Source organism: Procambarus clarkii, chromosome 41 (assembly GCF_040958095.1).
Source record: "Procambarus clarkii isolate CNS0578487 chromosome 41, FALCON_Pclarkii_2.0, whole genome shotgun sequence".
In the NCBI taxonomy this organism is placed as follows: Eukaryota; Metazoa; Arthropoda; class Malacostraca; order Decapoda; family Cambaridae; genus Procambarus; species Procambarus clarkii.
In genome coordinates this window covers 11,332,925-11,467,925 of record NC_091190.1, presented here as the reverse complement: position 1 = coordinate 11,467,925, position 135,001 = coordinate 11,332,925, and the positions used below count along the sequence as shown (strand labels likewise).

At 47.1% G+C, this 135,001-nt stretch overlaps 1 protein-coding gene across 2 annotated transcripts; it reads left to right on the top strand.

Annotated features, from left to right (window-relative positions):
* The first annotated feature begins 17,415 nt into the window (after positions 1–17,415).
* LOC123753078 (origin recognition complex subunit 3-like) lies at positions 17,416–116,783 on the top strand. 2 transcript variants are annotated; one of them, XM_069339336.1, is made up of 10 exons: positions 17,416–17,559; positions 32,729–32,888; positions 36,053–36,166; positions 46,965–47,162; positions 47,585–47,701; positions 50,244–50,382; positions 77,483–77,595; positions 98,113–98,349; positions 112,178–112,365; positions 116,431–116,783. In XM_069339336.1, exons 1-10 carry the CDS (start codon positions 17,498–17,500, stop codon positions 116,456–116,458), a joined length of 1,356 nt encoding a protein of 451 aa, XP_069195437.1. In that variant the 5' UTR covers positions 17,416–17,497; the 3' UTR covers positions 116,459–116,783. The 2 variants fall into 2 exon arrangements, with proteins under 2 accessions (XP_069195437.1, XP_069195438.1); XM_069339337.1 differs by lacking the exon at positions 32,729–32,888 and having other exon boundaries at positions 17,470–17,559.
* The last annotated feature ends 18,218 nt before the right edge of the window (positions 116,784–135,001 follow it).

Below are 135,001 nucleotides of genomic sequence, written 5' to 3'. Positions count from 1 at the left end.
CGGCCGGGGATGGTGGGGTCTGTCTCTCCGTCGGGCTCACAGCACGTTTCGGGAGTTTGTGGCTGTCTGGTTTGAGCTTTGGGAGTTCGTGGCTGTCTGGTTTGCGCTTCGGAGGGTTCGGGTCACTCGGTCCTCTACCATTCAGCTCCATTCAGACTGTTCTCTGACGGTTCTTTGCCGGAACCACAGGGTTTCTCTTAGGTGTTTGACCTTTGGGGTTGGTCCCTTTGAGTGGCTCGTTTGCTGTATTCTCGGGGTTTGGCTAACCGTGAGGTTCATGTCCGGGGTGTGTCCTACGTCCTAGCGGACAGCCTGTCTCGGTTCATTCCTCTGTTCGCAGATTGGCCAGTCGTCGCCGACTCGTTTCGTTGGCTCTGCTGGACGTATGGACTCCTGGCCATGGACGTCTTCGAGTCGGCGTCGTCTAGGCGTCGCCCATTCTATGTTGCGTCCTTACCCACCTGCGAGGCGTTTACGGTGTTTGCTTTCGGCAGGACTGGTCGAGGTGGGGGTACCTGTTCCTCTGCTCCCGGTCCAGCTGTTGCTTCGGGTTCTGGCTCGGTTGGAGCCCATTTCCAAGAGAGTAGTCCTCATGGTCCCTTGGTGGCCGGGCCAGCTTTATTTTCAGACGCTGCTTGATAGGTGTCTGAACCCGGGGCGTTTTCCCACGGCTCCGCCTCTTTCAGCAGGTCAGACCGGTTCTGTACGTGACTAGTTCGGCCTTCTCCTCGGCTCTTCGCGTCTGGTATTTTGACACGGGTATCAACATCTCTGTGGTGATCAGGTGGCTTTGTTGATGGTGTCCCTCCTGCGAGCTTCGTCTCGGCGACAGTATGATATTCCTGGTGTTTCTATGCACCTTTTTCTTGCTCTTCGTAGGTTGTCTTCTCTTTCGCATCGGGTTGTCTTGTCCTTTCTTGAGTTTTCAGGACTTCAGTTATTTGATGTTTTTTATTGTCGCCTCGTTTTGTGCGGCGCTGGCGGAGCCACTCCGGCTTGCGTTCGGGGTGGATGTCACATCTGCCCCGTTCTGTACGCTTTCTCGTGTTTTGTTTCACCTCCGGCCTGCTCATGTGTCGCCTGAGCTGTCCTGGTCCTTGATCAGGGACCGTGATCAGGCTCTTATCTTCTCCTCAATTTGTGGTAGCCCCTTCGGTTCAGGTTTCTGCTCTTTGGTACTGGTGGTAGGTTTGTACATTTGCAGCCTTTCTCTGTCCTTCTGGCGACGGTCGAGACGGTTGCTTTCCAGAGGGGTCCTTGGGTTATTGATGCTTGATTGGTTCGGCCGGGGGTACGTCCTGTGTTGTCCTGTTGCGCTTTTTTGCCGTTACCTGCGTACCGTGTCTGGGATGCGCTTTAGGTTGATCCAGTTCCCCTCGTTCCCTGTTTCATAGCTCGGGTCTTCCATGTCGTCCGCAGAGTTTTTAAGTCTTCCAGTCTGCGGTCTAGCCTTGCACCCGTGCTGTTCGGACGTTTGCAGCTTTCGCTACATTGTTGGTGACGTCTAGGGCTCATTTCGGGCGCAAGGATTTGAGGGTCACATCCCAGCAAACACAGAACGTTTGTGGACGTTTTTAAATGGTCCCACAAAGGTAATACTGTAACTTTTGACATAAATACGTATATCTGACGTTCTTAAAACCAAAGGTTATAACTAAAAACATATATTCGTGAGACACAATTTTTTAAGATTTATGTAAAAATTTAAAAATAATAGTAAATGCTATGGAATTATAATGTTTTCATACTTTATATTTAAGAATAAATAATTTTCAGTCAACATTTAGTTTTTTTTGTTTACTTTCTGTAAAGCTATCCAATTTACGTTCTTATAACATAAATATAACATTTATATGACGTCAGTATAACGTTATTTACACGACATCATTACGTTATTATGATGTTATATTAACGTATAATTCCTGTGTGAAAACCAGAATATATATTGAACTTTATGTTTTAAACCTTGTAAAGTTATCATAAAACTTGGAATAAGACGGTAAGCATGCTTTACTTATGAAAATATACAAACAAATCAACAAAAACATTTTAACATAAAAACATGAACAACATGAATAAAAACATGAATGAATTTGTAAAGAATTTTTTAATTTGAGTTAAACTAAATACAAACTTAATATATTTTTGCTAACGCAAAAATATATTCCCGAGGTATTGTAATTGCAAATAAATATTTAATACAATTATTTGTATCATTTTTTTATTTTAGATTTCCGTATTGCTTGATAATATATAATAGCGTTTAGATAATGCTAGCGCTGGACATTCTTTAGGCTCGTTGCATGTTGTGGTAGTCGCCGCCATTTTAAAACCGTGTCGAGAGGGACTGCTGCTGGCTTATCCACAAAATCCTGCTGCACCTTCAATAGTTAAGGTAACTGTTTTCTTTTATTTGCTCTTAGACATGTGTAGTATATATATAAGCTTGTGGTGGTAGGCTGGATGGTGTGTTGATGGCCCTGGCTGGAGGTGTGTTGATGGTGGTGTTGTGTTGATGGCCCTGGCTAGAGGTGTGTTGATGGTGGTGTTGAGTTGATGGCCCTGGAGGCGTGTTGGTGGCCCTGGAGGTGTGTTGATGGCCCTGGAGACGTGTTGGTGGCCCTGGAGGTGTGTTGGTGGCCCTGGAGGTGTGTTGGTGGCCCTGGAGGCGTGTTGGTGGCCCTGGAGGTGTGTTGATGGCCCTGGAGACGTGTTGGTGGCCCTGGAGGTGTGTTGGTGGCCCTGGAGGTGTGTTGGTGGCCCTGGAGGTGTGTTGGTGGCCCTGGAGGTGTGTTGATGGCCCTGGAGACGTGTTGGTGGCCCTGGAGGTGTGTTGGTGGCCCTGGAGGTGTGTTGGTGGCCCTGGAGGCGTGTTGGTGGCCCTGGAGGTGTGTTGATGGCCCTGGAGACGTGTTGGTGGCCCTGGAGGTGTGTTGGTGGCCCTGGAGGTGTGTTGGTGGCCCTGGAGGTGTGTTGGTGGCCCTGGCTGGAGGTGTGTTGATGGTGGTGTTGTGTTGATGGCCCTGGAGGCGTGTTGATGGCCCTGGAGGTGTGTTGGTGGCCCTGGAGGTGTGTTGGTGGCCCTGGAGGTGTGTTGATGGCCCTGGAGGTGTGTTGATGGCCCTGGAGGTGTGTTGGTGGCCCTGGAGGTGTGTTGATGGCCCTGGAGACGTGTTGGTGGCCCTGGAGGTGTGTTGGTGGCCCTGGCTGGAGGTGTGTTGATGGTGGTGTTGTGTTGATGGCCCTGGAGGTGTGTTGGTGGCCCTGGAGGTGTGTTGGTGGCCCTGGCTGGAGGTGTGTTGATGGTGGTGTTGTGTTGATGGCCCTGGAGGTGTGTTGGTGGCCCTGGAGGTGTGTTGGTGGCCCTGGAGGTGTGTTGGTGGCCCTGGAGGTGTGTTGGTGGCCCTGGAGGTGTGTTGGTGGCCCTGGCTGGAGGTGTGTTGATGGTGGTGTTGTGTTGATGGCCCTGGAGGCGTGTTGATGGCCCTGGAGGTGTGTTGGTGGCCCTGGAGGTGTGTTGGTGGCCCTGGAGGTGTGTTGGTGGCCCTGGCTGGAGGTGTGTTGATGGTGGTGTTGTGTTGATGGCCCTGGAGGCGTGTTGATGGCCCTGGAGGTGTGTTGATGGCCCTGGAGGTGGTGTGTTGGTGGCCCTGGAGGTGTGTTGGTGGCCCTGGAGGTGTGTTGATGGCCCTGGAGACGTGTTGGTGGCCCCGGAGGTGTGTTGGTGGCCCTGGAGGTGTGTTGGTGGCCCTGGAGGTGTGTTGGTGGCCCTGGAGGTGTGTTGGTGGCCCTGGCTGGAGGTGTGTTGATGGTGGTGTTGTGTTGATGGCCCTGGAGGCGTGTTGATGGCCCTGGAGGTGTGTTGGTGGCCCTGGAGGTGTGTTGGTGGCCCTGGAGGTGTGTTGGTGGCCCTGGAGGTGTGTTGGTGGCCCTGGCTGGAGGTGTGTTGGTGGCCCTGGCTGGAGGTGTGTTGATGGTGGTGTTGTGTTGATGGCCCTGGAGGCGTGTTGATGGCCCTGGAGGTGTGTTGGTGGCCCTGGAGGTGTGTTGGTGGCCCTGGAGGTGTGTTGGTGGCCCTGGAGGTGTGTTGGTGGCCCTGGCTGGAGGTGTGTTGATGGTGGTGTTGTGTTGATGGCCCTGGAGGCGTGTTGATGGCCCTGGAGGTGTGTTGGTGGCCCTGGAGGTGTGTTGGTGGCCCTGGAGGTGTGTTGATGGCCCTGGAGGTGTGTTGGTGGCCCTGGAGGTGTGTTGATGGCCCTGGAGGTGTGTTGGTGGCCCTGGAGGTGTGTTGATGGCCCTGGAGACGTGTTGGTGGCCCTGGCTGGAGGTGTGTTGATGGTGGTGTTGTGTTGATGGCCCTGGAGGCGTGTTGATGGCCCTGGAGGTGTGTTGGTGGCCCTGGAGGTGTGTTGGTGGCCCTGGAGGTGTGTTGGTGGCCCTGGCTGGAGGTGTGTTGATGGTGGTGTTGTGTTGATGGCCCTGGAGGCGTGTTGATGGCCCTGGAGGTGTGTTGGTGGCCCTGGAGGTGTGTTGGTGGCCCTGGAGGTGTGTTGGTGGCCCTGGCTGGAGGTGTGTTGATGGTGGTGTTGTGTTGATGGCCCTGGAGGCGTGTTGATGGCCCTGGAGGTGTGTTGGTGGCCCTAGCTGGAGGTGTGTTGATGGCCCTATATATATATATATATATATATATATATATATATATATATATATATATATATATATATATATATATATATATATAATATTCTTTGATCCCAATATTTGAGAAATTGTTCTCCAAGTTTGTTTAATGTTGCTCTTTATTTGAGTAAATTTATCTTCGTAGTATTTAGTTTTGGCTCGTCTAATTATCTTAGATAGCAATAATGAGTAATTCTTTGAGAGTTCTTTGGAGACATTTCCTAACCTATACTTCTTCTCAAGGTCGTGTTTTTTGTTAATGGATTTCAGTATTCCCTTTGTAAGCCAAGGATTGTTAAGCCTTTTGCTTGTGACTTGTTTTGTAAGCCTAGGACAGTGGGTGTTATAAAGGCTAAGAGTTGTTTGTAGAAAAGATTGCACTGCTAGGTTGATGTCCCCTATGTTACCTAACTCGGACTCCCAGTTGACATTATCAGCAGCAGTTATAAAATTGTTTATAGCAGTTTCATTGTGCAGCCTAAAGCTTAATTCCCTTGTTTCTAGAGGTGGTTTGCTAATGTTAGTTAAGAGAAATGTGGGGTAGTGGTCTGTAGTGCTATCGGTGATTATACCTGAAGTAAGCGGAGAGGTTATGTTGGTCCAGATGTGATCTAGAGTCGTGGCAGTGCTATCAGTGATTCTAGTAGGTCTAGTGATTAAGGGTATGAGGAAGCAGGAATTCATACAGTTGAGGAAGCTAACAGCAGTAGGGTGTTCTGGCTCGCAGAGGTCAATATTAAAGTCCCCTGCGATAATTAGGTGGTTTTTGTTCAGTCTGTTATCAAGTATTAGATTTCTAAGGTTTGAGTTGAATACAGACACATCAGTGTTGGGAATTCTATAGACTGCACCCACAGACAGGACAGACTCGGCACCCTTGACTCTGAAGCTGGCGAAGATATACTCCCCATAGCAGTCTCTAGTTCTAATTTCTTTTAAGCATGTTAGTTCTTGGTGGTAGTAAAGAGCAGTGCCACCACCTCTCTGAAGTTGACGACAGTTGTGAATTGCTGAGTAGTTAGGCATGTTAAAGAGTTGAGTAGTATCCTCTTTCAACCATGTTTCAGTAAGTATAATAAAAGAGAATTTGTTGCTAATAGTTTCAATCAAGGCACTAACATCATCGAAGTGTTTACCTAGGGATCTAACGTTCAAATTGATTACAGAGATATTGTGATTATGAGTTAATACATTGTTTACATCATGTGCTGAAAAATATCTGCAATTTAGATCATTAAAGTGATTATTGTCATAGATAGTGGATAAGAGGTTAAGTTCTGGGTCTATACTTGACTGCATAAAAAAAGCTGATTGTAGAATCAGAAATAAGTAGAAATGAGCTATAAAATAGGGAAAAATATATACACAATACTGTACAAAACAAACACAAAAGGGGCTTACAGGGGTACAATGGAGTAAGGGAGTATGGCTAGGCTAGGCAACCTAGGCAATTAATGAGATTAAAGAAAAAACATGTAAACATGGACTATACAAAACACAAGATATAGAAATACAAAACAAAAAATATAAGCAAGACTAAGCAATACAAAAAAAAACAAATTGAGCAAAAATGAAAAAAAATGAAAAAATGAGGTAGATTGCTTACGAGTACTCTCAGGTACACTGTAAGTAACAATTTGCAATTTGAGATGCAGGCAAAGCCAGGGGTACAATGGAGTAAGGGAGCATGGCGAGGCTAGGCAACCTAGGTAATAAATGAAATCAAAGAAAAGTTGAATAATAAACATAGGCAAATTTAAGCTAATGATTAATAACTATAGATAGTTCAGTAATGACTGTATAATTAAAAAGACCTGAAGAACTACTTAATAACTCAATTAAATAATTTCGGTAAATGACTAGGTAAGAGTAAGTTAAAAATTAAGTCAGAAAATGAACCAAGGAGACTTAGGATACCTAGCCCCACTAGTTGACAGGGGGTTAATTAAGTTAATTCATTGGGAGTGATAAGGTGAGACAAACCACATTGGGAGAGGAAAGTGTTGAGGTTTTCTTCTCTAGTAATAGTAAACATTTTGCCCTCTGCGGTTTTTCTCACCTTTATCAGACCATCTCTAACGAAGCACTGATGAATAGCATCTGGGTTTTGTTGACGGATTTGACGCAGGCGGTAGAGGATTTGCTGTCTGTTCCTAGTCAAGCACTCGTTGATGTATAATCCCTTTTTTTTTGTTCTGTCACCTCTTCTTATTCTGTGTGTATGTGTCTGTCTGTCTCTGTATGTCTCTCTATCTTTCTTTTCTTTCTTTTTCTTTATTTATTTCTTTCTTTTCTTTTTTCTTCTCTTCTCATGTTGGCCCTCCTCTCTCTCATGATAACCCCCCCCCCCTCTCTGATGTTGGCTCACCCTCTTTCTGATGTTGGGTAGTTTAAATGTGATGTAGACATATAGTATAACTTATAATATTAGTATGCAGTAGTAAAAGCTCATGAAATTTGTTGATTATACAGTACAGTAGTTAGATTTTAATAGCTAAATCTTGCAATCTTAAAGACAATGAGCTGGTCACGCCAAGTACTTCAGTCGTTAGGACTCCAAGGTCAAGGAATTTATTCGACCCAAAGTCACCAGACAAGAACGATGGGAGTTTGAAAGAAATGATGCAGAATATGAGTAAGTTTTGAAAGTTTAATTAATTTATTATGTAGCCTATAACCTATATGTACCCTATGGGTGATAGGCATAAGTTTCATGTTCAAGTAGACTGCAAACTGAGCAGGTTAGATTGCTGAATTTGCTTCCAATTATATAAGCAGTTTCATAATTACTAAGAAATTATCCCATTATCTATCACATCAGTCATAGCCTACTTTTTGGGTGCTTTCTCAGTGTCAGTTATTTTAAAATATACTTTATAATGCTTTTATTTTAAATGTACATTCAAGATATGTAATATAATAGCATGTACACTTTCTATATACTGTATAAATTTCCAGGTAACATGTTGCAGGCCATATACACTGAAGTGAATGAACTGAAAAGTGATGTGAATGAACTGAAAAGTGATGTGAAGATATTGAAAGCAACTTTGACTACAAAAGAAACAGACAAGATCATAGAAGATCTAATACCAAATCCTATTGCTGCAGAAGGTGATCTTAATGTTCTCAATAGGAAGTTAGCGGAATCGAGTTTCAGAACAAAATTTGTAAGTGGTATTTTAACAGTAATGTTTCCTTTAATTTTTCATCTTAAATATTACAGATATTTGCTAATTTTCTAATTAAAATTTTTTGATAGTTCATGCAGAAAAGATAAAATTGCTAAATAATAAGAATAATGATATAATCTTGTTTATATAGGATAGGATAAAATATAACACTTATGTATTTGTAAATTATGTAATATTAACACAGAGTCTTTCACACTCTCCTGAGTGCTTTCTCAAGGTCTTGAGTGTATGGTTAGGATGAGGCTTACATTTCAACGACTATATTTCTCTTGCTAATTTTGTTAGTCGTTGAGATGTATCTCTTCATAACACACACACTTATCTGCTTGATGGGGGTCTGGGAGTTCTTCTACTCCCCAAGCCCGGCCCGAGGCTAGGCTTGACTTGAGAACTTTGGTCTAGTGCTTGGTGATTGTGGGGATTATCATAGAGGATTACATGCTGTTATGGAAATAGTCAACTAGAGGGTTATTTTGTAGACCCAGGTCAATATTGAAATCACCTCCTAGAATGATGTGATTTTTGTTGAGATGTTATTTATGATAAGATGCCTTATCATAAGTTATGATATATATATATATATATATATATATATATATATATATATATATATATATATATATATATATATATATATATATATATATATAATATATATATATATATATATATATATATATATATATATATATATATATATATATATATATATATATATTGTTTCATTGAATATGACCGCATATTCTGTATTTATTATTTTCTGGTTTAGGGCTTCTATCCCTCTAACTATTTTCTTAGCATCAGGGCTTAATTGAAATAGGAGTTCTCCAAAACTCATTTTCGTACTTTTAAGGTGAAGAAAAGAAGTGATTTACTATAGTATTACACTTATTTATATAATTTGCACGACGTTTCGAACCTCCATGGTTCATTCTCAAGTGAACAGATCTTACAATACTAGTTGATTTTATACCCGCACTGGGTCAGGTGATAATACAATGAAGGTGAAAACATGGGGGGATACATAAGGGATAAATGTGAGGTGAAACATAGAGGCTGCAGAAGGCTTATTGGCCCATACGAGGCATCTCCTATCTAAACAAAGATTAATCCAGTGTAATTGGCATGTTATGTTGGACATTGTCTTCTGTGTTGGCATCGATATGTTCTTGTCTTGTCCTTACTCTCATGGTAGGTAGAGTAAATAGTTCCGTGATTTGGGTGTTTATGGTAGGTCGCTCTATTCTTATGTGAATTGCCTCAAGAATTTGTAATCTTCTTGCATCTTGGGTTTTGTCTATTATGCAAGTATTCTTGTTCAACATTTCTCTTGTTAGAAACATTTCTCTTGTTTTCTCTTGTTGTTCTCTCTAAGAGAACTAACTCTAAGAGAACTCTCTAAGAGTATTGTAAGATCTGTTCACTTGAGAATGAACCATGGAGGTTCGAAACGTCATGCAAATTATATAAATAAGTGTAATACACTCTATAGTAAATCACTTCTTTTCTTCACCTTAAAAGTACGAAAATGAGTTTTGGAGAACTCCTATTTCAATTAAGCCCTGATGCTAAGAAAATAGTTAGAGGGATAGAAGCCCTAACCCAGAAAATAATAAATACAGAATATGCGGTCATATTCAATGAAACATGTTTGAAAGAAAACCTGCTGCCAGTATACACCAATATATATATATATATATATATATATATATATATATATATATATATATATATATATATATATATATATATATATATATATATTAGTATATTTTGGTAGCAGTCTTTCCTGTAGACATATATTATTAAATATGACCGAAAAAACCTCTGAAGAGACAACTAACACAACACCTATACCCCCTATTAGACTATTTTACAGGAACTTCTTTTCCACAGCTCATAAAACGGAGGAAAGGGTCCTGAAAGATATTGTTAATAGAAACGTTATCCCTACAGACAAAAATCAGAGGATACAACTGACGATTTACTATAAAACCAGAAAAACGGCCAGCCTACTCATGAGAAACTCTCCAGACACAAAACAGAACGCTTTAAAAGAGACTAATGTCGTCTATGCCTTCAAATGCCCACTTGGGGACTGTAAGCTCCAAAAAACCCAGTATATAGGCAAGACAACAACATCTCTTTCTAGGCGTTTAACGATGCATAAGCAACAGGGCTCCATTAAGGAACATATAATCTCTTCCCATAACCAAACCATCGCCAGAGAAATCCTAGTAAACAACACAGAAATCATCGATAGATACAGCGATAGCAGGCGGCTTGACGTTTGCGAGGCACTACACATCAAGAAGTCAACACCAGCAATCAACAGCCAATTATTGCACAACTATATTCTACCCACCTCAAGACTCCGCTCCAATATAGAAGCATCAAGAAATATGGACCAATAGGCTTTCTACAAACACTTCTATTCAATACCCATTGTTTCTGTTCTGTCTTGTGTTGATACTTTTAATACCCTATTAATATCCCCTCCTGTTCTGTCTTGTGTTAATGCCACATCACCCTTCCCACCTCACTCAAATGTAGATATAAAATCAGAGATACGTTCTAATCAGTTGTGTATTTGTGAAGTCTTTGAAAATGTAATAAGTTTTACGAAACGCGCCCGTGTCGCGTCAGACTAGAAATAAAAATGAATTTTGGAGAAGTGATTTTTGATTTACCTCCAACAGTGAAGCGTAATGTACGAAAGATTGAGAAAATTCGTGTTAGAATTATTAATCTTACTTTTTCGGTCATATTTAATAATATATATACATATACATATATATATATATATATATATATATATATATATATATATATATATATATATATATATATATATATATATATATGTATATGTATACATACACATACATACACATACATACATACATACACACATACATACATACATACATACATATATCAAAATTACTAGTGTACTACATTTTTGTTGTTGCTTTTAGGTGTTGCTTTTAACCAGTGTACGTGGGTCTGATTGTGCAACTACGGTTCGAAGAATGATGAAGAAGATAGGAACAAACGGCCTTTGGTCATTATACAGCCTAAAAGGACAAAAGAAGAAATTAGCATTTCTAGAAAAACAAGAACTATATAATGTTATTTTAAGTAAGTAACAAAAAAATTAAATAATTTTTTTTTATTTAAAATTCACTAAAAAATTAAAATTTTAAGTTCAAATTAAGTGTACATTAAGTATAAATGATTATATTTCTATCACTTGCTCTTAAGATTGTTTCATTTAATAGAGGTTGGTCATAATTGTTCTCTGCTGCTAGTACTGTAGAACTGACTGACTTAGCTATGGGAAAATGTAAACTTAATTGGTTTATCCTTTACAGTATTTTGCAGTTTATTTCATGATCCTGTGGTTAATACTTGCATAAATAGTAGATTACAAAATGCATTTTTATATCATTAGTATTAAATAATAATAATAATGTAAATAATTGACTTTTAAACAACGTACAATTCATTGGTCGGTGAGATTATATTAGTAATATTTTTTCATTCTTGCAAAGCCTCAATAAAGCCGTTAACATGTTAATATAAACTTGATCACCTTCCACTTTTTTTCTCATGTGCTACCTACATGTACGAAACCTTATTCCTAAATGCATATCTTGTTCTGAAACTTGTCTTTTATATGTTGTGTATCACCATCTCTGGAGAGTTTTATCTGATGTGTAAATTACTTTTAATTTTACAGAATATTATTGTTATACAGAATTTTACTTGTTTTAGTTTTAAGTAACAATAACTGCTTGTAACGTCAGGCTGATCTCACTCAGCATGACATGAATCACAGGCTGCTTGATCACGAAATCTATTGTGTTCACATATTGCTTATATAGATTTTTACTTTTATATTCTATTATAGATATGGTCTATATATTTCGAGCTATTACATATATTTTGTTGTATTACTCAATCTTAAATAAATATAATATTTTAATTCTCTTTTTGTACCCTATTTATTTGTAATTTACACGTACATATATAGGATGTCCATTTCTTTCTCAGATATGTCTTCTTTCTTTCTCTCCCTTTCTATTTCAGATATAATTTAAAAAATTATTATACCCTGATTTACCCTAAATGTTTTAATGTAGGTAATTAAAAGATTATAAAAAGGTTTTTTTAAATGTTATTTATTTACGTTCTAAGGTCGTATAAAAAAATTCTCAAAAAACATTTTTAAAACGTAATTATAAACGTGCTGAAAACAATGAAATGTCGTTTTTAGAACGTTTTAAAAACGTGAAAATGTTTGCTGGGATAGGTTCTTGGCCGCTCGTTCTGTATGCGCGTGTCTACTCCTGTTCGTTCTTGTTGCCTTGGGTTGCAGGTTGCAGCCTGTTGTCTCGGCTTCGCGTTGCGGAGTTTGTGGCGGCCGCCTCCTGGGTCAGCCCTTTCTTTTCCTTCTCTTTGGGTATGAAGCTCCAGGGAGCCGTAGGGGCTCCCCACAGAAAACCAGCGTTGAATGTAATGAAACGCCATTTTCTGGGTAAGCCCCGGAGGTTCCCTGGCAACCCTCCCTCCCACTGGTTGGCATTTTTTTCGAGTTGGTTGAAGCTTAGCTTCCGAACTGATGCTAGGCAATGGCGCGGTGAGGTCCGGGGCTCCCCCCTCCCCCTCTGGGGACGGAGAGGGTTGTGCGGACGATCGGCGCGGCAGTAAAGTGTGATGTTTGCTTGTTTCCTTGGGATTGTAGGGAGTTTCTACCTCTCTGTTCGGTTTTTTGTTTTAGTTTTTCACCATGTGGGGTTTGTTTTGTTATGCCTACCTTTCTGGGTGCCTAACCCCGGTCGATGGCAGTTAAGGAAAACCCCAACCACAAAGGGGTTTTCCAGGGCCATTGTTCCCTGAAACCTCTCTGAAGGGGCCAGGTTCTGGCGCTGGTCCCTGGTAGGTCTGAACTCCTTAGCTAATGTCCCGATCTAATATAACATACATTAGCCCGATTAGCTCCAGGGAGCCTCCGGGGCTCACCCAGAAAATGGTGTTTCATTACATTCAACACTGGTTTTATTCCTTTTATATTCCCTGCAGCTACACAAATAACTGTCATCAGGGTATATTTAAACAGTTTTCTCTTTTTTTTGCTTTTTCATTGATTTAATAACATAATGAATCTTTTACCACTAATTTCAGGATTTACAAAGCAGTATTCATGCCAAAGTATTTGAAGACTTGGTGAAATTTGTTAGAAATTCTGGCGAGGAGAGTTGCACCATAAATGCTTCAACTAGAGGTGGTAAATCAGTGGAAGGCCAGAGAGATATACCTACAGCATGCTTAGTAACGGGTGTAAACATGCCAGACCACGATGCAGTGTTTAGCAGTTTAGTTGGCCTTCTGGTTGAAGGGGTTACACCACACATTGCACAGCTTCGAAGTAGAGAATGCACCACTCTTAGGTGAGGATGGTCCATTTCTGTTCGTGTAGGTCTTTCAGTTTGTGAGACACTAAAAGAGTAATTAAGTTATGAGTTGTTATAAATCGCTATCGCTTAAGCTTAATTTATTTTACTCTGGAAAGTGAAGACATGTTTTGGCTATTACAGAGGTGCCATTCATAAGATGATCACACAGCTGATGGGTCAGAATGACTTGGTAGATCTTGATTTTGAAGATGAAATGATGAAAGTACCATCCATTAAGAGGACTCAGGTTAATATGGCTGTATTAACTTCATGGTATCAGGTAAGATAATAGTTATTACTACTCATCTTGTTAAGTAATTTTCTTTTTGTACAATTCCCAATATTCGTATATACTGTATTGGGCATCTTCGTAGTTTTTTTTAGAATAAAATGTATATTATTTCTTTGAGAGCGCCTTTGTGGCTCTCTAATGCTATAGTCACTGAGATAGCGAACGTCCCCTACACAGTTACTTCAGTCTTAGGAGTTCTGTTGGCCTACCAGGAACCCAGAGCCCGAACCTATCGGGCTCCGCCCCATGGGTATTATGGTTGGTTCCCAGGGTTGGAGGGAGCCTGAGGAGGGGCCATGGGTACCCTTCTACCCTTCCATTATAACATCAAGCAGTGATGACTTCTCTGGGGAACACTCTCTGGCACGTTTTTTCTGCATACCACTAGGACCTGCTTGTGGCTCACTGCTTGTTTTTCTCACTAAAAACCTGTCTAGTGACACTTGTTTTTCCCTACTTTGTAACACTTGTCTGAAGTGAGACATCACATTGTCATTAAAAAGGTTAACACAACGGCCTACTACAGCTTGCTCTGGGTGAATTAATAACTTTTCAACATTCTCAAGTGTTTGTGCTCTTTGTTTCATGATTGTTGATATGCCTTTTGCCACTTTAGCATTCATAATGTCCTTTTTCTTAGCAATTACAGTGCATATCGTTGACATAGATTTATTGTACTTCCTAGCTAGTTCAACAACCCATGTACCATTTAAGGGTTTACGAATGGTCTCTCTTGTTTTTCCTCTATGGTCATTCGCACATGTGTTTTCTTGGCTTGAACCTTACCACAGGCTTTCTTGGGACCCATGGCAAGATATATAATAATAACTTTTATGTTTAAATACCCCAAAATCCGAAAAGCTTTGAAATTCTTTTTGAATAATTCAGGCGCAATTGTCACTAGGCGGGAGGCACTGGTAAACTGAGGTGCGGTCACCATGCCACCACGCGGTGGCACGGTGTGGTGCGCGATTGGTTAAGGTGGGGCTTTCTATACTTCTTTCTCCCGGTCCAGCTCTTGCTCCGAGTCCTGGCAAAATTGGAATCTAACAGGGGAATGGATTTCTGGCTTCTTGGTGACCAGCTCAGCCTTGTTTTCAGGCACTGCTTGTTCGGTGTCCAAACCCGGCTGTTTACCTGAGGCTCTGCCTTTTTTAGAGGGCTCCTGTGGAGTACCTTGTTGATTCTGCCTTCTCCAGTCTTCATGTTTGGAGTGTGTGATACATGTTTATCGCCATTTTTATGGTTACCTTACCTTGAGGTGCTTCTGGGGCTTAGCGTCCCCGCGGCCTGGTCGTCGACCAGGCCTCCTGGTTGCTGGACTGATCAACCAGGCTGTTGGACGCGGCTGATCGCAGCCTGATGTATGAGTCACAGCCTGGTTGATCAGGTATCTTTTGGAGGTGCTTATCCAGTTCTCTCTTGAACACTGTGAGGGGTTTGCCAGTTATGCCCCTTATGTGTAGCGGAAGTGTGTTTAACAGTCTCGGGCCTCTGATGTTGATAAAGTTCTCTCTCAGAGTACCTGTTGCACCTCTTTTTTTCAACGGGGATATCCTGCACATCCTGCCACGTCTTCTGGTCTCATGTGATGTTATTTCTGTGTGCAGGTTTGGGACCAGCCCCTCTAATATTTTCCACGTGTAAATTATTATGTATCTCTCCCGCCTGCGCTCAAGGGAGTACAGATTTAGGCTCTTTAGTCGGTCCCAATAGTTTAGATGTTTTACTGAGTGGATTCTAGCAGTAAAGGATCTCTGCACGCTCTCCAGGTCAGCAATTTCTCCAGCTTTGAAAGGGGCTGGAGAAATAGTACTCCACTCTATATACTGTGCAGCAGTACTCCACTCTAGAGAGCACAAGCATTTTGAAAAGTATCATCATCAGTATAGCATCTCTAGTGTGAAAAGTTCTTGTTATCCAACATGGTGTGGTGGATAGTGGTGATCAGGTGGCTGGTTTGTTGGTGCCCACCTTCGGTCTTCCTCTTGGCGACAGTATGAAGTCTCCTTGTGTTCTTTTCTCCATTTCCTCTCCCTTTGTCGTTCCTCTTCAATGTTTGTTTCAGTTGTTCTGTTTTCCTTTCTTGTTTTTTCTTGATTGGCATCTTACGTTGAATATTCTCGCCTCGTATCGTGCACTGGTGGCAGAGCCGCTTCAGCTTGCGGGATTGAGACTTCATTACTTTCAACGCTGTGTTTTGGTCATCAAAATGCTAAAGTGTTTAAGTACACTTAAATGATCACCATCAAGTCAGCTGAGTGGTGATTGATATTGTAAAATGTATAAGAGAAAAATAAAGCAATATTTTAGGTTGAAAACTGTTACACAGATGGAATGGGTAAGGTTGTTCATAGTGAACTTGTAGCAGAGTGGATAGTGTGTAATTGAGATGTGTTAGATCATCAGACTTTGACATTTCCCAAAATTATGGATTCAGTTTTGAGAACACATCATGGAAAATATGAGGAAGAGGTTCAGAATTCACTGGGGAAAGCATCTGTGGAAGCAGGGATAGCTCGTAATAGTCAGTTTGCTTTATTTTCTTTTTAAGAAAGTATCAGACAGCTAGTCTTCTGTTACCCCCAATCCCCTCTCCCAGCCCCTTTTTATTTATTGTTGATATTAGGGGCCAGAAATATAGCTTTGTGTCGAGTCAAATGGATAGTAACTAACCTTACACTCTTTTGTCTATTACATCTTCTGCTCCCAAATTTGCTTATGTTTATTGAACTTGTCTGTTGCTTCGATATTGTTTTTTCAGAAGCCAATAATTATTGTCAGGTAGGTCTATGTAAAACAGTCAGACTTCTTTTTTATTATATTAGTTGTAGTCTACATATATTTTATTTTACTTTTATTTATTTGATTTACTGTACTGTGTTTATTGGAGTGCATTCTTTCCATCAATATAATCTTCCAGTCATACAAGGGGTGGGGGGAGGGGTTGTGTTCCAAGAACCACAGAAATATCCGCAGACAACCCGTTCTCGCAAATTCGTAAAGTCAATATTGACTTATTAACTACGTGCATAGGTGATATACTAAACATAATACTAAACATAACCTATACCTATTATAGGTTAGGTAATAATTGTAATTACGAAGCAATAAGATGCTTATCTTAAGATACTAACAAGGTTAGGTAAGGTCGGTGTTTTCTATGAATCTTTTTAAGGGTATCTATTATGTTAAGTATGTCACCTATGCACATATTTAATAAGTCAATATTGACTTATTAAATTTGCGAGAACGGGTTGCCGCAGAAGAGGGCTGTTGGTCCCAAGCATTTTAGATAAAAGTGATGCCACTGTTTAACAATAGAACCATAGTATTTGAAGAGCAATTAGATTAATATGCATTTCGGTACACTTAAAAATTAGGACACTTATTTAATAGCTTCTTACTTTACAACAATTTCCAGGAGCTTACAAGTACAGCATTGCAAGATGATCTTCCTTCTAAGTTAAGAGGATCCCCACAAAAAGTAGCAGGATATACTTGCAAGGATGTAACGTCATGCAAAGCTATGGAATCCCCACGCAAGTCTATGGCATCGCCACGCAAGTCTATGGCATCGCCACGCAAGACTATGGCATCGCCATGCAAGTCTATGGCATCGCCACGCAAGACTATGGCATCGCCACACAAGGCTATGGCATCCCCACGCAAGATAATGGTATCCCCAAACAAGGCTATCGCATCGCCTCGCAAGACCGTGGCAGTTCCATGCAAAATTATGGAATCTACTTGCAGAACTATGGAATCTCCGTCTAAACCTAAGAAATCTCCTGCAAAGAAGATGAAATTAAGCAATGAACCGCCTCCGCCAAAGAGAGGCCTTCGTCCACCTCTTGTAGTTATTTTAGAGGATGTGGAAAGTTTTCCTGCAAATATTCTTCCTGCAAATAGATGACCTCATCCTTATCTGTAGGTATGTATACTGTATGTCAGTAAGTATTGACTGCATGAGAGACCTTTCCTGAGCTTTCAGATTTGTAACCCTCCCTAAAGTAAGGTCCTGTGTCCTTTAACAGGAGTCTGCTACAGTCAGGCAGGATAAGATATTGACACTGATGCCACAGGAAAGTTTATAAATGGTCTCATCAAGGTTATTATAGCTTGTAGGGAGTTATGGGATAATACTCATTCCAGTCCAGAATGACTGACAGAGGTCACTTCATAAAAAACTTGAGGCCCTTGGGAACTTTAACTTAGTATTATTGGTGCTCTTGCTGGTTACCAGCTGGTCAGCCTGGCACCATACCCTGAGCACCATGAGGCCCCACCACCATAATCACCTTTGGCTGCCCTGATGTAAGTCATCTCACTCACTTTCTAACTGTTGTCCCTTTTGCAGTTGGCAGGCCAGGACTGGGTTTTCAGTCAAGTTTCACATTTTTTCGGATGTCAGGGGACACCGCACCCGAGTGCCGGGGGGAAACTGCACCCGAGTGTCGGGGGGAAACCACACCCGAGTGTTGGGGAAACTGCACCCGAGTGTTGGGGAAACCACACCCGAGTGTCGGGAAAACCCGCACCCAAGTGTCAGAGGAAACAGCACCCGAGGGCTGGGAAAAAACCGTGCCCTAGTGTCGGGAAAACTGTACCAGAGTATCAGGAATTTTAGTGCGCACCAAACACTGCAATTTTGTAGTCAAGATGTCCATGGTATTGTATGTATAGTGCCCATTCTGCTGTTATTTTATAGAACAGTGTTTCCTCTTCTGATATCAACCTATTTAGTGCTTCAGGTCTGTGCCACAACCCCAGACCTTCCTCTATTTTGATAGTGGGGGTGGGGGCCGGTCTTGATCCTGGTTGGGTATTTTATTGCAGTGTCTTGAGGGTGTGTTCTAGGTTCTGGAGTGAGTATTATGTTTTCCACAGTTAGATACCCCGGATGTCCATGTGAGGTTCCCAGTTCCTCTTCATGATGCATTTCTGGCCTCCTGTTGGGGATTCCTCCAGATGTTTTTACCTTGATTCCCTAGCTGGGTACTCCAGTTGAGTCCTCCCGGAGGTCTTTCTAGGCTACTCAGGTGTGTTTCCTGTTTTTTCAGGTTTCTAGTCTGGACCTCTGGGGGATGGGTGCCTGGTTGTCGGGTGTACCCTTGGTGCCTATTTGAATTTAACATTTTCCCTTGTGTGTGTTTCTTGACTTTACCCATGGGTAATACTTTACTTTGGCTTTTCTAATGAGTGCTATGTCCTGCAGCAGTTCTCTGATTATCTTGAGCAAGAATTTTGTCATTATCAGGAGGGAAATTTTCCATTCTGAGTGGCTCCTTGATTACTTCCATTCCCACCCTGTTGGTCTCGGATTTCCAAAGCATTCTTCGGTGTCTCGAGATTTATGTGAAGACGCACTGGCTCTCAAACCTAGTAGTGGTGACTTTACTGCCAGCAGGTGGCAGTCGGGTAACAGCTACTTTTCTCATTAGTTAGCAGATCTATAAATGGTATTCTTATGTATCCAGTTATTATTGGGTGATGACTGTTTGGAGGTGCCATTAAGCTATTGAAGCTTAATGGCAACATCAGTATTCAAACAGACACAAAATGCAAATTATCATGATGATAACATCAGTTCTGTAGACAATTTTCATGTGATGAGCGTATTACCTTATTAGACCGCGCAATACATACATATATGATTTGACAAAAAATAATTTAACATAAGTTTTTAAAACTTGCACAAACACTTTCCAATTTTTTTTGCATAATCAAATAGGCAAATGTTCCAACTTTGTCTAAATGATCACAGCATAACTTGAAAAACAAGAGAATCAAAATTAATTTTAAAATTGAATATTGGAAACTTCAGATTTTCAATTCAGAATAAAAAATATGAACTATCACCAATTGTTCATTTAATGTTATTATTATCTCAAAATAGCATATGATCTTCATTTTCATCAAATTAGAATATAGTTTTTCAGTATACAGTAGTTTACTGTAAAAAAAATCGTCAATAGGGCATTTGAAATATGCGGCACATTTTGACCAAAAAACCAGCGTGAATGCAATGAAACGTCATTTTCTGGCCGAGTCCCGGAGGCTCCCCGAAGCTTACTAGGCTGATTTGCTAATGTCAGACTTTGGCATAAGTCATGTGTATGGAGTTCTTATGGGCCTACCGAGGACCACGAGCCAGAACCTGGCCCCCTCTAGAGAGACAATGGGAGCAATGGCCTATAGAAACCCCCCGTGTAATTGGAAGCATTCTATGTCTGCCATCGACCGGGTTAGGCACCCAGAAAGGTAGGTGTCCCAAAACAAACTCCTATTCTGGTGAAAATTGCAACCAAAAGCCGAATGTGTGGATAGAACTCCCCAAACAAAAACGAGCAAACTAGTACGACGTCATTCGTCATCGCGTAGCTGTCTGCGCAGCCCCCCTCCCCGAGAGGGGGAAGGGGGAGCCCCAGACCTACCGCGCCGGCGATCCACACCCCAGGTCTGAGGCTGGATGTCAAAAACAAGCGAGAAACCGCCGACCGGAGGGAGGGAGGGATGCCGGGGAGCCTCTGGGACTCGGCCAGAAAATGCCGTTTCATTACATTCAACGCTGGTTTTCTGGGGGGAGTCCCTACGGCTCCCCAGAGCTAACTACCCACAGAGGAAAGAATAGGGACTTACCCGGGAGGCGGTTGCTGCTCACTCCTCAACCCGAAGTCGAGACAACTGGCTGCATCCGCCGACCCAAAGCGACACAGGCCCGACCAGGCCCAGGAACGTTTACAAGGTAACGAGCAGCCAGGACCCTGTTCGACCGCCAAAATCCCTGTGCCCAAATGTCAGCCCAGGACATATTGCCAAAGGCGGTGGCAAGAGCCGCAAACTTGCGGACATCATGGGCACAGGGATAGACCGCAGACTGGCTAGCCTTAATAACCCTGCAGACGACCTGGGAGACCTGCACCCTCGAACAGGGAAGAAGGGAAACTGGATCAACCCAAAGCGCATCCACGGACACAGAAGCTGTGGCGCGCAAATAACGGTGGAGAGCCGCAACCGGACACAGAACATGATGCACCTGCGGCCGTACCAACCAAGCATCCACAACCCAAGGGCCCCTCCTGAACGCAGCAGTCTCATTCTTCACCAGAAAAGAAGGAGAAGGCTGCAGACTTACAAAACGATCACCCCGACCGAAGGAGCAGAAACCTCTGTGCCGGAGGAGAGCATGAAGCTCACCCACCCAACCCCCAGAGGCCAATGCCAATAGGAAAAGAGCCTTCGAAAAACAATCCGGAACTGAGGGGGCCACAACAAAACGAGAAGAAGAAAGAAAAGAGAGCATCCTGTCCAAAGACCAGGACGGCTCAGGCGGCGCATGAGCAGGCCAGAGGTGAATCAACGCCCGAGACAGCTTGCGAAATGGCACAGATGTGACATCAATACCGAAAGCAAGCTGAAGCGGCTCCGCCAGCGGCGCCCGATATGTGGCGACAGCGTTATGCATAAAAAGACGGTCCTGGAACAACCAAGAGAGAAAGGACAACACCACCTAACAGAAAGGGAAGTACAACATCGAAGACGTAAGAAGAACCGGAAGGACCGCCAGGTAACTTCATACTGCCGCCGAGACAAAGCCCGCAGGTGGGACACTAATAAGGAAGCCACCTGATCACCATAGAGATGATGATAAACTTGAGTAAAAAATACCATAAGTGAAGACTCGAGGAGAAGATCGAACCAGCCACATGAAGTATCGGGCCAATCTGTTGGAAGAGGCGGAGCCGTAGAAAAACCTCCGGATCTGGACACCGAGCAAGCAGCGCCTGAAACCACGGCTGGGCCGGCCACCAAGGGGCCAAGAGGACAACTCTCCCCTGGTAAGTCTCTGAGAGTCAGGACCTGGAGCAACAGCTGAACCGGGAGAAAGAGGTACAGGAACCCCCACCTCGACCAGTCCTGCTGAAAGGCGTCGACCCCGACGGCCTCGAAGTCGGGAAAGGGCGCCACATACAGGGGAAGGCACCGCGACCACGCCGACGCGAAGAGGTCCACCTCGGGGCGGCCGAACGTCTGGCAAAGCCAACGGAAAGAGTCGGCATCGACCATCCATTCCGTGGAGAGGGGAACGAAACGAGACAGGCCGTCGGCCAAGACGTTGGACACATCCCGCAAGTGAATTGCCAGGAGAGCCAAACCCCGAGAACTCAGCAGACGAGTCACCCGAAGCGACCACCTCCAAAGAGCCAAGGACCACATCGAAACCCCCCCCTCCCGGTTCAGACAATGAACCACCGGGAAGCAGTCCAAATGGAGCTGGATCGCCGACCCTCGGGCAACTCGAATCCTCCAAAGAGCAAACCACACCGCCGCGAACTCCTGCACAGTGCTGTGGGCCCGATGGAAGAACGGACCCCACCGACCCTGGCCGGCACAGTGAGCACTGGTCACAAAGCCCCAGCCGAGAGACGATGTGTCCGTGAACACATAGAGCGAGGGCTCGGGTAGGCGCCATGGCACTGAACCCCGAAAAACCCGAAGAGGAAGCCGGTGACGCAGCAACCGACGCAAAGCCCCCAGGGTCCGAACCCAGCGATCGCGAGAGAGGCGGAAGGGACGTCCCTGAAGGAACCAGAACAGCCGACGAAGCCAAACCTGACCCAGTGGGTAGACCAGCATCGTGAAGTTCAGGCTCCCGCACAGACCCTCGAGCCCCCCCAGAAACAGGCACAAGCGGGACCACAGCTGTAGAAGAGACTCCGGAGGAAGAGACAAGGAAGCGGTCCAAGAGTCCCACACAAGGCCCAGCCAGGTCCGAACCTGGGAGGGAACCAGATGGGACTTCCTCCAGTTCACCAAGAACCCGAACCCGGCGAGCTGAGAAAGAACCAGATCCCTGACTAGCAGACAAGCGGATTGGCTGGGAGCCCAAACCAGGTAGGTATTATAGTGTTTGTTGGTGTCGTTTTCGTCGTTGATCCTTCTCTACAGACAACCCAACCCACAACTCGGTAGAGTGCTTATACCTCACTAAGAGATCACACTAGGCGCTTCTGGCTCTTGGAGAGGGGCTCAACGTCACACGTTTAGGGGATGCGGCTCCAACACTTAGCCTCGTTGTCATGTGCACACACCCACTCGAGCCGCTGTGACTCCCCACTCTCTCCTTAGGTGATATGATCTCCTCAATCACCTTTTGACTTATTAGTATTACCTTCTACCCTGTCCACAGCAGTGGTACTTGGTTCTTTCTCTCTCTCTCTCTCTCTCTCTCTCTCTCTTCTTCTGTACTATATCATGGGAAGCCTCACTAGGACAAGGGCAAACACCAGCAAATTGGAATACATTTACCGGACAAGGCACATACACAATACATACACACATATAATAACAATGAATCCTATACTCTATACTATTACAATCAGGTTGCACTCCAACACCATCAGAACTCTATCATTAGCTTATCAAGTGGTATCCTATCTCCTGGTTCACCACCTGATACTATCAACCTCCTCAAGTAGATCAAGTCTACATACACTGTTGTACTATCAACAAGAGAAATATATATGTATCTATAAACGTGTACAAGGAAAATCAGCATGTGAATGCAATAACATATATCAGTATAAATGTTCCTTGATACACAACAATGATCAATCGATCACTCTATCAGTCCTAGAACACATACATCTGTAGGTAATCCAGCCTACGACTGTAACTCTAAACTTCAGTATAAAACACTCCTTGACATAAGAATGCAAACAATCACTCACCTCTCACTGCGTCTTGCACACTAATGACAACCAAACACTATCAACTCCCTACAAGTAATCCACCAGAACTTCCCTTCCACCTCTGGAAGTTCACTACCCTGATATCTTTAGGTTCTTCCGGGCTTCACTACCAGGATCCTCTGCAGCTCCTCCAGGCTGCTATCATGCAGTTTCCTTGAGCAACTGCGGTGCTTCACCCTTCTGCTAGGGTCCTCCACAGCTCTCTTGGCTGCTACACCATGAAGTTTCCTCGAGCAACTATGGTGCTTCACCACCTCTACAGAAGCACGTTACACTCCTCTTCACTGCTTCTCCTCACAGCTCGAGGTCCTCGCCTCCACTACCTTGGAGTCTCATCAACTACTTCATCTGTGCTGGCTTCGAAGTTCTCAGCAACTTCTTCCCCAAAGACAAACCTGCAACCCATCGACACTCCAATAAAAATGTTTCCCCTTTAACACATAAACAAAAATAATCACACAATATGTTTGCCTTAAACCTCTATCTGTCCTCTACGTACTGTAAGAGTGGACTCCCCCGTTGGGCGGTTCCATGCTTCACCTTGCCCGGTGGGCCTCCTCACTAAGGGAGGGTCCTCCGCCGTCAGGAGCCGGGCTCCCTCAGTTGCCTGCCAGCGCTCAGAGGAGACGGATGTCGCTCCGTGTTCCTCCCTCTTCACTCTCTTATTTCAGGCCTTCTGCCTTATTAAAACATGTCTAACTTATAAATAAACATTGCTACTGTCGCTGGGCACACGACCAACTACAAGCAATCACTATGAACTGGCGTATATCGTGCTTACCACAGATTATCTGGTCGAGGGCGCTCCTCCCTCTGACGAAGCCTGGTCAGGGCGATTCCACAGCCCACGAAAATGTCTCTGGGCGGCTTAATACTCTCCTCGTCGACCAGGACTTGAGACCACAACGTTCCCAGCTCGATTCTACAGCTGGCACGTCTACACACTTTTCTTCTCTTGGAGATATATCACTAGGGATTCCTTTCTGACGGGAGCTCAAACGGAGCGCGGCTTTCCCCCTGCGATGTCTGGCCTCAAGTGAGGTCAAAGCCCTCCAGAAGCGATACTCACGCCTCCAGCAAAATGTCCACATCTCCTAGCCAGTCATTTATCTGTTTTCTTCTTCACTGCCCATAATCTTAAATTGTTCATCATATCCAACCAGCTATTTTGCATCTGTGTTATCGCCTCTATATATCCTAGACCATCTGGTTAGGTCAGGCTTGCTGAATAACTCTCAAGGGGGAGACTCGTTTCTCCTGCAGGCTGAGATCATAACATAGGGCAACACCCGAACACCTAACAGACGCAGACGGGTCACCACGACCCGTGTGAGGCGTGTGAAAATGCGAGGTGCCAGGTTCAAGCCGAACAGAAGACAACGAAAGTGGTAAGCACGAAGCCCCCACAACAAAACCAAGCCAGTCCCTGAACCCCGGATAAATCGGGACGTGCCAATAAGCATCCTGGAGGTCCAGGGACACCATCCAAGCACCTGGCTCCAACAGGAGTCGAACCTGGGACAGAGTGGTCATCCGAAAGGAGGAGCAATGAACCCAGGGGTTCAGACGGGACAAGTCCAGAATGAACCACAGGTCCGCGCAGTCCCATTACGGGACTGGAAACAGACGGGAAACCCATCTGAGGGATGTCGTCGTTTCGACCATGCCCAAGCGAACCCACTCCAAGATGACCTGACAGAGCGCAGGAGAAGAAGCCTGCCCTGCCAGCCCCAAACACCCCGCAGGGGGAGGGGCCACCCAATGCCACCGGAGGCAGTGCGAAACGACCCGTAACGCCAACAAATCGTGGGACCAGGTGTGAGCGAACAGCGCAAGCCTCCCCCCCATCGCCCCGTCAATGGGGTGAACCGCGAAAGGGCTGGCGCCCCTTACGAGACCCAGAACCTCGCACAGAGCGAACACCAAGCCAACCAGACGACAGCAGGTCCAAAGGAGGTGCCGAACCCGAACCTGACACCATTGGCCTACCACGACAAGAGCAACCCCGAGCCTTGGCATGACCCTTCTGGGAAGGCCCACCACGGGACCCCGGAGAACCAGCAAGTTCGACATCAGACGGCAAGAAGTTGAAGCAGCCTTAATAAACTACGCAACGGCTGAAGTCTCAAACAAGAGGGGGCAAAAATGGGACGAATGCCTAAGAGCCAAGGCCCAAGCAGATTCCACAGAGGAGGCAAGTGCCGCCTGCCGACACGCGAGCCGAGAGGCATAAAACAGAGCCACCACATCCCGAAAGATCGGCACGAAAAGCTTCAGCATGGCAGCCGACGAGTGAGCTGCCGAGGCCATGGCGCCAAGCCCCAGAACAGCCCCAAGCGCCCCCAAATCCTCCGTGAGCCAGTCAGAAGACAGCTCCAGAAAGGAAAAAAAGCACAAGGCCACAACTAAAAGGCCCGAGAGCGCAAAGTCCTCCACCACCTGCGCTGCCGAAAGGAGGGGAACCTGTACATGAAGCTGAACGACACCAACATCCCGGGGAAGGGCAGGAGCAAACAAGTACTCATTGAGGTGCTCAAGGTCGCCCCCCAGAAAAACCTGAAGCACCATCGAAGCCTCCCGCCACTCAAGTGTGCGGGAACGGCAGAAGGAGTGCTAATCCTCCGAGGCAAAGACAGGACAGTCCGCCAGCCAGGACGACTCCGGAACCTCGTAACGGAGCCAGAAAGGGAATGAAGTCCCAAACCTGAAAGTCGAGGGATCCATTGCCAAGGCATATTCCGGGTTACGCAAGAGGTTTGCCGCAATAGCCGCCCGCACAGCAGCAGGTTGGATGCGATAAGCCGAAAACCTCCGGAAAGACGGATCCGAAGCCCCTGGGGAACACGGAACCGAACCAGGGGAGGGGCAGACACCAAATCCAACTCGTATGCAGAGGGGGGGGGGGAGGAAAGAAAACCCCACTCCTTGCAACAGTAAGCCCCGCTCAGAGGGTACAAAAACCCAGGCGAGGTCCAGCGGGGCCCAAGGCCGCCAAGTCAGCCCCTCCCCAGCCCCAGGGTCCTCTCCAACAGGACCCGGGGCCGAGTCCTCCCCCCAAGCACCAACCCCACTAGACAAGGCCGGCACAGCCGTAGAAGCCGGATAGAATGAGGCCCACTGGTCAGACCCAGAGGCTTCGGCCGGGGGAGGAGACTCGAATGCCTCCGTCGCCACACTGGAAGGGGCATCCCCCGAGGCTGCCCGAGTCTCAAGACCAACTAACCCCTGCCCCGACTCTGAAACCCTCAGACGTTTTGGGGCTGGAAGCAGGGGACGGCGACTAGAACGCACAACAGGAGGTGCGGACTGAACCAGGGTTGAAGCGACCCCCACCCCCAAGTCCGGGTCCCTATAAGCAAAACGGGGCAGCCGCGGGGCATCCTGGTGAACAACTAACCTAGCGAGTTGCAACAACCGAAACCTAGAATGCAACGCCTGTGCAGCCTGTACCCCGAAGATCATCATCCATAAACTGGGTAAATTGAGTCACCAGCAAACAACAGTACTCACAGAAATTTTGTGTACTTTTTGTACTTTTGAAAGAAATTTTGAAAAAGGGATTGCAGACAAATGTAAAACAGAACCAGGTCTATTTTATAAATTCATAAACAACAAATTGCAGGTAAAGGATAATATTCAGAGGTTGAAAATGGGAAACAGATTCACGGAAGATGAAAAGGAAATGTGTGAAACACTAAACGAAAAGTTCCAAAGTGTGTTTGTACAAAATGAAATCTTTAGGGAACCAGATACAATAAGAATTCCAGAGAACAACATAGAGCACAGAGGTGACTAGAGACGAAGTGGAAAAAATGCTCAAGGAGCTCGGTAAGAACAAAGCAGCTGGCCCAGATGGCGTTTCACCATGGGTTCTGAGAGAATGTGCATCTGAGCTCAGCATTCCACTTCACCTGATCTTTCAGGCATCTCTGTGTACAGGAATCGTAGCAGACGTGTGGAAACAGGCTAACATAGTTCCAATCTACAAAAGTGGCAGCAGGGAAGACCCCCTCAATTATAGTCCTGTATCATTGACAAGTGTAATAGTGAAAGTATTGGAAAAACTAATCAAAACTAAATGGGTAGAACACCTAGAGAGAAATGATATAATATCAGACAGACAGTATGGTTTTCGATCTGTAAGATCCTGTGTATCGAATTTACTCAGTTTCTATGATCGAGCCACAGAGATATTACAGGAAAGAGATGGTTGGGTTGACTGCATCTATCTGGACCTAAAAAAGGCTTTCGACAGAGTTCCACATAAGAGGTTGTTCTGGAAACTGGAAAATATTGGAGGGGTGACAGGTAAGCTTCTATCATGGATGAAAAATTTTCTGACTGATAGAAAAATGAGGGCAGTAATCAGAGGCAATGTATCGGACTGGAGAAATATCACAAGTGGAGTACCACAGGTTTCAGTTCTTGCACCAGTGATGTTTATTGTCTACATAAATGATCTACCAGTTGGTATACAGAATTATATGAACATGTTTGCTGATGATGCTAAGATAATAGGAAGGATAAGAAATTTAGATGATTGTCATGCCCTTCAAGAAGACCTGGACAAAATAAGTAGATAGAGCAGCACTTGGCAAATGGAATTTAATGTTAATAAATGTCATGTTATGGAATGTGGAATAGGAGAACATAGACCCCACGCTACCTATATATTATGTGAGAAATCTTTAAAGAATTCTGATAAAGAAAGAGATCTAGGGGTGGTTCTAGATAGAAAACTATCACTTGAGGACCACATAAAGAATATTGTGCAAGGAGCCTATGCTATGCTTTCTAACTTCAGAATTGCATTTAAATACATGGATGGTGATATACTAAAGAAATTGTTCATGACTTTTGTTAGGCCAAAGCTAGAATATGCAGCTGTTGTGTGGTGCCCATATCTTAAGAAGCACATCAACAAACTGGAAAAGGTGCAAAGACATGCTACTAAGTGGCTCCCAGAACTGAAGGGTAAGAGCTACGAGGAGAGGTTAGAAGCATTAAACATGCCAAAACTAGAAGACAGAAGAAAAACAGGTGATATGATCACTACATACAAAATAGTAACAGGAATTGATAAAATCGACAGGGAAGATTTCCTGAGACCTGGCACTTCAAGAACAAGAGGTCATAGATTTAAACTAGCTAAACACAGATGCCAAAGAAATATAAGAAAATTCACCTTCGCAAATAGAGTGGTAGACGGTTGGAACAAGTTAAGTGAGAAGGTGGTGGAGGCCAAGCCCGTCAGTAGTTTCAAAGCGTTATATGACAAAGAGTGCTGGGAAGACGGGACACCACGAGCGTAGCTCTCATCCTGTAACTACACTTAGGTAATTACACTTGGGTAATTACAGGACTCAGGGTCGAAAGTGTCACCGACCCAACAGGCTGCATGACGGAGGCAAAAACAGTGAGGTTCGCCCTGAGACAAGGGGACCGAACAACCCTCAAACTCGCACGAAGCGAGGGGGGGAAGACCCCGGGGCCATATTCATCAGACACATGCGTCCCCTAGGGGATTCCCAGGGTCCTGAGCGTTTACTTGAAGAGGACTTGCGCTCAGGTAAACCCAGGCAGGGTATTGTTAACCGGCGCCCAAAACTACCAAACAAACTGTCTAAAGCTGAACCCCATGGACGTGTACAATCACGGGGACCAAGCAGGGGGCACCACCAAGTATCAGGGTGAGGCCAAACACCAGTGGTAATTAGGGCAGAACCCCCCACCAAGGCAAAAACAAAAAGAATAACAAAACTCCGCAAGAGGACAACATACCCCAAGGAACAGAGCCGGCTGCTGTGATAGGTAACAACTAGCTGCACAGCACCCTGCGCCCCTACCAGTGTGAAAACTGCCTCTTACCCTAAGGTAAACTAGGGGAGACAAAACTCCTAAGTACCTAAAGAGCGGCCGAGAAACTGAGCAGTAAAACAGACACACAGAGGCAGACCCCGAGGAATTTGTGGAGGGTAACCCCAAGCTCCTAGGGCAGTACTTACAAGGCACCTAGGGAAGGGAACCCTAGGCGCATGCAGCCCGAGTACTGAGGAATAACTCCTGGCTCTTGCACCCCTGGAGAACAGCAGCCACACACAAGGTACAGCGCCGCATAAAGACCGGAGCCAGAGCACACAACCGAGCCGATAGCTTCAGCCTCAAGAACTGAGGTGTGGATTGCCGGCGCGGTAGGTCTGAGGCTCCCCATTCTCCCTCCCAGGGAGGGGGGGGGGGGGCTGCGCAGACAGCGGCGCGACGACGAATGACGTCATACTACTTTGCTTGTTTTTGTTTGGGGAGTTCTATCCACTCGTTCGGCTTTTGGTTGCAATTTTCACCAGAATAGGGGTTTGTTTTGGGACGCCTACCTTTCTGGGTGCCTAACCCGGTCGATGGCAGACATAGAATGCTTCCAATTACATGGGGGGTTTCTATAGGCCATTGCTCCCCTTGCCTCTCTAGAGGGGGCCAGGTTCTGGCTCGTGGTCCCCGGTAGGCCCATAAGAACTCCATACACATGACTGATGCCAAAGTCTGACATTAGCATATCAGCCTAGTAAGCTCCGGGGAGCCGTAGGGGCTCCCCACAGAAAAAAATTATAACTCCAAATGTATAAAATTTTTGAAAAATCCATTCTGATGGGATTGTAGAACAGACAGTTGAGCACACAGTGTTAAAATAGTGAGAATCAGTTAATAACTGGAATTTTAGAAGCCACTCAAAGTTGAAACTCTAGTTTCAGAGATAATTGAAGTTGAAGTTATCAACAATGAATAAAGGTAGTTTTAATTCGTTAATTTAATTGTATGTTTTAATAAACATTGTTTGGCTTTCATACTGGAATATGTGAAAGTTGTAGGTCATTATGTGTTGAAATGAAGTCAAGAAAAAATAACCCCCAAAAACACAATATATAGGGATAATTATAATAATTATAATGAGTTAGGGGATATATTTAGGATATACTTTATATAAGTGAAAGAATCCTAATCTGGTCCCTAATCATCAAAACAACCTAAACCTAAAGAGACAAAGAAAATAGAGTTTGAAATCAGAGAAAAAATCAGCCAAAAAATTAAAAGTCCCAAGTTTTGTAAGTTGTGACTGATTTATTTGTGGATCAATTTCATTCTATCTTCACATAGTTATGAAGTCATAAGCATTCTTCAGGATGTAAAGGTTACAACAATATCAGATAATAAATATAGGAGAAAAAAAAACAACTAGAAATCTTAAAAAAATAATTCCCCTAAAAAAATATTTTTGGGACATTGATGAACGTAACATATATTAACATTGGCCAATGTGTTTATATGATATATAAGAAAATAGAGCATATTAACTTAGTTATTGATTATTATCTGTGTTATTATGTATTACTCAGCAAAGCTATAAAGGCACCAGCTGCATACCCACTTTGTGGACACTTCTTACTACTGTTGTTCTTCATTGAGCGTCGGACAGGTGCTTGCATCTCTTTATTACTGCATAATCCTTCAGTTCCAGCTATTAGCAGCTCTTCTCCTTATCAATAAAACTTTCTTATTTTTCAAAAATTTGTCTAAAATCAATTTCTGAAAATATTTTGATGAAAGTTTCACGACACTGAAGCCAATAAGTTGGAGATTTGTTAAAAATTTGTAAGTTATTTTTACATAATTTGAATATTTTTCGCTATTATGCCCCCATATTTGCTGAAATATGTGCGGTCTAAGAGGTTAAGGGTTAAAATAAGATATTTTCATAATGGCATCTACAGAGGACCACTTGCTTTGTAAATCACTTGGGGACGAGACCCGTCGGTTACCATGTAAGTTCGTAAACGAGAAATATAAGAACAAAAATAAGTGAGAAATGTAGGGAACAAATCAGGAGGAAAAAATTGACAGGTTCATAGCATAGATGGGACAATATTTTGTTTGTACTCACCAATAAAAGAAGTTGTGATCTACTTGTTATGTTGATGATCAATGATGATGAAGCGTAATTATTTACATGGAAGAGGTGGTGGTGGATGTTGATGGTGTTGGGTTGACTGAAGTGGAGAATAATAGTGATAAAGTAACCTCAGATGTTGATGCATTTGGGTCAACATGTGATGAGTCAGGTGCCAGTGAGGCAATGCCAGTTTTCTTGGAAATCTTTGCAAAAGATTCTTTAATTGACATTTGTTTCATTCTCTTTGATCTTGTTTTAAAAAACTTCATATACAAATTGTACTGGTCTTTCAGTCACAAGTCAAAGTCATTTACATTATCTTATGTTTTTCGTTTCATTATGCTCGTCTTATGTTGTTTTTCAACATATGGTAATGTTGCTCGTCTCATTACATTTTTCGTTTCGTTTCTCATGTTGTGTTGCACGTATCATTATGTCTCTAGTTATTTTATGTTGATGGTCTCATTGATGAAACTCATTATGTCTCTCATGGTGTTATGTTGCTCGTTTACTTATATTTGTCGTGGGGGTTATGTTGCTCATCAGTCAGGCATTCACAGTCATAAGTCATAACTGGTCCAAGGCTGTTAGGCAAACACAGTTGTGGTAGCAACCAGTTACAGTTTGTAAACAACATGAGTCTGATGTTTACAGAGCACCAACATTATGTACTCTCACAATTCCAGTGTACATTCTTGTATAAAAGTAAGTCTGTGCAATCAGTCAGTCAGTCAATCAGAGCAGTCAGTCAGTCAGTCAGGGCAGTCTGTCTCCAAGGCCACCATCTGGTAGGAAGGTAGCCGAGAATTTGAACCGTGTTATTACCCATCTTCATGCGCCTGGAGGGGTGGGGGATATTTCTGGGATGGTCCGGTGTGAGGATGGGGAGGGGTGTAGGATGTAGCGGAGATGGGGGAAGCTGAGAGGATGTGGCATGATCACAGCCAGTCTGTGACAGTCCACCTGTCTGCCCGCCTGCCCGAGCACACCCAAGCTTGCCTACCTGCCCAAACCCACCCAAGCCCGCCTACCTACCCGAACCCACCCAGGCCCACCTAAAAAGGCCGCCTACCCACCAGAACCCACCCAAGCCCGTCTACCCGCTCAAGCCCACCCAAGCCCACCCAAGCCCACCTACCCACCTACTAGAGTGGTGGCCCCTGACATGTACAGTGGGCAAACTAGGCTATCTTCCGCCCACTAACCCACCACCCCGGGCAGGTGTGAGGCCTGGTGGACTGCTTCCTCAATTCCCGAACTTAGTTCGGGCAGCGTGAAACCCCAACCCCGATCATGAAACTGGAACTTTCGGATAACTTAAGTTTGCAAACCAAGTGGTCCTCTGTATTTCTGAATGTTTTAAAGGTTATTAATAATTAATATTACCCATTTTCTGTGTGTTTCAGTGGACATCGGTGTAGTTTACCCATTGTGTTTGTGTTCGGTGTGTCAACAACTCCTGCTGCTGTTCATCGCAGTTTATCACAAGATGCCTCTGCTTGTGTTGCTATGGAAACTTTTCAAGCTCAACCCTCCACTCATTATCTTAATTATGTCATTGAAAAGGTTGGTTTGTAACAAAAATTATTACACTGTTCTGGTATGCTGGATATGAGGTTATCTCGAGATGATTTCGGGGCTTAGCGTCCCCGCGGCCTTTTCCTCGACCAGGCCTCCTTTTGGTTACACATCCCGCAAGTAGCAGCCAGTACCAGCTATCTTACTCCTAGGTACCTGTTTACTGCTAGGTGAACAGATGCATCAGGGTGAAAGAATCTGCCCATTTGTTTCTGCCTCCACCGGGGGATCAATCCTGGAACCTTAGGACTATGAATCCTGAGCGTTGTCCACTCAGCCGTCAGGCTCCCCCCAAGCAAGAGAGTTTACACTGTGGTTAAATAAAGGTGAAACAGTGCAAAATAAAAATATTTCTGGAGTGGCTCCCTCAGTTGCTCTTCTGAGCCTAATACTGATACACTGTGTACAGTCTGGTATGATAGGTTCCTATAATGACATGTTGTTCACTGGGGACAGGGCCTTTTCTAGCCCATCTGGTTCCCTCCAAGGGGGTCACTCACTCTTCGCTGAGGTGAACCATTCTGCTAATAAGGAAGAGAAGTGCAAGAACACTAGTTTTCTCAGTGTAATGTGTGGCAAGAAGCAAATCACCAAATGGAAACACTTAATTGCCTCCCTCCACCACTAACATTTGCCAACACGACCAACATTGGTGCTGGTGAAGCAGAATCTTCACTTCAATTTCTAGGGCGTATTTAGAAAGTTTTGATTCTGATTGATTCTGGACGTTAATTCCAAATTAAGTGTCCACCCTTCTCTTGAAAGCATGTCCATGCACAGACTACCCATACTTTAGATGTTTTATATGTGTCTACTTACTCAAGTACTCATCTAGTTGTGCTTGTGGGGGGTTGAGCTTCATTTCTTTGGTTCCGCCTTTCAACTGTGTATGGAGTCTGCCTCCACCACATCACTGCCTAATGCATTCCATCTGTTAGCTACCCTGACACTGAAATTTTTTTTCTAATGTCTCTGTGGCTCATTTGGGAACTCGGTTTCCACCTATGTCCCCTTGTTCATGTTCCACTCATACTAAATAATTTGTTTTTGTCCACCCACCCACCCTGTCAATTCTTTTGAAAATTTTGTAGGTTGTGATCATATCTCCCCCTAGCTCTTTTGTCGTTCAGGAACATGAGGTTTAGTTTGTCGCTTTGGGTCAGCGGTTGCAGCCAGTTGTCTCGACTTTGCGTTGAGGAGCAAAGATCGACCACCTCTCGGGTAAATCCCTCTTGTTTTGTCTTTGGGTAAGTAGCTCTGGGGAGCCGAAGGGGCTTTCCCCAGAAAATCAACGTTGAATGTAATGAAACGCCGGTTTCTGGGTGAGATTGGGAGGCTCCCCAGCATCCCTCCCTCCCTCCGGTGGTGTTTTATTTGCGGTTTTTGACATCCAGCCTCAGAACTGCAGGGTGGATAGCCAGTGTGGGGGGTCTGTGACGTGGTGACATCATGCTTGTTTGCTCGTTTTCATTTGGGGAATTCTGTCCACTAGTTCAGCTTTCAGTAGCAATATTTTAACCAGACTTGGGAGTTTGTTTTGTGGTGCTTACCTTCCTGGGTGCCTGACCCGGTCGATGGCAGACATAGAATGCTTCCAACCACATGGGGGGTTTCTATAGACCATACCTCCTTGTGCTTCTCTGAGGGGGGGGGGGCCGAGATTCTGGCTCGTGGTCCCCGGTAGGCCTAAAACTCCATGCTCATTGATTGATACCAGGGTCTAGTACATTCATATCAGCCCGGTTAGCTCCGGGGAGCCTCCAAGTGTCACCCAGAAACTGGCGTTTCATTACATTCAACGCTGGTTTTCTGGGAAAAGCCCTTCGGCTTTCCCCCCAAGTTGTCGCCCCTTCGGCTTTCCCCCCCCCCCCCCTTAGTTGTCGCCCCTAATTGGACACTAATCTGGTTCTGGTTTGAAAACCTGCATCCTTATGTAAAGTTCTTAACACATTTTTATTTTCATACTTCAAGAGTGTTCCTCTCAATCCTACACATTATATTATAGCAAGTATATTATGTAAGTAATATACTTTTCCATATTCTCATTAACTTATGTGCAGATATGGGTCTGTAATTATATGAAACATATCTCTTAAGTTATCACATTCCTAGAAGTCCTCCACTAATTACAGTTCCCAACCTGCTAGATGATGGTCAGGTAAAGTGGAGGCTTGTGATATAAGCTTCGAGAGCACATCAGTCAGTCAGTCTTAACTCTAAGATGTGAGATACCACACACCTTCAACATTCACCAACAACAATGTAACACGACGTGTCCAGTTCCTACCCTCACAAAACACTTCAGCCTCGATACAGAGCAGACAGCCAGACTCCGGCCACATCGAACTACCACACTCTCGGCCCGCACCCGAGCTCTTCGCCTCCGCTTGTATTCAGAGCGCCGTTCTCTACACACACATCCCGCATCCCAACCCTCCACCCCCGGCCTCACTCAGCTCTCTGCCCTGCTCCAGACTTTGTCTCATCTACTACAACACTTCACTACACAGCCAACAAACTGATGGCTGTAACCAAGACTATATCAAACACTAAACTCTGTGTGTCTAATCAATCAAATATGTACACATAAACAAACATTACAATATGTTTAGCATTCTCCAGGGAACTAGCTCCAGGAAGCCATCAGGATGTCACTAGAAAGATGCATTTCATCATGCTCAACACTAAATTTGTCTTCCAAATATGGAATGATTACCCCATTTGTTTATGCATGCTGTCACTATAAATATGAATCATTGTGTATCCTCCCCCTCCCCTCCAAAACAACCTAGCATTGAATGTAAGGAAATGCCAGTATCTGAGTGAGTCCCGGATGCTCCCTGAAGTCATCGTACACTGTTCAGTGCCATACTACTTAGTACCACCAGTTGTGGATGGCTCACATATGGCTGCCCATCATTCTTATGGTCCCCCATAGGCAAATAGAGTTCTGCAAGTGATGGCACTAAGTAGTATGGCACTGATCAGTGTGTGATGGCTTCAGGGAGTCGACAGGGCTTCTCACAGAAAATAAACATTGATCCCTCAAGATGTAGATAATTTGAAAGCTTATTTGAGGTGCTTCATATTGCATGCCTAATTATTTGATTAAATTGAAATTTAACTGAAAATTTACTTACTATTTCTTTCAGGTTTTGATGTCAGAAAAAGTGCCATTCCATGTTGGAGGAAGACCTTTTAAACTACTCCTAGATATTTTCCTCTACAATGACCTCTCTGTTAAAAATTTCATTAAAGGGCTTAAAGTAAGTTCTTCATAGTATTCTATATTTCTATATTTCTTAGTAGTTTCCTGCTGTAACAATTTGAAAGCAACCAACGCTTGGGATCACACAAGAATCTGGCGCACTCAGAGGGGAGCCTGGGGGATCAGGGATTACTATAGAACCAAGTAACAGACCACCAAAAAAAATAAGGTTTAATATAATGAAATGCCTTTGTCTGGTGGCTCCCTGAAGCTATCTTACTGAAAATGCACCTATCCTACTTGGTCCCATCAGTTGCGGGAGTTGTGTTTGGCCTACTGAGGACCAGAGCGAGAACCTGGCCCCCTCAAAGAGGGGCAAGGAGCAAGTGACATTTTGTCACCCCACTGGGAAAGCATCCAGAAAGTCAGTAAAGCATTATGGATAACTGCAAGGTTCACAGAAAGAAAATTCAAAGGAGAAAAACAACTCTGAACAATTCAAAACCATGATCAAAACATTCTAAACTAGCTCAGAATTGTTAGTGTCGATTACCACTACAGAGGTAACCTCCTCGGTAACCTCAGAGGTTGCCGAGGAGTTTAACTTATACATAGAAGAGGGATATGAAAAAAGTCCCTCAGCCACCAAAGTCGAAGAGTAAGGTCGAAAGGAACTCAAGGAATTTTATTGAGCTAACCCCCCCCCCTCTCTCTCCCAAATCCTAGGTGGATTCCATGAAGGCCCTGGGGCAGAACAGTAGTCTTTGCCTAGTGCTTGAGATAGATATGTATCCTCCCAAGGAGCAAGAACAGAGTAGGGAAGTGGTTGGGAAAACTGAATTCCTGAAGGGACGAGGCTGCTTATCTGCCTCTGCTCTGGAAAAGGAAGGGACCATCCCCAGAAAAGGCCGTGCTACACCCCGAGCTAAACCCTGCTCCAAATCCAAAACCCTCAGATGATTCAGAGTGGTAATTGGGGAGGGATGGAGGTGGGGGGGGGGGAAGAAGAACAGAAGTATGACAAACCACTCCCACAGGAAGGAAGAGGAAGTGTGGACAAAACCAAGGTGGAAGTCACCAACATCTCCAATTACAGGTTCCTAAACAGTACTGTACTAGCCAACTCCAGGGCATCTCATCAAGCATGCCATGAACCATGAATGCTGAACATGGGGAAACCTATCCCACAAAATGGTGTAGCTACCTGATAAGCCTCTACTTCAGAAGATAAAATAGAGACTCTTTGGGGGCACAAACAGCACAGAACTTGGGATCGTAGGTGTCACTGACCCAACAGTCAGCATAGTGGAGGCAGAAAGAATGATCATTGCAATGTAGCAAAGTCAGTGAACACACCTCAAACTCACAAGTAGTGAGAGTGGTCTTGATGGGCAGATCCATAATGAGGAAGCACGGCCAAAACTCGCAGGGAAATTACTAGGGGTCTGAAAGCAATAAGCCAAACAGGACACGCAGACACTGAGGATGGTCACTGGGAGAACAGTCAGAATGCAGCGACAAAAACTAGGCTGGGCAGAGTGGCTGTGACATGCTGTATCAACAAGTGTGTGAACCCCAAAATAAATGTCCCAACCTTGGATCTAAACAGGAGTTAAAAACTTTTGAACTACCCGAGGTAAGACCTCTACCTTGGTGGCTTGGCCTCTAAAGGGCTATCTTGAGGTAACCTTGAGATGATTTCTGGGCTTAGCATCCTTGTGGCCCGGTCCTCGAACAGGCCTTCTTTTTGTTACATACCCCCAGGAAGCAGCCCGTAGCAGCTGTCTAACTCCCAGGTACCTATTTACTGCTAGGTGAACAGGTGCATCAGGATGAAAAAACTCTGCCCATTTGTTTCAGCCTCCACCGGGGATCGAACCCGGAACCTCAGAACTACAAATCCCGAGCGCTGTCCACTCAGCTCTCAGGCCCTACCCTAGGAGCCCCCTACTTAGGGGTATCTCCAACACTCCAGGAAAGTAATTCTGTCAGTGGAGGGGCAATGATAACGAGCACTTAGTGGGTGACGGTTGGAACAAGCTAAGTAAGAAGTGGGGGTGGAGGCCAAAAATGTCAGTAGTTTCAAAGCATTTAATGAGAAAGAGTGCTGGGAAGATGGGACACCACGAGCATAGCACTCATCCTGTAACTACACTTAGGTAATTACTTAGGAAAGTAGACCCTGAGTCCCATGCAGCTCAGAGCACAAAATGAACAAAGTCCACACAACAGGCCGGTTAAAAAATATGCCGTGAAACAAATAAAAAAATTCAAACAATAGAGAAACAAATGGTCCTCGCAGGACGAAGTTCAAGGATGGCCGGGAGTTAGAAGCACAGGGACCTGTCACTTCTGATGAAGACCCAGAAACACTACACCTGGTGTGTATAACACTTAGTCGGTGACAGTTGACATGGAAGGGTTTATGGAGGGAATACTGGGGCTCCAGGGCACCTGGGGGAGGGGTTATTGATAGTGATAGATTCAAACTACAATAGTTTCAAATATTTTGACAATATTGAATTGTTTGGGGAGTGGTTTGGCAGTTTCGAGGTTTCCTTTTTTTGTGATTTTTGTTGTTGCCTGTAATGTTTCACAGACCTTCTGGAGGCTTTTTCCGGTGCGGAGTGGCAGAATGTCACTCAATCTCTGCACCTCTATCAGGGGGGGGGGGGAGGTGCCAGGTTCTAGCTGTGGTCCCCCAGTAGGCCAAACAGTACTTCTGCAACTGATGTGATGTAGTAGCTAAGAACAATCTTAGTGGGATACTTTAGGGAGAGACTGTGGCCTCCCGCAGAAAGCCTATATGCTCCAAAACAAGCAGCTGCTTATAAAGATTGGTTATCCCGACGAAAATAAGGCAGACAATCGTTACCATGGCAAATCACAGCCTAGATACACCCACCCACATGGAACAGCCTGCTGATGAGGAGTGCAAATTTCTATCAGTTTTCCAGTGTATCTGTGCATATATCTTGCTGATAGAGCTACCTCAACTGATGCTCCAGCAGAGAATGACAGTGTATCTGTGCATATATCATGCTGATAGAGCTACCTCAACTGATGCTCCAGCAGAGAATGAGCTTAAGTAGCTTTAGCGACTGCATGTCCTGGGTGACCTCCTTTTTCCTTCACTGTGTGGCTGTAAGGTTAGGGTTAGTACTGTATCACCAAGATGCCTATCTGCTGATCTGAGAGTCAGGCAACCAATTACTTTCTCAAGATCTAAAGATCTTTTCTTGGTGGATGGGCATACCTTTGTCTGTCTTTAGATCTGAAACCTTCATTCAGTAACATACAAGTTATCTAGTTGTCCGCCTGGTTGTGCTTCCTGGGGTTGAGCTTGGCTCTTTTGTCCTGCCTCTTCCCTGTCGGTTCCCTGACATCTACTGGGCTCTGACATGTCTGCACTTACAGCTGTGTGTGGGGTCAGCCTACACCACTTCCCTTCCTCGTGCATTCCATTTGTTTACTACTCTGCCACTGGAATGTTTTTCCTTGCGTTTCCTTGGCTCCTTTGGGCGCTCCTTCCACCTGTGTTGCATGGTGCCTGTGCGCTTGTGTTCATTAATCTGTCTTCGTTGCTTGTACCTCTCGGTTCGGGTATTAGTCTGGTGGCGAACCTTTGCACCCTCTTCAGTTTGGTTTGTTGAGACAGGGCCTGCGACTCTGTGTTGTTGGCATGACTTGTTGGGACACGGTCTGCAGCTCTGTGGGTTGGTCGTTTGCCCTTTCGTTCCCGATTTGTTGGATGCCTTCTTCGTTCCTCATCTTCCTGCTTCGCTCTTGTCCCTGGCCACAGGAGCTGTTTTACTGCTTCTTCAATTTTTTCCTTCTCCTTGGCCACTTGTGCATAGGTGAGTTGCATATCTTCCTTGCACTGTTCTATTCCCTGTGTAACTTCCTCCATCTGTGCTGACAAAAGCTGTTTCTCCTGTTGAATATCCTTATCTAACCTATTGTAGTCATTTATGTTTAAATTTAATTTAACTTCTTCCATAGCTATTTTTAAGAGTTAATTTTCTTCCATGGCTTTGCAATTTATTTCCAATTGATTCTTATCCTTGCACAAGTCTTTCACTAAACCCTCAAGACACACAACTTTGCTATTTAAATGGTCATTACTTTCTTTCAATTTACTAATTATTTCTACATGAGAGATCACTATAGTATCTAATTTTACCAACTTGTTGTATAGACTGGTTATATCAATTCTTTCTTCATTGAATCCAGCAAAATCAAGATCTGTTTTGTATTTCCTCTTGCCGGCGGCCATCTTGAATGTTCTTCCCTGCACTGTAAACACTAGGGCAACTTTTTCTCATCCAATTTTTCACTTCCCTTGGCACATTTCTGTTATCTCACCTATTTTTCAAAAGCACTATACCCTTATGTTCTCTGGGACACCACTCACTATCATCATCCTGTACTACAATCCTTAGGATTGTTGAAATATGCTGGAGCTCCTCTTGTCTGCCTCTTGGGAAAGAACTTGGGATAAGACTGGTGTGGATCTCCCAGGTCGTCTGCCGTGTTATTGAGGCTAGCCAGCCAGCCAGCATTCTATCCCCGTGCCCATGACGTTCGTGGATTCGCTGCTCTTGCTGCCGTCTTGGCGGCATGTCCTGGGTGACATTCGGGCACGGGGCTTTTGGCGGTCGTACAGGGGCCTGGCTGCTCGATATCTTGTGGTCGTTCCCGTGCCCATTCGGGCCTGTGTCGTCTTGGGTTAGCAGTTGCAGCCAGTTGTCTCGACTTCGAGTTGGGGAGTGTGCGGCGACCGCCTCCCAGGTACGTCCCTCTTCTTTTCTCTGTGGGTAGTTAGCTCCAGGGGGCTGAAGGGGCTCCCTCCGGAAAACCAGCGTTGAATGTAATGAAACGCCATTTTCTGGGTGAGACCCGGAGGCTCCCCAGCATCCCTCCCTCCCTCCGGTCGGAAGTTTTTCGCATTTTTTGACATCCAGCCTCAGAACTGAGGGTGGATAGCCGGCGTGAGAGGTCTGGGGCTGCCCCTTCCCCCTCCCGGGGAGGGAGAAGCTGCGCAGACAGTGGCGCTGCGATGTGTGACGTCATGATCATTTGCTTGTTTCTTTTAGGGGAATTCTATCCACTTCTTCGGCTTGTGATAGCAATTTTCACCAGAATAGGGGTTTGTTTTGGGGTGCTTACCTTTCTGGGTGCCTGATCCGGTCAATGGCAGACATAGAGTGCTTCCAACCACACGGGGGTTTCTATAGGCCATTGCTCCCCTTGCCTCTCTGAGGGGGCCAGGTTCTGCTCGTGATCCCCGGTAGGCCTAAGAACTCCATGCACATGACTGATGCCAAAGTCTAACATTAGGATTTCAGCCTGGGATAGCTCCGGGGAGCCGACAGGGCTCCCCCCAGAAAATCATTTTTGCGAATCCATCTGAGAGTTGATCTTATTTGAGAGGAAATATTCATATTTTAAAGATAGTTTTTTGGCCGACACTCTCCTAATCGATGGGAACTGCGACCTTTTGAAGATCAATGTTAATTTTATCTAGATATTGTAATAAAAGAAGTTTATTACAGTATTTGTTACCGTATGACAGTTTTCTATTTCATCACGAAGACAAAAATATTAGCTACACTTTGGCATAAATATAACTGAAGCAAAGCAAAGATATGTGCATTTTTATAGTTGATGTCTAGCTCAGGGAGTGTGAAGCCCTGCACACAGCCAATCAATTGTGTACTTAATTTGCATATATGCTAATTAACCTTAAAGGTCTGTCAGAAGAAAGACGCATGTAGACTTTAATGTGATTACATTTCAACATATACTGAATTAGCTCTCTAGTCTAGACTATATGGAAAGGACAAACGGGGGGTCCGGGTGGGCCTGTCATACGGATCAAAGGACATTTCACCGGTAAAGTCCAAAAGTGAACGTTTCCAAAAGTGTTTATACCACAACCAACATAATTTGAATTTCCACACATTATTATTAGTGTTTGGGGCTGGGTGGATGGTTAGCTGCCTGACTGGTAGGTGGGCAGGCACGCAGGTAGGTGGGCAGGCACACAGGTAGGTGGGCAGGCACACAGGTAGGTGGGCAGGTTCACGTGGGTGGGTGGCCAGGCAGACTGGATGAGTTGATGGCAGGCAGATGGGCTTGGTAGTTGGCAGATGAGTGGGTAGGCAGTTGGGTGGGTGTGTGGGCAGGCAGGCCAACAGGCGGCCGAAAAACCGAACGGTAGAACGGACCAGCAGAGGCAGGTCCCGAGGAGCCTGTGGAAGGTGGCCCCAAGTCCCAAGGGCATTACTTACAGGGCACCTAGGGAAGGCAGCCCTAGGCGCATTCAGCCCGAGTACTGAAGATAATTCCTGGCTCTCAGACCCACAGAAAACAAACACCACACGCAAAGCACAGTGCTGTAGCGACACTGGAGCCAGAGCACACGACCATCGCCTATAGCATCAGCCTCAAGAACTGGGGTGTGGGTAGCCAGCGTGAAGGGTCTGGGGATCCCCCTTCTCCCTCCCAGGGAGGGGGGAGCTGCGCAGACAGCGGCACGGCGACGTGTGACGTCACACTAGTTTACTCGTTTTCTGTTGGGGAGTTCTGTCCACTAGTTCAGCTTTTGGAAGAAATTTTAGCCAGAATAGGAGTTTGTTTTGGGGCGCTTACCTTTCTGGGTGCCTGTTCCAGTCGATGGCAGACATAGAGTGCTTCCAACCACACGGGGGTTTCTATAGGCCATTGCTTCCCTTGCCTCTGAGGGGGCCAGGTTCTGGCTCGTGGTCCCCGGTAGGCCCTAGAACTCCATACACATGACTGATGCCAAAGTCTGACATTAGCATATCAGCCTGGTAGTTTGTTTTATTGAGCCCCTACGGGAAGCCGTAGGGGCTGCCCCAGAAAATGGTGTTTCATTACATTCAATGTTGTTGTTTTTTCATTTGTCTTATAGCAAAAGGTTCATTCGGTGTTCGGCAGGTAGGCTGCTCCATGTTTCTTAAAAAAAAAAAAAAAAAAAGTTGAAACAAATTGCAAAATGAACAAATGCCATAAAGGTTCGTTCAGTGTTTGTTGGGTACACTGCTCCATTATGACAATCTTTCTTTGTTTCAAATGTGTTCCATTTGTTTTGTATTTTTCATTTACGTCTCAATAATGGAGCAGCCTACCCTACAAACACTGAATGAACTTTTATGGCATTTATACATTTTGCAAATTGTTTCAACTGTTTTTTCTGGGGGAAGCCCCTACGGTTCCCCGGAGCTTACTAAGCTGATATGCTAATGTCAGATTTTGGCATCAGTCATGTGTATGGAGTTCTAGGGCCTACCGGAGACCACGAGCCAGAACCTGGCCCCCTCAGAGGCAAGGGGAGCAATGGCCTATAGAAACCCCCGTGTGGTTGAAAGCATTCTATGTCTGCCGTCGACCGGGTTAGGCACCCAGAAAGGTAAGCGTTCCAAAACAAACCTTGATTCTGGTGAAAATTGCAACCAAAAGCCGAATGAATGGATAGAACTCCTCAAACAAAAATGAGCAAACTAGTATGACGTCACCTGTCGCCGCACCGTCGTCTGCACAGCTCCCACCGCCACAGGAGGGGGAAGGGGGAGCCCCAGATCCCCCACGCCGGCGTTGCACACACTAATTCTCGAGGCTGATGTTTTAGGCAGCGGTTGTGTACTCTGGCTCCAGACTTTTGCAGAGCTTTGCTTTGTGTGTGACGTCTGTTCTCCAGGGTTGCGAGAGCCAGGAGTTCCTCTTCAGTACTCAGGCTGCATGCGCCTAGGGTTACCTTCCCTAGGTGCCCTGTAAGTACTACCCTTGGGGCTTGGGGTTACCTTCTACAAGTTCCTTGGGTCCTGCCTCTGCTGGGCTGTTTCAATGCTCGGTTTTTTGGCCTCCCTTTGGGTGCTTGGGTGTTTTGTCTCCCCTAGTTTACCTTAGGGTAAGAGGCAGTTTTGCACTGGTGGGGCGCAGGGTGCTGTGCAGCTTGATGTCACCAATCACAGCGGCCGGCTCTGTTGGGGTACGTTGTCCTCTTGCGGGGTTTTGTTTTTATTTTTATTTTTGCCTGGGTAGGGGGTTCTGCCCTACTTACCACTGGTGTTTGGCCTCATCCAGATGCTCGGTGGTGCCCCCTGCTAGGTCCCTGTGAGTGTACACGTCCCTGGGGTTCAGCTGTAGGCAGTTGTTTGGTAGTTTTGGGCGCCGGTTAGCCGTACCCTGCCTGGGCTTACCTGAGCATGAGTCCTCTTCAAGTAAACGCTCAGGATCCTGGGAATCCCCTAGGGATCGTGTGGGTGTGATGGATGTGACCCCGGAGTCCCCCCTTGCTTCATGCGAGTTTGAGGGTTGCTCGTCCCCTTGTCTCAGGGTGACCCTCACTGTTTTTTGCCTCCGTCGTGCAGTCTGTTGTGTCGGTGAGACTTTCAACCCAGAGTCCTGTGCGTTTTGCTGGTGACTCAATTTACCCAATCTTTGGATGATCATCTTCGGGTACAGGCAGCGCAAGCGTTGCATGCTAGGTTTCGGTTGCTGCAACCCTCTAGGTTGGTTGCTCACCCAGATGCCCCGCAGCTGCCCCGTTTTGCTTATCGGGACCCGGACATAGGGGAGAGGTCTCTTCGACCCTGGTTCAGTTCGCACCTCCTCATCCTTACCCTTCTGTTGTTCGTTCTGGTCCCCCCTCCCCTGCTTCCGGCCCCGAAACGTTTGAGGGTTTCGGGGTCGGGGCAGGGGCTAGTTGGTTTTGAGACTTGGGCAGCCTTGGGAAATGCCCCTTCTGGTGTGGCGACGGAGGCATTCGAGTCTCCTCCCCCAGCCAAAGCCTCCGGGACTGACCAGTGGGCCCCCTTCTTTCCGGCTTCGTCGGCTGCGCCGGCCTTGTCTGGTGGGGGCGACCTTGAGCACCTCATTGAGTGCTTGTTTGCTCCTGCCCTTCCCCAGGATGTTGGTGTCGTTCAGCTCCATGTGCCAATTCCCTCCCTTTCGGCGGCCCTGGTGGCTGAGGACTTGCGCGCCCAGAGCCTGTTGGCTTCAACCTTACGTTTCTTTTCCATCCTCGAGCTGTCTTCGGACTGGGTCTCGGAGGATGTGGGAGCGCTTGGGGCTGTAACTGGTTCTGGCGCCTTGGCCTCCGTGGCCCGCTCGTCGGCCGCCTTGTTGAAGCTTTTCTCGCCGATATTGCGGGATGCGGTTGCGCTGTTTTATGCTTCCCGGCTCGTGTGTCGGCAGGTGGTGCTTGCCTCCTTTGTGGAATCTGCATGGGTCTTGGCTCTTTGGATGTCTTCGCCATTTAGTCCTCTCCTGTTTGAGGCTTTGGCTGTTGCGTAGTATATTCAGCCTGCTTAGGCTTCTTGCTGTCCTATGTCAGACTTGTTGGTTCTCCGGGGATCCCATGGTGGGCCTTCCCGGAAGGGTCATGCCTGGGCTCAGGGTTCCTCTCGCCGTGTTAGGCCACTGGTGTCGAGTTCGGGTTCAGCCCCTCCTTTGGACCCGCTTTCGTCTGGTCGGTGCGGTGTTCACTCTGTGCGATGTTCTGGGTCTCGTAAGGGGCACCGGCCCTTTCGCGGTTCACCCCATTGACTGAGGGGGGGGAGGCTAGCACTGTTCGCTCGCGCCTGGTTCCACGATTCGTGGGCATTTCAGTTCGTTTCGCATGGCCTCCGGTGGCTTTGGGTGGCTCCACCTCCTTCAGGAGGTTCAGGGCTGGCAGGGCAGGCCTCTTTCCCTACGCTCTGTCGAGTCATCATGGAGTGGGTTCGCTTGGTGTGGTCGAAACGACGACGTCCCTCAGATGGGTTTCCCATCTATTTCCGGTCCCGAAACGGGACTGCGCGGACTTGAAGTTCATTCTGGACTTGTCCCGTCTGAACCTCTGGGTTCCATCGCCCCTCCTTTTGGAGGGGCGATGGAATTTGAATTTCCCTGAACCCAGGGAATTTGTTAATTTCCAATTTTGTAATTGGATGATGAAATACAGTTCTAAAGAAACTGTTTGTGACCTTTGTGAGATCAAAGCTGGGAAGGGTGCCCATATCTAAAGAAGCTTATCAATAAACAGGAAAAGGTGTAAAGGCATGCAACTAAATGGCTTCCAGAACTGAAATGCAAGAGCAACGTGGAGAGGTTAGAGGCATTAAATATGCCTAAGCTTGATGATAGAAGAAAAAGAGGCGATATGATCACTGCATACAAAATAGTAATAGAATTGACAAAATTGATAAAGAAGGTTTCTTGATACCTGGAACTTGAAGAACAAAAGGTCATAGAGTTGATCTAACTAAATAAAGCTGCAAAAAAATATTAGAAAATTCACTTTTGCAAACAGAGTGGTAGACAGTTGGAATAAGTAAAGTTAGAACGTTGTGGAGGTTAAAACCATCTGCAGTTTAAGAGAGATATTCTGTATATTCAAAGAGTTCTGGGCCCACCAAGAAATTGGCATTTCATTACACTCAACGCTTGTTTTATTATTCCACTCAAGATCTTGTATGTTAGCATGTTCCCTGTTTCTTCTTCCCTCTAAGGTTGCGAGGCTGAGCTCTCTCAATCTGTCCTCATAGCTGAAGCCTCTTTAATTCTGGTACTAATGTAGTTGCAAACCTCTCGCCTTGCTCAAGTTTCTGTTTATACTTGCCAAGGTGTGAGTTCCATGCTGGAGCTGGGAGTGCACCTGTGCCAACCAGGTGATTTCCATGTGTGTGAGCGTTGTCTGATCTCTTGTTACAAGATGTGGTCAATTTCTATAAGTACTGTAAATGTTTCAGATAACTATATTATTATAGTTGAAAAGCAATGCAGTGCCGACTCTGTGTTTAATTAAGTTCATAAATATTCGGTACGGTATATATCTTATGTTATTTCAGCTATGTATGATTCAACATTTCCTTGGTAACTCATCGGCCTTCTTATGCTGTCCTGCCTCTGAAAGAGCTTCACGTATAAAGGCCATGCCACCAGCTCAGTTAGACGTCATCCATAAATTACCGTCGTTCAGATCCTACGTTGAAAGCCGTCCTCCAAAGGAACAAACAGCTCTTCTCCTTGATGAAAAAACATCCAAGGTATGATGAACATTTATACTTTTCAGTGTGCAAAAAAAGAATTAATAGACTATATGCAGACTAGGAGTCACAATAACGTGGCTGAAATATGTTGACCAAACCACACACTAGAAAGTGAAGGGACGACGACGTTTCGGTCCGTCCTGGACCATTCTCAAGTCGATTGGCTAAGAGATCCTCATTTAGTGACAAATAGAAACTGTAACCCATCCCAGGTAATTAAACTGCTTAACTATTTCCATGAAGTCACCATTCACATATATTTTACTGGCAATTTCCTTCTCTCTCCCACACAATAACTTTATTAAGTCTGTTAAGTCTCCCAATGCAAACATTAATAAAATATATTTAATATTTAAAAATGCTGCAGTTTTGTTTTTTCTTTTATAAGTATTAGTTCTGATCAAAATTATTGTCTCTAGGCTGCAGTGCGCACGCTGATGAACGAACTGGACTCGTGGTATGGTCGTTTCTGCTGCCTTGTTAAAGTGGTCCATGCGCTCACAAGTTCACTACCAAGCACTCCTCTAGGTCGACAGGTAAGAATTGTGCATGACAGTCATTGAATATTCTTTAAAAATAATTCAGGCAAATTGTCAAAGGTAACTTTGAAAAGGTTCATTGTTGTTTTGTTTATTTTCCCTGTTCCCTGCCGACAACAAAGGAACTTGAGCTTGTAGCTGCATGACACCCCCATCCCAAGGAAAAGGAGGAATGTCCAATTTATGGAGGAGTACAAAGGAAGCACCCCGCAAAAACACCTGAAACACAGACAACACCTCATGCCAATGAAGCGGTCAGGTACGACAGAAGCTGCGCCAGACCTCCAAGCGATTGTCCGCCAGCCAGGACTCTTGACACCTCATAATGTATCCAATATTGGGAAGTGGTCCAAACTCATAAGAGGCAGGGTCCGTCTGAGAGGCATACACCAGGTCCCCCAGGAGGTACATAAATAATGCCTCCAGAGTCACTGTGGGAGGGATTCAACAGGACAGAAACCTCCAGAAAGACGATCCTGATGGAGCCAAAGGCACACTGAACTGAACCCTAGGTGGAGTGGCATCCAAATCATCTTAATTCAGGGTGGGAGGGATAACAAAAACCCCACCCTCTGCAAATGGAGCCCCACCTGGTCAACCCTGGCCTCGGGCCGGGCTTGAGAAGTAGAAGAACTCTCAGAACTCTTATCAAGCAGGTACCTCAGAGGACACCAAGGGCCTCAAAGGGAAATCAAGGGCGAAACTCACTCATCCCACACCCCTAAAGCCACAGAGGAGGGCCCCAGGGCAGAGTCAGCATCTACCACTCAGGACAGATAAGTGGAATCCAAGAAATAGGCCTCAAAGGAATAAGGTGCTGGCTGAATAGGGCCAGTAGCCTCGGCAAGACTAGCCAACTCAACTGCCTTCACACCTGCATTGGAATAGGCAACTCCCAGAGCAGACTAAGCCACAACCCAAACTAAATCCTGCCCTGAACCCGAAACCCTCAGATGTAGGATTGGAAGCAAGGGGTGGGGGGGGGGGGGGGTGGATCAGAAGAAGGGTGAACCATGCACACTGGGGAAGGAAGAGGAGGTGCGGACAGAACCAAGGTCGAGATGACCAACGCCTCCAATTCCAGGTCTCTAAATACCAACCAGGGTAGTTTTGGGTTAGCTCTGGGGCATCTAACTGGGTACACAACCTAGACTGCTGAAACCTAGAAAATTTGTAAAGTTGTTGCTGCCTGAAAACCTGAATCTCATCAAGAGGGTCCGAAAGAGTAGTCACATGAGGAGAACAAACCTCACTAGACTCGGGGTCAAAGGTATCAGCAACCCAACCAGCAGCATGGCGGAGGCAGGAGGAATGAATGTTGCCACGTGGCACGGAACATACAACCTTCAAACTCTCATGAAGTGAGAGTAAGTTTGGGGAGAATATCCATAAGGAACACCAAACCTACAAGGGATTACCAGGGCCCGAAGGAATTGACCAAGAGGGACACGCAGGCACTGGGATGCTACGTGGGTCATATAAAAATTCGCTGCTGAATCTATACCAACAGAACCATCACTTTTAGAAAGGTGTTGGTGTTTCACAATGCAAAAGTAAACTAGAACCAAGGATAGAAATGGCATAGTAGGCTGGATAATGCCAACCTCGGTGGGCTAATATGTATCATGTGAATATCTAATGCACCGCAAGCCAGCGAACACTGTGCCCTACTCGAGCAAAGACAGGAAATCTAAGCATCCTGACTCGCCCTGGGCAAGAACTACCACCAGCAAGGAAGTGATGCACAAACACCCCTGGGAAGAGATCCCTGAAGCACAAGGGCAGCACTAGGGTCAGTGAAGATAATCATGTGCACATGCAGCTCCCAGCATTCTAAAGTCCAGGCTCAGGCTACACTGAATGGCAAGAGACCACCATTTGGCTGAGGCAGGAGACTGGAGCCCAAGCAGTGAGAAGCGATCCGATACATTACACACATCAACATAGAGCTGAGGGCTCTATATATCACTGGTTGACCGCGCACACTATCACCTCCCTCCGACCAGTCGAGTGCGGAGGTGGAACAAATGAGCTGGCACTTGTCTTGAAACTTTTCAATTGTTTACATTGTTAGGGAGTTCTTCTGGTAGTGTACGAGACTACAGTATCTTCTTTAGCTAGCTGTGGTTTGTTTTTGTCTTGCTGACTTTCTGGGGTGCATTTGCCAGTGGTAGTATGAGTGAATAGATAAATGCCACTGCTCCCTGTTCCTCTGTGAGTGAGGGGAGGGGGGGTGTAGGTTCTTGCTCTTGGTCCCAGGTAGGCCAGATAGAACTCTGCAGGTGATGTGATCCAGTAGATGGTACACTATCAGTGATTATAGCATCAGGCACTTACAAGAGGCACCAACCAGAAATGTTTTATTTCTTATATCAAATGCATTTCTGCAACAATTTGCAATGTGACAAAACATTTTGTTCTGGGTAGCAGTCTATCACTAGAAAGAAAATAAAAAATCTTTATTGAAACTACAGTACTTAATGTCTTTTATATATGTGTTGTATTTTGTATTTTTTAAACAATTTGTATAACTTTACAGGTAAGAGAGGGCTTAACAACCTGCTTGTCACAAAATTTGGTTGAGACAGAAGAATTCAAGGAAGCTGACAAGATGCTAAGGCTTATGGCTCGTGAAGAACTGCTTCCCATCCTAACAAATATATTGGATATATTACGAGGTAAGAAACTACACCTCAATGAATTAGCCAATGCCCAATGATACACTATAGGATAGTCTGCGCTTTGGTTCAGTGTAGCTTGAGAGACATGCAAGGACGGAATAAACACACACACTTGAATGGAACATTCACTAAAACAGAGACCAACTGCCACTTAGCTGTAAGTGACTGGAAGAGTTCCCTTGGTGTAGCCTCCAATAATATTAATTTCAAATATTAAATTTGAAGACATTTTTCTGTGGGGAGCCCCAACGGCTCCCTGGGGCTTATCGGGCTAATGTACATTATATTAGACCGGGACATTAGCTGAGGAGTTCATACCTACCAGGGACCAGCGCCAGAACCTGGCCCCTTCAGAGAGGTTTCAGGGAGCAATGGCCCTGGAAAACCCCCTTATGGTTGGGGGTTTTCTTATCTGCCATCGACTGGGGTTAGGCACCCAGAAAGGTAGGCATAACAAAACAAACCCCACATGGTAAAAAACTAAAACAAAAAAACGAACAGAGAGGTAGAAACTCCCTACAATCCCAAGGAAACAAGCAAACATCACACGTTATTGCCGCACCGATCATCCGCGATCATCCCTCATCACCCCCAGGAGGGGGAGGGGGGCCCCGGACCTCACTGCGCCGGCTACCTAGCATCAGTTCGTAAGCTAATGTCAACCGGGATAGACGCTTCTCTGGCCTCAGTTTCCTACACGGTGTTTACCTTCTGTGGCGTTCACTGCCGTGTGTTGTGTTGTGCGGTGGCCAGGTGTTCCTCATCAGTATCAGGGCTGCATGCACTTAGGAGCTTCCTTCCCTAAGCGCCCTGTGAGTACTGCCCTTGCGTGACAGGGTTATCTTCCCTGGGATGTTCGGGAACCATTCCCATAGAGGTTCTTACTGATCGGCATTTGCCTCGCCCTTGGGGCCAGCTGGGGCTTGGGGCCCTTGTTTGGCCCTGGGTAGGGACTGGTATTGTGCTGGTTAGGGCGTCAAGGTGTTGTGCAACCTGCCACCTAAGCGGTGACCGGTTCCTGTTGCCTCTGGAGACGGTGTGCTTTTGCGGGTTTTTTCTTATGTTTTTATTTTCATTTGCCTGGTGGGGGTCTGCCTAGTGTGGCTATAGTTCCACTGGTAGTGTTTGGTGGCCCTCTGCTAGGCCCCCGTGATTGTACACGCCGCAGAGGTTTTCAGTGTTGTCCTCTACCCCCTTGTTATTTTTGGGTTTTTAACCGGTTAGCAACACCTTGCCCGGGCTTCCCGTAGTTGTTACCCTACGGGCCCTGGAAACCTCTGTCATGGCTCGGTGGACCATTGAATGTGTCTTCTGGGTTCCAACCCGTCTTATACGGGATCGTTGGTTGCTGTGCCCTTGTCTCCAGGTGACAGTCGCCACTTTTACCTCCGTCATGTTGCCTGTTGGGTCACTGACACCTTGACCCGGAGTCTTGCGAGAGATATTCTCTGCTTGTTCTCCAGTACTCTCCTGATGTTATTACTGTTCAGAGTACAGGCGGCATCCGTGTTGCAAGCTAGGTTAGGTTGCTGCAACACGCTAGGTTGGTTCCCACTCGGATGCCCCGAGGCCGCCCCGTTTTGGTTAGGTGCTGTTTGCCCCTTTCCCTCCCTGTTCCCGGCTCCGGACTGTCTGCGGGTTTCGGGGTCGGGGCGGGATTTAGTTGGGGCTGAGAGTCGGGCGGTTTCGGGGGCTGCCCTGTTCGGGTTGGGGACGGAGGTTTTCGAGCCTGTTCCTCCTGCCAAGGCTTCTAGGTCTTACCAGCGGCCCTTTCTTGCTGCCTTTCCCATGGACTCTTCCTTTTCTTTAAGGGCGGAGGACTTGGAGGACGGCTCTGCCCCGGGGCCTCTGTTGCGGGTTCTCGGGGCTGTGGGGGATGCCTGCTAGCCGTTCTGGGGCTGTTTGCCCCTGCCTGGGTTTTCTGCTTCTGGGCAGAGTTTTTCGCCCATCCAGTCTGCTTGCTTCCCACTTTTGCTGGCGTTTTTCGTGTGTTTTGCATCGATCACAGCTCTCCATTCTGGTGGCCATATTCTTCTGCCGGTTTCCCGACGTGGCCACCAGGGCGGCGTTGCGGTTTGTTTACATGTGCCTGGGTGTGCGAGCGAGCGTCTTGGGTGAGTTTTTTTTCACCTTTTTCAGGGGTTTTGTTCTCCTGTTGTCGTTTCTTTGCTTTCCTGGTGTTTTCTGCCAGTCTTCTGTTCCTCTGGGAATGTTTGAGTGTTGATTTTACACCAGGGTTTCCGTTATGTCTGTTTTGGGTTTGGGCCCTAGGGTTTGGGCTCAGTGTCCCTGTCTGTTATGCTTGCTCCCACACCTTGTCCCTCGGTTTTCGGTCTGTTTTGACCATTTCCCTGGGGGTTCTGTCTGAGGGCTGTCCTTTGCCTTTCTGTGGTGTATCTCTGCCAGCAAATGTGGTGGTTTGGGCTCCCCCTGGTTTAATTCTGGGTTCCTTTGGGTTCTTTGGTTTCGTTCTGGAGGTTTCTTCCTCTTGGGCCCCCCTTTGTGGGTTCAGGGGGCTTTGTTTCCTCGTATGTGACCCGGTTCTGCCTTCTGGGGTTCCGGGGTCTTCCTGTCTTGCAGACTGATCTTTTTGGATCTTGGCACATGTTGTGGTTGTGCTGGGACTTTGGGTTTTGTTGTCGAGGTGGGCCTTTTGATGCAGTTTTGTGCCTTCTTTGCCTGGCCAGTGTGGTGCTCTCTGCTCACTGGTCGGCGGCTTGTGATTTTCTTTTCACGTGTATGTGTACACATGTGCATGTGTACACTGTGTGTGTGTGTATGTATATGTGTATGTGTATTTGTATGTATATATGTGTATGTACATAATATATATGTATACATGTGTATATATACTTTTTCTTCGGGAAGGGACTCTATTCCCTTCGCTGTTGACGGGGAGCTGGGGAAGCAGCTTGCTCTGTTGGCTCTCGCATGGTCCCACAGTTAGTGGGCGCTTTTGGTTGTCTTTCCGGCCTCTGGTGGTGGCGGCGGCGGACGGCTTCTTCCCCTTTGGGGGGGGGGGGGTTCAGGGCTGGCTGGGTGGGTTTCTTCCCCTGCGCTTCGTCATGTTATCTTAGTGGGTGCGTTGGATGTGGTCGATCCGCCCTTATCCCTCTGGGGTTCCCGTCTGCTCTATACAGACACGGGCCTGGTGAATCTGTGGTTCTTGTGGACTTCAGTCTGCGCCCTGGATTCTATGCCCTCATCGGAGGACTGTTGTCTCCGGTCCGGCTTCTGTTGGGGCCGGGTGCCTGGATGGTGGACCTAGACCTCCAGATCAATTCTTGGCACGTTCCTTTCCAGTTTTCTGGGACTGGCACAGTTGGTGGTGGGGCTTCAGGCTTGTTGCTTTTGTTGCCTTCCCTAGTTTGTAATTGGCACTTGGTGTATTTTGCATCTTTACTGGATCTTGGTGCCCTGTCTGAGTCTGCTTGGGATTCGGTGTCTGGCCTACCTCGACGATTGGCTGGTGTGGGCTCCCGGTCGGTCCTCTTGTCTGCTCGCCAGGGGTGTGGTTCTTTCCAGATCGCGGTTTCTCGAGCAGTTGTGTGGGAGTCTGAACTTCGACATGCTGGTCTGCCCGCAGGGTCGAGTTTGGCTTTGGCGTCTGTTTGGTTCCTTCCGAAACTCCAATTCCACCTCTTGCAATTGTTGGGTTCGTTCCTCTGGGGATCTTGTGTTGGTGCTGCGTCACCAGCTTCCTCTTTGGGGTTTTTGGGGTTCTGTGCCTTGGCACCTCCCCGAGCCTTCGCTCGATGTGTTTACGGACGGGTCATCTCTCGGCTGGGGCTTTGTGACCAGTGCTCACCAGGTCGGCCGGGGATGGTGGGGTCTGTCCATCCGTCAGGCTCACAGCACGGTTTGGGAGTTCGTGGCTGTCTGGTTTGCGTTTCGGAGGGTTCGGGTCACTCGGTGCTATACCATTCAGCTCCATTCGGACTGTTCTCTGGCGGTTCTTTGCCGGAACCACAGGGTTTCTCTTAGGTGTTTGACCTTTGGGGTTGGTCCCTTCGAGTGGCTCGTTTGCTGGATTCTCGGGGTTTGGCTAACTGTGAGGTTCATGTCTGAGGTGTGTCCTTCATCCTGGCGGACAGCCTGTCTCAGTCCATTCCTCTGTTCGCAGATTGGCCAGTCGTCGCCGACTCGTTTCGTTGGCTGTGCCAGACGTATGGACTCCTGGCCATGGACGTCTTCGAGTCGGCGTGGTCTAGGCGTCGCCCATTCTATGTGGCGCCCTTACCCGCCTGCGAGGCGTTCACAGTGGATGCCTTTCGGCAGGACTGGTCGAGGTGGGGGTACCTGTTCCTCTTCACCCGGTCCAGCTGTTGCTTCGGGTTTTGGCTCGGTTGGAGCCCATTCCCAAGAGAGTAGTCCTCATGGTCCCTTGGTGGCCAGCCCAGCTTTATTTTCAGACGCTGCTTGATAGGTGTCTGAACCCGGGGCGTTTTCCCGCAGTTCCGCCTCTTTCGGCAGGTCAGACCGGTCCTGTACGTGACTGGTTCGGCCTTCTCCTCGGCTCTTCGTGTCTGGTATTTTGACGCTGGTATCACAATCTCTGTGGTGATCAGGTGGCTTTGTTGATGGTATCCCACCTGCGAGTTTTGTCTCGGCGACAGTATGATGTTCCTGGTGTTTCTATGCATCTTTTTCTTGCTCTTCGTAGGTCGTCTTCTCTTTCGCATCGGGTTGTCTTGTCCTTTCTTGGGTTTTCAGGACTACAGTTATTTGATGTTTCTTACTGTTACCTCGTTTTGTGCGGCGCTGGCGGAGCCACTCCGGCTTGCGTTCGGGGTGGACGTCACATCTGCCCCGTTTTGTACGCTTTCTTGTGTTTTGTTTCACCTTCGGCCTACTCATGCGTCGCCTGCGCCGTCCTGGTCCTTGATCAGGGTGTCTTCTTATCTTCTCAGTTTGTCGTAGCCCCTTCGGTTCATGTTTCTGCTCCTTGGTACTGGTGGTAGGTTTGTACGTTTGCAGCCTTTCTCCGTCCTTCTGGCGACAGTCGAGACGGCTGCTTTCCGGAGGGGTCCTTGGGTTATTGATGCTTGATTGGTTTGGCCTGGGATGCTTTCTGTGTTGTCCGGTTGCGCTTTTTTGCCGTTACCTGCGTACAGTGTTTGGGGATGCACTTTAGGTTGATCCGGTTCCCCTTGTTCCCTCTTTCAGGCCTCTGGTCTCCCAGGTCATCCGCATAGTTTTTAAGTCTTCCAGCCTGCGGTCTATCCTTGCGCTCGTGATGTTTGGACGTTTGCAGCTTTTGCTGCTGTGTTGGTGATGTCTAGAGCTCATTTCGGGCGCAAGGATTTGAGGGTTGCACAGGTTCTTGGCCGCCCGTTCTTTATGCGAGTGTCTGCTCCTGTGCATTCTTGTTGCCCTGGGTCGCAGGTTGCAGCCTGTGGTCTCGGCTTCGCGTTGCAGAGTTTGTGGCGGCCGCCTCCCGGGTCAGCCCTTTCTTTTCCTTCTCTTTGGGTATGAAGCCCCAGGGAGCCATAGGGGCTCTCCACAGAAAACCAGCATTGAATGTAATGAAACGCCATTTTCTGAGTGAGCCCCGGAGGCTCCCTGGAAACCCTCCCTCCTACCGGTACGCGTTTTTTTTGTGTTGATTGAAGCTTAGCTTCCGAACTGATGCTAGGCAGCCAGCACGGTGAGGTCCGGGGCTTCCCCCTTCCCCTCTGGTGGTGGGGAGGGCTGCGCGGACGATCGGCGCGGCAGTAAAGTGTGATGTTTGCTTGTTTCCTTGGGATTGTAGGGAGCTTCTACCTCTCTGTTCGGTTTTTTGTTTTAGTTTTTTACCATGTGGGGTTTGTTTTGTTATGCCTTCCTTTCTGGGTGCCTAAACCAGGTCGATGGCAGATAAGGAAAACCCCAACCACAAGGGGTTTTCCAGGGCCATTGCGCCCTGAAACCTCTCTGAAGGGACCAGGTTCTGGCGCTGGTCCCTGGTAGGTCTGAACTCCTTAGCTAATCTCCCGGTCTAATATAACATACATTAGCCCGATAAGCTCCAGGAAGCCTCCGGGGCTCACCCAGAAAATGGTGTTTCATTACATTTAACGCTGGTTTTCTGTTAGGAGCCCCTCCTGCTCCTTGGAGCTATTGGGCTAATATGCGATACATTAGACCAGGGCTCTAGTCAATGGCGTTCAGCCTACTAGGAACCATGAGCCAGAACCTGACCCCCTCAGAGAGGCACAGGGAGTGATGGCCTCTGGAAAAAACCCTGTTGTTAGGGGTGTTCCTTACCTGCCATCGATCGGGGTTAGGCACCCAGAAAGATAGGCATAACAAAACAGATCCCATGTTGGGATTTCTGACTCATGGGATTTTATTATATATTTTTAATTATTAATTAATTGATTTATTTAATGAATTCTAATATATAATTTATAATTAGTTTATTTATTTATTTCTTATAATAGCTTAGCATATAGCATGTTTAATTGAGTGGACTGTATGATTATGACTTGTGGACTCCCACAAGTAATATCCCTACACAAGTTGGGGGGTTTAGTAATTGTAGCCAATCAATCGAGAATTATCGATTGGTAGGAAAATTTATACTAATTGGTTATTTGGTTAATCTGCTTGGTTAGTTTGAGTACTTAATCGCCTTATCTGATATGAAGGCTTCAATTTGAGTATTGGTTTGGGAGACAGGGAATCAGCCAGGTATGTGCTTCGTGGCTATGGCGTCGATACGTTCTCACATGTTGCAACAGGTAGATGTTGCCAATTTCTTTAGGTTGCCACAGAAGATCTGCCAGAAGAATACTATATAGCTACTGCAAATAACCTCCTAATCACAGATATGGCATATTATTGTTTAACCACTGAACTGCGCAATGCGCCTGCAGACACCCAACGGGGGGTACACAACGTGCCTCCGGGATCTTATAGGTATATTGTATGATTCAAAACTCCCGCAGTTACATGGGGTTCACATCAGCTTCCTCAGGGCTTTTGTAAACAGACGCCATTTTATTTTTTGTAAATTGTGGTCCACATTCCCGGGTGTGAGAGCCTCAGTACTGAGTGAGCAACCAAAGCTGGCACATGCAGTATGTGCTCACAGCACTGCTGTTCAGCTTGTGACCACAGGATTGCCTAATAATGTCAAAATATATGTAACTGGTATTATTTAGCCATGATAGTATTACAGAAGAGCCTGAGTGTGATAATGACTGTGTACAATGTTCAAATATCAGTGAATCAATGCTGTTCACAATGTTCACAACAGTAGACACAGCACCACAGCATTATTTCGTCTATCTAGGAACCTTCAAACAACCTTAATCACTAGACCAACTAGAATCACTGATAGTACTGCTACGACTCTAGATCACATCTGGACCAACATAACCTCTCCGCTTACTTCAGGTATAATCACCGATAGCACTACAGACCATTACCCCACATTTCTCTTAACTAACATTAGCAAACCACCTCTAGAGACAAGGGAGTTAAGCTTTAGGCTGCACAATGAAACTGCTATAAACAATTTTATAACTGCTGCTGATAATGTCAACTGGGAGTCCGAGTTAGGTAACATAGGGGACATCAACCTAGCAGTTAAATCTTTTCTACAAACAACTCTTAGCCTTTATAACACCCACTGTCCTATGCTTACAAAACAAGTCACAAGCAAAAGACTTAACAATCCTTGGCTTACAAAGGGAATACTTAAATCCATTAACAAAAAACACGACCTTGAGAAGAAGTATAGGCTAGGAACAGTCTCCAAAGAATTCTCAAAGAATTACTCGTTATTGCTATCTAAAATAATTAGACGAGCCAAAACTAAATACTATGAAGATAAATTTACCCAAATAAAGAGCAACATTAAAAAAACTTGGAGCACAATTTCACAAATATTGGGATCAAAGAAGATTTTAAATAACAAACCAACACTCCTTTCCAATAACGTTGGTCAGCTTTCAGCCTCTGATTCTGCTATTGAGTTCAATAGGTTCTTCTCTTCCATTGGGTCATCCCTTGCAAATGATATTCCATCTTCCTGTACTGATGTTAATGACTATCTTACAGGTAACTATCCACAGTCTCTGTACCTAAAGCCTACTAGTTCCACTGATGTCAATGAAATAATCCTTTCCCTTAAAACCAAGTCTAGTGCCCTCGAGGAGATACCAACTTTAATTTACAAAAAAGCCTCCAGATCTCTAGCCCCTGCTATTGCATTGCTCTTCAACAAGTCACTTGAACTCCAAACCTTTCCTGACATTCTAAAAAAAGCAAGAGTAACCCCTGTCTACAAATGTGGTGATCTCACTGATGTTAACAACTACAGACCTATATCAATCCTGCCTAACTTGTCAAAAATATTCGAAAAGCTAATCTACAAGCAGCTTTACTCTTTTCTAGCCAAACACAATATACTTAGCTCTTGTCAATATGGCTTCAGACCCAATAAAAGCACTAACGATGCACTTATTAGTATGATTAACTTAATTCACGCAGCTCTTGATAACAAGGAGTTTCCTGTTGGGTTATTTGTGGACCTGCGTAAGGCTTTTGACACTGTCAACCATCAAAACCTTCTTCTTAAATTACATCATTATGGAGTCAGAGGACACTCCCTGCAATACCTCAAATCTTATCTTACTGACAGGCTCCAGTATGTTTCTGTGAATAATACAATTTCTCCCACCCTACCCATCAACATTGGTGTTCCTCAGGGCAGCATACTTGGCCCTCTCCTCTTTCTCATCTACATTAATGACCTTCCAAATGCCTCCCAACACCTCAAACCAATTCTATTTGCTGACGACACAACCTTCATTTACTCCAGTCCTGACCCCCTTGCTCTAAATGCCACAGTAAATACTGAGCTAGTGAAAGTCCATCTTTGGCTAACTGCCAACAAACTCACCCTTAACATTGACAAAACGTTTTATATTCTGTTCGGCAATAAATCCTCTAATCAGATAAATCTCAAAATAAACAATACCCAAATTTGTAACAAATTAGATGGCAAATTCCTTGGCGTTCTCATCGACCACAAGCTGAATTTCCAGGGTCACATTCTAAATATATAAAAAAACCAGCGTTGAATGTAATGAAACGCCATTTTCTGGGTGAGACCCGGAGGCTCCCCGGAGCTTTACCGGCTGATATGCTGATGTCAGACTTTGGCATCAGTCATGTGTATGGAGTTCTAGGGCCTACCGGGGACCACGAGCCAGAACCTGGCCCCCTCAGAGAGGCAAGGGGAGCAATGGCCTATAGAAACCCCCGTGTGGTTGGAAGCATTCTATGTCTGCCATCGACCGGGTCAAGCATCCAGAAAGGTAAGCATTCCAAAACAAACCCCTATTCTGGTGAAAATTGCTACCTAAGCCGAACTAGTGGATAGAACTCTTCAACAGAAAACAAGGGAACTAGTATGACGTCATACATCACCGCGCCGCTGTCTGCGCAGCTCCCCCCTCCCCAGGAGGGGGAAGGGGGAGCCCCAGACCTCCCACACCGGCTATCCACCCACCAGTTCTGAGGCTGGATGTCAAAACACGCGAAAAACGCCGACCGGAGGGAGGGAGGGTTGCCGGGGAGCCTCCGGGTCTCACCCAGAAAATGGCGTTTCATTACATTCAACGCTGGTTTTCTGGGGGGAGCCCCGTCGGCTCCCTGGAGCTAACTACCCACAGAGGAAGGTCAAAGGGACAAAACCGGGAGGCGGACACCACGCACCCCCCAAGGAGGCGAGACAACTGGCAGCAAATGCCAACCCAAGGCGCCACAGCCCCGAAAATCCTGGGAACAACACGAGAACCACGAGCAGCAAGGCCCCTGCACGAACACCAAAAATCCATGCCCGAAAGACTGCAAGGCCACGTCGCCCAGACGGCAGTGAGAGCAGTGAAGCCACGAACGCCACAGGCATGAGGGAAGAACACAGGCAGCTTAGCCGCAAGAACACGGCTGACCACCTGGGACACCATCACCCGCGAACCGGGAAGAACAGAACCGGATCAACGCAAAACGCGCTCCGGACCCAAACGCCGTGGCACGCAAACAACAGCGGAGGGCCGCCACTGAACACACAAACGACACCCCCGGCCCGACCAACGAAGCAGCAACAAACCCTGGACCCCTCCAGAATGCAGCAGCCCCACCCCGCGCCAGAAAAGATGGAGACTGCTGCCATCAAACAACCAAAACGCTAAAACCGAAGGAGCAAGAAAACTCAGCGAACCGACCCCCAGAGGCAAAGGCCCAAAGGAAAGAGCCGACGAAAAAACACACCGGAACCGAAGGGGCACTACCAACCGAGGAGAAGACAGAGCACGCTGACCAGAGACCAGGATGGTGCAAGCGGCGCACGAACAGGCCGGAGGTAAAACGACGCACAAGACAGCTGACTAACGGTGCAGAAGCAACACCAAGACCGAAAGCAAGCTGAAGCGGCTCCGCCTTCGCCGCACAAAGAGGCGACAGTATGTGGCAAGACGACGGCCCCCAACCCCCACTAGAAAACCAAGCAGGGAGTAAACCAAGCCAACAAGAGTAACCACCTAAGAAGGGACAGGAAAAGGAAGGACCGCCAAAATACCCCATACTTTTTTTTTTTTTTTTTTGAGATATATACAAGAGTTGTTACATTCATGTACAGCCACTAGTACGCGAAGCGTTTCGGGCAGGTCCCTGGAATACGATCCCCTACCGCGAAGAATCGTTTTTTCATCCAAGTACACATTTTACTGTTGCGTTAAACAGAGGCTACAGTTAAGGAATTGCGCCCAGTAAATCCTCCCCGGCCAGGATACGAACCCATGACATAGCGCTCGCGGAACGCCAGGCGAGTGTCTTACCACTACACCACGGAGACTATACTGCCGCCAAGAGAAGCACGCAGGTGGGACACCTACCACGAAGCCACCCGACCACCAACCGGAGGCAAGACCACAAGGCAGAACATAAGCAGCCCTGACAAGGCCCCCCCGAGCCCAGGAAAAAGGCGGAGCCGCGAGAAGATCTTGAGAGCACCGCCAGGTGAAGACGCCAGAGCCGGACCCTGCCGGACCCGCAGGAGAACAGGGAGAGGCGAAGGAGGCGGTCCACACCCATGACAGGGAAAACCGCGGTGTCCTCCCCACAACAGGGAACCAGGACACCCCCGGCGCGAAGGGGAACATACCGCAGCCAGGGAGAAGAACGAGAGGCGAAGCACTGTAGCAAAAAAGGGCGCAAAACCCCAGCACTGAAACACCGCCCAGACCAAAACAAACTCCACGGCGCATGCGCATAACACGCTGGCCGAACCGCACACCCTCCCTGCGGGAAGGCGCCAGCCAGGACTACTGCACGAGAAAAGGAGCCAAAAGAGGAAGCAGGAACAAGAAAACCGGCCAAAGAAGCAAAGAGCCCAAAAAGGAATCCAACCGGGCGACAAGTAGCCCAACCGGGCGACAAGTAGCCCAACCGGGCGACAAGTAGCCCAACCGGGCGACAAGTAGCCCAACCGGGCGACAAGTAGCCCAACCGGGCGACAAGTAGCCCAACAGGGCGACAAGTAGCCCAACAGGGCGACAAGTAGCCCAACAGGGCGACAAGTACGAGGAGCCGACAGACGTTCCAATAATGCCAGAAGTAGCGAAAAACCTTCCCGTACCCTCGAGAACACAGAAGCCAACACTAGTCCCGAAGGCACACGAAGGCGCAGGCGCACCCGAGATCAGAAGTCACGCAGAACCCCACCGAACGGGGAAACATGACAAAAACACCATCCCAAAAAGGGGGGGAGAGGAAACATCCACCCACAGGATGGAACCAACCGACTCAAAGGCCAAGGAACCGAGCCCGGGGAGGGGCCGACGTCCAACAGCACGTACGGCGAGTGGGGAGGAAAGACCCCACTCCGCGTAACCACAAGCCCCGCCTAGAGGGGGATAAAAACCCCCACGGGGTCTAACGGGGCCAAGGCCCCCCCAAGTCAGCCCCTCCCCAGCCCCGGGAACCTACACGACAGGCCCCGGGGCCGAGCCGTTCCCCCAAAGCCCCGGCCGTACCAGAAAACCGGGGCAGCCGTGAAAACACTAAGGAAGGGAGCCCACTGGCAGACTCATACAACACGGCTGGAGGAACAGGCCCAAATGCCCCCGTCACTACCCCGGAAGGGGAATTCCCCGAGACTGCCCGAGTCTCAACACCACCAAAAACCCCGCCCCGAACCTACAGACCGTAAGGAACCGGATGCAGGCAGGGTGAACCAGGGGAAAAGACAAGGGGGCGTGGATGGAACCGAAGCAGCCAACACCCCCAAGTCCCAAAACGAACTACAACGGGGCAGCCCCGGGGCTCCCGGGGAGGAAACCACGAGAACGTTGCCACCACCAAGGCTCAAGTGCAACGCCCCTGCTGCCCGCACCCGCTGTGTTAGCACAACTGGGTAACCGAGCCACAACGAGCAACCAAACTCGCAGGACTCCGGGTCGAAGGTGTCACCGACCCCACAGGCAGCAGACGGAGGCAAAACAGAGAGTCACCCAGAGACAAAAGGTGAGAGCAACCCTCAAACTCGCTGGAAGCGAGGGGGGGGGGGGCTCTGGGGTCACATCCATCGGACCCGCGCGCCCCCAGGGGTTTCCCAGGGTCCCGAGCGTTTACTTTAAGAGGACTCGCGCTCAGGTAGTCCCAGGCAGGGTACTGCTAACCGGCACCCAAAGCTACCAAACAACTTTCTAAGAGCTGAACCCCCGGGACGTGTACACTCACGGGGACCTAGCAGGGGGCACCACCAGAAAATACTCAGAACACAAGGGACACAAGGGGCAAGAACGAAGGCAGACCCCCCCACCAGGTAGATAAACAAAAAGAAAAAGAAAACCCCGCAAGAGGACAGCGTACCCAAGCGGAACAGAGCCGGCCGCTATGATTGGTAAAGACAAGCTGCACAGTACCCCGCGCCCCACCAGTGCAAACACTGCCCCTTACTCTAAGGCGAACAAGGGAGACAGAACCCCCGAGCACACAAAGAGCGGCCGAAAACCAAGCAGTAAACGGCCAAGCAGGGGCAGGACCCAAGGAACTTGTGGAAGGTGGCCCCAAGCCCCAAGGGCAGTACTTACAGGGCACCTAGGGAAGGGAACCCTAGGCGCATGCAGCCCGAGTACTGAAGAATCACTCCCGGCTCACGCACCACCTAGAAAACAGACACCACACTCTAGGTACAGTGCTGAAACAACCACTGGAGCCGGAGCACATAACCATTGCCTATAGCATCAGCCGAAGAACTGGTGGGTGGATAGCCGGCGTGGGAGGTCTGGGGCTCCCCCTTCCCCCTCCTGGGGAGGGGGGAGCTGCGCAGACAGCGGCGCGGTGATGTATGACGTCATACTAGTTCCCTTGTTTTCTGTTGAAGAGTTCTATCCACTAGTTCGGCTTAGGTAGCAATTTTCACCAGAATAGGGGTTTGTTTTGGAATGCTTACCTTTCTGGATGCTTGACCCGGTCGATGGCAGACATAGAATGCTTCCAACCACACGGGGGTTTCTATAGGCCATTGCTCCCCTTGCCTCTCTGAGGGGGCCAGGTTCTGGCTCGTGGTCCCCGGTAGGCCCTAGAACTCCATACACATGACTGATGCCAAAGTCTGACATTAGCATATCAGCCGGTAAAGCTCCGGGGAGCCGACGGGGCTCCCCCCAGAAAAAGTTTCAAAAACTGTTGGCATTCTTTCTAAGATCAGATATTATGTACCCCGCCCTGCCCTGGTTACTCTCTATTACTCCCTCTTCTATCCATACCTCAACTATGGTATTTGTGCTTGGGGTTCTACTACCCAAAATCATTTACGTCCTCTTATTACCCAACACAAAGCTGCTATTAGGACAATATCCAACTCTGGCCCCAGACATCACTCGGTACCCTTACTCAAATCTCTGAATATGTTAGATATTAAGTCACTGCACATTCTCTCTTGTGTATTATACATATATAAAACGCTGAACTGTAATGCCAATCCTGACCTCAAAAGCTTCATTGAAGGTTGTAACAGAACCCATGAGCACCACACCAGGAATAAATACAGTTTTGATATTCCTAGAGTACGACTTAATCAAACTAGAAATGCTCTACAAATCAAGGGACCCAGAATGTGGAATGACCTTCCCAACCATGTTAAAGACTGTACCTCTCTCAACCAGTTTAAGATAAAAACTAAACACTACCTAATAAATTCCCTGTAACCCACCTCACTCCTTTATTGTCAACCCATGTCTGTTATTTTATTATTATTATTTTTTTTTAATCAACACTGTTTGTCAACCTATTGTATTTGTGCTGCTTTTTCAGTCATGTTCCCCCTTTTTTTTATCTTTATTTGTATTTGTTTTCAACACTTTTTATTCTTTATGCTCAATTAGTATTAAGTTCTAGATATTAATGTTTTTCTTGCCCGAAACGCATTGCGTAATAGTGGCTTTAGGCATTGTATGTACTAGCTCTATCTATATATCAATCCATTAATGTAACATCACTTGTATGTATGTACCTTACCTGAATAAACATATTTATTATTTATTTATTATAACTTCTTATGTTCCTTTACAAAAAAACTTGTGGTCAGTTATTTATTTACAGGCTTTAGTGACCAGGATTGTGATAATAGCAGGATTTTTGTGATAATTAGCGCTGAGCATAGTATTGTGGGAGGAGGAATTTTGGTGAGGGAGGGAGGGAATCAAGATAGCATCACTGTGTGTGGCAGCCACTCTTGTTTTGCTCACCATACCAGCTTAGTGGTTCGCTATGGTGAACACATTTGTACATGGGTATATACCATGTGTGTATATAGTGTAATAACAGCAACAGGAGTATGTTGGGAAGAGCCATTTTGGTGAGGGAGGTGGCGTCGTACTCATAGCGTTGTCAGCTGGCTGCTGTGTGATTTGTCATGCAGTGTATGGTGGCCACTGTGCTGTTTGGACACAATACCAGTTTGGTTGCATAGTAATGGTGAATAAAACATGTAGATAGGTATACACAACATGTGTAAATAGTGTAATAAAAACGATAACAGTATGGTGGGAGGAGGAACGTTGGCGAGTAAGATGTTGGAGGAGTGAGAGGGGGCTGGCTGGGTGTGGCAGCTCGCACTCGCGGAGTTCTGGGTGTGTTGATGGTGAATGTGTATAGTGTGTGATAGTGTATAGTGTGTAAATATGTTGTAATTATACATAAATGAACATGAAACATTGGTGTGAATAACAGTATGGTGGAAGGAGGAATGGTGGCAAGTAAGGTGTTGGAGTGAAAGAGGACTGGCTGGGTGTGGCAGCTCACACTCGTTGAGTTTTGAGTGTGTTGATGGTGAGTGTATATTGTGTGTGATAGTGTATAGTGTGTAAATATGTTGTAAAGATACATAAATGAAACATTGGATATATGAGCAGTATATGTGGAGGCATTTTGTGGTGCGTGTAACACAGTGTCTTGGGAGAGTACGGATGTTCTACTGCCATAATATTGTGTACGTGTTCATTATACATAGCATTGGTAAGAAAAACAAAACAAATGTATTTGGAAATGTATGCAAAAAATGAATTAAAAAATATATGTGGCAACTCGTACATGTTGAAGCTGGTGCGTGACTGCCTCCGGGAGTCTGCGTCACGGGTGACCACCAAATCGTGATGTCACACGCCATTTTCCGGACCCCATTGTGGCCAAAGTAATTACAATTTCGTTTTTTTTTTACTTATCTATGATCAAAGAAAGGGTATTTAACATTTCAAAACAAAAAAAAATTTGCCAAGAATTTATTTCCTGTGCACAGGGGGTAGGGAGTGCCATATTTGGAGCCTGAGCAGCACAGTGGTTAATAACTAATTGACTGAGAGGCTCACCTGGTTTTTGGTTTTGTGTCGCTTCATCACCAGTTGTTATACTAATATTAAAGGATCCTGTAATCCTTTTAGCATTTTGGGGGCTTTAGTTGCATTTTTAAACCAGCCAGTGGTTTGTTTTGATTTGCCTGTCTTTCTGGGTGGCGTTCCTGGTGATGGCAGAGATGATATGCTTTAAATGTTGTGACGTGATTCGGTACTGCGGTCATACTGCGGTCATACCAATAACAACGGCCGGCTCTGTTCCGCCTGCATGGGTACATTGTCCTCTTGCAGGGTTTTTCTTTTGTTTTTGTTTTTGCCTGGTGGGGGGTCTGCTTTTACTATGGTCCCCCTTTCCTGTTCTAGATGAATTTCTTTCGAATTCTTCTGTTGGCGGTACTTCCCGCTTGGCCCCCGTGAGTGGACACGTCCCGGGGGTTCAGCTTTAGCAGTTTGTTGGTAGATTTGGGCGCCGGTTTGAGGTACCCTGCCTGGGCTTCCCTTAGCGTGTACCAAAGGCTAAGGGCCCTGGGAAACCCCACGGGGGCTCCGTGGTCCTCTAGGTGTGTCCCCGGAGTCCCCCCTCGTGTCCTGCGAGTTTGATGGTTGATCTGTCCCCTTGTCTCAGGGTGACACTCACAGGTTGTGCCTCCGCCATGCTGCCTGTTGGGTCCTTGTTCTTGTGACCTGGAGTCGTCCAATGATTGTTGTCGGTACGCGCTCTCCTTCACCCAGGCCACTGGTCTTGATAATCGGGTGTTGGCGGCTGCTGCGTTGCTTGCTGGGTGTGTGTTGCTGCAACGCTCTTGGTTTGCGGCCCCGGATGCCCCGTTTTGGTGGATGGGGTCTGGACTTGGGGGTGGGGGGTCGCTTCGGCTCTGGCTACTTCTGCTTCTTGTTCCTCCCCTTCTGTTGTACTCACTTCATCCCTTGCTTCCTGCTCCGAACCATAGGAGGGTTTCGGGGTTGGGGCGGGGTCTGGTTGGGTTGAAACTCGGGCGGTCTCGGGGGTTTTCCTCTTCCGGGGTGGCGGCGGAGGCATTCGAGTCGGTTCCTCCTGCCGTGCAGTATGGGTCTGACCAGTGGGTTCCCTTCATTAGTGTTTGTACGGCTGCCCCGACTTTTCCTAGTTAAGCTGGGGCTTTGGGGGTGCGGCTCGGCCCTGGGTCATGCCGTAGAAGTTCCCGGGGTTAGGGAGGGGTTACCTGGGGGGCCTTGGCCCCGTTTGCCCCTCTTGGGTCTTTGTACCTTTGGTGTGGGGCTGGCAGATCCTCAGAGTGGGGTTGTTCCTTCCCTCTGTGTTCCTGTTGTTTTCGGGTATACCCCTCCCTGGGTTCGGTTCCGTGTTCCTTCGGGTTTGTCGGTCCCGTCGTTTGCTGGGTCGGCCCCAGCGCACGAGGTGTGCGCTGGGGCCGCGGTGTGCGTTTTGTTTACGGGCGGTACGCTCGTGTGTTCGCGCCGTTTCTCGTGGTTTTTCTACGGCTGCTCATTTCTCCCTCCAGTTGTGGTCCTCTGGATGCTGAGGGTGTTTTGGATTTATATCTGGGGGTGTCACTTTGTTCTTCCTCTGTACTGCTTCGTTTTCTGCAGGGCGCGCACCTCTGGTCGTCTTTCTCCTTCGACCTCGCATTTTATTCAGGTAAGGGTACATCCTGTGCCTACTGCCTCGAGTATGCATGGCTTTCGGGCACACCTTTAGCGCTGCTCCTGGTGTGTTACTTGGCTCGCCTGTGTTGTGGCACGGTCGTGTGTCTGCTCTGCAGGTGAGGTTGTCTTGTCTGGCGCTTCTGTCGGCCTAGTGCTGGTTCTCACTTTTGGTGGGGTGCTGGCCTAGTGGTGCTTGCGGGGGTTGAGCTCTGGCTCTTGGGCCCCGCCTCTCCTGTCAGTTGACAGTTGCGCAGTTTCATGAGCCTTCTGGGCTCTGTCTTCTTGTTTGCTCCTGTGGGTGGCGTCTGCCTCCTCCACATGGCATTTTGGTGCTTTTGGCTTCCTTTCCCTCTGCCATTACTCGGGTTCTTTTTAGTGTCTGTGGCTCCTTTGGGTGCTCACTACCTCCGGTGTCCCCTTGTGCGTACCTGCATTCGGACATAAGTACAATGGCCCTGTGGAGGGCCTCTTGGCCCGTGCGAGGCAGCTACTACATTAAATTAAATTTTGCTCCGAGGGGCGAGTTTATTGGGCAGCGCCACTCATCTTGTGAGTGGACACACCGCCATAGCAGCATGTACAACACTCCCCAATAGGATGGAAACCCGCTGGGTTGTTCATCCTGTCACTTGTACCGAGACACAGCTGGGACTTGCTTAACTGTGTCAAGTGAACAGCTCCTCAAACAAGAAGATTAACATACATTCCCACTCACTTACATGTCCAACCCGCCCTTGCACCAATAGTGGGGCCTCACCACCACGTTACGTGGTACTTGGTTCTGCACATCACTGGGACTGTTACCATGCTGGTCATTCCTCCGGTCTTTCCTGATTCTAAGCTTATCCCTTTTATGCCTATTGTTTCGTGCCCACAATGTGCCGCACGGGTGGCATGTGCCACTATCCCAGTTTCTATTGTTTCGTGGAGATTCGTCAACAAACACAAACATTAAGGAACTACTTCTCTTTTGTTGCATATACAGTAGTTGTGGGTGATCGTTGGCAGGCAATGGTGCGGGTTGGGTGCACCAAGTGTCGGTACGGTGTCTCGCATGTCTGTTCTAGACCACACTTGCCGGTAGACTAGTTATTATTCGCTACTCTGCTGGTTATATGCTTGGGCGCCGCCTCAGTTCCCCACAGGTTGGCAGGACTTTTTGTTGGACGTACGGAACGGTTTGAGTTCCGTCGTTGGTACTTTGTGGAGCTTTGCTTCTCTAGTTAGGCTCATGCGTTTGGAGCGTGTATCTTCTTGGGATACTCTACTCCCTCCGCCACCCTTGTTCACTGTTCCATCCTTGTTTACTCTTCCCCGCTTGGTGGGATTGCGTCGATGGCTCCTGACTGGGGTATTTGGGTGTGGTGTTTGGTCACCTTGCATGTGTCTTTAGTGCCTTTTGTCCATCTGTTGTCCTGTGGGGCTCTGCCCCGCATTTCGGTGCTTTTGTTTTCGTTGTAGACCCCTGGGTCTTTTCCCTGTCTGGACACTTTCCTTACCTATCTTCGGTGCCTGACTGCACCCTCACATAGCCGAGGGAGAAATCATCTCAATAACCTCAAGATAACCCTGCTGTCCGTAAGGTCCCTCAGGTATGTACGCGCTCCTCTACACATTTTGTGGTTGGTCTTGTGCATTACTTCCCGGCCGCTCCTTGAGCCGTATTCGTGGTTTTCCTTACGTAATTCAGTTTTTCCTCCCCCATTCTACACTTTTTTGTGTATGAGTCAGTGCTTCTTGATTATCCTGGTTGGTTCTCCGGTGGACCTCTGTCCATGTTCTACGTCCTGCTTTTGGACTTCTCCGGTGTTCCGTTGTGGTACCGAGTTCCTGCGATTTCTGTGTGGTTTTCTGCAGGCTTCGGGTTGCGCTGTCTGTTGGGGGGGGTGTGGACTTTTCGGTCTGCCGCTCCTGCCTTCCTGGTTCCTTTTCTTGGAACCGGGTTTTTCTTTGTTCCTTTTCCGGACCGTGTGTGTTTGTTTTCCTGCGGTTCTTGTCCTCGGTAGTTCTCCTCTTGGATGCCTTGGGGATGCGTGTATCATTCTTCCCTGCTGGAGCTGGTTCTGTTGCTCCTTTGGGTTGCGGGGTCGCTGTTTTTAGATTCGCGTTTTGCGCTTTCGATCGTGGTGTTCGTTTCTCGTCGTTTGTGTCGGCACAGGTGGGTTCGTTATTGGTCTCCCACCTGCACGTTTCGTCTCGGGGGCGGTGTTTGGTTTTCCTATCGCTGCGAAGGGTCCTTCGGTCTTTGATAGGGTTGGTTTGTCTTCCCTTCGGGGTTGTTCTGGGACCGTTGTCTGGGATTGTCCTGTCACCTCATGTTGGGTGGTGCTGGCAGAGCCGCTCCTGCTTACATTCAGTGTTGCGGTTCCTTCTGCTCCATTCCACTTGCTGTCCTGGGCGTTGTTCCCCTCTGGCCTACTCTTGAGTTTTGGGGCTGTCCTGGTCGTTGGCCTGGGTGGTCTTTTTCTTCTCGTTTTGGTCTTTGTTTTGTCTCTGGTTTTGGTTGTTCAGTTAGGACGTGTGGTATCCGCCTCCCGGTTCCTTCCTGTTTTAGTTATCTTTTGGTAAGGTAGCTCCGGGGAGCCGACGGGGCTCCCCCCAGAAAACCAGCGTTGAATGTAATGAAACGCCATTTTCTGGGTGAGTCCCGGAGGCTCCCCGGCATCCCTCTCTCCCTCCGGTCGGCGGCGTTTTCCCGTATTTTGACATCCAGCCTAAGAACTACCAGTTGGATCGCAGGCGTGGAGGGTCTGGGGCTCCCCCTTCCCCCTCTCGGGGAGGGGGGGTTGCGCAGATGGTGGCGCGGCGACGTGATGACGTCATGCTAGTTTGAAAATTTTGTTTGGGGAGTTCTGTCCACTCGTTCGACTTTCGGTAGCAATATTTTCACCAGAATAGGGGTTTGTTTTGGGGCATCTACCTTTCTGGGTACCTGTCCCGGTCGATGGCAGACATTGAATGCTCCCAACCACAAGGGGTTTCTATAGACCATTGCTCCTCGTGCCTCTCTGAGGGGGCCAGGTTCTGGCTCGTGGTCCCCGGTAGGCAAGAACTCCTAGCACTTTGACTGATGCCAAAAAGTTATACATATCCATTCAGCCTGGATAGCTCCGGGGAGCCTCCGGGACTCACCCAGAAAATGGCGTTTCATTACATTCAACGCTGATTTTTTAGTTCATTATTAACAACATTATTTAGTGTATGTGGGTTGGGGTTAGAGTAGATGAGGGTAGTATCATCAGCAAACAAAATAGGTTTCAGAATGTTAGACACATTAGGCAGATCATTGATGTATATAAGAAATAGGAGAGGTCCCAAGATGCTGCCCTGTGGCACCCTAACGGTTATTGGTAGAGTGAGAGAGGTTAATCAGTGATGATAGCCTCAGGAAGCCTCTGGGCCTCACCCAGAAACTGGTGTTTCATTACATTCAATGCTGGTTGTTTGACCTTCCAGAGCTGTAATCTTGTTTCTCAAGTTTTCATTACTGCTGCTTAAATTGTTAATTGTATCCACATGATACTTTACAAAGATCTCTATTTTGTTCACAACTTTTTGTGAAAGCCACTCCTGCTAATGTTTTCCTCATCAAAGTCACCAAAATCAATCTCTTCTGGTTTGTCTTTCCTCATGCCAGTGGCATTTTTGTTTTGGTCACCATGTGCTCACACCATTTATTTTAAAAAGCACTGTTTCTACTTTGTTTCTTTAACTTTTCTGGGCGAGTCCCGGAGGCTCCCCGGAGCTATCCAGGCTGAATGGATATGTATAACTTTCTGGCATCAGTCAAAGTGCTAGGAGTTCTTGCCTACTGGGGACCACGAGCCAGAACCTGGCCCCCTCAGAGAGGCACGAGGAGCATTGGCCTATAGAAACCCCCTTGTGGTTGGGAGCATTCTATGTCATCGACTGGGATAGGCACCCAGAAAGGTAGGCACCCCAAAACAAACCCCTATTCTGGTGAAAATATTGCTACCGAAAGCCGAACAAGTGGACAGAACTCCCCAAACAAATTCATCAAACCAGCATGACGTCATCGTGTCACTGCGCTGCCGTCTGCGCAACCCCCCCCCCCTCCCCGGGAGGGGGAAGGGGGAGCCCCAGACCCTCCACGCCGGCGATCCAACTGGCAGTTCTTGGCTGATGGAATTACTGGCTGGTCGAGTGCCTCTGGCTCTGGTTTTTGTTTCAGTTCTGTGCTCTGTGGAGTGGACTGTCTCTACCGGTGGGGTGTGAGCCAGGAGTAAGATTCCACGGTACTCGGGCTGCACGAGCCTAGAGCTATCTTCCCTAGGTGCCCTGTAAGTACTGCCCTTGGGGCTTTGGGCCAACTTCCACAAGTCACCTTGGGTTCTACCTCCGCGGTGTCCTTTACTGCTCGGTACTGGGCCGCCCTTGGAGTCGGCTGGGGTTTTGTTGCCCTGGTTTGTCTCTGGGTAGGTGGTAGTTTTTCGTCACTGGTAGGGGCACGGGGTACTGCACACCTTGTTTTCACCAATAACAGCGGCCGGCTCTGTTCCGCCTGGGTACGTTGTCCTCTTGCGGGTTTTTTTTTTTGTTTTTGTTTTTGCCTGGTGGGGGGGGTCTGCCTTTAGGGGCCCCCTTTACTGTTCTAGGTGTTTTTATTTTGATTTCTTCTGCTTGGCCCCCATGAGTGGACACGTCCCGGGGGTTCAGCTTTTAGAAGTTTGTTTGGTAGACTTGGGTGCCGGTTCATGGGCCTTAGCATGTACCGAAGGCTAAGGGCCCTGGGAAACCCCACGGGGGCTCCGTGGTCCTATAGGTGTGTCCCTGGAGTCCCCCCTCGTGTCCTGCGAGTTTGACGGTTGCTCTGTCCCCTTGTCTCAGGGTGACACTCACAGGTTGTGCTTCTACCATGCTGCCTGTTGGGTCTTTGTTTCTTATGACCCGGAGTCGTGCAACAGGTGTTGTCAGTACGTGCTCTCGTTCACCCGGGCCACTGGTCATGATAATCGGGTGCAGGCGGCTGCTGCGTTGCTTGCTGGGTGTACGTTGCTGCAACGCTCTTGGTTGTTTGCGGCCCCGGATGCCCCGAGGCTGCCCCGTTTTGATTGTTGGGGTCCGGACTTGGGGGTGGGGGTCGCTTCGGCTCTGGCTCCTTCCGCTCCTTGTCCTTCCCCGTCTGTTCTGCACACTTCCTCCCTTGTTTCCGGCTCCGAACCGTAGGCAGGTTTCGGGATTCAAGCGGTGTCTTGTTGGGTTGAGACTCGGGCGGTCTCGAGGGATTTCCTCTTCCGGGGTGCGGTGGAGGCATTCGAGTCGGTTCCTCCAGCTGTGCCGTAAGGGTCTGACCAGTGGGCTCACTTCCTTAATGTTTGCTCCGGCTTTTCCTTGTCAAGCTAGGGCTTTGGGGGTGCGGCTCGGCCCCGGGTCATGCTGTCGAGGTTCCCGGGGTTAGGGAGCGGTTACCTGGGGGGCCTTGGCCCCGTTTGCCCCTCTTGGGTCCTTGTACCTTTGGTGTGGGGCTGGCAGTTCCTCAGAGTGGGGTTGTTCCTTCCCTCTGTGTTCCTGTTGTTTTTGGGTATACCCTCCCTGGGTTCGGTTCCGTGTTCCTTCGGGTTCGTCGGTCCCGTCGTTCCTGAGGGTGTGTTTCACCCCCTATTCCGTATCCTTTTCGGTCTTTATGCTGTGATGCTGTTCCCTTCGTATCGGGGTCCCTGAGTATCCCTTGATCAGGGGGGTATATTTTTGTCCATATGTACCTCTGTGCGTATGTGCTTGCTTGTCGTGGTTCTCATTGGTTCGCGCCACTCTTCGTACCTTCCAATATTATTGGAACGTCTGTTGATTTCTGAAGTGGTTTTCCTTCTGGTCTTTTGTCGGCCTCGTTGGTTACCTTCCGTCCTCTGTTTTCTTTCGCGTCGTTTTCGCGTCGTCTCTACTTCCAGTTTCGCCGTTCTTCGTCTTCGTTACGCACGCCTTTCTGGTGTTTGTACGATGTGTGTTTATGATGTTTTTGTACGATATGTGTGTCCGCCTGAGGTGCGAGCCACGCCACCCGTACACCGGGTGGTACGTTTTGTACCTCGCGCGCTGGGGCCGGGGTATGCGTTTTGTTTATAGGCGGTATGCTCGTGTGTTCGCATTGTTTCTCGCGGTTTTCTATGGCTTCTTGCTCGTTTTCTCCCTCCAGTCGTAGCCCTCTGGATGCCGAGGGTTTCTGGATTTTATATATATGGGGCATCCGTTCGTTCTTCTTCTGCTTCTGAGTGTGGGATGTCTCGGCGTGGCGCCTTCTCCTCCCCCACTGTACTGTTCCTCGTCTTCTGCAGGGCGCAAGCCTCTGTACGTATTTCTCCTTAGACTTCCGATTTTTATTCAGGTAACGGTACATACAATGCCTACTGCCTCAAGTATGCATGACGTTTGAGCGCACCACTAGCGATGCTCCTGGTATGTTACTTGGCTCGCCTGTGTTGTAGTACGGTTGTGTGTCTGCTCTGTAGGTGAGATTGTCATGTCTGGCACCCCTGTCAGCCAGGTGCTGGTTCTCGCCTTTTGGTGGGGTGCTTGCAGGGGTCGAGCTCTGGCTCTTGGGCCCCACCTCTCCTGTCGGTCGACGGTTGTGCAGTTTCCTGAGCCTCCTGGGCTCTGTCTTCTCTACGTTTGCTCCTGTGGGTGGAGTCTGCCTCCACCACGTAGCTTCCTAGTGCTTTCCACTTCCTTTTCTCACTGACATTGATCAGGTTCTTTTTCGTGTCTGTGGCTCCTTTGGGTACTCATCTTCCTCCTGTGTCCCCTTGTGTATACGGACATAAGAACAGAGGAACTGCAGAGGGCCTATTGGCCCATACAAGGCAGCTCCTATTTCTTACCACCCATTCCCACTCATATACGTGCCCAACCAACGCTTGCACCATTTGTGAGACCCTCACCACCACCACGTTACGCGGTATTTGGTTCCACAAATCAACGAACCTGTTACCGTACCAGTATTTCCTCAAGTCTTTCCTAAATCTACACTTATCCATTTTATACCCATTGTTTCGTGTCCAAAATGTGCCACAAGGGTGGTATGTGCTACCAGTTATATTGTTACGTAAAGAATGGTGACAATAAACAAACACTAGACTAAATATATTTGGTCGAGTATACAGAAGTATGCGGGTGATACTTTGGCGGGCAATGGTGTGTGTTGAGCGCACTGAGAGTCGGTACAGTATCTCGCAAGTGTCTGTTCTAGACCACACTTGAAAGTAGACTAGTTATTATTCGCTACTCTGCTGCTTATATGCTCGGGCAACACCTCACAGTTCTCCAAAGGTTGGCGGGAATATTGACTGGACATGGGACAAGGTTTGAGTTCCATAATTAGTACTATGAAAAGCTTTGCTTCTCTCATTAGGCTAATGCATTTGGAGCGAGTATATTATTGGGATAATCTACTCGCTACACCACCCTTGGTCACTGCTCCATCCTTGTTTACTCTTTCCCGCTTGGCGGGGTTGCGTCGATGGCTCCTAACAGGGGTGTTTGGTGTGGTGTGTTGTGTTTGGTCACCTTGTATGTGTCTTCAGTGACTCCTTTGTCCATGTCTCTTGTTCTTTGTTGTCCTGTGGGGCTCTGCCTTGCATTTTGGTGCTTTTGGTTTCGTTGTCGGCACCTGAGTCTTTTCCCTATCTGGACACTCATTCCTTGCCTATCTTCGGTGCCTGGCTGCACCCTGCTGTCCATGAGGTCCCTCGGATATGTATGCCCTCCACTACACATTTTGTAGGTTGGTCGTGTGCATTACTTCCTGGCCACTCCTTGGTCCGTATTCGGGGTTTTCCTTACCCATTTCCGTTTTTCCTCCTCCTATGCTACACTTGTCTGTGTATCTGGGTCGGTGCTTCTTGACTAACCTGATGTTGGGTGATCGGGTGGGCCTCTGTCCATGTTCAGTTCCCTGCTTTTGGACTTCTCCGGTGTTCCATTTTAGGTACAGAGTTCCTACGATTTTCTTTGTGACTTACTTTTGACTTACTGGAGGCTTCGGTGTTGCACTGTCTGTGGAGGGTTGTGGACTTTTGGTTCGCAGCTCCTGCCTTACTGGTTCCTTTTCTTGGAACCGGTAGCTGGGTTCCGGTCCTGGCTCCGGTTTTTCTTTGTTCCTTTTCCGGAACTGGGTGTGTTTGCTTTCCTGCGGTTCACGTCCTGCGTAGTTCTCCTCTTGGATGCCTCAGGGATGCGTGCGTCATTCTTCCCTGCTGGAGCTGGTTATGATGCTCCTTTGGGTTGAGGGGTCTCTGTTTTTCGATTCGCGTTTTGCGCTTTAGTTCGTAGTGCTAGTTACTAGTCGTTTGTTTCGGCACTGGTAGGTTCGTTATTGGTCTCCCACCTGCGTGTTTCGTCTCGGGGGCGGTGTGTGGTTTTCCTGGTAGTCCTTCCGGTTTTCGTATCACTGCGAAGGTTACTTCGGTCTCTGATAGGGTTGGCTTGTCTTCCCTTCGGGGTTGTTCTTGGACCATCGTCTGGGACTGTGTCCTGTCACCTCGTATTAGGCGATGCTGGCAGAGCCACTCCTGCTTGCGTTCGGTGTTGCGGTTTCTTCTGCTCCGTTCTGCTTGCTGTCCTGGGCATTGTTTCCCCTCTGGCCTGCTCTTGAGTTCTGGTGCCATCCTGGTCGTTGGTCTGGGTGGTTTATTTTCTTCTCGTTTTGGTCTTTGTTTTGTCTGTGGTCTTGGTTTTTAGGTTAAGGCGTTTGGCGTCCCCTCCCGGTTCCTTTCCTGTTTTCCTCATCTGTAGTGAGGTAGCTCCGGGGAGCCGACAGGGCTCTCCCCAGAAAACCAGCGTTGAATGTAATGAAAAGCCATTTTCTGGGTGAGTCCCGGAGGCTCCCCGGCATCCCTCCCTCCCTCCGGTCGGCGGCGTTTTTCGAGTATTTTGACATCCAGCCTAAGAACTGCCAGTTGGATCACCGGCGTGGAGGGTCTGGGGCTCCCCCTTCCCTCTCCTGGGGAGGGGGGGTTGCGCAGACGGCGTGACGACGTGATGACGTCATGCTAGTTTGATAATTTTGTTTGGGGAGTTCTGTCCACTCGTTCGGCTTTCGGTAGCAATATTTTCACCAGAATAGGGGTTTGTTTTGGGGCGCCTACCTTTCTGGGTACCTGTCCCGGTCGATGGCAGACATAGAATGCTCCCAACCACAAGGGTGTTTCTATAGGCCATTGCTCCTCGTGCCTCTCTGAGAGGGCCAGGTTCTGGCTCGTGGTGCCATTAGGCAAGAATTCCTAGCACCTTGACTGATGCCAGAAAGTTATACATATCCATTCAGTCTGGATAGCTCCGTGGAGCCTCCGGGACTCGCCCAGAAAATGGCGTTTCATTACATTCAACGCTGGTTTTTTAGATTCTGTCTGTTTGGCAGATATTCATACATATTTATGCATTTTTTCAGTGATATTGCTTGTTTATTCCACCCAAGTTTCAGAGAGACTGGAGCATCCCAGCCCTCTTCCCTCCCACAACGACGACCTTATATAGTAGCTGCAAGTGGCTCGTTCTCTTGTCTACTGAAAGCCACATTTTTAAATGAGACGTCATGTATCGTGTGCCTCACTTAAAGACTGATTTTCACGTTTACATTTTCTCCACCACAGAATGGCTACACAAAGATGAAGAATTATCAGTGTTATATGACGAATTAGCTGTAATTTTAGGACGCTTGAATAGTTTGGACAACCAATCATCTGACAGATTTCAGTTAAAGGAGGTTAGTCTCAGAATAGTGTAGAGTGGCTTGTGTTTTGTGACAAGGTCTTCAGTTGCCAGTTGCTGATCTTAATTTGTATCAATAGGAATGTCTTGTGATCAGGTCTTAAATGTTGTGCATTTTGTGTAAAAACTAGTGACCCAGTTAATATACTCAAGATAGGTCAATGGCTTATCACATCAGAGCCAGAACCTTGAGGCACCACTTTGCAGTGTCGGGTTTAAATTCAGGGAGCCAAGCTCAAGCCAAAAGGAAGACCTCTGAAGTGTTAACTTCTTTGGTCCACACTTCAAAGCCTTGGTTAGTTTTGGAGCCCCAAAACACTCCATTATTGGAACATTCCACTATGCTTCCTGATGGTGAACAATAACCACCCACGAATTTATTATATTTTATTTCTAAATCTGACTTTATTTTTGTCTGTTGCCATTAGGCAAGGCTTGTTGTCCTAAATATTCTAGTGCCTATTTGTTGTATTTCTTCATTTTCATAGTTTTCTGTGGGGAGCCCCTACGGCTCCCTGGAGCTTATCGGGCTAATGTATGTTATGTTAGACCGGGACATTAGCTAAGGAGTTCAGACCTACCAGGGACCAGCGCCAGAACCTGGCCCCTTCAGAGAGGTTTCAGGGAGCAATGGCCCTGGAAAACTCCATATGGTTGGGGGTTTTCCTTATCTGCCATCGACCGGGGTTAGGCACCCAGAAAGGTAGGCGTAACAAAACAAACCCCACATGGTAAGACACTACAACAAAAACCGAACAGAGAGGTAGAAAACTCCCTACAATCCCAAGGAAACTAGCAAACAAGCAAACATCACACTTTACTGCCGCGTCGATCGTCCGCGCATCCCTCCCCACCCCGGGAGGGGGAGGGGGGAGCCCCGGACCTACCGCGCCGGCTGCCAAGCTCCAGTTCGTTCGCTAATGTCAACCGGGATTGACGCTTCTCTGGCCTCAGTTTCCTAGGCGGTGTTTGCCTTGTGTGGCGTTCACTGCCGTGTGTTGTGGTGTGCGGTGGCCAGGAGTACTTCATCAGTGCCGGGGCTGCATGTGCTTAGTGGCTGAATTCCCTAAGCGCCCTGTGAGTACTGCCCTTGCGTAACAGGGTTATCTTCCCTGGGGCGTTCGGGAACCATTCCCGTAGAGGTTCTTGCTGCTCGACATTTGCCTCGCCCTTGGGGCCAGCTGGGGCTTGGGGCCCTTGTTTGGCCCTGGGTAGGGATTGGTATTGTGCTGGTTAGGGCGTCAAGGTGTTGCGCTGCCTGCCACCTAAGCGGCGGCCGGTTTCTGTTGCCTCTGGAGACGGTGTACTTTTGCGGGGTTTTTCTTTTGTTTTTCATTTTTCTTGCCTGGTGGGGGTCTGCCTAAGGTGGTTATAGTTCCACTGGTAGTGTTTGGCGGCCCTCTGCTAGGCCCCCGTGCTTGTACACGTCTCAGGGGTTTTCAGTGCTATAATCTACCCTCTTGTTATGTTTGGGTTTCTTAACCGGTTAGCAACACCTTGCCCGGGCTTCCCGTAGTTGTTACCCTACGGGCCCTGGAAACCCCTGTCTGGGCTCGGGGGACCATTGAATGTGTTTTCCGGGTTCCAACCCGTCTTGTACGGGATCGTTGGTTGCTGTTCCCTTGTCTCCGGGTGACAGTCGCCATTTTTACCTCCGTCGTGCTGCCTGTTGGGTCACTGACACCTTGACCCGGAGTCTTGCGAGTGATTCTCTGCTTGTTCTCCAGTACTCTCCTGATGTTATTACTGTTCAGAGTACAGGCGGCATCCATGTTGCAAGCTAGGTTAGGTTGCTGCAACATGCTAGGTTGGTTCCCACTCGAATGCCCCGTGGCCGCCCCGTTTGGTTAGGTGCTGCTCGCCCCTTTCTCTCCATGTTCCCGGCTCCGGACCGTCTGCGGGTTTCGGGGTCGGGGCGGGGTTTAGTTGCAGCAGAGACTCGGACGGTTTTCGGGGGCTGCCCCGTTCGGGTTGGGGACGGAGGTTTGAGCCTGTGCCTCCTGCCAAGGCTTCTGGGTCTTCCCAGCGGCCCTTTCTTGTTGCCTTTCCCATGGACTCTTGCTTTTCTTTAAGGGTGGAGGGCTTGGAGGACGGCTCTGCCCCGGGGCCTCTGTTGTTGGTTCCCGGGGCTGTGGGGGTTGCCTGCTAGCAGTTCTGGGGCGGTTTTGCCCCTTCTGGGGTTTTTCTGCTGTTGGGCGACGTTTTTCGCCCATCCAGTCTGCTAGCTTCCCACATTTGCTGGCGTGTTTTTGTGTATTTAGCGTCAGTCACAGCCCCTGCTGGCGGCCATTTTCGTCTGCCGGTTTCACGGCGTGGCCACCAGGGCGGCGTTGCGGTTTGTTTACATGCGTCTGGATGTGCGAGCGCGCGTCTCTGGTGAGTTTTCAAAAAAAATTTCAGGGTTTTTGTTCTCCTGTTGTCGTTTCTTTGTTTTTCTGGTGTTTTCTTGCCGTTGCCTGTTCCTCTGGGAACGTTTGGGTGTTGATTTTGGGCCTGAGCCTATGGGTTTAGGCTCAGTGCCCCTGGTTGGTATGCTTGCTCCCACACCTTGCCCCTCGGTTTTCGGTCTGTTGGGACCGTTTTCCCAGGGCGTTCTGCTGGGGGCTGTGCTTTGCCTTTCAGTGGTGTTCTCCGCCGGCAAATGTGGTGGTTTGGGCTCCCCCTGGTTCGATTCTGGGTTCCTTTGGGTTCCTTGGTTTCGTTCTGGAGGTTTCTTCCTCTTGGGCCCCCTTTTGTGGGTTCAGAGGACTTTGTTTCCTCGTGTGACCCGGTTCTGCCTTTTGGGGTTCCGGGGTCTTCCTGGCTTGCAGACTGATCTTTTTGGGTCTTGGCGCATGTTGTGGTTGTGCTGGGACTTTGTGGTTTTGCTGTGGAGGTGGGCCTTTTGATGCAGTTTTGTGCCTTCTTTGCCTGGCCGACGTAGTGCTCTCTGCCACTAGTCGGCGACTTGTGCTTTTACAATATATGTCATCACCTAGTTGTGCTTGTGGGGGTTGAGCTCTGGCTCCTTGGTCCTGCCTCTCAACCGTCCATAAACAGGTGTATCGGTTCCTGTGCCTCTTGGGCTCTGTCATGTCTACATGTGACATTGTATGGGGGTCAGTCTCGTTACTTGTGTGAGGAGTCGCCACATTACTTCCTAGTGCTTTCCCGTTCCCATTCTGACACTATAAAAAAAAAAAAAAAAAAAAATTAATTCTATCTGTGGCTCTTTTGGGTACTTGGTTTCCACCTGTGTCCCCTAGTGCATGTGCCCCTTGTGTTACATAGCCTGTCCTTATCAGCCCTGTCGATTCCCTTGGGTATCTTGAATGTGGTGATCAGGTCGCCCCTCACTTCATCTTCCAGCGAAGTGTGGTTTCATTCCCGTAGTCTCTCCTCATGACTTCGGTAGTGTACTTTTTCTTTCGGAAGGGGTTCTGTTCCCTTCTCTGTTGACTGGGCGCTGGGGGAGCAGCTTGCTCTGTTGCCTCTCGCTTGGTCCCGCTGTTGGTGGGCGCTTTGGGTTGTCTTCCGGCCTCTGCTGGCGTCGGAGGACGGCTTCTCCCCCTTGGGGGGGGTTCAGAGCTGGCGGGGTGGGCTTCTTCCCCCTGCGCTTCGTCATTTCCTCTTCGTGGGTGCGTGGGGCGTGGTCGATCCGCCCCCATCCTTCTGGGCTTCCCGTCTGCTCTTTGCAGTCATGAGCTTTTCCCGTCTGCAGTTCTTCTGGACTTCTTCAGTCTGCGCCCTGGATCCTCTGCCCTCCTCGGAGGACTGTTGTCTCCTGTTCGGATTCTGTTAGGGCCGGGTGCATGGATAGTGGCCCTGGACCTCCAGGTCACTTCTTGGCACGTTCCTCTCCAGTTTTTCTGGGGCTAGCACGGTTGGTGGTGGGCTTCAGGTTTTTCTTGCCTTCCCTATTTTGTAATGGACACTTCGTATACTCTTTGCATCTTTACCGGATCTTAGTACCCTGTCTGAGTCTGAGATTCGGTGTCTGGCCTACCTCGACGACTGGCTAGTGTGGGCTCCCAGTCAGTCCGCTTGTCTGCTCGCCAGGGGATGGTTCTTTCCAGATCGCCGGGTTTGGTTTCCTGGTGATCTGGAGGTTTTTCCATCTGTTTCCATCCCGGGTTCGGACCTGGGCCTTGTTTAAGGCTCTTGGGCCCCTCATTGTCTTCCCTCCAGAAGTGTTACTGCGGCTGTGGTCCCGCCTTTGGCTGTTCAGGAGGGGGTCCCGGGTTGCTCAGCGGTTGCTTGGGCGGTTGTGCGGGAGTCTGCACTTCGGCGTGCTTGTCTGCCCGCGGAGTCGGGTTTGGCTACGGCGTCGGTTGGTTCCTGCGGTGACTCCCCTTCCGCCTCTTGCATTCCTTGGGTTCCTCCGGGGATCTTGTGTTGGTGCTGCGTCACCAGCTTCCTCTTTGGGGTTTTCGGGGTTCCGTGCCTTGGCACCTCCCCGAGCCTTCGCTCGGTGTTCACGGACGGGTCGTCTCTCGGCTGGGGCTTTGTGACCAGTGCTCACCAGGTCGGCCGAGGTTGGAGTCTCTGTCCGTCGGGCTCACAGCACGGTTCGGGTGTTCATGGCTGGCTGGTTTGCACTTCGGAGGGTTTGGGTCACTAGGTACTCTACCATTCAGCTCTGTTTGGACTGTTCTCTGGTGGTTCTTGCCGGAACCACAGGGGTTTGGCTAACCGTGTGGTTCGTGTCCGGGGTGTGTCCTGCGTCCTGGCGGACAGCTGTTTCGGTTCATTCCTCTTCGTGGGTTGGCCAGTCGTCGCCGATTCGTTTTGTTGGCTCTGTTGGGCATATGGACTCCTGGCCATGGACGTCTTCGGGACGGCGTGGTCTAGGCGTCCCATTTTGTGGTGCCCTTCCCACCTGCGAGGACTTCACGGTGGAGGCTTTCGGCAGGACTGGTCGAGGTGGGGGGTACCTGTTCCTCTTCTCCCGGTCCAGCTGTTGCTTCGGGTTCTGGCTCGGTTGCAGCCCATTCCCACGAAAACAGTCCTTATGGTTCCTTGGTGGCCGGCCCGGCCTTCTTTTCAGACGCTGCTTGCTAGGTGTCCGTACCCGGGGCGTTTTTCCTGAGGCTTCGCCTCTTTCAGCAGGCCGAATCGGTCCTGTCCGTGACTGGTTCGGCCTTCTCCTTGGCTCTTCGCGTCTGGTATTTTGACGCGGGTATCACCATCTCTATGGTGTTCAGGTGGCTTTGTTGACGGTGTCCCACCTGCGAGCTTCGTCTTGGAGACAGTGTGACGTTTCTTACGTTTTCTCGTGTTTTGTTTCCCCTCTGGCCTGCTCATGCGTCGCCTGAGCCATCCTGGTCCTTGTTCAGGGTGCCTTCTTATCTTCCCCTCAGTTTGTGGTAGCCCCTTCGGTTCAGTTTCCTGCTCTTTGGTACTGGTGGTAGCTTTATAGGTGTGCAGCCTTTCTCTGTCCTGGCGCCGGTCGTGACGGCTGCTTTCCGGAGGGGTTCTTGGGGTATTGGTGCTTGATTGGTTTGGCCGGGGGGTGCGTCCTGTGTTGTCCGGTTGTGCTTTTTGCTGTTGCCGGCGTACCGTGTCTGGGGATGCGCTGTGGTTGATCCGGTTCCTTCGTTCCCTGTTTTCAGGGCTCGGGTCTCCCAGGTCGTCCGCAGTGTTTTCCTTCTTCCAGCCTGCGGTCTGTCTTTGCGCCCGTGCTGTTCAGACGTTTGCAGCTTTTGCTGCTGTGTTGGTGACGTCTCGGGCTCATTTCGGGCGCAGGGATTCGTGGGTAGCACGGGTTTTTGGCCGCCCATCCATATGTGCGTCTGTTCTTGGGCGTTCTTGTTGCCTTGGGTCGCAGGTTTGCGACCGGTTGTCTTGGCTTTGCGTTGCAGAGTTTGTGGCGGCCGCCTCCCGGGTTAGCCCTTTCTTTTCCTTCTCTTTGGGTAATGAAGCTCCAGGGAGCCGTAGGGGCTCCCCACAGTAAACCAGCGTTGAATGTAATGAAACGCCATTTTCTGGGTGAGCCCCGGAGGCTCCCTCGAAACCCTCCCTCCCACCGGTCGGCGGTTTTTTCGCGTTGGTTGAAGCTTAGCTTCCGAACTGGAGCTTGGCAGCCGGCGCGGTAGGTCCGGGGCTTCCCCCTCCCCCTCCCGGGGTGGGGAGGGCTGCGCGGACGATCGACGCGGCAGTAAAGTGTGATGTTTGCTTGTTTGCTAGTTTCCTTGGGATTGTAGGGAGTTTTCTACCTCTCTGTTCGGTTTTTGTTGTAGTGTCTTACCATGTGGGGTTTGTTTTGTTACGCCTACCTTTCTGGGTGCCTAACCCCGGTCGATGGCAGATAAGGAAAACCCCCAACCATATGGGGTTTTCCAGGGCCATTGCTCCCTGAAACCTCTCTGAAGGGGCCAGGTTCTGGCGCTGGTCCCTGGTAGGTCTGAACTCCTTAGCTAATGTCCCGGTCTAACATAACATACATTAGCCCGATAAGCTTCAGGGAGCCTCCGGGGCTCACCCAGAAAATGGCGTTTCATTACATTCAACGCTGGTTTTTTGTAAACTGTAAATATGTAAGCCTTTGAGTATTGTAATGCATATTTAGTTATTTATTAACTACTTCACTGTGCTGGCCGACAATACTCTCGGCTGGCGGCGCGCAGGCTGAGAAAATACGATTTTAAGATATCATACAAATCAAAACCCGTGCGCGGCAGGTTGGGTACGAAATGGACTCCTGGGACCTCCTGTGTGAGGCAGCCATCTTGAAAAAAATCCGGGAATTCCCTAGGGCTGCTAGTTGGCTCAGTTCTGAGTGAGCAACCATGGGTGGTGCACGCGCCTCTGGCTCCTATTTCCTTGTCAGACCCGGTGTTGAAAGATCATTCTCCGTTGGTGAAATTCAGACCTTAATGTTTGAAGAACATAAGGATCATGATATTGATGAAGCTAAGCACAATAAGGACCTAACACAAGGGTCGGATACAAGTGATGTAGTACCGATGCGGACGATACAGCGAGCGTATCCAGTAGTAGCTGAGCGCCACCCATGCTCATGTGAGTCATCTCCAATTTTTATAGATAATATTATAGATGAATCGTTTCCTGGGTTCAATAATGATGCTTCTGATACAAGTAGCATAGATGAACAGAGTTAGCAGCTTCCACGGTGATGTTTCTTGTCAGTGGTGGTGGTAGCAATACAAGGAGCACGGGTGAATTTGCAAGGGAAGACTGTGATAATTTTGTAACACACAAACCACAATTACATGATTCTGATATTGGTGTTGCACCCACTTTCCCATATACTGTACTGGGGAAGATATGAGTGTTACCAGGACAGATATGAGATACCAGGACAGAGTTTTGTCATTGAGCATTTCCTAGATCTTTTCAAGACTACCTTACACTTCACAAGCTTGGCTACATACCACCTACGGGAACCAAAGCCAAGGGTGTACGTGAGTGCATTGTTTGCAAGCATATAGAACAAAGAAACGGGAAGCGAAAATCTGTGTATACCTGGTGCATCGAGTGCAAAGTTGCTCTGTGTACCATGGACTGCTTCTTTGATTATCATTCACTTCCGAAGTACTGAGTGTGTAGTACAGTGTGTGAAAGTGCACATATTGTAAATATATTTAATTTTGAACAGGTAATATTGTGACAATGAATATTTGTTGTGGACCCGTTAGTGAGACATGTATCACAGTTCCTTGGAACATTATAAACGTTCTACTGTACCATGTATATATATTGTAAAGGACACAAATGTGCATCATATACTACAAATAAAACTAAGTATAAAGCATTGAAAATACATTGAAAAAATTATTGTAAATATATTTGTGGCAACTCGTGAGTCATAAATGGCCCGTGCGACCGCCTGTGGGAGCTTCCTGCGCGAACGCACAGACCCTGATGATGTTTCATTGCATTTTCTCCATGTGCCACAGTCAAAGTAAGCTTTTTCTGGGGGAGCCCCGTCGGCTCCCAGGAGCTGTCCAGGCTAAATGGATATGTATAACTTTCTGGCATCAGTCAAAGTGCTAGGAGTTCTTGCCTACCGGGGACCACGAGCCAGAACCTGGCCCCCTCAGAGAGGCACGAGGAGCATTGGCCTATAGAAACCCCCTTGTGGTTGGGAGCATTCTATGTCTGTCATCGACTGGGACAGGCACCCAGAAAGGTAGGCACCCAAAACAAACCCCTATTCTGGTGAAAATGTTGCTACCGAAAGCCGAACAAGTGGACAGAACTCCCCAAACAAAATCATCAAACCAGCATGACGTCATCGTGTCGCTGCGCTGCCGTCTGTGCAACCCCCCCCCCCCTCCCCGGGAGGGGGAAGGGGGAGCCCCAGACCCTCCACGCCGGCGATCCAACTGGCAGTTCTTGGCTGATGGAATTACTGGCTGGTCGAGTGCCTCTGACTCTGGTTTTTGTTTCAGTTCTGTGCTCTGTGGTGTGGACTGTCTCTACCGGTGGGGTGTGAGCCAGGAGTAAGATTCCACGGTACTTGGGCTGCATGTGCCTAGAGCTATCTTCCCTAGGTGCCCTGTAAGTACTGCCCTTGGGGCTTTGGGCCAACTTCCACAAGTCACCTTGGGTTCTACCTCCGCGGTGTCCTTTACGGCTCGGTACTGGGCTGCCCTTGGAGTTGGCTGGGGTTTTGTTGCCCTGGTTTGTATCTGGGTAGGTGGTAGTTTTCGTCACTGGTAGGGGCGCGGGGTACCGTACAGCTAATTCTCACCAATAACAGCGGCCGGCTCTGTTCCGCCTGGGTACGTTGTCCTCTTGCGAGGTTTTTCTTTTGTTTTTATTTTTGCCTGGTGGGGGGGTCTGCCTTTATGGTCCCCCTTTACTGTTCTAGGTGTTTTTATTTCTATATTTTCTGTTGCTGGTACTCCCCGCTTGGCCCCCGTGAGTGGACACGTCCCAGGGGTTCTGCTTTTAGAAGTTTGTTTGGTAGACTTGGGCGCCGGTTTGCGGTACTCTGCCTAGGCTTCCCTTAGTGTGTACCCAAGGCTAAGGGCCCTGGGAAACCCCACGGGGGCTCCGTGGTCCTATAGGTGTGTCCCTGGAGTCCCCCCTCGTGTCCTGCAAGTTTGACGGTTGCTCTGTCCCCTTGTCTCAGGGTGACACTCACAGGTTGTGCTTCTACCATGCTGCCTGTTGGGTCTTTGTTTCTTATGACCCGGAGTCGTGCAACAGGTGTTGTCAGTACGTGCTCTCGTTCACCCGGGCCACTGGTCATGATAATCGGGTGCAGGCGGCTGCTGCGTTGCTTGCTGGGTGTAGGTTGCTGCAACGCTCTTGGTTGTTTGCGGCCCCGGATGCCCCGAGGCTGCCCCGTTTTGATTGTTGGGGTCCGGACTTGGGGGTGGGGGTCGCATCGGCTCTGGCTCCTTCTGCTCCTTGTCCTTCCCCTTCTGTTCTGCACACTGAGTGAGTGACCACAGTGTATTGATATTTGCATATCTGGTAGAAGTAGGGATAACCTATCCAAGGATGGGATTGGAAGGAAAAAGACTAAATTACCGAAGAGGAAAATATGACGAGATGAGGAACTTCCTAATGGGAATACCATGGGAAACAGAATTCAGAGAAAAGACTGTACAGAATATGATGGATTATGTCACTCAGAAGTGTCAGGAGGCTGCAGACAGGTTTATCCCCGTCCAAAAAGTGAAAAATGAAAAGCAACAGAAGAATCCGTGGTTCAACCAGGAATGTGCTGCAGCAAAGCAATTGAGTAAAAGAACATGGCAAAACTACAGGAACAACAGAACACCAGAGAGCAGGTAGAGATACCAGAGGGCCAGAAATGAGTACATCAGAGTGAGGAGAGAAGCAAAGAGGCAGTACGAAAAGGACGTCGCGAGTAAAGCTACGACCCAACCAAAACTGCTCCACAGCCACATCAGGAGGAAAACAGCAGTGAAGGAACAAGTGATGAAACTGAGAAAAGGGGAGATCAGATACACAGAATGATAAAGAGGTGTGTGAAGAACTCAACAAGAGATTCCAGGAAGTCTTCACAATAGAACAAGGAGAGGTCCCTGCACTAAATGAGGCAAACCGAACAACCTTGGAGGAAATTTACCTCACCAGTGATGAGGTCAAAAGGAATCTGTTGGAGCTGAATGTGTCAAAGGCTGTTGGGCCTGACAGAATCTCACCGTGGATTCTAAAAGAAGGTGCAGAAGCACTAAGTGTGCCACTCTCTATGGTGTATAACAGGTCACTGGAAACGGGAGACCTTCCGGAAAGCTGGAAGACAGCTAATGTAGTCCCAATTTACAAAAAGGGTGACAGGCAAGAGGCACTGAACTACAGGCCAGTTTCCCTAACTTGTATACCATGCAAGGTGATGGAGAAGATCGTGAGGAAAAGGCTTTTAGAGCATCTGGAGGGAAACAGCTTTGTAACACACCACCAGCAGGGGTTCAGAGATGGTAAATCGTGCCTCACAGGCCTAATAGACTTCTATGACCAAGCAACACAAATTAGGCAGGAAAGAGAAAGGTGGGCAAACTGCATTTTCTTGGACTGTCAGAAAGCCTTTGACACAGTACCTCACAAAAGGCTGTTACAAAAGTTGGAGCAGCAGGCAGGAGTAAAAGGTAAGGTGCTCCAGTAGATAAGGGAGTATCTAAGCAATAGGAAACAATAGGGGGGAGGCATCAGAGTGGCGAGATGTCACCAGCGGGGTTCCACAGGGCTCTGTACTCGGATCCATCCTGTTTCTAGTATATGTAAACGACCTTCCAGAGGGTATAGACTCTTTCCTCTCAATGTTTGCTGACGATGCAAAAATTATGAGAAGAATCAAAACAGATGAAGATAGACAGAGACTACAGGACGACCTGGACAAACTGGAGGAATGGTCTAGAAAATGGCTGCTAAAGTTCAACTCGGGAAAGTGTAAAGCATTGAAATTAGGTGAAGGGAGCAGAAGGCTGAACACAAGGTACTATTTGGGAGGTGAAATCCTGCAAGAGTCAAATAGAAAGATCTGGGGGTCGATATCACACCGAACCTGTCCCCAGAGGCCCACATCAAAAGGATATCATCAGCGGCATATGCTAGACTGGCCAATATAAGAACTGCTTTAGAAACTTGTGTAAGGAATCATTCAGGACCCTGTATACCACTTATGTAAAACCAATCCTGGAGTATGCAGCTTCAGCCTGGAGTCCATACCTAGGTAAACACAAGACGAAGTTAGAGAAGATTCAGAGGTATGCCACCAGACTGGTCCCGGAACTGAGAGGAATGAGTTACGAGGAAAGGGTAAGGGAGCTGAACCTCACAACCCTGGAAAACAAGAGTAAGGGGAGACATGATAACCACCTACAAAATTCTCAGGGGAATTGACAGGGTGGACAAAGACAAACTCTTTAGCACAGGTGGAACACGAACAAGGGGACACAGGTGGAAACTTAGTACCCAGATGAGCCACAGAGACGTTAGAAAGAATTTTTTCAGTGTCAGGGAAGTTAACAAATGGAATGCATTAAGTAGTGTTGTGGTGGAGGCAGACTCCATACACAGTTTCAAATGTAAATATGATAGAGCCCAATAGGCTCAGGAATTTGTACACCAGTTGACAGTTGAGAGGCGGGACCAAAGAGCCAGAGCTCAACCCCCCCAAACACAACTAGGTGAGTACACTGCCTCCCTTGCTTCCTGCTCCAAACCGTTGGCGGGTTTCAAGGTTGGAGTGGAATCTGGTTGGGTTGAGACTCGGGCGGTCTCGGGGGATTTTCCTCTTCTGTGATTGCGGCAGAGGCATTCAAGTCAGTTCCTCCAGCTGTGCCGTATGGGTCTAACCAGTGGGCTCCCTTCCTTAGTGTTTGTACGGCTGCCCCGGCTTTTCCTTGTCAAGCTGGGGATTTGGGGGTGCAGCTCGGCCCGGGGTCTTGCCATAGAGGTTCCCGGGGTTGGGGAGGGGTTGCCTGGGGGGCTTTGGCCCCATTTGCCCCTCTTGGGTCTTTGTACCGTTGATGAGGGCTGGCAGTTCCTCAAAGTGGGGTTGTTCCTTCCCCCTCTGTGTTCATGTTGGTTGCGAGTATACCCCTCCCTGGGTTCGGTTCCGTGTCCCTTCGGGTTCATCGTTCCCGTCGTTCCTGGGGGTGTGTTTTGCCCCCTTTTCCTTACCCTTTTCGCGCTTAAGTCACGATACTGTTCCCTTCGTATCGGCGTCCCTGCGTGTCCCTAGATCAGGGGTATATTTTTGTCCATATGTACCTCCGTGCATTTGTGCTTACTTGTCGTAGTTCTTGTTGGTTCGCTCGTCTCTTCGTACCTTCCAATATTATTGGAACGTCTGTTGATTTCCGAAGTGGTTTTTCTTCTGGTCTCTTGTCGGCCTCATTGGTTACCGTCCGTCTTCTGTCTTCTTTCTCTTCAGTTTCGCCTTGTTTTGTTTTTGCGTTCTCTCCTCCCAGTTTCGACGATCCTCATCTTCGTTACGTACGCCTTCCTGGTGTTTGTACGATGTGTGTATGCGATGTGTTTGCACGATGTGTGTATACGATGTGTCTCTACGTTATGTGTTTGCACGATATGTGTGTCCGCCTGGTGTACGAGCCACTCCACCCGGTGGACGGGTGGTACGTTTCGTACCTCGCTCGCTGGAGCTGGGGTGTGCATTTTGTTTATGGGAGGTATACTCCTGTGTTCCGCGGTTTTCTATGGCTTTTTGCTTGTTTTCTCCCTCCAGTCATAGCCCTCTGGATGCTGGGGGTGTTCTGGGTTTTATATATAGGGGCATCACTTCGTTCTTTCCTCTGCTTCCGGGTGTGGGATTGCTCGGAGTGGCGCCTCCTCCTCCCCTCTGTACTGCTCCTCGTCTTCTGCAGGATGCACACCTCTCGACGTATTTCTCCTTAGACTTCCAACTTTTGTTCAGGTAACGGTACATACAATGCTTACTGCCTCTAGTATGCATGGCGTTCGAGCGCACCACTAGCGATGCTCCTGGTATGTTACTTGGCTCGCCTGTGTTGTAGCACAGTCGTGTCTCTGCTCTGCAGGTGAGATTGTCATGTCTGGCGACTCTGTCGGCCAGGTGCTGGTTCTCGGCTTTTGGTGGGGTGCTTGCCTAGTTGTGCTTGCAGGAGTTGAGCTCTGGCTCTTTGGCCCCACCTCTCTCCTGTCGGTTGATGGTTGTGCAGTTTCCAGAGCCTCCTGGGCTCTATCTTATCTGTGTTTGCTCCTGTGGGTGGAGTCTGCCTCTCCCAAGTAGCATCCTAGTGCTTTCCGCTTCCTATCTCTTCTGACCTTGATCAGGTTCTTTTTCATGTCTGTGGCTCCTTTGGGTACTCAGCTTCCTTCTATGTCCCCCTTGTGCATATGAACATAAGGACATAGGTAACTGAATAAGGCCTATTGGCCCATACGAGGCAACTCTTATTTATTACCACCCAATCCTACTCATATACGTGCCCAACCCGCACTTGCATCATTTGTGAGACCCCACCTCCACCACGTTACGCGGTAATTGGTTCCACATATCAACAAACCTGTTACCGTACCAGTATTTACTCAAGTCTTTCCTAAATCTAAACTTATCCAATTTATACCCATTGTTTCGTGTACAAAACGTGCCACCCTTGGTCACTGCTCCATCCTTGTTTACTCTCTCTTTCCCGCTTGGGGGTGTGGTGCGTCGATGGCTTCTAACAGGAGTGTTTGGTGTGTTGTGTTTGGTCACCTTGCATGTGTCTTCAGTGACTTTCCTTTGTCCATATATCTTGTTCTTTGTTGTCCTGAGGGGCTCTGCCCCACATTTCAGGGCTTTTGATTTCGTTTGTCGGCACCTGGGTCTTTTCTCTATCTGGACACTCATTCCTTGTCTATCTTCGGTGCCCTGTTGCACCCTTCTGTCCATGAGGTCCCTCGGGTATGTATGGCCTCCACTACACATGTTGTGGTTGGTCGTGTGCATTACTTCCCGGCCGTTCTTGGTCCATATTCAGGGTTTTCCTTCCCTATTTCCGTTTTTCCTCCTCCTATGCTACACTTGTCTGTGTATCTGGGTCGGTGCTTCTTGACTATCCTAATATTGGGTGCTCAGGTGGGTCTCTGTCCATGTTTAGTTCCCTGCTTTTGAACTTCTCCGGTGTTCCGTTTTGGTACTGAGTTCCTATGATTTTCTTTGTGACTTACTGCAGGCTTCGGTGTTTCACTGTCTGTGAAGGGTTGTGAACTTTCAGTCCGCCGCTCCTGCCTTTCTGGTTCCTTTTCTTGGAACCGGTAGCTGGGTTCCGGTCCTGGATCTGGTTTTTCTTTGTTCCTTTTCCGGAACAGGGTGTGTTTGCTTTCCTGCGGTTCACGTCCTGCGTAGTTTTCCTCTTGGATGCCTCAGGGATGCGTACGTCATTCTTCCCTGCTGGAGCTGGTTATGTTGCTCCTTTGGGTTGTGAGGTCGCTGTTTTTCGATTCACGTTTTGCGCTTTCATTGATGGTGCTCGTTTCTCGTCGTTTGTGTCAGCACTGATGAGTTCATTGTTGGTCTCCCACCTGCGTGTTTCATCTTGTGGGTGTGTGGTTTTCCTGGCGGTCCTTCCGGTTTTCCTTTTCCTATCACTGCGAAGGGTCCTTTGTTCTCTGATAGGGTTGGCTAGTCTTCCCTTCGGGGTTGTTCCGGGTCTGTCATCTGGGACCGTGTACTGTCACCTCGTATTGGGTGGAGCAGCTCCAGCTTGCGTTCGGTGTTGCGGTTCCTGCTCCGTTTCGCTTGCTGTCCTGGGCGTTGTTTCACCTCTGGCCTGCTCTTGAGTTCTGGTGCCGTCCTGGTCGTTGGCCTGGGACGGCACTTGAAGCATGTGCCTGTGAGGAGGGGCAGAAAGAGGACCACTCTAGAAAGAAAACGTAGACGACTGTACAGGAGAAGGAAAAAAATAACGGAAATGCTTCGGCAGACACAACTATCACAAGCAAGGAAAATAAGCCTAAGCAGGAAGATAGAAGAAATAGAACAAACGTTGAAGCGATTATATGAGTCTGAGGAAATGGAATTGGAATAGAGCTATACAAGAGATAAGAAAAAATCCGAAATATTTTTTCACATACGCAAAATCAAAATCCAAAACCTCGACCAGTATTGGACCATTAATTACAAATGAAAGGTTCGTACACAGAGGACAACAAAGAGATTAGTGAAATTCTAAGAAGCCAGTATGAGGCTATGTTTAGCACACCAATAAACAACATGAAAGTTGATGACCCAGACAGCTTCTTTATGAATGACATTCAAGCTGCAGATAACATAACGGATATGACTACAAACTCGGAAGACTTTGAAAGAGAAATTGACAATGTGCTATGCACTCAGCTCCTGGGCCTGACTCATGGAATTCAATATTCATAAAGAAATGTAAAGTACCAGTAGCGAGAGCACTCAGCGTAATATGGAGAAAGAGCCTGGATACAGGGGAGATACCAGCAGCACTTAAATCTACAGATATAGCTCCGTTGCACAAGGGGGGGAGTAAAACCTTGGGAAAAAATTATAGGCCAGTTGCACTAACATCACACATAATAAAAATGTTTGAAAGAGTGATTAGGAATCAAATTTCTAGTTTTATGGAAAACAATGAATTGCACAATCCAGGACAACATGGATTTAGAGTGGGAAGATCCTGTCTGTCACAGTTACTCAACCACTATGACAAAATCACAGAAGCCCTAGAAGAAAAGCAAAATGCAGATGTTGTATACACAGACTTTGCAAAGGCGTTCGACAAACGTGACCATGGGGTGATAGCTCACAAAATGAGGTCAATGGGAATAACTGGCAAAGTAGGACGCTGGATACTCAATTTCCTGTCGAACAGAACACAAAGAGTAACAGTCAATCAGATAAAATCGAGTCCAAGCGATGTTAAAAGCTCTGTACCTCAAGGTACAGTCCTTGCACCGCTACTGTTCCTTATTCTCATATCTGATATAGACAAAAATACATGTCACAGCTTCGTGTTGTCCTTTGCAGATGACACAAAAATCAGCATGAAAATTACCTCTGCTGAAGACATTGAAAAACTACTAGCAGATGTCAACAAAGTTTTCGATTGGGCAGCAGAAAATAACATGATGTTTAACAGTGATAAATTTCAGCTACTCAGGTACGGCAAAAATGAGGATCTGAAACATAATACAGGGTACAAAACACAATCGAATCTTCCCATAGTAGAAAACCAGCATGTCAAGAATTTGGGAATAATGATGTCCAATGATCTAACGTTTAGGGAGCATAACCAAGCAAATATCGCGTCAGCCAGAAAAATGATCGGATGGATTACGAGAACTTTCAAATCCAGGGATCCCATCACAATGGTTGTACTCTTCAAGTCACTTGTGTTGTCCCGTCTTGAGTACTGCTCAGTACTCAGTACTCACTTCCCCCTTCAGAGCAGGAGAGATTGCTGAAATAGAGGGAATACAGAGAACATATACGGCACGCATAGACGAGATAAAACACCAAAATTATTGGGATTGTCTCAAAGCTCTCCAAATGTACTCTCTAGAAAGGAGACGAGAGAGATACCAAATAATATACAAATACTGGAGGGCCAGCCCCAAATCTACACAGTAAAATAACAACGTACTGGAGTGAACGATATGGAAGAAAATGCAAGATTGAACCAGTGAAGAGCAGAGGTGCCATAGGCACAATCAGAGAGCACTGTATAAACTTCAGAGGTCCGCGGTTGTTCAATGTCCTCCCAGCGACTATAAGAAATATTGCCGGAACAACCGTGGACATCTTCAAGAGAAAACTGGACTGTTTTCTAAGAGAAGTTCCAGATCAGCCGGGCTGGGCTATGGTGGGAATGTGGCCCTGCGGGCCACTCCAAGCAACAGCCTGGTGGGCCAAACTCTCACACGTCGAGCCTGCCCTCAGGCTGGACTTGGGGAGTAGAAGAACTCCTAGAACCCCATCAAGCAGGTATCAAGCAGGCAAGAACTCCTAGCACTTTGATGCCAGAAAGTTATACATATCCATTCAGCCTGGATAGCTCCGGGGTGCCTCCAGGACTCACCTAGAAAATAGCGTTTCATTACATGAAAGGTTTTAACAATTTAAAAAGAAAAAAGAAATTGGGGGAACACTTTATTTTCAGTGCATCACCAGAATGTCACAATAAATGCAGCGCAGCATGGAGGTTAATTTGAAACCTAGTGGTAATTGTTCTCACTTCTTGAATTATTGGTGAATTCTCTCAAGTTTGAAGGGTTTATTTAACAGTATTGCACCCCAGGCGTGCTCTCCGCATGTATGCACGAAGTAGACCTGATGGTGCGGGCGAGTGCTCGGCGACACTAAATGTGTATACTCGTTTTAGTTTTCTCACCTTAATTCTCGTGCTATGTCGCTCGTTTTGGTATCATTGTGTTCACAATAGAATTCCCTACAGGTGTATATGCATATAAGGTCCAAAAGCCAAGCTTGACTCCCCATAGCAAAACCTAAAGTCAAGAAAAGTTACCCGTGAGCGCACAAAATCAGTAAAATGTCTGTACTCGTTTCAGTTTTCTCACCTTAATATTCGTGCTACGTCGTTCGTTTTGGTATCAATGCGTTTGCAATTAAATTCCCTACAGTTGTATATGCATATATTGTCCAAAAGCCCAGCGTGACTCCCTTGGCAAAGCCTAAAGTTACCCGTGAACGAGAACCAATTATGACACCCTCAACCTAATGTGTATACTCGTTCAGTTTGATAATATAAATTTTTGTGTTCCGTCGCTCGTTTTGGTATCAAATTGTTCGCAATATGAAGTCGCATATTTTAAAACTAGTCCCATAATAATAGAGCAATAACTGGAATTTTAACAAATGGTTTAATTTTGCAAGCTCATCACAAAATTATTTATATCCTTCCAGTGTTCTGACATAAAATTTCATGTTACATCTTTAATTTTTGTATTAAATTGTTTGCAATGTAAAGGCACGCATTTTAAAACTAGTCCCATAATAATAGCACAATAAATAGAATTTTAACAAATATTTTAAAATTTTGACCAAAAACATATTTATAATCTTTCAAGTGTTCTGACATCAAGTTTTGTTACATCTTCCATGTTGATATCAAATTGTGCGCATTCTGAAGGCGCTCAATTTGAAATTATGCCGAAGTCGATCGGATAGAAAATGAATTTTATACAAATATTTTTTGTATTGGACGCGAGCAGTGTCCAAAGCTAGGACATGGGAGAAAAAAAGTGGACACGAGGGGTGTCCAAAGAGAGCGATAGTGTTAACAAACACATCCTGAGTGTTTTATCAGCTGGACGGGTCCTGCTTCTTCTAAGCGAAGTGCCAGCCTTCCTTTGAATTTGTCCATCAGGGATCATTCGCTCGGTGTTATTCCATATTTTAATTAGTTTCATGAGTGTTTTCTGTCTAGTATGTGCTGTGTGGACCTGGCTCATTGGGTCCTTAGAGCTGCATGTGCTCAGGGCTCCCTTTCCTGTATGCTCTAGCACTGCCCTTGTACTTAGAGAGTTCTCTTCTCTGGGTGTTTGGGAGTTTGCTCTTTTAGAGACCGGGCCACCGGAGTCGGGGCCTTACCTCGGCAAACATTTTGCCTCTTTGAGGTACACAGGCTGTTTGTGCATTTGTTTTACACAGCACTCTGACATGGGCCTTAATCGCCACATTAACCAGGTTGTATCAGTCTACGTAGTTAACTCCCGGCAAGCATTCCTAGTACCCGTGTGTCCTGTTTGGTCTGCCCTTTGGGGCCTAGTAATCCTAGGCGCTCGCATTTTGGGAGTTTGAGGACTTCTTGTCATCTTTACCTTGGAGCTACGATCATTCTTTCTGCCTCCACCGTGCTGCCTATTGGGTCAGTGACACCTACGACCCTGAGTCCTGCGGGGTTTGTTCCCCCATGTGGTTTCTCTCTGACCCTCCACATGACGGCAAGCTTATCAAGCAGCTGCCACCTTGTGGGTTCATTTTGCCTGCCTTCAGCACTCATGGCTTTGTGCCTGGTTGGATGTTCCAGAGTTGGCCCCATCTTGTTTTTAGCAACCTGGAATTGGAAATGTTAGTGAAATCCACATTTGCTCCCTCCGTGTCTTTTCTTCCTTCCCCTTTGAAGTGTGGTATGTCGGGCTTCTCTCCCTTCCAGGTCTCTTGCCTCTTTTCTCAGTTTACTGCATTCCCTTCAGTTTATAATTCTTCTGCTAAAATGGTTTTCTTATTGGCACTCGACTCCAGTTGTAGGGTAGGGGAGCTGCATGCTCTTCTTTGGAGGTGTGGTTTTCATTCTTTTGGCCCTCGTAGGTCACTGGAATTTCAGAGTGGTCCTTTGGTCATTGATGCTTGGTTGGTTGGCAGGGGTTGCTTCATGTGCTGTGCCAAGTGGTGGCTCTCAACCATTATCTTCATGCCACCAATTCTGACTTGGTGGATGCTTTGTAGGTTGATCCTGTTTCCTTGGTCCCCTGTTCCAAGGATCTTGTTTCTCAGGTCGTCTACAGTGTCATCAAATCCAGCCAGCCTGCCCATGTTATTTGTAAATTTGCTGCTCATGTAGCTGTTTTTGCTAATATGTCCTGGGCTGTTATTCTGGCTGGGGGGTTTTGGTGGTCTAACAGGATCCTGATGGTTTGGTGTTAATTAATGTTTCCAGGCCTTGTCATGCATGCGTCGCGTCGCTTTGGGTCATTCCTCTCGGCCAAGTGTCTCGTCTTCGTCTTGACTGTTTTCAGTTTCTTCTCCATAATAAGCCCTTGTCTGTCTTCTCCTTGGGGAATTAGCTTCAGGGATCCACAAGGGGCTCCCTCCAGAAAAGCAGTATTAAATATAAAGAAAAACCTCCTCCTGGGAGGGCCCAGGTGGCTCCCTGATTGCCCTCTCCCTCCCGTCCTGGTTGTTGGTTGGTTGGTTCTGCACATTTGCTCCACAGTTGGTGTGGAGAGCTAGCAGGAGCTTGGAGCTCCAACTTTCTATCCCCCCAACTGGCATGGGGATGGGAGGAGTTGGTGCTAACGAGTTCATGCTAGTTTCGAGAGATTCACTCGTTTGTTTACCTTGTGTGTGGAAGTTCGTTAGGTAGTTTTGAGGCTTTGGTCATTTTAAACCCAGCAGTAGTCTGTATTTGTTCACTGGCTTTCTTAATTATTTCCCAGTGGGGGTGGCGGAGTGTCACCTGCTCTCCGCCTCTGTGTGGGGGGCCAGGTTCTGGCTCTGGGTTCTGGTATGCCAACAGTGAGGGTGGCGGAGTGTCACCTGCTCTCCGCCTCTGTGTGGGGGCCAGGTTCTGGCTCTGGGTTCTGGTATGCCAACAGTGGGGGTGGCGGAGTGTCACCTGCTCTCCGCCTCTGTGTGGGGGGCCAGGTTCTGGCTCTGGGTTCTGGTATGCCACCAGAGCTTCACAGCTGATGTGACTTAGCAGGTGGTAGCTATATCAGCAAGATAGCTTCCGGGAACCACCAGGTCTCAACCAGAGTGGCATTTTGTATCTTGTATTAAAAATATTGCTTAATTATGAATTCTAAACAAAAAAAAACTATGTCCGTGTTATTTTTTCATGCTATTTTTTCTCAGAAATTACTTGAAATTGCAAAGAAGAAAAACAAGAGACCAAATGCTTATGAGCTGCTACGTTCAGAAGTATTACAACTGTTGTCAAATGTTTTGGAACTACACTTACAACCTGTAAATAAACAGCCGCTTCACGAGATACTCTTCTTCGAATCTTCGTCGTCGGTGAAGCAACATCTGGTGGGCATGCCAAGAGCTCCTCTCACTACAGCTTTGTCAAATCCCCACCACTACTTACAGGTCAGTTAGTTGTATTATGCTTCATGTTGCATGTGTCCAAGTACTGTACAGTATCCTTTAATGTTTGAATGCTTTAACATTCTGAACTGTCGGCACGTTCCCGGCTCAAACTATTCCGAACATCTCATTGTTCCACTCGGCAACGCCAAAAATGTTTATTCTTTTCTTTTTTTATATATATATTTTCTCATTTAGTTTTTGAGTTATAAGAATATATGGTGTCAACATGTTTGCAATTGAATTTACTAGAGAATAGATTCCATATGAAATGTGTTTTTCTCAGGGAAGCCCCTACGTCTCCCTGGAGCTATCCATGGCTGATAAGCTAATGTCAGACTTTGGCATCAGTCATGTGTATGAAGTTCTGTAGGCCTACCAGGGACCACAAGCCAGAACCTGGGCCCCCTCAGAGAGGCAAGGGGAGCAATGGTCTATAGAAACCCCCCGTGTGGTTGGAAGCATTCTATGTCTGTAATCGATCGGGTCAGGCACCAAGAAAGGTAAGCGTCCCAAAACAAAGCCCTATTCTGGTGAAAATTGCTACCAAAAGCCGAACAAGTAGATAGAACTCCCCAAAAGGAAACAAGCAAACGAGCATGATGTCACTCGTCGCCGCGCCGCAGTCTGCGCAGCTTCCCCCTCCCCGGGAGGGGCCAAGGGGGGGGGGGGAGCCCCAAACCCTCGCGCCGGTTATCTACCCCTCATTTCTAAGGCTGATGTTAGAGGCGAAGGTCGTTGCTCTTGCTCCAGTGATTTTCAGCGGCTTACGCGGCTGTGCCGGCCTTTTCTTTTGAGGCAGGTGCTTTGGGGGGATGACTCGGCCTTGGATCCTGCGGTGAAGGATCTTGGGGCTGGGGAGGGGTAGACTTCGAGGACTTGGGCCCTGTTGGACCCCACCTGGGTTTTTCTGCCCTCTGAGGCTTACTGTTACAAAGAGTGGGATTCTCTTTTCCCCCCTCTGGGTACGAATTGGATTTGGTATCTACCCCTCCCCAGGTTTGGTTCCGTCCTTCCGGAGGTTTTCGGCTTCCTGCATCCAACTGTCTGCGGTATAGGTAATTCTAGCAGCTTACTTCTAGCGCGACCCGGATTATGCCTCGGTTATGGATCCATCTTCTTTCAGGTTTGGGACGTCGTTCCCTTTCTGGGTCCATTACGAGGTTCCGGAGTCGTCCTGGTTGGCAGACTGTTTGCGGCTGTGTTTGCTTTGGAGGCTTGGCATTTCTTTTGTCGTTCCTGCACGCTTGAGTGGCGCGAGGCTTCAACGGTGGTTCAGATTTTCCTGGGGGCGACCTTGAGCACCTCAATGAGTGCTTGTTTTCCCTTGCCCTTTCCCGGGATGTTGGTGTTGTGCAGTTCCATGTGCAGGTTCCCTCCCTTTCGGCTGCGCAGGTTGCTGAGGACTTGCTCGCCCGTGGCCTCTTGGTTTCGGCCTTGACTTTCTTTTCCCTCCTGGAGTTGTCTTTGGACTGGCTTGTGGAGGATGTGGGGACACTTGGGGATGTTCCTGGGGTCCGCTGCCTTGGGCTCAGCGGCTGCTTATTGAAGCTCTTTGTGCCGATCCTGCAGAATGCAGTTTCGCTGTTCTATGCTTCCCGGCTCGCGTGTCGGCAAGCGGTGCTTGCATCCTCTCTGGAATCGGCCTGGGCCCTGGCTCTTGGGATGGCCTCTCCGTTTTGTCCTCTGCTTTTTGCGGATTCTGCCGTGGCGCAGTATTTGCAGGCTGCTTCGGTTAGTTGTCGTCCTATGTCTGACTTGTTGGTTGTCCAGGGGTCCCGGGAGGGCCTTCCTGGAGGGGTCGTGTTAGGGCTCGGGGTTCCCCTTGTCGTGGTAGGCCACTGGTGCCAGGTTCGGGTCCGGCCCCGCCTTCGGACCCACTTTCGTCTGGTTGGTGTGGTGTTCGCTCTGTGCGAAGTTCGGGGTCTCTTAAGGGGCGCTGGCCCTTTCGCGGTTCGCCCCATTTATGGGGCGATGGGAGGGGGCAGGCTTGCACTGTTCACTTACACCTGATCCCACGATTTGAGGGCGTTTCGGGTCCTTTCCTTTGGCCTGAGGCTTCAGGGAGTTTGAGGCTGGCGGGGCAGGCCTCTTTCCCTGCACTCTCTTGGATGGTGTCCCCTGACCTCTGGGACGCTTATTGGCACGTCCTGATTCATCCGGGGTTCAGGGACTGGCTCAGTCCCTGAACCCAGAAACGTGAAATATTACACTCACCAGAAATGCACTGAGCATTTCTGGTGAGTGTAATAATCTTATAACTGGTTATCAGAGTTCAGCCTAGTCACGCATATTTTGCATGAATATATATTTTCTTTGTATTTTTAATATTTTTACCATGGATTTTTCAAGTGTAATGTTATGGGCTGTCACCAATACTTTTTGTATTATAGAATATTGGTACACACAGATATATTCTTGTCACTGTATCAGTTAAATGCTATATTCTTTGAACAATAACACGTACTGTTTCTGTGGAGACCCCCTTCAGCTCCCCAGAAACCCCGGGCTGATGTTGTATATATTAGAACGTGACAACAGTCAATCGATGGAGTTCTAAGCCTACTGGGGACCAGCACCAGAACCTGGCCCCCCTCAGAGAGGCATGAGGCGCAATGGCCCTATAGACATCCCCGTGTAATTGGAAGCAGTTTTTGCCATCTACCAGGTCAGGCACCCAGAAAGATAGGAATTCCAAAACAAACTACAGCCGGTTAAAAATTGCAAACCGAATGCCGAACTAGCAAAAAAAAGACCAGGTCTTTAGACCGAGTGTTCTTTTTTTCTCTGTTCTCCTCGGTTTGTGGTGACCCCTTCGGTTTAGGAATGCTTTTCTAAGGCTCTTTTCTTGTTGGCATTGGCCTCTGTGGGTCGGTCGAGGAGCTTCATGATCTTCTCTGTCACAGGGGTTTCTGCTCGTTTGGTCCCGGTGGTCGGGTTGTTTGTTTGCAGCCATCTCCTTCTTTTCTGATGAAGAATGAGGCTGCTGGTTTCCAGAGGTGTCCTTGGGTTGGTTGTGTTGGGGGTCCTTGTTGAGGTTTGGTTGGTTCAGCTGGGGGTGCATAATGTTTTGTGTCCAGTTGCAGCTCTTCACCATTACTTGCGTGCCAAGGCCTTCATGGCAGGGGACGCGCTTTGGGTTGACCCGGTTTCCCTTCTTCCCTGTTCCAGGGCGCGGGTCTCCCAGGTTGTCCACAGGATTATTCGGTTCAGCCAGCCTGCAGTCTATCCCCGTACCCATGACATTTGTAAGTTCGCAGCTTTGGCTCCTGTTTTTAGTAATATGTCCTGGGTTGACATTCGGGCATGGGGCTTTTGGAGGTTGAACAGGGTCCTGGCCGGTCGTTAAGAGGCACTTTATAAAGTGAATAAAGTGAACATATTTGTCAACATACCTTGTATGTTGGCAAATATGAGAGAAGTTATCTTATGTGTGGAAGCACTGGGTCTTTTACTTTGTTTAATATTTGTGGTTCTTGTAGGGGTGCCACATTATCTGTGTCCTGTCTAGCATTTGACCGAGTTGATGGTAGAGTTTGGCACTTTTTGCCATTATTTTCCTCTTCTCTTACTTAAAAATCTCCTTGGTATGTACAGGTGTTGCTATATTCTTAATGTAGTTCTTTTGATTTCATTCAATTTGTTCCTTTGATATACCTGCTTGATGGGGTGCTGGGAGTTCTTCTACAACCCAAACCCAGCCCGAGGTCAGGCTTGACTTGTGAGAGCTTGGTCCAACAGACTATTGCTTGGAGCGGCCCGCAGGCCCACATATCCACCACAGCCCAATTCGTCTGGCATTTCTTGCAAGAAAGATATCTAGTTTTCTCTTGAAGATGTCCACGGTTGATCTGGTAATATTTCTTATACTCGCTAGGAGGGTGCTCAACAATCATGGACCTCTGATGTTTATACAGTGTTCTCTGATTGCGCCTATGGCACCCCTGCGCTTCACTGGTTCTATTTTGCATATTCTTCCATCTTGTTCACTCATGTATGTTGTTATTTTACTGTCCAGGTTTGGCACCTAGCCCTCTTGTATTTTCCATGTGTATATTATTTGATATCTATCTCGTCTCCTTTCTTGTGAGTACATTTGTAGAGCTTTGAGACGATCCCAATAATTAAGGTGCTTTATCGCGTCTATGTATGCCGTATATGTTTTTCTGTAATCCCTCTATTTCAACAATCTCTCCTACTCTGAAGGGAGAAGTTACCTGGTTGATACCTGGTTGAAGGGGTTCTGGGAGTTCTTCTACTTCCCAAGCCCGGCCCGAGGCCAGGCTCGACTTGTGAGAGTTTGGTCCACTAGGCTGTTGCTTGGAGCGGCCCGCAGGCCCACATACCCACCACAGCCCGGTTGGTCCGGCACTCCTTGGAGGAATAAATCTAATTTCCTCTTGAAGATGTCCACGGTTGTTCCGGCAATATTTCTTATGCTCGCTGGGAGGACGTTGAACAACCGCGGACCTCTGATGTTTATACAGTGTTCTCTGATTGTGCCTATGGCACCCCTGCTCTTCACTGGTTCTATTCTGCATTTTCTTCCATATCGTTCACTCCAGTACGTTGTTATTTTACTGTGTAGATTTGGTACTTGGCCCTCCAGTATCTTCCAGGTGTATATTATTTGATCTCTCTCGTCTTCTTTCTAGTAAGTACATTTGGAGGGCTTTGAGACGATCCCAATAATTTAGGTGCTTTATTGCGTCTATGCGTGCCGTATATGTTCTCTGTATTCCCTCTATTTCAGCAATCTCTCCTGCTCTGAAGGGGAGAGTGAGTACTGAGCAGTACTCAAGACGGGACAACACAAGTGACTTGAAGAGTACAACCATTGTGATGGGATCCCTGGAGTTGAAAGTTCTCGTAATCCATCCTATCATTTTTCTGGCTGTCGCAATATTTGCTTGGTTATGCTCCTTAAACGTTAGGTCGTCAGACATTATTATTCCCAAATCCTTTACATGCTGTTTTCCTACTATGGGTACATTTGATTGTGTGTTGTACTCTGTATTATGTTTAAGGTCCTCATTTTTACCGTACCTGAGTACCTGGAATTTATCACTGTTAAACATCATGTTATTTTCTGATGCCCAGTCGAAAACTTTATTAATATCAGGTTGAAGTTTTTCAATGTCTTCAGCCGAGGTAATTTTCATACTGATTTTTGTCATCTGCAAAGGATGATACGAAGCTGTGACTTGTATTTTTGTCTATATCTGATATGAGAATAAGGAAAAGCAGCGGTGCAAGGACTGTACCCTGAGGTACAGAGCTTTTAACTGCACTTGGAATAGATTTTATATGGTTGACCGTTTCTCGCTGAGTCCTGTTTGACAGAAAACTGAGTATCCAGCGTCTTACTTTACCGGTTATTCCCATTGACTTCATTTTGTGTGCTATCACGCCATGGTCACATTTATCGAAAGCCTTTGCGAAGTCCGTGTATATCACATCAGCATTCTGTTTTTCTTCTAATGCCTCAGTGACTTTGTCGTAGTGTTCAAGTAGCTGTGAGAGACACGATCTTCCCGCTCGAAATCCATGTTGGCCTGGGTTGTGAAGGTCATTGGTCTCCATGAAATTGGTGACCTGACTCCTAATCACTCTCTCAAATACTTTTATGATGTGCGATGTTAGTGCAACTGGTCTATAATTCTTTGCCAATGCTTTGCTCCCTCCCTTGTGTAGAGGGGCTATGTCTGCTACTTTAAGTGCATCTGGTATCTCCCCCGTGTCCAAGCTCTTCCTCCACACTATACTGAGTGCCTGTGCTACCGGCACTTTGCATTTCTTTATAAATATTGAATTCCATGAGTATGGACCTGGGGCCGAGTGCATGGGCATGTTTTCAATTTCTCTTTCAAAATTTAGTGCGCTCGTGTTGATATCAGTTATATTTACAGGGGTTTGAATATCCCGCATAAAGAAATTGTCTGGATCTTCCACTTTCATGTTTATTGGAGTGCTAAACATGTCCTCATACTGCTTTTTTAGGATTTCACTAATTTCTTTGTCATCCTCCGTGTATGAACCTTTACTTGTACGAATAGGTCCAATACTGGCAGTGGTTTTTGCTTTTGATTTCGCATATGAGAAGAAATATTTTGGATTTTTCTTTATTTCCTGAATTGCTTTCTGTTCTAACTGCCTTTCTTAAGTTTCATATGAGTGTTTCAATTTCCGCTCGATCTCTTCAATCTCCCTATTTAAATTATTCCTTCTTTGACGGGAAATTCGTGTCTGCATAAGCAGTTCCGTTATTTTTTTTCCTGCGTTTATAGTGTCGTCTGCGTTCTCTTTCTACGTTAGATCTCTTTCTGGCTTTCCTCAAAGGAACATGTTTCAGACAGACTTGATACACTTCCGAAGTCAGTTTTTCTATTCCTTCTGTAGGACTTGTATTACTTAGAACAGTTTCCCATGGAATGTTTGTAAGTTCCCTGTTTATTATCTCCCAGTCTATCCTTTTATTATTAAAATTGAATTTACTAAATAGCCCTTCTCGCTTTATCAACGTTTTAGGTCTATTCTGAGTATTGATGGTCGTTTGCACTTCAATGAGCTTGTGATCTGAGTATGTGGTATCAAGTGAGTATTGGTATTCCTCAAGTGAGTACTGAGCAGTACTCAAGACAGGACAGTACAAATGATTTGAATAGTCCAACCATTGTGAGGGGATTCCTGGATTTAAAAGTTCTCGTAATCCATCCTATCATTTTGAAATGTTTGGGCAGGCTGTTAAAATATTCCTTCTTGTTTAGTTAATTTTTACACAGCTTTGGGATGGAAAAATTTGCAATTTTCAGAGCGACATACAGTACCTGTATTTAGGATATTTCTGGAGTTTCTCAGGCAGAAAAGTCATTTAATATTTGCTGTGATCTCAGTGTTCTTTGGGTGGACTGTGCCACAAACTAGGGCAACACTAAGTGTTCCTCTAGTTCCCTTAGTTCCCCAAGCTTCACCCACAACTTCAAGCGTAGGTTAGACATATACAGTATATGAATGAATGAGTTTGGGTGGGTATAAATAGGAGCTGCCTTGTATGGGCCAAAAGGCCAGTTACCTTCATTCTTATGTTCTTATGTTCATTACTCGGATAAAATGGGATAGACATAATTTGCAGAATAGAATGATATTTTGTAGCGCTGAATGACTTCTTGTCCCAGCACTGACAAGAAAAGTCTGTGATACTATCACAGTACTGTAACCCCGCGATTATCCGGGATTCGAACATCCGAAAAACGCCCTTATACGGCCAAAATCGTGAATGGATAAAGTTATCACAATATCCGGCCAAAATAGCCACAGGGACCGGATTAAAGCAGGTTTTCTGCAGAAATTACACTATCCGGTCAGTCCCCCAGATAATCGTGCCTTTGTCCATATATGAAAACATGAGGCAGGCCATACGGTATTAATCCCGTCTGCCCGAGACTCGAGGCGCATGGTGTAGGTGGGGGTGGGGTGGGTGGGTGGTGTTGAGAGGGTGGGAGGGGTGCGTCAGGAGGGACCACCTGGGTACAGGAATTACCATTAATTTTAGAACAATTAATCATAGCCAAAAACAAATAAAATAACTACTAGTAATTATGTAATAACAAATAAATAAGTTTCCTAAAAGCATTGTGCACAGGCTGAAGTTTCCTTAAAAAATATTGTGAATTTTTTTCCTCCTGGCGGCCTACATAACGCGTTATGGCTGCCCCAAGTGGACCTGTCCAACACTGGTCAACCCATGTGCGTCCGTCCCTCGTGTTATACACAGTGCTGCGCCATTAGTGAAATATTTTTTTAAATAACTTTTTTATTTTCATAGTAACTTTGAACATTTTTGGCCAAGACTATGTCTGGTAGCAGCATCAATCGTTCTGGAGGTGTTAAGAGGAAGAAAGTTGTCCTAACAATTAAAGACAAGTCACAGTTATACGCCTCAACCAGTGCGGCCTCAGTGTTGCGCCATTAGTGAAATATTTTTTTAAATAACTTTCTTAATTTTCATAGTAATTTTGAACATTTTTGGCCAAGAATATGTCTGGTAGCAGCATCAATCGTTCTGGAAGTGTTAAGAGGAAGAAGATTGTCCTAGCAATTAAAGACAAGTTACGTGTTGTTCAAACAGTGAGGCGTCACAGGCAGCCAAGCGCCTTCAACAAGTGAGGCGCCACAGGCAAGCCAAGCTCCTTCAACAAGTGAGGCATTATAGGCAAGCCAAGCGCTTTCAACAAGTGAGGCGCCACAGGCAAGCCAAGCGCTTTCAACAAGTGAGGCGCCACAGGCAAGCCAAGCGCTTTCAACAAGTGAGGCGCAAGCAAGCGCCTTTAACAAGTGAGGCGTCACAGGCAAGCCAAGCGCCTTCAACAAGTGAGGGCATGCAAGCGCTTCAACAAGTGAGGTGCAAGCAAGCACCTTCAACAAGTGAGGCCTCACAGGCAACCCAAATGCCCTCAACCAGTGAGGCTTCAGCAGCTGGCAGTCAAAACTAACTTAGCTTAATGAACTGTACAGTAATTTTAAGTGTTAATTTTAGTGTTGTGTTAGTATAGGTTACGTAAATTATTAAGAATTTTTAACTTCAAGATGTGTGGCATCAATCAAGAAGACGAACACCAACAAGGTAAGTTGAGGTTTCTAGTTGAATATTTAATAATTGTATGTGGCAAGGCAATTCAAATTATGTTGTTTGTAGTATAAAAATAGTTAGAAATGGTCACTTTTGGACTCGTAGGTGAAAAAGTACCATTATCCGAAAAATGTGATAATCCGGCTGGGGGTCCTTCCCATATAGTCCGGATGATTGAGTGGAGACAGTATCTAAGTTCTCATTCTTTGTTTTGTTCTGTTTTTCTGGGGGGGGGGGGGTAGCCCCGTCAGCTCCCCGGAGCTATCCAGGCTGATATTGCTAATATTAGACATTGGCAACAGTCAGTGTGAATGGAGGTCTTTAGGCCTACCAGGGACCATGAGCCAGAACCTGACCTCCTCAGAGAAGCACGAGGAGCAATGGCCTATAGAAACCCCTCATGTGGTTGGACGCATTCTGTGTCTGCCATTGACCAAGTCAGGCACCCAGAAAGGCAAGCATCCCAAAACAATCCTCTATTCTGGTTAAAAATTGCTACGGAGAGCCGAACTAGTGGACAGAACTCCCCAAACAAAAACGAGCATGACGTCACCACGTCACCGCGCTGCCATCTGCGCAGCTTTCCCCCCCCTCCCCGGGAGGGGGAATGGGGAGCCCCAGACCCCTCCTGTCGGCTACCCAAGACCCCCAGTTCTCAGGCTGATGTGCTTGGAGAAAGTCGTGTGCTCTGGCTCCTGCATTGGTGCTCAGCTCTGTGCCTGTGTGGTGTGGTGGCTGTCTTATTGGGGGTGCGCAAGCCAGAAATAATTCTTCAGTACTCGGGCTACATGCGCCTAGATTTACTTTCCCTAGGTGCCCGGTAAGTACTGTCCTTGGGGCTTGGAGCCTCCTTCCACAAGTTCCTTGGGTGTTTGCTGCTCAGCTTTTGGCCGCCCTTTGTGTGCTTCAGTGTTCTGGCATCCTTGTTCACCTTAGAGTAAGAGGCAGTTTGTATTGGTAGGGGCGCAGGGTTCTGGCATCCTTGTTCACCTTAGGGTAAGAGGCAGTTTGTATTGGTAGGGGCGCAGTGTTCTGGCATCCTTGTTCACCTTAGGGTAAGAGGCAGTTTGTATTGGTAGGGGCGCAGTGTTCTGGCATCCTTGTTCACCTTAGGGTAAGAGGCAGTTTGTATTGGTAGGGGCGCAGGGTTCTGTGCAGCTAGTTTCACCTCTCATAGGGGCGCAGGGTTCTGTGCAGCTAGTTTCACCTCTCATAGGGGCGCAGGGTTCTGTGCAGCTAGTTTCACCTCTCATAGGGGCGCAGGGTTCTGTGCAGCTAGTTTCACCTCTCATAGCGGCGCAGGGTTCTGTGCAGCTAGTTTCACCTCTCATAGCGGCGCAGGGTTCTGTGCAGCTAGTTTCACCTCTCATAGCGGCCGGCTCTGTTCCGCCTGGGTAACTGTGCTCTTGCGGGGTTTTGTTTTTCTTTGTTTTCCCTGCTTAGTAGGGGGTCTTCCTTTTGTTGTTGACCCCGGTGTCTCTGTTCTGGTGGTACCTCCTGCATGGTCCCCGTGAGTGTACACGTCCCCAGGGTTCAGTTATTTAGAAAGTTTTTTGGTGGACTTGGAAGCCGGTTAGCAGTACCCTGACTGGGCTTCCCTGAGTGTGTTCCGTCTCAGGACCCTGGGAATCCCCACGACGGTGCGTGGGTCCGATGGATGTGACCCCTGAGTTTCCCCTTCGCTTTGTGCGAGTTTGAGGGTTGCTCTGTCCCCTTGTCTCGGTGACTATCATTATTTTTGTCTCCATCACACTGCCTGCTGGGTCAGCGACACTTCCGACCCGGAGTCTTGCGAGTTTTGTTGCTTGCTGGTGACTCTGTTTATCAAGTCTATTGATGACGATATTCGGATACAAGCAGTGCAAGCGTTGCATGTTAGGTTTCGGTTGTTGCAACGCACTAGTTTGGTTGCTGACCCGGAAGCCCCGAGGCTGCCTCATTTTGGTTATAGGGACCCGAACTTTGGGGTGTTGTTCACTTCGACCTTGGTCAAGGGGGTTCGCACCCCCTTGTCCCTCCTCTGCTGTGGTTCGGTCTGGTCCCCTCCCTCCCCTGCATCCGGCTCCAAAATGTCTGAGGGTTTCGGGGTCGGGGTCGGGGCAGGGTTTAGGTGGTGTTGAGACTCGGGGGATGCCCCTTCCGGGTTGGTGATGGAGGCATTCAAGTCATTCCTCCCTGCCAAAGCATCTGGGTCTGACCAGTCGGTCCCTCTTCTTTTGGCTTCTACGGCTGCCTTTTCTTTTGAGGCTGAGACTTTGGGAGATGACTCGGCCCCGGATCCTGATATGGTTATTCCCGGGGCTGGGGAGGGACTGACTTGGGGCCTTGGGCCTCGTTGGACCCCCACCTGGGTTTTTCTACCCCTCTGAGCAGGGCTTACTGTTACAAGGAGTAGGGTTTTCTCCCCGCCCCCCTTCTTCGTACGAGTTGGATTTGGTGTCTGACCCTCCCCGGGTTCGGTTCCGTGTCCCTTCGGGCCCGCCCGTCTTTCCGGAGGTTTTCGGCTTCCTGCATCTCGCCTCCTGTGGTGCGGGAGACCTTTGCGGCTTACCTCCTGCACGACCCAAATTACACCTTTATCATGGATCTGTCTACGTTCAGGTTTGGGTCTTCGTTTCCCTACTGGACTCGGTATGAGGATCCGGATTTGTCCTCACTGGCGGACTGTCCTGTGTTTGCTTTGGAGATTTGGCATACCTTCTGTCATTCCCGCACGCTTGAGTGGCGTGAGGTGTTGACGGTGGTCCAGGTTTTCCTGGAGGGGCGAGTTTGAACACCTCAATGAGTGTTTGTTGGCCCCTGCTCCTCCTCTGGATTTGGGTGTCATGCAGCTTCACATGCAGGTTCCCTCCCTTTCGGCTGCACTCGTTGCTGAAGACTTGCGCGCTTGTGGTCTGCTGGCCTTGGCTTTGCGTTTCTTTTCCATTCTGGAGTTGTCTTTGACTGGCTTGTGGAGGATTTAGAGAAGCTTGGGGCCGTTCCTGAGTCTGGCGCCTTGGGCTCGGTGGCACTTGCGTCGGCTGCCTTGTTGTAGCTATTTACTCTGATCCTGCAGGATGCAGAGTCGCTGTTTTATGCCTCCTGGCTCGCGTGTCGGCAGGCGGTGCTTGCTTCTTGCTTGGAATCTGCTTGGGCCCTGGCTCTTAGAATGTCTACGCCTTTTTGTTCCCTGCTGTTTGCTGATTCTGCGGTGGCAGAGTATATGCCGGTGGCTTCTGCTAGCTGTCATCCGATGTCCGACTTGTTGGTTCTCCAGGGATCCCGGGGGATCTTCCCAGAGGGTTCGTGCCAGGTCTCGGGGTTCCGCTTGTCGTGGTATGCCACTGGTGCCAGTTTCGGTGTGGCATCACCTTCGAAACCGTCATCATCTGGTCGGTGTGGTGTTTGCTCTGTGCGCAGGTCGGGTTCTTGTAAGAGGCATCGACGCTTTCGCAGTTTGTCCCATTGACAGGGTGATAGGGGAAGAGGCTTGCTCTGTTCGCTCATACTTGGTCCCACAATTTGTGGGCGTTTCAGGTAAAAATGCAGTATTTTTACCGGGAAGTTCAAAAGTGAATGTTAACAATTTTTGGTACCACAACCAACATAATTTAAATTCCACACACACTATAATTAGTGTGTGGCTGGCTGGTAGGTGGGTGAGGCAAGTGGGTGAACTGACAGGGAGGGAGGAAGGGCTGGATGAATAGATGGATTTCTAACTGGCTGGTAGGCAGGCACATAACATTCAGAGACCCACCACACCCCACACCCACAACCACATTCAGAGACTCGCCACACCCACTCCAGATCCCCCACACCCACTCCAGCCTTCCTGTGTGCTTGCATAATCCCTTCCAATGGCTCCCTCCTTCCCTCCCTCCCAACCCTCGAGAACACTCAATTATCCCCCTTCTACCCATGCTATATCCCCATCCTCCCCTCCTAGCTCTTCCGGAATGGGATGAATGAGGGCATGGCATGGGTAGAAGGGGGAGGATCGAGTGTTCACAAGGATGGTAGATGGAGAGTGGCAGGGAGGGAAAGATGGAGGCAGGGAGGGAGGGAGGGCGGCATCTCAAAATCCCACACAAATACACACACACACCCACTTGCACATACACATCCCCCACATCCCACACTCACCCCCCACGTCACACACACATCCCAAACCCCCACATCCCACACTCACCCCCCACGTCACACACACATCCCAAACCCCCACATCACACACACATCCCAAACCCCCACACAAATACACCCACATCCCTACACACACCCCCACACCCACCCACACCCCCACCCCCCTACACACTCCACACTCACCCACACACATGCACTCCACATCCACCCACACCCCTACACACACCCCTATACACCCCACACCCACCCACACACATGCACTCCACATCCACCCACACCCCCTACACACACCCCTATACACCCCACACCCACTCACCTACACAAACACACCCACCAGATCCCTACACAAACACACCCACCAGATCCCACACTCGCCCCCCCCCACACACACACACACACACACATCCCTAGCCCCCACACACACCCCACACCAACCTACACATACACACACCCACCACATCCCAGACAGTCCCTCCCAACTCACCCTCTCTCCAACACCCCCTACCCTGAAACCAGCCACCTCAACACCTCCCATACCCTGCATCTCAAGCCACTGCTACAGTATGACCCGATGCCTAACTGCATTATCCTGCGAAACCTTCGGTTATCCAAATTCCTTTTCTGATATGGTGAAGTTTTTATCCGGCTTCAAAAACAGCCGAATAACCCAAAGATTCGGTAAAGTGGGCTTCGCACAAGCGAGCTTATACAGTACTATAATAATAATAATATGATATGTGATGCAGTAGTAGTGTCTTTAGAAAGATGCTAAGGTGAGAGTTTACCAAAATTGTATTAGTCACATGTTGATCTCTTGATATGGACTACACAAGCTCACATCTACTTACCCATGATGAGTAAAATTCGAGGCTGCTAAACATAAAAAAAATCCATTCTTGTTAATTTGGTAACACCAGATGAGAGAAAGCTGCTCATTTAGAGACACAGATCTGTTGCTACTCTGATCTAATCAATAAATCTACATCATTTCTTTAGATGTTATCATTTATACATTGTAAATAGTGTCCAGTTACATCTGAGGTATTTATAAATATCATTCATTTGTATTGTGTGTTTCAGTGCGATTGTTGTCAGCTGGAGGACCCGTCAAGTGTGGTGACAACCTTATCAGACGTCAGCGTGGTCTACAAGCTTCACTTGGAGTGTGGGCGCCTCATCAATTTGTATGACTGGCTTCAGGCCTATATTTCAGTGGCTGATCCAGAGGAAGATACATCCAGCAAGAATGCAATAGATCAGAGACTTCAGTATCCTTTTCTTACTGTTTAAGCTATTAAAGTATTTACTAATACATCCATGTTATTGACATAAGTATAAGTATAAATGCAAATATAGTGATTGTGCAGTAAAACATAGAAGTAAGAATAGAACTTCTCCTTGCATATAGAACACCTTTATGTTAGGGAGAAGGTAGTGGGTAGTAGGAAAGATTTTGTTAATTAGCATCACAAGAAAAGTGTGTGCGAGGGTGTATGTTGAGAGAGTAACAGAGAACAAAGAATAGGATAGGGAAGGAACAACGTATGTTTTGGAAGGGAAGAATGTGTATAAAACATTTATTTACCCTGAAAATGGTTACTGCAAAGTTTCTTGTTAAGGGGACACCAGCGTTGAATGCAATGAAATGCCTCTTTCAAGGAGTCCCAGTAGCTCCCTGAAGCTATCTCGCCGAGATGGCTTCCTACTATTGGGACACATGAGCCCATTTGGCCTACCAAGGACCAGAGCCAGAACGTGTCTCCTTCACAGATACACAGAGAGCAGAGTCATATTGTCATCACCCCACGAGGAAAGCATCCAGAAAGTCACTTAAGCTATACAGACGGCTGCAAGTTTCATACACTTGAGGCAATGAGACGGCCAAACAACTTTGCAATCTGCTCAGGAGAAACAGTGAACCACTCAAACTAGCATTAACCCATTAATGCCTCTAGCTGCCCCCAGGTGACCCAGAGCCCCAGCTCACAGCTGACTCCATAGCCAGTCTAGAGCCTAACCAATGAACCTGGTATGGAAGGAGAGAGGGAGCAAGGGCTCTACTCAAAAGAGGCATTTTATTACTTTCAATGCTGTTTTCTGGGAGGAATGCCTTGGTGCCTCCCTGAAGCTAACAAACCAGAGAGAAAAGGAATCAAGAGACATGCCAGAGAGTAGGAGAGATGGCAAATACTATCACAAAGAAGAGATAACAGGCTGGGAACCTTGTCCAGCAATACACACACACGATTGACAAGGATGAACAGCAAGAACCAAACAAGGGCACCACACGACCCTGTCTGAACACCAAAACCCCGAGCCTAGAAAAATAACCCATTCCATGGGTAAGAAAACTGCAGCCAGCACAGAGTACAAATTAACACCACGGGCCCCCCGAGGGCAGACTATAGGCAGACCTGCCATGAAAACACTGCCAAGAACTAGAGGAAAATGAGCCTCAGAACAGGGACCAAAGAAAACAGGGTCAACTAACATGGTAGCCACTGTGACAGAACTGATGGCACAGAGGCAGTGGCAAAATGCCACTAGTTGGTATAACAAATGCTGCATCCCCCTAGGTGGATAAGAAACAAACCCTCTCCCACCCATTCCACTTCCGGAGGAGAGTACAAACTCGCCAGTCTCTCAGCCGGAGGCGAGAGTCAACATAAATGCCACTCCATATAGTAATGAGAAGACTCCAGACTGAACGGGCAACCGTGAACCGAGGAGGGGAAAGAAAGACCAAAACCTCATCAAGAGCCTAAGACTGATCAGAGGGAGCATGAGCCAGTCGGAGGAGAACAAATGTCAGAGACAACTTGCAGAATGATGCCCCAAAACTGTAATGACGCCGAACACAATCAACAGCAGCACCGCCAACACCAAACAGCAGCACCGCCAACATCAGACAGCAAGAGGAAACAGAATCAGGCAGCAGCAGCTAAACTCGAGAGGCACAACATTTGGAAGGGAACCCCAGAGAGTACACCAGAAGAGGAGGAGCAGGGACAGAAGAGGAGGAGCAGGGACAGAAGAGGAGGAGCAGGGACAGAAGAGGAGGAGCAGGGACAGAAGAGGAGGAGCAGGGACAGAAGAGGAGGAGCAGGGACAGAAGAGGAGGAGCAGGGACAGAAGAGGAGGAGCAGGGACAGAAGAGGAGGAGCAGGGACAGAAGAGGAGGAGCAGGGACAGAAGAGGAGGAGCAGGGACAGAAGAGGAGGAGCAGGGACAGAAGAGGAGGAGCAGGGACAGAAGAGGAGGAGCAGGGACAGAAGAGAAGGAGCAGGGACAAAAGAGAAGGAGCAGGGACAGAAGAGGAGGAGCAGGGACAGAAGAGGGAAATGAGCACCAGACAACATACACCTACCATGAAGAGAGACACAGGTGGGACACCAATAACACAACCAACTGCTCACAATGCAAATGGCAAAGCCCTGCATCAGAAACTCCACATGCACAGGGCAAAAGGCCGAACCAATGAGAAATGTTGCTAGGCCAAACAACAGAAAGAGTTGGAGTCATGGAAAATGCCCAGGTTCAGACACATGGCTAAAAGATCCAGAAAGATAAAAGATTTGACTTGGGCAAACTTCGATGACCCAGGAAGCACCACTACACCATGTTTACAACACTGCATCAATGGAAGTACTAGCTTTGGTGTCAGCTGAGAGACTGGGCTCCAGGCCGCTTGATGATGGCTAGCGGTACTACTGTGATGGGTTTACTCTATTATATGTCGCTTGCCACTCTAGTCTGAGTGGTTCACTGTTTCTCCTGAATAGATTGCTGAGTCGTTTGGCAGTCTCATTGCCTTGTGTGCTATGAATCTTGCAGTTGTCTGTAAAGCTTCACTCTGACTTTATGGATACTTTTCCGGTGAGGTGACGAGAATACTTCCCAGCTCTCTGCACCCCTGTGAAGGGGCCAGGTTCTGGCTCTGGTATCTGGTAGGGCAAATGGACTCGTGTGACCCAGTAGTGGGGAGTCATCTCAGCAAGATAGCTTCAGGAAGCCATCAAGGGAGGGGGGGGGCTCCTCACAGAAGAGCTGTATACTGCCTTTATGGATTTAAAAAAATGTATATGATTGGAATAATCAGGAAGCATTGTTGGTTGTTATAAAGAACTGTCGAGTAAGTGGAAGTTCATTAGCAATGTAATGTATTGTTGTGATGGGGTAAATTCTGGTTATTGACATGTCTGTAAAGCAGATGATGTGTTCTTTGCAGAGAGTGAGGAGGAATTGGAAAAATATTGTGAATGACTTCAGTAGTGTGTTGAAGGAAAGAAAATTAGTAATTATAGGAAAAGTAAGGGTATTCTGTTTGAAAAAATAGATACTGTATTAACATGGATTTTGTGGAGCCTTATAGTTGCAAAGTAGTGACCTGTAGTACAGTAGTCAACTATAGGATAAAAATTTGGCAAGAGGTACTAGAAGAGGTAGTAAGCTCTATAGACTTGTGGGCAGCATTAGATAAAATGAGAGTTTAGATGGTGAAGTAGGAGCGACAGAGAAGTGTGTGAGATAGCTTCAGGAAGCCACTAAGGGGGGGGGGGCTCCTCACAGAGGAGCTGTATACTGCCTTTATGGATGAGAAGAGTGGTAGGAGAGGTGAATAGTATAATGAAGAGAAGTTATGTTAGTGTGGAAGGGCTCAAATAATACCAGCAGTTTAAATGAGTGCTCAACTACTTGTACTGGTTGGTAGACCAACACCTCACTACTTGCACTTCAGTATTGGTGCCCCAACTGTCTTAAGTGGTTGGGCAGCATTCCTTGCCCTATCCTATTGCACCTCCTTGTCCTCATATCCCATCCAAGTGCTATATAGTTATACTAGCTTAGCACTTTTTCCTGATAATTTCCTTACCTTAAATGAGTACTTTTATCACTGTAGCTGGCATAGGTGTCTGGAATGGGTATAGCAATGAGGAATTATACAAGTAAAAGAGATGAAGGAATGTAATGTGTTGTAGAGTGCCTGAAGCACAATCCATTGAGAAAGTATAGACATGATTGTAGACTGCATGGTTACGTGTGATGAGAAGAGTGTACACGCACAGGTGAAATGAAGGGATCGTGTGGTAGAAGCAGACAACCCATATTTTGGATGGGAAGAGTGGAACAAAAAATATATATATAAACATTCCTTCTAATGCGTTGTGTGTGCTTTCCTCCGAGGCTAAGGGTCCCCCTTCTTCCAGCCAGAGGTGGTACTCACTTCTATATAATATATATATATAATTTATTTATTTATTTATTTTAAGTATTAAGTGAAGATAAATTTTATTTGAGCTTAGGAGCCATTGTTTTCCTTAACAGCTTACCAGAGCACGATTTGTTCAGGCATGTGTCTGAAATGCAGTTTTTAGGCTTTGTTAAAGCAACTAGTCGCAAAACTGATCATGTGGCCAGGCTGACGTGGGGCGGGTGCTAACATCACGAATGCCTTAAACATCATGCGACGAAGACACCTCTAACAACAAATGTCATTTATTTAACCAGTATATTATTATGCAATGGTTAAATCAAACAATTGTCAAGATTTCTAAAGTAATTATTAATTTTTGTTTGATTATATTTTCAATACAATTTTATGAATTTTATGATTAAGAAATCAATAAATGTTAAAATATTTTTTAATAAAACTGCATCTGTATTTCTTAATAAAATTTTATCCAATTATTGTTTTTTATTGTAGTGAAACATCAAATACAGGTCTGGGCTCAAGTGCTGAAAGGTTAAATACCTTACTGTATTAAGGCTGATGTACAGTATTACTCTCAACTTACCATTAACTAAATGTATTATTAACTTGTTCCAAATTTAACCCTTAAAACTGCGCAACAATTCATATGACGTGTTGAGTAACTGATGCCAAAGTGTGCACCACTTCATATGACGTTTTGGGGTACCACGCAAGATTTAAACGGCTTGCAGCTACATGGGGTTCACATCAGCTTCCTCAGGGCTCTTGTAAACAGACGCCATTTAAAAAAAAAAAAAATCGTGGGCAACATTCCCACGATTGGAAGGCAACAAAAGTGCCTTTTCGCTCTTGCCCTTCTGCAGGCTGTTGTCGCGGTTCAGCTTCACATGCAAGTTCCTTCCCTGTTGTCTGCGGTTGTGGCTGAGGGCTTGCATGTGTGTAGCTTGTTGGCTTCGGGCCTGGGTCTCTTTTTCCCTCCAGGAGTTGTCTTCGAATTGGCTTGAGGAGGAGGTGGAGGTGCTTGGGGCCGTTCCTGGATCTGGTGCCTTGATCTTGGCTGCTCATGCGTCGTCTGCAGTTTTGAAGCTGTTTGCATCAATCTTGCGGGATGCCCTGTCATGGTTTTTCGTGGTGCATCTTGCGTGTCGACAGGTGGTGCTCGCTTCGTCCTTGGAATTCGCTTGGGCCCTGGCTCTTAGGTTGTCTTCGCCCTTTTGTCCTTTGCTGTTTGCGGCCTCTGCAGTCGAACGGCATATGCAAGCAGCAGCTTCTAGCTGCCTCCCTATGTCTGACTTGTTGGTTCTCTGGGGGTCCTGGGTGGGTTCTTCCCGGAAGGGTTGCCAGGGCTCGCAGTTCCGCTCGTCGGGGTAGGCCACAGGTGCCGGTTTCAGAGCCGGTGCCACCTTTGGTTCTGGTTGGCGCGGTGCTCTGTGTGCAGGTCGGGTTCTTGTATGGAGCATCAGCACTTTTGCGGTTCGCTCCATTGACGGAAGATTTAGGGAGGGGGGAGGCTTGCTCTGTTTGCGTATGCCTGGTTTCATGATTCATGGGCTTTTCGGGTCGTTTCTCGCAGTTTACGGTGGCATTGGGTGGCTCCTCCTTCGGGGGGCTCGGGGCTGTCAGGGCAGGCCTCTTCTCCTGCGTTCTGTTAGGTCGTCTTGGAGTGGGTATGCTTGGGTGTGACGGCGAAACGACTCCGTCTCTCTGGTGGATTCCCACCTGTTTCCAGTTCCAAAACGGGACTGTGTGGACGAGACGTTGAAACCAACACAGAGGTCTAGAATGCCTCCACAAATATGCGTGGGTTCAAGGTCACCCACAATCTGCACATCTTGGTGACTATTTAGTAGCGACAGCAGTTGATTCCCATTCCCGTTACTGAAGCGAGAGCCACCAATGTCCTTGTGTCTAGCATTGTAGTCGCCAAGAATGATGGTTGGCTCTGCTTGAGCTCAGGCCGGAAGATCAATATAATTTAACTTCCCTGCTGGAGCATATAGATTAATTAAGTACATTGAGGATAGCATTGCTCACATAGATTCTCATGCCATGATATTGTTGCCCCTCAGTTTGCTGAGTACTTCGCACATATTGAAGCTTCCCCTCAAGCAGTCTTCATCGACCTAGCAGCAGCTTTTGATACAGCAAACAGAGATCATACTGGAACAGCTTGCCGAGCTGGGAATACAAGGAAAATTACTGAAATGGATAAAGGGCTATTTGTCTAATCGAACAGCATATGTTTTGTTTAATAGTGTTAAAAGCACAGAGAGCAAACACTTTGAACTGGGAACTCCACAAGGAGGGGTCCTCAGCCCCTTGTTGTTCAACGTTCTGATGCATAAACTTATTAAAGATCTTCCAACTAATAATGAAGACACTGTCATTTGTTATGCTGATGATATATGTTTACAGGCTGCCTCCGAGCCTAGAATGCAAGTTCTGCTCGATGCTTTTGCTACTAAAGCTGAGGAATGTGGCCTCCTTATCTCTGTACAGAAAACTCGTGCCCCTCATTCCATGTGGTATTCCACCAGCCAATTATCATATAGATGGGCGAGCACTTGAGAACTGCGAGTCTTACAGATACCTTGGTGTCCCCATTAACGACCCTGGGTACCTTTCTTCTCTCAAGAGGAGACTGTGGGAGAGATTAAAGCCCTTGCGGGTCCTTGTTGGTGTCAATCATGGAATCAACGTGAGACTTGCTAGAATGTTTTATGTATCATTTATACGCTCTGTGATTGACTACAATGCTCTACATCTCACACTGTATACTGACAAAGAGCTGAAATCTCTTGAAACCTTGCAAAATGAAGCTATGCGTCTCATTCTTGGGGCTCCAAAGTCCACGAGAATAGTTAATATGAGAGCAGAGTTAAAATTACCTACCATAAGTGAGAGAATTTTGTCTATTAGCACAGTTTTCGACGTGAAGGCATTGAGTAGATCTAGACAACACATGAAGTTTCAAGCTAAACTTTGTAATATACTGCACTCACCTGAGGTCTATAGAAGAAGAACGAAATCTGATTATGTATTTTGGTTCTACAAGGTAGCCAACTCCATCAAAATATTAAATATGTACATAACTCAATTAATGATTAATCAGCCAATTACTCCATTGGATAACTGGGATCTATCAGTTGATTTTGTAAATGCGCCCAAGAAAGATAATGTGCACACTACATTATTAAAACAGTTAACACTGAAAAGCATCACTGAAAGTACTCAGAGTATGGGTAACGATGTGTATCAGTGCTATACCGACGGCTCTGTAGAAGAAGGTGGACGATGTACCGGATGTGCATGTAATATATTTGAGCAATCTCTCGTACATAGAGCAATGAAGCCCGTCAATGACTGGGCAAGTACAACTCAAACCGAACTTGCAGGCATATATATACCTTGCCACTGAATTTTTAAAAGACAAAGGCAGTGGACTTATATACTGTGACTTGCAGAGTGCACTCCTGGCATTGAACGCACATAGTAGCGACACCCAGAAAATAGTCAGTGATATTCGAATGAATGTTTTAGCTGCTAAAGAAAACAGATTTGAAATTAAATTCCTATGGATACCATCACATGTTGGCATCTCAAGGCATGACACTGTTGATATGCTTGCAAAGACAGCCTGTAGAAAACCAGTGGTAGAAATTGATATGGGTGTTTCATTAGCAGTGACAAAGAAAATACCTCAACAAATATCTAATGAAGATCTCACAGACCTAACAAATTCACAAAGACCGGAAAGTTGTAGCATTAAATATTATGATAGATATCGTGAGGAGACATTCACATATGGGACAAATAGAACAAGAACCCGGCAATGTGATGTTATAGTGGCCAGAATACGCCTGGGATATAGACGTATCTGGCAGCTTTCTCAAAACCCAAATGTCGAGTACACAATGTGTCAACTTTGTGAAAGAGAAAACATGCACTCTCTTGAACATTATATTGTAGAATGTCCCATATTGACTGACTTTCGCCCTCCTGGGCTAAGGTATGCTGAACTGTGTAATTACTATTCGAGTACTGGAACACTTGATGATATATTGGACTTGTACCCAAGAATAACCATGTAATGTATCAATTATACAATGTATGTATGTGATGTAACTATATAACCTGAGCTTGTAAAAGCACCTTCATCACCTTCAGTGATTAAGTGCTTAATTGCACACTAGTTTCTCGTATCAGCTATCTCACCCTGTCAGAGTAAAAGAGACAAATGTATGTGAATGCATGTGTGTGTGTATATATGTATGTATATTTGTATATGTACGTATATGTGTGTGTGTATGTATATGTGTATAAAGTATATATGGAAGCTGATCAGAATTACATTTCACCTTTGTAAATGCACATTAATGACACTATGTAAAAGACACATCGAACACTTTATGTAAGACATACGTAAATCTGTGTATCTATGTACTGTATTTACGTATGTAGGTTAGCTTAGCATTTTAAAACCACCGAATCACCTTCTGTGGTTGAGTGTTCAATAAACCCTTGAACTATATGTTTAACACTTCTCTAACCCTGTCCTCACCTTAACATAATGGGTGAGGGTGAGAGACCTTAACATAATGGGTGAGTGTGAGAGACCTTAATTCATTGGCTCCCTCGTCTCCAGCCCGTCCTCCAAAGACCCCACAAAAGTGATTCCATCCACCCGCCAAACCCCCTGTTTATGAATGAAAAGCGGTTTACACACGACTCAACTGTTGACGTTCGAACACTTCCAGAACAAGTGCTTCAATGACGAATTTGGTTCGAACCACAACGCTGTAAATGCTTCACCCACGTACTACAAATACAAATAATCGCCAACAGAACCTAAACACCTCACCTAACCTATGCCTATAAATGCACAATATGCAAATATATTATAATATTAATTTATATTTGAGGAAATTCCCGTTTTGAGTGAACAGCATGTAAAAGTTTATGAATGCGTCTGTGGGGACGGCTATTTATTTATTTATTTATTTATTTATTTATATATATACAAGAAGGTACATTGGGTTTGAGAGAATACATAGCATAGTATTTACAATCTTGTAAAGCCACTAGAACACGCAGCGTTTCGGGCAGGTCCTTAATCTAACAGATAATTTTAAGTGGGTAAATTCTAGCAGAATTAATAAAATGATAACAGATACATTGCAAGAAAAAAATGAGATGAGAGAGATTAGTAAGTATATTCAAGCACATTGGTATATTAAAGCTCTGATTGATTACATTAACAACTTGATTGGTAATTTAAACAAGATTAATAGACACCATACAGCAAATTGATAGCACATATAAGAAGACAGCAATGATCACAATGGTAAAGATGTTCAGATTGGGTACATAAAGATTGGGAGATTGGGTAGCAATAGATACAGTGCAATTTTAAAGCAAAAGGTAAAAAACTATGAAGATGAAACTAGGTACTTTTTAGTTTTGCTTTTGAATGACGCAAAAGTTGGACAGCTTTTCAATTCAATAGGGAGTGAGTTCCATAGACTGGGTCCCTTTATTTGCATAGAGTGTTTACACAGATTAAGTTTGACTCTGGGGATATCAAAGAGATATTTATTTCTGGTGTGGTGATAATGGGTCCTATTACATCTGTCCAGGGAGAGTTTCAGAGCAGGATTTGCATTTAAGAACAGGGTTTTGTAAATGTAATTGACACAAGAGAATTTGTGGAGTGAGATTATGTTTAGCATGCTTAGGGAGTTGAACAAGGGGGCTGAGTGTTGTCTGAAAGCAGAATTTGATATTATTCTGATAGCAGATTTTTGCTGAGTGATGATGGACTTGAGGTGGTTTGCAGTGGTTGAACCCCATGCACAGATACCATAATTAAGATAGGGATAGATTAGTGCATAATATAGAGAGATGAGAGCAGAGTTAGGTACATAATATCTGATTTTGGAGAGTATCCCAACTGTTTTAGAGACTTTCTTAGTTATGTGTTGTATGTGGGTGCTGAAGTTGAGTCTCTTGTCTGGGAATAGGCAAAGAAACTTTCCATCATTTTTATTGCTAATGTTTACATTATCTATCTGAAGCTGAATTGCATTTGTAGATTTGCTTCCAAATAAAATGTAGTAGGTCTTTTCTATGTTAAGTGTTAGTTTGTTGGTTGACATCCATAAGTGGACTTTTTTTAGTTCATTATTAACAACATTATTTAGTGTATGTGGGTTGGGCTTAGAGTAGATGAGGGTAGTATCATCAACAAACAAAATAGGTTTCAGAATGTTAGAGACCTTAGGCAGATCATTGATGTAAATAAGAAATAGGAGAGGTCCCAAGATGCTGCCCTGTGGCACTCCAACAGTTATTGGTAGAGTGGGAGAGGTTATATTATTGATGGCTGCACATTGGTGTCTATCACTAAGATAGGATTGGATATAGTCCAGTGCATGGCCTCGGATTCCATAATGATGGAGTTTACGTAAGAGGTAATTGTGATTAACAGTGTCAAAGGCCTTTCTCAGGTCAATGAAGAGTCCAATCAGAAACTAATTTTTGTCAAGGGCTGAGTAAATTATATCAAGGAGACTAATAATTGCATCGTTGGTACTCTTTTTGGGAGCGGAAGCCAAATTGACAGGGGCTAAGAATGTGTAATTTTACGAGATAGGAGTAAAGCTGTTTGTAGATAATTTTTTCAAATATTTTTGATAGTATGGGTAGGTTTGATATTGGTCTATAATTGTTTATGTCTGCCGGATTACCTCCTTTATGAACTGGCGTTACTCTTGCTTTTTTAAGAATATCAGGGAAGGTATGACACTCAAGGGATTTGTTGAACAGCAGAGCTATAGGTGGTGCAAGGGCATGGGAGGCGCTCTTGTATACAATGGATGGGATTTCACTGATGTTCCCAGCTTTGGTTTTTAGTGAGTGTATGATGGACACAACATCTGTCGGGCTGACTGGTGAGAGGAGAAGAGAGTTTGGATAGCTGCCTGAGAGATATGTGTTGATATGTGTCTGAGTCTGTGGGATTTTACTTGCAAGGTTAGCACCAACCGATGAAAAGAAGCTATTAAATTCATTTGCCATTTCTAAATCAGATGACGGTGTAAGGCCATCCTTAGAGAGTGTTATCTGGTTGTGGGAGTGTTGTTTAGTTCCTAGGATATTAGAGATGGTATTCCATGTGCTTTTCATATTGCCTTTTGCTTCTTTGAATCTAGTCTCATAATATGAAAGTTTAGCTTTTCTTATGATACTGGTAAGCACTGATGAGTACCTCTTAACTCCTTCCTTAGTAACTAGACCAATCCTGAATTTCTTAAAATTACAGCTTCTCTGTAATTAGGTGGTATTTCATCAGGCCAGAAGTCTTTTTTCATGGACACATTTTACTTAGCAGTGATATATACATACTTTGAGGTTCAGAAGTTTGAGATCCTTTCATGGATGTTGTGGTGAACATACGGTGTTGCAAATTGTTCAAAAGACTAGTAAGAAACTATTGATAATTAATGGAGACGATTTTCTTGTTGCTTGTTATGGTAATTCCTCCACACTTCCCCTTCTCAATTGCCCTTTGAGCTTCTAAAGTTCTAGTGCCAAGTTTCTCTTTAAGTCCATGCAATGACCTCTGCCGTTTTTTTTATTAATACATCTGCATTTGTGCAGCTGCCCTAGACTATATGAAGGGGAGTACAGTGCGTCAAAAAGCTAGCTACGTGATGCTAAAAAATCCCCATCACACAGGATGGTTAGTCATACAGAGGCATGTGATAAGTAGTCTGCACTGACAGACTCTGGGTGCATTATGAGGATATCATCAACACAAGAGTGAATAAGGCAGCAGTGATACTAAAAGTCCCCATCTCGCAGGATGGTTAGTCATACAGGGCCATATGATCAGGAGCCTGCACTGGCAAATTTTGGGTACACTGTGAGGATATCTTCAAGAAAACGAGAGTGAATAAAGTAATTGCAATGTTCCTGGTACTTCATGCCAACTGGTCTGAAAGGTCTAATAACTAATAATAGGTCATTCGGTGATGTAGTGTGGGAGATCATGTCGCAGTTCCTGCTCACAGAGTTTGCACCTAGAGTGCTCAGGATTGGGAGACCCGTCACCTGTAGCCACCTGCCACAGGTAACGGTAACCCAACCTGATCCTGGCAACCACTGTGTCGCACAGTCTGGTCCACGTTTTGTGCTGCCCATAGATATAGGTTTCAGATCTGAACAAATCATAGCTTTTTATACTCGTGCTTTCAGATCGTTGGGAGTCAGTAATTTCTTTCCTTTCAGACCTGAGTGTTTGGACAAATATAGTTTTGACAGTAGAGATGGGGATACCTAGATCTAATTCAACTGCATCTTTGTTACATTTCAGCCAAATCTCTGCCGTTTTTTTTTGTTATTAAGATATGAGGTACATCTGCATTAGTGCAGCTACCCTAGACTATATGAAGTGGAGTACAGTGTGTCAAAAAAGCTAACTAGGTGATGCTAAGAAATCCCCATCACACAGGATGGTTAGTCATACAGAGGCATGTGATTAAGCGGTCTGCACTGGCAGACTCCGGATGCATTTTGAGGATATCATCAACACAAGATTGAATATTGAATAAGTCCTCTGTTATACAAATGCTAAAGTCTATGGAATCGGAACTAAACATTTCACAATAACACTTCATGAAGGATGGGCAGTGGGACCGTGGTGCCCCTTCAGGGGGGAGGGGGCACACGGCCGACCCCGACCCCCACCTCACCCCTGATATAATCACCGTTAATCGTCCAAATTATCTGGACTCCAGCCTCATGGATCTTTCTCATCGACACAGCTGAACGTTCATGATATCAAAGAAATGAGTGAAATACTAGGAACACAGTATGAATGTTTTCACTGAACCCTACACACACTGGGACACATCATGCAGTGCCACGGCCCACCAGAACCACGGCCACCAGTGCCCCCGGCCACCAGTGCCCCCGGCCACCAGTGCCCCCGGCCACCAGTGCCCCGGCCACCAGTGCCACGGTCACCAGTGCCACGGCCACCAGTGCCCCCGGTCACCAGTGCCACGGTCACCAGTGCCACGGTCACCAGTGCCACGGTCACCAGTGCCACGGTCACCAGTGCCACGGTCACCATAACCACGACCACCAGTGCCACGGTCACCAGTGCCACGGTCACCAGAACCACGGCCACCAGTGCCCCCGGCCACCAGTGCCACGGTCACCAGTGCCACTGAAATTTGTGGTTGCCCAAGAATCCTAAACGACGATCCTCTTGCCACTGCAAAGGTAGGAGGAAAGTGGACTCTACATTTGAGGCGGGAGATCAAATCACAGGAAGGTGGGCTGAGCTAGTGGAGTGAGGGAGGCCACTGTGGGAGATTCTTTACCTCATCTCTCAATACACCCTGTACTGTCATTCCCAGAGACCCCCGCACTGTGAGGACGCCCTCACGACCACCACCCAGTACCCCCCCTCCCCCCATACAGGCAGCCCAAGCACTGCTGAACCAGGTAAGCATACTGAGCACGCTGATAGCTGAGTGGACAGCGCTTCGGATTCGTTGTCCTGATGTACTGTGAGCCCCTTGAGGGACCATATATAGACGAGGGTAGAAATAGCCTAAGTTACTCTATCCTTTTGAGATGTATTTCATTTTCTCAATAAACTTGAACGAGTCTGAGGAAATCAAACTGGGACAGAAAGCTATACAAGAGATAAAAAAATCCAAAATATTTTTGTCCTGAGATACAGATATTAATGGGAATATTGTACAGGTGTTAATGGTGATGACACCAAGTGTAAACTATGTGTATGTTAAGGTCTCTCACCCTCACCCATTATGTTAAGGTCTCTCACACTCACCCATTATGTTAAGGTCTCTCACACTCACCCATTATGTTAAGGTCTCTCACACTCACCCATTATGTTAAGCTCCCTCACCCTCACCCATTATGTTAAGGTCTCTCACTTTACCAACCCGTCCTCGACTCAAGTCCATTACATTCAGCGGTCAACCCCACAGACGCATTCATAAATTTTAACATGCTGTTCATTCAAAACGGGAATTTTCTCAAGTATAAATTAATATTATAATATATTAGCATATTGTGCATATATAGGCATAGGTTAGGTGAGGTTAGGTTAGGTGTTTAGGTTCTGTTGGCGATTATTTGTATTTGTAGTACGTGGGTGAAGCATTTACAGCGTTGTGGTTCGAACCAAATTCGTCAGTGAAGCACTTGTTCCGGATATGTTCGAACGTCAGCAGTTGTGAGTCGTGTGTAAACCGCTTTTCATTCATAAACAGGGGGTTTGGCGGGTGCATGGAATCACTTTTCGATCTTTGTTTGGAGGACGGGCTGGTTTATAGCGTTGTGGTTCGAACAAAAGTCGGCAGTGAAGCACTTGTTCCGGAAGTGTTCGAACGAAATCAGATGTGAGTCGTGTGTAAACCGTTTTTCATTCATAAACAGGGGGTGGCGGGAGCATGGAATCACTTTTGGATCTTTGTTTGGAGGACGGGCTGTAAAGTGCAGCCCGTCCTCCAAACAAAGATCCAAAAGTGATTCCATGCACCCGCCAAACCCCCTGTTTATGAATGAAAAGCGGTTTACACACGACTCACAACTGCTGACGTTCGAACATATCCGGAACAAGTGCTTCACTGACGAATTTGGTTCGAACCACAACGCTGTAAATGCTTCACCCACGTACTACATATACAAATAATCGCCAACAGAACCTAAACACCTGACTTAACCTATCCTATGCCTATATATACACAATATGCCAATATATTATAATATTAATTTATACTTGAGAAAATTCCCATTTTGAATGAACAGCATATTAAAATTTATGAATGCGTCTGTGGGGTTGACCGCTGAATGTAATGGCCTTGAGTCGAGGACGGGTTGTATGGTGAGCCCGTAAGTGGACTTACCTGGCACAGGAGCCGTGTTGTAACTGTCTCTGAAAAACGTGGGAAGAAATGAATAATGCATGTGAAGGCATAATAAGATCCTTAAGTTCTAATGTTACAAATATGATGTCCTTCAAGAATGCTAAAGAATTGCCAAATAAATAATTAACACCAACATGGGAGGAATGTAACGTAGATGCAGTAATTTTTCCCTCTTTGTTCTCAGACTCTTAACTTTGCCGCTGTTTGATAATTCCATGAGAAGCAATATCGCCCTGGTCACACACAGACTCACAACATTTTGACATTTCTGCTTGCTCAACATTTGTGCCCCACTACAATCAAAGGTAACTATATTTTTAACTATGTCTTCAAATTCTAGTTTTGTAAACCATTTTTCCTCAGCTTCTCCGTCAACATGTTCCACCACACGGGGTTGACCACTGCCATCACTAGTGGATAGTTCATTTTCCAGAGACTCTTCCATCCGTGATACTCCATCCTCTTCCTTACTTTCTTTCCCCTCCGTTTCATTCCCAACTTCACTCCCCGCTTGTTACGAACCCGGATCCAGCGTCCGAGCACGGAGCAGTGACGACCGCGCCATCTGTGGGTCAGCTCCAGAAACCCCCTCCAAACGGACGACGACACCTGGTGAGGATGACGTGTACTGGCCACAAGGGCCAGTTTCCAGTCCTGTGCAGCTCACAACACAGCCGCTCCTGACCTCTGGTGAGGTGGTGCTCAGACTACAGCGCCATCTATGGAGTTGATGATGATGATGATGAAGATTAAGCCACCCAAAAGGTGGCACGGGCATGAATAGCCCGTAAGTGGTGGCCATTTTAAGCCATTACCAGTATCAAGAGCTGATACTGGAGATCTGTGGAGGTGCGAATACACCCTGCATGATGGGAGATGTCTCCCTTGTGAATGTGTTAAGATGAAGATGAAGCCACCCAATAGGTGGCACGGGCATGAATTGGTAAGTGGTGGCCCTTTTGAGCCATCACCAGTATCAATAGATGATAATCTATGGAGTGGATATGTCGGGCGTTTGTGCCTGAGCCCGTAAGTGAGGTGTTTTAGTGTGTCCCAGTTATTGATGACGTGTCTGCTTACAGAGTCGACCTGGGACTGCTGTGATGAAAGTTGAGTCAGTCTACCCAAGGCAGCCGTCCCCATACCTTGTGCTTTGCTGCAGCAGCTGTGAAGTCGTCCCCCGGAAGAACACTGTGGTGTTACCCTGTCAGTGGAGTGGCAGTAGAAGGATTACCCGGGACCGACTGCTGGAGACGATTATCCACTGGGGTATTGAGGACAGGAGAGTGATTTGTGGTATCACACGAGGCTCCTGACTAGGGCGCTACCCTAGTATCGTTCGTGGAGTGGCCTGACCAGCGTGGCTGATCCAGAACCTGCCAGCAGACCTGCTGGACTTGTGGTTGACGGCCTCCACGGCGGTGCCCCCAGTGGACCTGTGTTTTGGCTGCCCTGTGGCCAGGGTAGACTCCGCTTGGTCGAAGGATTCGTCAAGAGACCACGAGGATCAAGAGCACCGAGGACTCGGCACCGAGAGTCTGGATCCAGAGTCTTCAGCAGAAGACGATTGTGTATTTCCCCTGTACAGTGTTAATACTCCTCCCCCTGTGCACTCTTTTATATATATTATTTATTTGGTGATGGTAACAATTATAGTCTTAAGTTCTTAACTTTCTTTCCCTTCCCCCTTTAAGTTTCTTGCGTCACGGATCACATCCCTTGAAAGCCACTACTGGCTTGGGGTCGGATACAACTTCCTCTAACAACATCAGAGTAAGAACCCCGTTGCGTCCCGAGAGGGCCGTAACACCGCTACACCCCCCCCCCCCCACTACACCCCATCTGTTTGCCTTAGCTAATGTTTCTAAAGCTTCAATCCTCTTGTCCAACTTTTTGAGGTACTCCAAGATCTGTCTACCGACCGCAGAGTCCACGACGCTACCCTGCACCTCATCACCGCGAAGGTACACTTTCTCAACTGGTTCCTACGGGCACTAGGCTAGCCTTAATCATCGTTCCTTTCTCCTAAACGTTGGTCACGGAGGCTATCGCTGTCTCTCCACTGTTTCTTCATTGTTCCTGCCGTACGATCTGGCCTTCCTTTGGAGCCCCGTTTACCCTGCTTATGCATGGTTACCGGCCTGGAATCTCTCACATGGGGCTTCATGGGACACAGAGAGGAACCAGCATTGTGGATGCCTCGACAATTACAGCAATGTGACCAACATTTTTCTTTTTGTCAATCCTAACTCTACACTGTCGCGAGTCATACTTCTTACCACAATACCGACATCTGGGGTCAAACGGGCATTTCCAAGCCATATGTTCCCAGTGAGAACACTCCATGTTCATGAACAGTAGCGATGTTCAATATATTTTGCTACTCAATATATTTTGAATATATTCTCCTCAATATATTTTGCTACTTTCCCGTATCCAAGTTCTTGGACAAAGGACACGCAAGGTGAGTACAAAGTCTTTCTGGAGCCTCGCCCTTTAACAAGGCAACAATCTGTTTTTCACCACGTACAATGTTCTTCTTAGCCCACACAACACTTTCATGGTCGAGATGAAGAGATTCATAATAAACATACATAAAGAGATTTACAAAGCTCTATCTATAAAGCCAACAAACTTTGTAAATCTCTTTATGTATGTACCTTACCTAAATAAAGATTATTATTATTATTATAAAGATTATTATTCAGGTTCCAAGTATGTCGGATACGTACCAACAATAACGTTAGTGTAATTATTCCCGCTTGAGGAGTAACCAAAACAATATTCTTAAATCCGTCAGTCGTGAGATGTTGCACTGCCTCCTCTGTCACAGCTGTTATGTAGGGCCGGTGAACATACTCCTTAAAAAACAAAAGAAGTGGGATGACAATTTATATGACTCGGGCGTGGGTCAGTAATTCCTCTGAGCTTCAGTAGTAGTAGTAGTCAGGGAAAGTTGAAAATTCAAGTTTGGCAGCAGGCTGCTGCTGCTTCTGGAAACTTTCCTTATTAAGACCAATCAATAGGTCGGTCGACAGAGCTTCGGCCTCACACACGTGGGGTCCGCGGTTCGAGTCTCCTAGAGCCCAGGTGAATGGGACCCTCCTTAAATAATGGTTCATATTCACCAAACTCCTTGGTCAAGTGAACGGTCCACCCCAACCACTTGGGCTGGACGGTAGAACGACGGTCTCGCTTCATGCAGGTCGGTGTTCAATCCCCGACCGTCCAAGTGGTTAGACATCATTCCTTCTCCCCGTCCCATCCCAAATCCTGACCCCTTTCCAGTGTTATATAATCGTAAGGGTTAGGCGCTTTCCCCGATAATTCCCTTCCCTTGCAGCTTCTGAGGAAAAGTTAGTTGACATGTCGAGGGAAATAAGAGCCGCTTCCTTCCATTAATCTGTCCATCTTGCTGTGTGTCGTCCTGCTGCGTCTGTCAGGTGAGGTTTTCGTGTTGAGACTGGTGAGTAATGAGAGACCTTGATCCCGTCTGCAGTCAAGCAGTGCAATTTTTCGGCCGTTTCTCGTCCCAACTTCTCTCGCTTTCCCTTCTTACCCGTGTGTCCATAGTCTTTGTCCTGGTCATTACTACCTGAATGGTCTGGACTCTTGTTGTATGTCTCCCTCACTCTCAGACTCTGTAAACATAGCAGAGGTTCGCTCCATTTCCTTGATAAGCAAGAGTACTGGTTCGCTATAGCAGTCAGCACCAGTTCACAACCTTCAGGAGCGCCCCCGACGCACGTCCGCCTGCCACAGCAGCTGGGATAAAGCTGCTCAGAGGCTCAGACTCGTATGATTGTTTCAGCGTCAGCTCTATTTCCTCTACCACTTTGTTTACATTTATTTTTCTTTGTTGTAAAAGTCGTGTCTGCTTAAGCATCTGTGATTTTTTTCCTTTTGGAGAGTTGTCCTTCTAGAGTGGTCCTCTTTCTGGTCCTCCACAAAGGCACATTGAAACATGTGCGCTTCGTCAGTCAATTGGGCTATTCCAGTTCCATAGACCATAGAGCTGGTAAGCAGGGGACGGAAGGCAGGGGCGAGGATGGAGAAAACTTGAGTAAGGATCAGGATACCAGGTGCAGGCGGGAGATACAGCTCGGTGGCCCCGCGGGAGTGAGGCGCAGACGGTACTGTAGATGGTTGTGAGGGTCGCTGGATGTGGTGCTCCTCGCACAGGCCCGCTAGCACCCGGCGGGTGGTGAGTGGAATCAGTTGGTGGTAGTCGCTTCATTCTTGGGTCTTCATTCCCCGGTTTTCTTACTTCAGTGCTTTTCTTTCTTCTGACTGCCTTCAGCAAGCTTGGATCGTCGGTCTTTAATGGCTTCATGGTAGTCTTACTTCTCGTTGACATGGCGGTGCTGTCGTTCGAGGCTGTAGGTGTGGTATCCAGAAGAAAATCGTCAGATCTGTAGTTAAACTTCCGTCGAAGCGAGGATGATGTTCCAACTGATGCATCATCATGTGATGAATCAACTAAATCGAAAGCAGAGGCGGTGTTCCTTGAAGGTTGTGTGGTAGGAGGCCGCGGCGAGGGCTGTGGAGTGGTAACATTGTCTGCAGCGGGAGTAGTGTCCGGTGATCGTACACACGGTCAATGGGACGTCGGTAGTAGGTGGTGCTGAGGGCTACTCCTCCTCTTGATCTAATTACTCTGTCACATCTGATTTTTTACCCGATTTGCCTGACGGGCACTAACCCTAGTGGCCTCGATGAGGACAGGAAGCCGGCAGCTTGTCGAAGGTACCCTCCCCCCCCCCCACCACCAGTTGTCATGATTTTTTCAGGTATATTTTAAAACTTTTCACAGTTTTGGTAGTTACGGCTTCAGTGGGTAGGCGGTTCCATGGGTTGATAACCATGCTGGTGAAGAAGCATCTCCTGTGCTCAGTCCTACAGTGTGGCTTCAAGACACCCATCAGCCATAGGAGTTGCGCTCTGGCTGTCGGTCTGGAGTAGCCTCTCCAGGGCGCAAAGCCAGGGTAGGTTGATTTGGAGGAAAAGGTGTCACCCAAACAGCAGGTCCCCACTCTCCACGGCGCCGAAAGTCTCCAATGGAAAGGCAAACGCCAATACGAGTGGCTCCAGCGCCGTCGCAGGAACTGTCAGAACGAGGTTGAAGGCATCAACGACCTGCCCTAGAGGCTCCAGCTCCGGAGTTGAGCTAGAAACCGTTGCTCCTTGTTTGTGTTACATCTGACTTTGTGAAGAAAATATCCGGATCAACATCCTCTAACTTGTTCAGTATTTTAAAACTTTCAATGAGATCCGCCCTGTCATGCCTGGTTTGCAGTGTTGTTAGCCCTGTGGCCCTCAGTAATCCAAATGAGATCCCACCAGATATTTATACAGTTAAACCATTAGCTTCTTTTCCTTATAGTCAAAAGTACGCTTGATTATCCCAAGAGTTTGATTAGCTGTCTGACTTCTGCCACCCACCGGTTGTGCAACTTTTAATGAGTGGTGGATATTGACTCCAAGGTCTCTTTCTTCATCAATCTGTTGTAATATAATGTTATTAATGTGGTAGTCGTGGCGTGGGTTGTTATGCCCCACATAGGTCATGTAAGGTCTTGTATTTGTCGATATTAAAAAGCATTTGCCAGTCTTTTGACGATTTGTGGAGTTCATGTAGATCTCTTTGTAAGGCTTTAATATCATTATCATTCCTCACTTTACCATAAATCTTTGTGTTATCTGCAAATTTGATGATGTGGTTTGTAATATTCTCATCTATGTCAGTGATGTATATGACCAAAAGGGTTGGTCCCAAAATGGACCCCTGTGGCACCCCACTTACCATATTTCTCCATTCAGATTCGTTTCCATTTAGCACGACTCTTTGTTTTCTTCCCTTCAACCATTGTTTGGTTAGCAAATGGTAAAACCATAAATTGGTTTTACTATTTATTCCATGGACCTGTAATTTCCTTGCCAGTCTTTCATGTGGTATCTTATCAAAAACTTTAGCAAAATCCATGTATACTATATCCACCGGAAGGCCTTCGTCTGAGAAGCTGGTTATCGTTTCCAAAAAAGTAAGCGCGTTTGTAAGACAAGATCTGTTTTTAACACACTCATGTTTGTACAAGATTGATTGTATAAGATTGTTCACTGAAAGATGGTGACTGATTCAATCCGTCATGGATTCTCTCCGTGAGCTTGCTGATGTGTGATGTCAAGCTGATCTGTCGGTAGTTTTCTGCTGAGATCTTTCTGTCTTTTTTGTTAATAATATTTTTTAATATAATTTTTTGTTTGAAAAATCTATATAGATTATAATTTGGGATCCGGATTTCACTATTCATGTATGGGTTTCGTATGGGTTTCATTGAATGTCCCAAATAATGAGTTCGATTCTATTAGGTCATTTATGAACTTAACTTTATTTCTTGGTTTTGATTTTAGGCCTTAATTGTATGTTTGCAAATATGAATGATTTTCCATATTGTGTGTCACTTCTGGTGGGTTTTGAGAGTTGTCCTCCCTCTTAGTCCTGATCTAGGGTGCGTTGTTTTGGTAGTAGTGTGGGTGTTGTGTGAGGCCTTGAGAGAGAGGCCCACCGGAAGACCTCAGCTGCGTTACAAAGACTTCTGGAAACATGACTTCAAGCAGCTGAACATCGACATCAACACTTGGGAGGCAGCAGCTGCGGTCAGGTCTGCCTGGAGATGCAAAGTCCAGAAGAAACTCCAGCAATTCAAGGGTGAACAGAAGAGGCAGGCGGAGGATAATAGACTTCATAAGAAGTCTCAACCACTGACAGACACAACTGCTTCGGCGTTTGTCTGCACTCGCTGCGGTCGTGATTGCCGTTCTCGGGTTGGACTTCACAGCCACAGAAGACGTTGCATCCAACTAGGCACACCACCTACAAAATTCTCAGGGGAATTGACAGGGTGGACAAAGACAAACTCTTCAGCACGGGTGGGACACGAACAAGGGGACACAGGTGGAAACTTAGTACCCAGATGAGCCACAGAGACGTTAGAAAGAATTTTTTCAGTGTCAGAGTAGTTAATAAATGGAATGCACTAAATGAGTAGTTAATAAATGGAGGGTGAAGTGATGTGGTGGAGGCTGACTCCATACACAGTTTCAAATGTAGGTATGATAGAGCCCAGTAGGCTCAGGAATCTGTACACCAGTTGATTGACAGTTGAGAGGCGGGACCAAACAGCCAAAGCTCAACCCCCGCAAGCACAATTAGGTGAGTACAATTAGGTGAGTACAGAGCACAACTCCATAACCCAACGGGATTGACGGATGCCTACTACTACTATGGGTGTTGTGTGGGTGTACTTGGGGTGGTATCTGGGGTGTACCTGTGTGCTCGATGACAACATGTATTCCAGTCTTGTGCATTCCTCCACCCACCGCTTCCATCTGCACTCCTGCAGTGTTTATCTGTCTGTTGTGCATTCCTTCACCCACCGCTTCCATCTGCACTCCTGCAGTGTTTATCTGTCTGTTCCTCTATCTTATATACTCTACTGGTTCTGCATGCCTCTATAAAATATTCAGTAATATCATATTGGTCTTCCTGCCAATTACGCTGTGTACCTCTGATGTGGAAACCCGGGCACTGAAGATTATAATATTTTCTCTCATTAATTGAAAATTTGCATAGTTTAGGGTGAAAGTCTCTGCACATTGTTCCAAAACGGCATGTACCCTCCCCAACATGTTCCTGCATTGTCGGGGATGCATGAATGTGCATTT

Coding starts and splice junctions, on each gene's coding strand:
- LOC123753078 (XM_069339336.1), top strand. CDS start 17,498: ATGTGGAAAGTTTTCCTGCAAATATTCTTCCTGCAAATAGATGACCTC. Junction 32,889..36,052: donor TTAATTATGTCATTGAAAAG/GTTGGTTTGTAA, acceptor TATTTCTTTCAG/GTTTTGATGTCAGAAAAAGT. Junction 50,383..77,482: donor TATATTGGATATATTACGAG/GTAAGAAACTAC, acceptor TCTCCACCACAG/AATGGCTACACAAAGATGAA.